This window comes from Coregonus lavaretus (genome assembly GCF_964263955.1).
Source record: "Coregonus lavaretus genome assembly, chromosome: 31".
NCBI classification, from domain to species: Eukaryota; Metazoa; Chordata; class Actinopteri; order Salmoniformes; family Salmonidae; genus Coregonus; species Coregonus lavaretus.
The window spans coordinates 9512344-9631952 of NC_140018.1; the positions used below are offsets into that span (position 1 = coordinate 9512344).

General features: G+C 43.1%; 3 protein-coding genes and 1 pseudogene across 5 annotated transcripts; 2 read left to right on the forward strand and 2 right to left on the reverse strand.

The window, feature by feature from the left end:
- Positions 1-24931: 24931 nt before the first annotated feature.
- LOC311106893 (uncharacterized protein) lies at positions 24932-87898 on the reverse strand. Of its 2 annotated transcripts, none has more exons than XM_084149278.1 (8): positions 87576-87898; positions 86966-87298; positions 86522-86851; positions 86307-86402; positions 86160-86188; positions 85973-86020; positions 85801-85872; positions 24932-25188 (listed from the first exon to the last, which is right to left on the reverse strand). In XM_084149278.1, exons 1-8 carry the CDS (start codon positions 87634-87636, stop codon positions 25105-25107), a joined length of 1053 nt encoding a protein of 350 aa, XP_084005404.1. In that variant the 5' UTR covers positions 87637-87898; the 3' UTR covers positions 24932-25104. The 2 variants fall into 2 exon arrangements, with proteins under 2 accessions (XP_084005404.1, XP_084005403.1); XM_084149277.1 differs by lacking the exon at positions 24932-25188 and adding an exon at positions 80251-82073.
- Positions 39660-45566, forward strand: LOC311106723 (MAPK/MAK/MRK overlapping kinase-like; annotated as a pseudogene). The gene is made up of 3 exons: positions 39660-39782; positions 43173-43280; positions 45461-45566. The product of its transcript is annotated as an MAPK/MAK/MRK overlapping kinase-like (transcript).
- On the forward strand, positions 75280-79042 carry LOC311106895 (uncharacterized protein). The gene is made up of 4 exons (XM_084149280.1): positions 75280-75593; positions 75708-76037; positions 78164-78295; positions 78628-79042. Coding segments are annotated over exons 1-4 (504 nt in total). The 5' UTR covers positions 75280-75592; the 3' UTR covers positions 78669-79042.
- A 9487-nt stretch (positions 87899-97385) lies between the features above and the next one.
- Positions 97386-105128, reverse strand: LOC311106672 (uncharacterized protein). The gene is made up of 8 exons (XM_084149065.1): positions 104744-105128; positions 104152-104466; positions 103708-104037; positions 103493-103606; positions 103346-103374; positions 103159-103206; positions 102987-103058; positions 97386-99170 (listed from the first exon to the last, which is right to left on the reverse strand). The coding sequence occupies exons 1-8, from the start codon at positions 104802-104804 to the stop codon at positions 99075-99077; spliced, it is 1065 nt and encodes a 354-aa protein (XP_084005191.1). The 5' UTR covers positions 104805-105128; the 3' UTR covers positions 97386-99074.
- Positions 105129-119609: the final 14481 nt, after the last annotated feature.

Below are 119609 nucleotides of genomic sequence, written 5' to 3' on the forward strand. Positions count from 1 at the left end.
CTATAGAGGACTATAGAGGCCTATAGAGGGCTATAGAGTGCTATAGAGGGCTAGAGATGGCTATAGAGGACTATAGAGGACTATAGAGGCCTATAGTGCTATAGATGGCTATAGAGGTCTATAGATGGCTATAGAGGACTATAGAGGGCTATATATGGCTATAGATGGCTATAGATGGCTATAGATGGCTATAGATGGCTATAGAGGGCTATATATGGCTATAGAGGACTATAGAGGCCTATAGAGTGCTATAGATGGCTATAGAAGGCTATAGAGGACTATAGAGGACTATAGAGGCCTATAGTGCTATAGATGGCTATAGAGGGCTATAGAGGACTATAGAGGGCTATATATGGCTATAGAGGGCTATAGATGGCTATAGAGGACTATATAGGACTATAGAAGCCTATAGAGTGCTATAGAGGCCTATAGAGTGCTATAGATGGCTATAGAGGACTATAGAGGCCTATAGAGTGCTATAGATGGCTATAGATGGCTATAGAGAACTATAGAAACCTATAGAGTGTTATAGATGGCTATAGAGGGCTATATAAGACTATAGAAGCCTATAGAGTGCTATAGATGGCTATAGAGGGCTATATAAGACTATAGAGTGCTATAGAGGGCTATAGATGGCTATAGAGGACTATAGAGGACTATAGAAGCCTATAGAGTGCTATGGATGGCTATAGAGGGCTATATAAGACTATAGAGGACTATAGAGGCCTATAGAGTGCTATAGAGGGCTATATATTGCTATAGATGGCTATAGAGGACAATAGAGGACTATAGAAGCCTATAGAGTGCTATAGATGGCTATAGAGGGCTATATAAGACTTTAGAGTGTCATAGAGGGCTATAAATGGATATAGAGGGCTATAGATGGCTATAGAGGGCTATATAAGACTATAGAGTGCTATAGAGGGCTATAGATGGCTATAGAGGGCTAAGTTTGGCATCGGGTAAGCTTGGCTTTATACATAGCTTGGGCTTTGTCGAGTAAGGCTTAAACTATGTATTTAGATTGTAGTTAGGTATTGTAGGTAGTTATTGTGGGTTGTTGTATGTAATTATTGTAGGTTAGTATTGTATTCGGCTGTGCCCGGCGTAGCACGAAGCTAGCTAGCTAACCCACCACCTGGACTAGCTGGCGAGTAGCTATTAGCAACGGTATAGTTATTTCACGCCTGAGAGTGCCTGTAATTACGCCAGCTGGCTGCCTACAATAATTACATACAATAATTGCCTACCATTCAGCTGTTTTCTAACCTCATTGTCTGAACCGTTAACGTTAGGTAGCAAGTGGCTACTGTGCTTGAAATATTAGCTAGCTTGTTGCTACCTGGATAGCTACTAGTAAACAATAGCTGGAACGACCGAGCGAACAGACGCGAACTGGCTGAGTCAATTCAGTGGCTAGCTTTGCACTTGGCTAGCTAACAGTAGCTGCTAGGGGTAAGTCATAACCTACATTTGTGTTTTGTTTTTTACATATTGATAGCCCGAGTCGTTCAAGGAATTCGGGACATGGGTGACTAGTTAACGTTAGTTTGGCTCTCTCTGTGTGTTCGTGCCATGAAAGAAGGGGTTCTTCTTTGTCTGAAAGCAATGGCTAGCTAGTTTGCTAACTATTCTAGCTAACTAACTGGCTGAATAAGTTGACGACGGACTCGCTCAAGCTGTCGGGACTAACCCACAACGTTAGACACGGACACGAACGATCTGCTTGCGTGTTGATACACTGGTGGTTTGTTGTGGCCGAGTATTGGCGCTAAACCGTGTTGTTGGAGTCCGGCATGCTAGCTGGCTGTGGCGTCTTATGACTTGGTGCCCGGACGATTTTCACGGAATAATACTGCACCTAGTTAGCTAGCTGAATAAACTGAGTTAGTCTATTCCTAGAAAACATTGAACCGCTGTAGTTTACAACAATTATAGTTTCTGAGGTGGAAGTTGGGAGAGTTATATTTGGGAGTTGTGGTGAGGGAGGCCCCGCTCTCTCCTTTCCCAGATGTTTAGTTCATTTCATTCTGATCTCCTCTGCATTATTGTAGCCATTTGCTGCAGCCTGTCAACTATGCCTCTGCCTATCCCTGTTCTCTCCTCTCCGCACAGGCTACACAAACGCCTCACACCGCGTGGCTGCTGCCTCTCTAACCTGGTGGTCCCTGCACGCACCACCCACCTGGAGTTCCAGGTCTCAGGCAGCCTCTGGAACTGCCGTTCTGCTGCCAACAAGGCAGAGTTCATCCCAGCCTATGCTACCCTCCAGTCCCTCGACTTCTTGGCGCTGACGGAAACATGGATTACCACTGAAAACACTGCTACTCCTACTGCTCTCTCCTCGTCTGACCATGTGTTCTCGCATACCCCAAGAGCATCTGGTCAGCGGGGTGGTGGCACAGGAATCCTCATCTCTCCCAAGTGGACATTCTCAATTTTTCCCCTAACCCATCTGTCTATCTCCTCATTTGAATTCCATGCTGTCACAGTCACTAGCCCATTTAAGCTTAATATCCTTGTCATCTATCGCCCTCCAGGTTCCCTTGGAGAGTTCATCAATGAGCTTGACGCCTTGATAAGTTCCTTTCCTGAGGATGGCTCATCCCTCACAGTTCTGGGGGACTTCAACCTCCCTACGTCTACATTTGACTCATTTCTCTCTGCCTCCTTCTTTCCACTCCTCTCCTCTTTTGACCTCACCCTCTCACCGTCCCCCCCTACTCACAAGGCAGGCAATACGCTTGACCTCATCTTTACTAGATGCTGTTCTTCTACTAATCTCACTGCAACTCCCCTCCATGTCTCCGACCACTACTTTGTATCCTTTTCTCTCTCGCTCTCCTCCAACACTACTCACTCTGCCCCTACACAGATGGTAATGCGCCGTCACAACCTTCGCTCTCTCTCTCCCGCTACTCTCTCCTCTTCCATCCTATCATCTCTTCCCTCTGCTCAATCCTTCTCCCTCCAATCTCCTGATTCTGCCTCCTCAACCGTCCTCTCCTCCCTTTCTGCATCCTTTGACTCTCTATGTCCCCTATCCTCCCGGCCGGCTCGGTCCTCCCCTCCAGCTCCGTGGCTTGATGACTCATTGCGAGCTCACAGAACAGAGCTCCGGGCAGCTGAGCGGAAATTGAAGAAAACTAGACTCCCTGCGGACCTGGCATCTTTTCACTCCCTCCTCTCAAAATTTTCTTCATCTGTTTCTGCTGCTAAGGCCACTTTCTACCACTCTAAATTCCAAGCATCTGCCTCTAACCCTAGGAAGCTCTTTGCCACATTCTCCTCCCTGCTGAATCCCCCCCCCCCCTCCTCCCTCTCTGTGGATGACTTCATCAACCACTTTGAAAAGAAGGTTGACGACATCCGATCCTCGTTTGTTAAGTCAAATGACACTGCTGGTCCTGCTCACACTGCCCTACCATATGCTTTGACTTCTTTCTCCCCTCTCTCTCCAGATAAAATCTTGCGACTTGTGACGGCAGGCCGCCCAACAACCTGCCCGCTTGACCCTATCCCCTCCTCTCTTCTCCAGACCATCTCCGGTGACCTTCTCCCCTACCTCACCTCGCTGATCAACTCATCCTTGACCGCTGGCTATGTCCCTTCCATCTTCAAGAGAGCGAGAATTGCACCCCTTCTCAAAAAACCAACACTCGATCCCTCTGATGTCAACAACTACAGACCAGTATCCCTTCTTTCTTTTCTCTCCAAAACTATTGAGCGTGCCGTCTTTAGCCAACTCTCTTGCTATCTCTCTCAGAATGACCTTCTTGATCCAAACCAGTCAGGTTTCAAGACTGGTCATTCAACTGAGACTGCTCTTCTCTGTGTCATGGAGGCTCTCCGCACTGCTAAAGTTAACTCTCTCTCCTCTGCTCTTGTCCTTCTAGACCTGTCTGCTGCCTTTGATACTGTGAACCATCAAATCCTCCTCTCCACCCTCTCCGAGCTGGGCATCTCCGGCGCGGCTCACTCTTGGATTGCGTCCTACCTGACTGGTCGCTCCTACCAAGTGGCGTGGCGAGAAGCTGTCTCCGCACCACGTGCTCTCACCACTGGTGTCCCCCAGGGCTCAGTTCTAGGCCCTCTCCTATTCTCGCTATACACCAAGTCACTTGGCTCTGTCATATCCTCACATGGCCTCTCCTATCATTGCTACGCTGACGATACACAACTAATCTTCTCCTTTCCCCCTTCTGATAACCAGGTGGCGAATCGCATCTCTGCATGTCTGGCAGACATATCAGTATGGATGACGGATCACCACCTCAAGCTGAACCTTGGCAAGACGGAGCTGCTCTTCCTCCCGGGGAAGGACTGCCTGTTCCATGATCTCGCCATCACGGTTGACAACTCCGTTGTGTCCTCCTCCCAGAGTGCGAAGAGCCTTGGCGTGACCCTGGACAACACCCTGTCGTTCTCCACTAACATCAAGGCGGTGACCCGATCCTGTAGGTTCATGCTCTACAACATTCGGAGAGTACGACCCTGCCTTACACAGGAAGCGGCACAGGTCCTAATCCAGGCACTTGTCATCTCCCGTCTGGATTACTGCAACTCGCTGTTGGCTGGGCTCCCTGCCTGTGCCATTAAACCCCTACAACTCATCCAGAATGCCGCAGCCCGTCTGGTGTTCAACCTTCCCAAGTTCTCTCACGTCACCCCGCTCCTCCGCACACTCACGACCATGGTGCTTGCCTATGGAACTGTGAGGGGAACGGCACCTCTGTACCTTCAGGCTCTGATCAGTCCCTACACCCAAACGAGGGCATTGCATTCATCCACCTCTGGCCTGCTGGCTCCCCTTCCTCTGCGGAAGCATAGTTCCCGCTCAGCCCAGTCAAAACTGTTCGCTGCTCTGGCACCCCAATGGTGGAACAAGCTCCCTCACGACGCCAGGACAGAGGAGTCACTCACCTGAAACCCCACCTCTTTAAGGAATAAAGTAATCCTTCTACCCCCCCCCCCCCCCCCCTTACCCCAACCCCCCCCCCAAAAAAATTATAATAAGGTGAATGCACCAATTTGTAAGTCGCTCTGGATAAGAGCGTCTGCTAAATGACGTAAATGTAAATGTAAATGTAAATATAGGACTATAGAAGCCTATAGAGTGCTATAGATAGCTATAGAGGGCTATATAAGACTATAGAGTGCTATATAGGGCTATAGATGGCTATATAAGACTATAGAGGACTATAGAGGCCTATAGAGTGCTATAGAGGGCTATAGATGGCTATAGATGGCTATAGAGGACTATAGAGGACTATAGAGGCCTATAGAGTGCTATATATGGCTATAGAGGGCTATAGAGAACTATAGAGGACTATAGAAACCTATAGAGTGCTATAGAGGGCTACAGAGGGCTATATACGACTATAGAGTGCTATAGAGGGCTATAGATGGCTATGGAGGGCTATAGATGGCTATAGAGGACTATAGAGGACTATAGAAGCCTATAGAGTGCTATGGATGGCTATAAAGGGCCATATAAGACTATAGAGGACTATAGAGGCCTATAGAGGGCTATATAAGACTATAGAGTGCTATAGAGGCCTATAGAGGGCTATATAAGACTATAGAGTGCTATAGAGGACTATATAGGACTATAGAAGCCTATAGAGTGCTATAGAGGGCTATAAATGGTCCTCTGTAGCTCAGTTGGTAGAGCACGGCGCTTGTAACGCCAAGGTAGTGGGTTCGATCCCCGGGACCACCCATACACAAAAATGTATGCACGCATGACTGTAAGTCGCTTTGGATAAAAGCGTCTGCTAAATGGCAAATTATTATATTATTATTATAAATGGCTATAGAGGGCTATAGAGGACTATATAGGACTATAGATGCCTATATAGTGCTATAGATGGCTATAGAGGGCTATATAAGACTATAGAGTGCTATAGAGGGCTATAGATGGCTATAGAGGGCTATATAAGACTATAGAGTGCTATAGAGGGCTATAGAGGGCTATATAAGTCTATAGAGGACTATAGTGGCCTATAGAGTGCTATAGAGGGCTATAGATGGCTATAGAGGACTATAGAGGCCTATAGAGGCCTATATAGTGCTATGGATGGCTATGGAGGGCTATAGAGGACTATAGAGGACTATATAAGCCTATAGAGTGCTATAGATGGCTATAGAGGGCTATATAAGACTATAGAGTGCTATAGAGGGCTATAAATGGTCCTCTGTAGCTCAGTTGGTAGAGCACGGCGCTTGTAACGCCAAGGTAGTGGGTTCGATCCCCGGGACCACCCATACACAAAAATATATGCACGCATGACTGTAAGTCGCTTTGGATAAAAGCGTCTGCTAAATGGCATATTATTATATTATTGTTATAAATGGCTATAGAGGGCTATAGAGGACTATATAGGACTATAGATGCCTACAGAGTGCTATAGATGGCTATAGAGGGCTATATAAGACTATAGAGTGCTATAGAGGGCTATATATGGCTATACAGGGCTATATAAGACTATAGAGTGCTATAGAGGGCTATATAAGACTATAGAGGACTATAGTGGCCTATAGAGTGCTATAGAGGGCTATAGATGGCTATAGATGGCTATAGAGGACTATAGAGGCCTATAGAGGCCTATAGAGTGCTATAGATGGCTATGGAGGGCTATAGAGGACTATAGAGGACTATATAAGCCTATAGAGTGCTATAGAGGGCTATATAAGACTATAGAGTGCTATAGATGGCTATAGAGGACTATAGAGGACTAAATAGGTCTATAGAGTGCTATAGAGGACTATAGAGTGCTATAGAGGGCTATAGAGTGCTATAGAGGACTATAGAGTGCTATAGAGGGCTATAGAGGGCTATAGATGGCTATAGAGGGCTATAGATGGCTATAGAGTGCTATAGATGGCTATAGAGGGCTATAGATGGCTATAGAGTGCTACAGAGGGCTATAGAGGGCTATAGATGGCTATAGAGGAAGGAGTTGTAGTGTAGGCTCAGCCCTAATTTATGTGCTCTCTGTCACCTGGAGCTGCATGGCAAATGGTCCAGGAACACAAGTAAAGCACAAAGGACAATGCCCAAGGACTAGTCAGCCCTTCCACATCTGAGGTGTCAACATGTATCTCTCTATTACAGTATCCAGTGGACTGACTATTGTGATAGATACCAAACATGAATATATCATTATTCTATCTGAAACTTGTTCACTGAGGATAGCTATGATGCTATCTATATGGATGAATGATCTCTGTGGTATCTGTACAGGGTGAACTCTAAATAACTCCATGCAAAGGTTTTATATTGTCTTGTCAGGAATTCTGTCTTATTTACATTGGTCTCATCCCCCACACAAGCTCTTAGATGTGGTGACACCCTGTGGAGATTGGGCCTTGGTGGTCAGGTTACTCTGTAAACTTGGTATCGTTTTTTACTTTATTTAACCTTTATTTAACCAGGTAAGCCAGTTGAGAACAAGTTCTCATTTACAACTGCGACCTGGCCAAGATAAAGCAAAGCAGTGCAATAAAAACAACAACACAGAGTTACATATGGGGTAAAACAAAACATAAAGTCAAAAATACAACAGAACATATATATACAGTGTGTCTAAATGTAGCAAGTTATGGAGGTAAGGCAATAAATAGGCCATAGTGCAAAATAATTACAATTAGTATTAACACTGGTATGATAGATGTGCACAAGATGATGTGCAAATAGAGATACTGGGGTGCAAATGAGCAAAATAAATAACAATATGGGGATGAGGTAGTTGGGTGGGCTAATTTCAGATGGGCTATGTACAGGTGCAGTGATCGTTAAGGTGCTCTGACAACTGATGCTTAAAGTTAGTGAGGGAGATAAGAGTCTCCAGCTTCAGAGATTTTTGCAGTTCGTTCCAGTCATTGGCAGCAGAGAACTGGAAGGAATGGCGGTCAAAGGAGGTGTTGGCTTTGGGGATGACCAGTGAGATATACCTGCTGGAGCGCAGACTACAAGTGGGTGTCGCTATGGTGACCAATGAGCTAAGATAAGGAGGGGATTTGCCTAGCAGTGATTTATAGATGACCTGGAGCCAGTGGGTTTGGCGACTAATATGTAGTGAGGACCAGCCAACAAGAGCGTACAGGTCACAGTGGTGGGTAGTATATGGGGCTTTGGTGACAAAATGGATGGCACTGTGATAGACTAGAGTGTTGGAGGCTATTTTGTAAATGACATCGCCAAAGTCAAGGATCGGTAGGATAGTCCGTTTTATGAGGGCATGTTTGGCAGCATGAGTGAAGGAGGCTTTGTTGAGAAATAGTAAGCCGATTCTAGATTTAACTTTGGATTGGAGATGCTTAATGTGAGTCTGGAAGGAGAGTTTACAGTCTAACCAGACACCTAGGTATTTGTAGTTGTCCACATACTCTAGGTCAGACCCGTCGAGAGTAGTGATTCTAGTCGGGTGGGCCGGTGCCAGCAGCGTTCGATTGAAGAGCATGCATTTAATTTTACTTGTGGTTAAGAGCAGTTGGAGGCTACGGAAGGAGTGTTGTATGGCATTGAAGCTCGTTTGGAGGTTTGTTAACACAGTGTCCAATGAAGGGTCAGATGTATACAAAATGGTGTCTTCTGCGTAGAGGTGGATCTAAGAATCACCGGCAGCAAGAGCGGGGGCATGGGCAAGTTGCAGTGGAGGGTGCAGAGCTGGTGACCGGGGTAGTGGTAGCCAGGTGGAAGGCATGGCCAGCCGTAGCAAAATGCTTGTTGAAATTCTCGATTATTGTAGATTTATCGGTGGTGATAGTGTTTCCTAACCTCAGTGCAGTGGGCAGCTGGGAGGAAGTGCTCTTATTCTCCATGGACTTTACAGTATCCCAAAACTTTTTGGAGTTAGTGCTACCGGATGCAAATTTCTGTTTGAAAAAGCTAGCCTTTGCTTTCCTAACTGCTTGTGTATATTGGTTCCTAACTTCCCTGAAAAGTTGCATATCGCGGGGGCTTTTCGATGCTAATGCAGTACGCCACAGGATGTTTTTGTGCTGGTCAAGGGCAGTCAAGTCTGAGGAGAACCAGGGGCTATATCTGTTCTTAGTTCTGAATGTTTTGAATGGGGCATGCTTATTTAAGATTGAGAGGAAAGCACTTTTAAAGAATAACCAGGCATCCTCTAATGACGGAATGAGATCAATATCCATCCAGGATACCTGGGCCAGGTCAATTAGGAAGGCCTGCTCGCTAAAGTGTTTTAGGGAGCGTTTGACAGTGATGAGGGGTGGTCGTTTGACCGCGGACCCGTTACGAACGCAGGAAATAAGGCAGTGATCGCTGAGATCCTGGTTGAAGATAGCGGAGTGTATTTAGAGGGTAAGTTAGTCAGGATGATATCTATAAGAATGCCCATGTTTACGGATTTAGGGTTGTACCTGGTAGGTTCCTTGATCATTTGTGTGAGATTAAGGGCATCTAGTTTGGATTGTATGATGGCCTGGGTGTTAAGCATATCCCAGTTTAGGTCACCAAGCAGTACGAACTCTGAGGATCGATGGGGGCTTGTTTCCCACGGGGGGCCAGTATAAAAAAAATAAAAAAAATAATAAATAAACGTATGCATTCACTAACTGTAAGTCGCTCTGGATAAGATCGTCTGCTAATCGACTGAAATGTAAATGTAGGAGTGATACTGGGGGCTGCAGGGCCTGGGTTAACCTCTACATCACCAGAGGAGGACTAGAATAAGGATACGGCTAAAGGCTTTAAGAACTGGTCTTCTAGTGCGTTGGGTACAGAGAGTAAAGGGGGCAGATTTCCGGGCGTTGTAGAATAGATTCAGGACATTATGTACAGACAAGGATATGGAAGGATATGAATACAGGGAGGTAAATCTAAGCGTTGGGTAACGATGAAAGAGATAGCATCACTGGAGGCACCGATTGGACCGGTCTCCGCGTGTATGGGGGGTGGAACAAAGGAGCTATTTGAGGCAGTTTGAGAGGGACTTGGGGCTTTACAACGAAATTGTATAATAAGAACTAACTGGAACAGCAAGAGGCAAGACATGTTGACATGGGAGAGAGGCATAAAGCAATCACAGGTGTTATTCAAGAGAGCTAAGACAACAACTGGTAATGGCGATGAAAGTTTGGGCTGAGGCTAAACAGATAAACAGGACAGGGTACCGTGTAAAGGAACAGTCCAGCAGGCATCAGCTGTGCAGCTGAGTGATCATAAGATCCAGTGAACAGCAATATGTGAGTCCGAGAGCAGTTTGAATTGGTGCTACAGCACAGGCTAGCATTAAGCACGGCTGTTGTTTGCGTGTCGGGGCTAGCAGATGGATCTTCGTGGTCGTCGCAACGGGAAGCCTGTTGAAACCACAGATGATTACGTCGGCAGACCAGTCATGATGGATCGGCGGGGCTCCGTGTTGACTCTAGGAGGTGCCGTCCGTTTGACAGAGAAGTAGATAGCCGGGAGATGGGCCTGACTCGAGGCTAGCTCAAGGCTGATTAGCCAACAACAACATCCATTTGGTTGCAGCTAGCTATTTGCGATTATCCGGATTTAAAGGACCAGTGATTCAGTGATTCCGGCAGAAAAAAACGATATGTTCTGGGTCGATAACGCGCTGTGCAGACAATAGTCCAGGCTAGAGCTGGCTGGTAGGTAGGTAGTGCAGGCCACGGACAATGGTGAAAAACCGCTAACGGTGGCTAATAGCAAGTAGCTAGTTAGCTGGCTACTCCCGTCCGGTAGACAGAGAGGTAGATAGCCGGGATATGGGCCTGGCTCGAGGCTAGCTCAAGGCTAACTGGTGCTTGCTTCGGGGGCAGTGGTGATTAGCCAACAGCAACATCCATTTGGTTGCGGCTAGCTAGTTGTAATCCGGTGTTAATGTCCAGTGATTCAGTTATTCCGGCCATCTTGGATTATGTTTCATTGGTCAATGGTCATTGGTTTTGGGTACAGAAGGTTACACCTTCAGATGTTATTAATGGAATTAAATGCCTTTGTTCTCTCTCTTATCATGTATCCAGTCCATGGAGGAAGGTTGTATGATCAATTCTCATTTCATTGGCTTCAAGGCCTCTGGCCTAGTAGTTATCACTTTGTTCATGCTTTGTCTTCTAAGATAACCTTAGGATCTACATTTATATGCCTAGAATTATGCTTTGTAATGCTTGTTAATGCTTGTAACTTAAGGTTTATGCCTTGTATAATGTTATCATTCATTGTATAATGTTAATTCAATATCTGACTTTGATATAGACAATTCTCAGACCAATTCTTGCTAGTGAACATCAACTCATTGCCTAATGCTTGCCTGTATATTTGAATTATATTTATGGAGTCAGATGAACAAACCTTGTGTTTGATGTATTTGATACCATTCCACCTGGAAACCATGTGTTTGATGTATTTGATACCATTCCACCTGGAAACTGTGTGTTTGATGTATTTGATACCATTCCACCTGGAAACTGTGTGTTTGATGTATTTGATACCATTCCACCTGGAAACCATGTGTTTGATGTATTTGATACCATTCCACCTGGAAACCATGTGTTTGATGTATTTGATACCATTCCACCTGGAAACTGTGTGTTTGATGTATTTGATACCATTCCACCTGGAAACCGTGTGTTTGATGTATTTGATATCATTACACCTGGAAACCATGTGTTTGATGTCTGTGATACCATTCCACTCATTCTGCTCCAGACATTACCACGAGCCCGTCCTCCCCAATTAAGGTGCCACCAACCTCCTGTGATATACATACACTACCGTTCAAAAGTTTGGGGTCACTTAGAAATGTCCTTGTTTTCAAAAGAAAAGCAATTTTCTGGTCCATTAAAGTAACATCAAATTGATCAGAAACAGTGTAGACATTGTTAATGTTGTAAATGGCTATTGTAGCTGGAAACGGCTGATTTTTTATGGAATGTCTACATAGGCGTACAGAGGCCCATTATCAGCAACCATCAGTCCTGTGTTCCAATGGCACGTTGTGTTTGCTAATCCAAGTTTATCATAAAAAAAAACGAATTGATCATTAGAAAACCCTTTTGCAATGAAAACTGCTGTGCTGATTAAAGAAGCAATAAAACAGGCTTTCTTGAGACTAGTTGAGTATCTGGAGAATCAGCAATTGTGGGTTCGATTACAGGCTCAAAATGGCCAGAAACAAATAACCTTCTTCTGAAACTCATCAGTCTATTCTTGTTCGGAGAAATTAAGGCTATTTCATGCGAGAAATTGCCAAGAAACTGAAGATCTCATACAACGCTGTGTACTACTCCCTTCACAGAACAGCACAAACTGGCTCTAACCAGAATAGAAAGAGGAGTGGGAGGCCCCGGTACACAACTGAGCAAGAGGACAAATACATTAGAGTGTCTAGTTTGAGAAACAGACGCCTCACAGGTCCTCAACTGGCAGCTTCATTAAATAGTACCCGCAAAACACCAGTCTCAACGTCAACAGTGAAGAGGCGACTCCGGGATGCTGACCGTCTAGGCAGAGTTGCAAAGAAAAAGCCATATCTCAGACTGGCCAATAAAAATAAAAGATTAAGATGGGCAAAAGAACACAGACACTGGACAAAGGAAGATTGTAAAAAAGTGTTATGGACAGTCGAATCGAAGTTTGAGGTGAATATTTGTGAGACGCAGACCAAATGAAAAGATGCTGGGGGAGCGCTTGATGCCATCTGTCAAGCATGGTGGAGGCAATGTGATGTCTGGGTGTGCCTTGGTGGTGGGAAAGTGGGAGATTTGTACAGGGTAAAAGAGATCTTGAAGAAGGAAGGCCATTTTGCAACGCCATGCCAAACCCTGTGGACGGTGCTTGATTGGAGCCAATTTCCTCCGACAACAGGACAATGACCCAAAGCACAGCTCCAAACTATGCAATAACTATTTAGGGAAGAAGCAGTCAGCTGGTATTCTGTCTATAATGGAGTGGCCAGCACAGTCACTGGATCTCAACCCTATTGAGCTGTTGTGGGAGCAGCTTGACCATATGGTACGTAAGAAGTGCCCATCAAGCCAATCCAACTTGTGGGAGGTGCTTCAGGAAGCATGGGGTGAAATCTCTTCAGATTAACTCAACAAATTGACAACTAGAATGCCAAAGGTCTGCAAGGCTGTAATTGCTGCAAAGGGAGGATTCTTTGACGAAAGCAAAGTTTGACGAACACAATTATTATTTCAATTAAAAATCATTATTTCTAACCTTGTCAATGACTACATTTCCTATTCATTTTGCTATATTTCCTATTCAAACTAATTTCATGTATGTAGGACATTTCTAATTGACCCCAAACTTTTAATGGTAGTGTATATCAAATATTACTGCCCACTACATTAGTTTCCAGCTAAGGGCCTCCACTAACTGAGAAGTACAGTACACCCAGCTAGTTTAGCCAGCAGCATATCACCCTGCAGCCCACTGCTGGCTTGCCTCTGAAGCTAAGTAGGGTTGGTCCTGGATGGGAGACCAGATGCTGCTGGAAGTGGTGTTGGAGGGCCAGTGGGAGTCACTCTTTCCCCAGGTCCCAAAAAAATATCATAGGGCAGTGACATTGCCCTGTGTAGGGTGCTGTCTTTCAAATGGGATGTTAAATGGGTGTCCTGACTCTCTGTGGTTACTACACATATTGTAAGAGTAGGGGTGTTAACCCTGGTGTCCTGGGTAAATACCCAATCAGCGTCCACTTGACTTATTCATCTCTCCTGTAACTATTCCCCAGGTTGTTTCTGTAAATGAGAATGTGTTCTTGCATACTAGTTGGGATAAATACATTTAAGTGAAAGCAGGGGTTGAAGAATAACTGTTAATATTTAGTGATCATGGAAGAAATGACTCTTCCCTGATACAAGTTTAGATAAGCTATAGAAAGTCTAACACTAGAGTGTACATGATTATTAGTCCCTGAGGTTAGTTGACAGTGGAGTAGATGGAGCTGGGGTCAGCAGGGTTCTCTGGCTCTCTCTCTCTGGTAGAATAGGGCATAACAGAGGAATAGGTCACTGCATCCTCACCCTGGACCTACACAACACACACACACACACACACACACACACACACACACACACACACACACAGTCAGACACAACCTAAGAAAGGCTTTAAACAGCGTATAGGAGGAAGAGTCATACCTGTACACAGTATTATTTAGCTTCACTTACATCAACTCTCTGAGGCGGATTTTGATTGAAGTGGAGGATGGAGGCATAGGTGATACTGTCAGCAGGTTGACACTACAAGTGGACAGAGAACAATATGATTATTGACAAATTAAATGTTTAAACTGGACATTAATCCCATTGCATGATAACAGCTGAATTACATCATGGTTCACATGAGTAAATATAATGACAGAAATGTAATCATATTGTGATTCACTGACCTTATCCTCATTGGTTGGTAGGTTAGAGTGGTTTCCTGCATTCAGACCCTATAAAAATAAATAAAAAATTTAAACAATACACAGGATGTAGTAAACAATGAAAGAGAAGAATACAATATGCAATAATGTATATTTGTTTCTCACAATTTGGTCATCAGCTGATATTAGATTATCTGAAAAGCAGAGCAAAATTGAAATGAGGTGTCTGAGGTGTCACTTTTCTATCAGGGTGATCCGGTAGGCTATATCTATTCATTTTATTATGTACTTGTTCTCCTTCTGTGTACTACGATGACAGCTGCAACGACACACACAGCTGTTCCCACAGCCACTCCTACACAGGGAGGATGAGGATCTGGATTGGTGGAGTGGAACCTGACAGGACCAGAGAGAGGATGGTTTAGTACAGAGAGCCTGAGAGAACCCCAGGTCATATGTATAACAACTCATATGTACAACTGAATGGAGATCAGAGGAGGCTGGTGGGAGGAGCTATAGGAGGAGGGGCTCTTTTTAATAGCCAGGAATGTCTATAATTTCAGAATCTTGATAGACTGAAGTTCACAAAGCAGAAGTGTTTTTCACACCCTTGGTGAGATTGCTCAAGCTTATTTTTTTTTATTGCTTTGGTACTATTTTCACAAGTATGTGGTACATTTTCACAACTCTTAGTACAAAACTCCAAACTGGTCACACTTGTAATGCAGCCAGTCTTTCATTCAAAACCTGTCATTGTGCATTCATTTGGATTGTAAACATCTCACCACACAACCACCGATTCAAAATATACGTTTATTGTGAAATATAATGAGAACATTGGTTTAATCCCCAAAACACAACATAATGATATATTTTCAATGGGGCTGTGGTGTCATCATTCTCCTCAATGGCCTGCTTTATTTTGGACAGCCGTATGTCATTCCTGGCCCTCACCATTTCCACCACTGCCCACTCCTGCTGGTTGGTCAGCACACGGCCACAGCCACCATCATGGGGTATTCTGTCAGTTCTGAGGGTAGAACAGAGTATACTGTCAATAGATCATACTGTAACATGTTTTGTTTTCTGACGGGCCCCTTGTCCACCTCTCTGACGGGCTCCTTGTCCACCTCTCTGACGGGCTCCTTGTCCACCTCTCTGACGGGCCCCTTGTCCACCTCTCTGACGGGCCCCCTGTCCACCTCTCTGACGGGCCCCTTGTCCACGAGCTCTTTGATTTCTTCCTCTCCCTTGCTGTCTATCCTGCTCCATGTTGAAAGAAATTACAAGTGTTCATACACACCCTTTTATATGGTGACAAATTGTGGTTACCACTACGTGAAATCAATTAGCAATAACGAGTAGTCATTATGTATAGTCATTAGATGTTGATACTTTACAAACACACATTTTATTTTTCCACAGTTTGTTACATTACAGCCTTATTATAAAATGGATGAAATTGTTTCCCCCCCCATCAATCTACACACAATACCCCATAATGACAAAGCAAAAACAGGTTTTTAGAAATGTTTGCAAATTGAATATCACATTTACACAAGTATTCAGACCCTTTACTCAGTACTTTGTTGAAGCACCTTTGGCAGCGATTACAGCCTCAAGTCTTCTTGGGTATGACGCTACAAGCTTTGCACACCTGTATTTGGGGAGTTTCTCCCATTCCTCTCTGCAGATCCTCTCAAGCTCCGTCAGGTTGGATGGGGAGCGTCACTGCAAAGCTATTTTCAGGTCTCTCTAGAGATGTTCGATTGGGTTCAAGTCGGGGCTCTGGCTGGGCTACTCAAGGACATTCAGAGACTTGTCCCGAAGCCACTCCTGCGTTGTCTTGGCTGTGTGCTTAGGGTATTGTGTCCTGTTGAAAGGTGAACCTTCGCCCCAGTCTGAGGTCGTGAGCATCTGGAGCAGGTTTTCATCAAGGATCTCTCTGTACTTTGCTCCGTTCATCTTTCCCTCGATCCTGACTAGTCTCCCAGTCCCTGCCGCTGAAAAACATCCCTACAATATGATGCTGCCACCACCATGCTTCACCGTAGGGATGGTGCCAGGTTTCCTCCAGACGTGACACTTGGCATTCAGGCCAAAGAGTTCAATCTTGGTTTCATCAGACCAGAGAATCTTGTTTCTCATGGTCATAGTCCTTTAGTTGCCTTTTGGCAAACTCCAAGCGAGCTGTCATGTGCCTTTTACTGAGGAGTGGCTTCCGTCTGGCCACTCTACCATAAAGGCCTGATTGGTGGAGTGCTGCAGAGATGGTTGTCCTTCTGGAAGGTTCTCCCATCTCCACAGAGGAACTCTGGAGCTCTGTCAGAGTGACCATCGGGTTCTTGGTCACCTCCCTGACCAAGGCCCTTCGCCCCCGATGGCTCAGTTTGACCGGGCGGCCAGCTCTAGTATGAGTCTTGGTGGATCCAAACTTCTTCCATTTAAGAATGATGGAGGGGACCTTCAATGATGCAGACATTTTTTGGTACCCTTCCCCAGATCTGTGCCTCGACACAATCCTCCGAGACAGGATTGTGTCGAGACACAGATCTGGGGAAGGGTACCGAAAAATGTCTGCATCATTGAAGGTCCCCTCCATTATTCTTAAATGGAAGACGTGTGCATATATTTCTGAAAACCTGTTTTCACTTTGTCATTATGGGGTATTGTGTGTAGATTGATGAGGAAAATATTTAATCCATTATAGAATAAGGATGTAACGTAACAAAATGTGGAAAAAGGGAAGGGGTCTGAATACTTTCCGAATGCTGGACAAACCAGTTCAAAATCTATAGGTTTACCAAACGGTTAAGTGATTATCCATTAAGCTCGACAAGAGAATCATATGAAAAGTATTGTGAGCATTGCATTGTGAAAGGCAACTACTTTATATGAAAGGTATTTATAGATGAAACATTGATTAGGTTAGTTGAAAAAGTTACTGTGTGATTTTGATTATCTGTTTTGAGTTTTGCACTGTTGTACTGTTGTACTGTTGTACAGTTGTGAAATTTTACCACATACAGTACTTGCGAAAATAGTACCAAAGCAATAAAAAAATTCATACAGTATGGGAGCGTCTACAGTGATTGTGTTTTGCCATAATTTGGCCAGATCTGTTTGATGGCTGATAAGACTTGGCCCCACTCAGTTCAAATTAAATTAAATCAAAGTTAATTCGTCATTGACCAAGGATACACAAGGTGTATGAAATGCTTACTTGCAGGTTCTCCATTTTATTCTCTGTCAATGGTGACTCCCTGCTTCAATAAAAGTCAAATACATTTTACAGTTCTGTGTGCGCCCTGCTTTTCTTGATATATTTTACATTATTGAGTACAGCAGCCACTCTTACCCAGAGTGCATTCAACTAAGGTAGGTAAAACAACCACGTCACAGTCATTACAAGTAAAACCTTTCCTCAATAAAACAGCAAAATTCATCCTAGCTAGAAACATATTCATCAGCTTATAGAAGTTACATTTTTACTATGTATAACATTTGAGTTTGTAGTTTAAGGTTCTCAAAAAGTACAGGATTAAGAATGGTTATGTGTTTGCAAACTAAAAATACCCTTTTATTTATCAAACTACTTCCACAGGGTAAAATCTTTACTGAATAATAGAGCTTCTGTAATGACACAATATAAACAGACAGAAGGTGAAGTTGTAGGTGTTTGGTTCATGGATATTGGTCTTCAGCTTTCTCTAGTGGCTGCGTGATATTACAAACTTTACTTTCAAATAAATTAATCCAAGTAATTGTGTTTGATCACTGCCTGTCTCATTGTCCAGGTAGCATCTATGTTGTTGAGTTGCCCATCAGTCGCATCATGCTCTTTGTGTCACTAACCATCATGGTTGCCATGGTCACTGTTTACACAACCAGGAGGAACCATGTGCGTTGTTGTTTTGTTCTCTGTATAGAAGAAGCCTCTGGTATTGAGCTTCAGGTCCTGGAGGAATGACCCCTTGATCCTCACTCTTCTCACTGTGCTGGACTAAGACTTTCAAAATGTCTGAGAATATTATAAATGGTTTTTAAAGCTGATGTCAGTCCCGTGTAGCTCAGTTGGTAGAGCATGGCGTTTGCAACGGCAGGGTTGTGGGTTTGATTCCCACGGGGGGCCAGTATGAAAAAAATGTATGTACTCACTAACTGTAAGTCGCTCTGGATAAGAGCGTCTGCTAAATGACTAAAATAAATGTAAAATGTTCATCTACGTAGAGTGTGTTGGAATATGTATTAATAGTTGTATTCTCATCTATTTAACTTGTTTTGTGTTGCATGCAGTAGGGATGCAGACATCAATTAAGCAAAGCACGGTTTATGTGTGAATGATAAGTTAGGTTTTTATTTTCTGTCCATTGTGCATGAAGTAAGCACATTCCTTGGATTTGTCTATGCAAAGTTTTTTTGCATTGACAGATTTCAAATTTGCACAAGACTTTTCTAAATATTTTATTTAGAAAAATTGTATTGAACTGTTTTTAAATATCTTTTTGTTTTTTTTACTAATACAATTAAAAAGTCAAACTCATTGTCAGTTACAAGTGTACACTTCCACATTGTATGGTAAAACATGAAACTATGAATGCATAATTGACCTTATTTTATTTATTAAAACCTTCTAGTCAGCAGCACAGATCTGAGATAGGCTGCATCCGTCCTCCAGAAACATCAAAAACTGACCATCAAATATTTTCAGTAGGCTACTACTTTATACTGTATTAGGTCAATTTGAAGCACTTAAAGGTTTGTTTATCCATGTATTTTTATTTGTTGAAAATACATACTGGCAAATGGCTCTCCGATACATACATTTGAGCAGCCCATGACATGATGCAAAGAGTGGAAAAGTAAGCAGTTGTCACACCCTGGCTCTGGGGACTCTTAAATGTTGAGCCAGGGTGTGGAGTTTCTATGTCATATTTTCTATGTTGTGTTTTCTAGATCGTGTAGATCTATGTTGGCCAGGGTGGTTCCCAATCAGAGGCAGCTGTATCTCGTTGTCTCTGATTGGGGACCATACTTAGGCAACCGTTTGGCACCAGTCTGGGTGGGATCTTGTTCCGTTAAGGTTTGTTTTGTGTAACCTAGGACTTCACGTTTCGTTTGTTTGTTGTTTTGTCGTGAGTAAAGTACTTAATAAAATGTACGCTTATCACGCTGCACCTTGGTCCGTATCTTCCATTAACGATCGTGACAGCAGTATACCACATTTTATAGAAGGCAGCCTACTTTTCCTTAGAACATTTTTAATTATATTGACTCGTACTGATGAAGGGAGTGAATAACACATTAATATCTCAATGCAGCAGATATCTACAGTATACATCCATAGTAACTATTTAGCTGGGATGTGTATTTCAGTTATCTGTAGTATGTAACATTGTTTTCAAGGCACGTGAATAATGACATGGCGAAAGATCTTAAAATCAGTCGTTTATTGAATTTCAGTCAACCAGCTTTATAAAAAATATCAGTGTCTCCATCTTTTGAGTTTTCCTTTTCCAAGTTAATCTTTGTAAGAGCAAAAGATAAGAGAAATGTCACGCTCGTCTACGAGAGAGGAGGACCAAGGCGCAGCGTTGAATGTGAACATATTATTTATTAGCATGATCACCCGATCAAAACAACAAAACAACGACGTGACAGTCGACGGTCAATACACAACCAAACACGAACATGAAACATCTATCGGTGGCAGCTAGAATTCCGGAGACGACGAACGCCGAAGCCTGCCCGAACAAGGGAGAGAGGCAGCCTCGGCCGAAACCGTGACAAGAAAGACACCTTCAAAACTCTGGTCAAACATTGAGGACACCACAACTAACTGAGATTGAAAAATATAGGTTTTATATATTTACATTTTCATTCCCCCTTTCAAATGATCTAACAGATGATCATCATACAACTTGGATCACATACTGTGAATCTGCTGTGTGTATTGCTTACCACAAAGCAGGTCCAAAGGATTTGCATATGCCAGTTTTTTACTTTAGCCTCGTGTCAAGGACTGGAGGTGTATGAGAACATTAAAATGATCACAATAAAATATTATGGTGACAAACACAATGTGATACAGTATATAAAAGAGATTAAAATGAACAATTAGAATGGCAAATCTGATTACTATACTGAATGTCAGTCAGCAATATCTTTTTCACTACCCCACAAACACAATCCCAATTCAGTAGACTGCAGGACAGCAGTATTACACGGGTTGTGGCTGTTTTATCCAAGCAGCAAACAACCCCCAGCCAACCAAAATACATAGAATAGCAGCACTGATTGTTAATCAACTCTCATCAACTCTTGCTTCGATTTGAAGTTGATGTGCAATGATGATGGCTATAACTGTACATTCCCACACCACCAACTATAATGAACAAAAATATACTGTAAACGCAACATGCAATAATTTCAATGATTTTACTGAGTTACAGTTCGTATAAGGAAATTAGTCAATTGAAATAAATAAATTAGGACCTAATCTATGGATTTCACATGACTGGGCAGGGGCGCAGTCTTGGGTGGGCATGGGAGGGCATAGACTCACCCACTTGGGAGCCAGGCCCACCCACTGGGGAGCCAGGCCCAGCCAATCAAAATGAGTTTTTCCCCACAAAAGGGCTTTATTACAGAAAGAAATACTCCTCAGTTTCATCAGCTGTCTGGGTGACTGGTCTCAGACGATCCCACAGGTGTAGAAGCCGGATGTGGCGTTACTGGGCTGGAGTGGTTACACGTGGTCTGCGGTTGTGAGGCCTGTTGGACGTACTGCCAAATTCTCTAAAAGACGTTGGAGGCGGCTTATGGCAGAGAAATTAACATTCAATTCTCTGGCAACAGTTCTGGGGGACATTCCTGCAGTCAGCATGCCAATTGCACGCGCCCTCAAAACTGGATGGATTATCTTGGCAAAGGATAAATGCTCACTAACAGGGATGTAAACAAATTTGTGCACAAAATGTGAGAGAAATAAGCTGGATAACTATAGAACATTTCTGGGATCTTTTATTTCAGCTCATGAAACATGGGACCAACACTTTACATGTTGCGTTTATATTTTAGTTCAGTATACAAACAGTAGCTTAAAGGGCTGGTTACATCAAAAGGCTGGCTACATCAAAAGGCTGGCTACATCAACACTTTGATTGTGGATAAAAGATCCATCAATGTGATTCAGGAAATCATCAAGGATGATTCGGCATTATCCTGTCATGTTGACAAAAAAACTAACTTGGATTGCACAAGTTGGTTGTTTGATTTACTGAGAACACAGAATGTGTGTGTAAAGTCTTGGTCCATAGACCACTTCCTCTTGCCTTTGCTTTGCTAGCTGCAGCTAACTCACTCCTAAAAAGCAACTTCTTGTTTTGAAAATGGCCTGTGTGGCACCGATATGATTCAGAAATATTGATTCTAGTGTCAAAATTGAATACAAAGTGTTGATAGGATAATTTTGGTCGTAAAGTAATTCTCATCCAAAACAGAGATTTGCGAGATGATAGGAAAAATGTGTATGTCACGTAATGAAGGGTAACGTAACAGTTTTCCATGGTTTGGGTTTATTTTAATCCTGCCCACAGCTGGCAGCACCCAAGTAATCATAAATTCAGAGTGCAGCTGTATGCGACCTGATCTTAATGCCCATGGTCAATTTGGCGTGACATTCGATATCCCTATGGGTCTAGTTAGGGACCATCGGTAAATTACACAATGAGACAATATTTTAAAAGGTCAAAAGCTCCAAATTTAAATGACTGAAACTCAAAGCAACTTTAAATCGTAGAAATTCATATACAAATATTGAAAGCATTTATTGAGACAACTAAAAGATGTGCAACATGAAAATATTGAAAATATTGTCCCATTTACATTGTGTTATTTATTGACAGTCCCTAACTATCCCCAGAGATAGGCTATCCACCAGCCAGATGAAGCTAATTGGCGAAGTGATTTGCACCTGTGAACACACACAAGAGACACCCACGTCAAACCACACCCAGAAACCAACTCACGTTTGAATTCAGTCATGGCACCTAGCATTTCTTAATGAACCAAATGTAAAAACGAGGCTAAATCAGGAAGTGCAGTCGAGGCCAAATCAGGAAGTGCAGTCGCCTTTTTAAAGTTTGTGGGGATGGTGGTCTATGAGCACATACTGTATCTAAAAAGGAACACAAACCCACACATTGTACACTCATATGTCAAGAAACAAATCAAGGGCCTGTTCCACTACCGTTAACTCAGAAGTAGTGTACACACATTCAGTTACTTGCAGGTGCATAAAGTCAAGTTATGAAAGAAAGACACACTGTTGAATGTTATTGCTCCCACAGTTAATTGAGAGACTCAGACAGACAGAGGTACAAAATGAGTGGATCCACTGCTGTCATTGTGTTACTGTTAAGGTGCTGCTGACTTAGGGCTGAATTCTGACTGGAGAAGCACAAGCTGAAATCAAACATCATTGATGTAACTCTGCGATATGCTTGAAAGTTTGAGTAACTTTTGCATATCTCAAGTAGCCTCTAAAGGCCAGGGGCCATATGTATCAAGTGTCTCAGAGTAGTGCTGATCTAGGATCAGGGCCCCCCATCCATGTATTCTTATTCATTGAGATTAAAAGGCAAAGCTCATCCTAAATCAGTACTCTCTGAGACCCTTGATACATACGGCCCATAGGGCTATATCCATAGGATTAGGAATTAGAACATGGCTTTATCCTTCTCTCAGTGGTTGTCCTTCAGCTCAGACCACTTCCATTCTTGAGGCTGAGCAGAGAGAGAGAGGAGATGGTCATGATCCTTCTCACCACAGTATCAACTGGAACATATTTCAACACATTTGCAGAAAAAAAGAATGATCTTGAGACATATTTACGCAATGTCATAGAAAGATACTGTTTTTGGCTGTGGGGTTGGGTTTAGGTTGATGTGGATTTTGCACATACAGTCAGGTCCAAAATGATTGGCACCCCTGATAAAGATTAGCAAAAAAACAATAAAATAAATAATACAAATAATGAGCTATATTGTATGCACTTTTTTGTGTGAAAATTATATAATTTCATACTAATACAATTGCTCAGATAAAGATTTTTATTATTTTATTTTTAGAAGTAATATTTTCTAACTCAAAAAGATAGGGGTCAAACTTATTGGCACCCCTGTTTTCAATACCTTTCAATAACTCACCTTGCGAGGATAATGACACAGAACCTTTTTCTAACAAGTTTTATGAGATTGGAGAACACATTGGGAGGGATCTTACACCATTTCTTCATACAGAATCTTTCCAGATCATTGATGTGTTTTGTATGCACTTACAGACTTCCTTCTTCTATTAAAGCCACAGGTTTTCAATGGGGTTCAAGTTTGGAGACTGAAATGGCCATGTGGGAGGACCACACACCATATAATTGCGTGATATGATGGTTAGATATATCAATATTTCCGCATAAAGGCCTTTCCACCGCCATTTCTCACATAATTTATTTTAACGACACAAAAAGATCCCACAATGTCGAACGAACAAATGACCTGTCGGCATTTATAAAACTGTACCGAATTGTCCTGTTTCCATCATAGCTGTCATTATTTTTTTTATACGGAATGACTTTACTCACATAAAAACTGTGGATGGAATCATGGTTAGTGAAATGCTTACTAACGGGTCCTTTTCCAACAATGCAACAATGCTTCCTACTGACAAAGAGAGTAAATTACAGAATAAACCCCCAAAAGGCAATACAATGTTTTTGTACGCAAACTCTGGAGTGAATCAAAATGAAACATTCAGTTCTGATTTATTTCCATTTTATTATGTCACTTTAGTCAATATAATTTTAAACATGAGTAATGCAGGTAAAACCTAACCTTGAGTTTTATGTGACGACCCTCCCACTCTGTCTGCCGAATTCTTTCTCTCTGCTCTTGTTTCCCTTAATAGGATGTCGGTGGGCGGAGCTGGGAGGGTCGTCAGCGAAATGGGACACACCTGGGCTCGGGTGTGTCCCGGGGATAAATACACCTTTCCCCCCATACATCGAGGAGACTCTCTCCACGCTGACACACTGTTGTTGTTTTAGTTTTTTGGCATTTTTGGTCTTTGTGTTCGTTCGTTTGGTTTGGCACCTCTCAACACCCCTCATTATCACCATCTATGCACGCATCCACCCACTTACACTACTGACTACATACACCATTGTTACTTGGATATAGTTTACTTGATTTGTTATTTCTTTATCTCCACGTTGTCTCCCTCTTTGTTACGGGCTACGAGCCGGTTCGTAACAGTTATCAGCAAACATTTTCGAATAGACGTTTGTCTAAGAAGCTGCTATTGTGCTATATACACTCAAATAAAACATAACACTATCATTAAAAACACATCTTAGTGGCCTGTGTGGTCCAGGGGTTAGTACCATGGATCTTGGCCCACATGTACAGCTTAGGCTAACAGAGTCAGAATGGGTTTAAAACCGACCCACTTCTGATTCGCAAACTCTCCTACGGGTCTGGTCTCCTCTTCACTGTCCTATCTCCACTGTCCTATTTCAATAAAATAATAAAACCCTTAAAGAAAACACTTCTTAATGGTACAAAAACTGAACTGTTCCCAGAACCAAATAGAGTAGCTGGCCAGCACACACATGAGATTTGGTTCTGGGTGCTGAGATTAGGCTGTGAAAGAGTGAGTTTAGTCTTCATGTTGATGTCTTGGCTCCCTGAGGTTAGTTGACAGTAGAGTAGAGGGAGCTGGGGTCAGCAGTGTTCTCTGGCTCTCTCCCTCTGGTCACTGCATCTTCACCCTGGACCTAGAGACAACACACACACACACGCAACAAACACACACAAACACACACACACACATGCACACACACACACATACACACACACACAACAAAGTAAAAACTTTAAAGAGTGTATAGGAGGGAGAGTCATACCATTACAATATGTTCAGTATAGCTTCACTTACATCAACTCTATGAGGGGAATTTTGATTGAAGTGGTCAATGGAAGCATAGGTGATTCTGTCAGCAGGTTGACTCTACAAGTGTCAAAATTGTTATTGAAATATGAATCATTTAAACTGGACATTAGTCTCAATGCTTGATAATAACTGGGTCATATCATGTTCCATATGTCCAAATAAAATGTATATTGATCCACTAACCGTGTCCTCATTGGTTGGTGGGGTGGAGTGGTTTACTGCATTCAGACTATATGAGGAATAATGATAATCAATTCAAAACAATGAATACATTGTGAAACCTGTTAGTTGTTGAGGGCAGAGGGTGTATTTATTAAGCCATATCTTGGTTACTCACAATCCTGTCATCAGTTGTCATTTGAGTCTCTGAAAAGAGCAAACAACAACATCAGAAGAATTGATACATTGAAAGTGACTTCATTACTGTGTTATTATTGAACTCCATTAAACCCAGAAGAAAAAGAAAAAAACTAAGAAAACAAAGTTCTCCTTACTTGTTCTCCTTCTGCGTGCTATGATGACAGCAGCAACGACACACACAGGTGCTCCCACAGCCACTCCTACTCCCATAGTGAGGATAAGGGTCTGAGAATCTGAGACGACCAGAGAGGGGATGGGGGTCTGGTCTTTAGCAGAAAAGACATCAGCGTTACACAGACAAGCAGAAATTCAAACGTGAACAACATGAAAGTTTAGCTGCATATCGTCGCAGTCTGATGAAAGCCTCTGATCTCCAGAACATAAACTTTTCAGGAAATTGAAAAAATGACCATATTTTCTCATTACAATTATCAAACTTGTTCTACATTTTATTGGACTTAGAGTCATGCAATGTTCAGAGTACATTGAGGGAAGTTACTTCTTTTAATAAATAAAAAATAAATCAAATTGGCAAAAATGTTGTTAGAAGGTTTTTAGACAGTGACGATAATACAATTGCATGCTCTGTGTATTGAACAAGGTAATGCATCTGACTTTGGCCCAATGCTGTCCCACTCAAACCATACAACTGAGAATGGAAATAGTATCAAATACAATACCAGCAGAAGATGGGGAGGTGGCTGACAAGGCTGGTCCTGCAGTAGAGGCTGTATTGGATAGTTCTTGAAAACAAACAGGGTGTTTTCATTGGTGAATAAGGGTGACATCACAGTACAGAATGGATCCACATCCACTGACTCACTCTATGTTGCCTGTAGAGTTTTCTCTACTGCAATATGCTAAATCTTTCTCTACTCCAATCTCTAGAGCACTAGACAAGCAGTACTTCCTATAAATATGTTTGGGGCTGTTTTTACATTACCAGTCTAATTTAGACTGTTGCGTAGTACTGGTGGTTGTCTTGACTGAACTGTCTGAAAAACATAAAATCAAGTGTATTTCTCGACCCAGAAAAAGGTATACAATACTTGCTGGCTGTTTTGCACATGATTAGAAACACTACACTGCACAGTGACATTTAAGCTCTGCTTTAAACAGTAATACTCACTGATTAGAACAGACAGTTTAACAGGAGCATCACCTCCATGTTGTTGTCCACTCATTAGTGGTGTTACTCTGAGCTGGGTGGATGAGACAGGTACTGATCTGCAGGGAGATTCCAGAATGTTCTCCCTGTGACATCACTCTGACTGTGACACTCCAGAAGGAGGACAACAACAGGAAGTGGATGTGTCAGCTGACTAAAGATGGAATAGATGAGACCTTCATTGACTTCACCTCCACATTCTCAGGTACAGTATGGATTATTTATTTATTTATAAATAAATATCAAACCTGATCCTTTCTCCTAATATCAGTGATTTAGTTTAAAGCATATTTCTCAGTACTGTATCTGTCTGATGATGAGTTATAATTCTTCTCCTACTGAATTAGATATTGAAGACAAGGGCACTGAAGATGATGATGTCATCTCCACGGTCCCAGGTAAAAAACCCTCCATCAGTATGATGTGTGAAGATATACTGTAGTACATCTTCCATGTGCCATCTGGATACATAGAAGTTAGTACTGTTCCTGTAAAGGAGTATTTCTTAAATGTTTAGTCAGGGCTGGTCCCTCGAATGGCTTGAGACTGGGAATAGAAAAGAGGAGACCTTTATTGACTTCATCTTCAAATTCTCAGGTAGACAATTAACTTAACGATATCTCCCATTACATCAATAAGTACTGCCTCCCTAACATAAACAGTAGAAATAGGATATGTTTCTGTATGAGGTGTAAATGCTGAATTTGTAGAGAAGAGAGTACCCGTACTTTGATTCCTGTCAGGACAACAATCAGCGCCCCACAGAACTGCAGTGTCTGACAGATCAGTACTGGAATTGCTGGTATTGCAGATAGAATAGCACTCTCTAGTGGTAACAGTTGTAATGGGAGTTGGAGAAGAAGCCTGTGCTCTTCATATACTGAACAAAAATATAAACACAACATGCAACAATTTCAATGATTTTACTGAGTTACAGTTCATATAAGGAAATTAGTCAATTTAAATAAATAAATTAGGCCCTAATCTATGGATTTCACATGACTAGAAAGGGGTGCAACAATGGGTGGGCCTGGGAGGGCATTGGCCTACCAACTGGGGAGCCAGGCCCAGCCAATCAGAATTAGTATTTAACCTCAAAAGGGCTTTATTACAGACCAAAATACTCCTCTGTTCCATCAGCTGTCTGGGTGGCTGGTTTCAGACAATCCCGCAGGTGAAGAAGCCGGATGTGGAGGTCCTGGGCTGGCGTGGTTACACGTGGTCTGTGGTTGTGAGGCCGGTTGGACGTACTGCCAAATTCTCTAAAACGACGTTGGATGCGGCTTATGGTAGAGAAATGAAAATTAAATGATCCGGCAACAGCTCTGGTGGACATTCCTGCAGTCAGCATGCCAATTGAACACTCCCTCAAAACTTGAGACATCTGTGGCATTGTGTTGTGTGACAAAGCTGAACATCTTAGAGTGGCCTTTTATTGTCCCGAGTACAAGGAGCACCTGTGTAACGATCATGCTGTTTAATCAGCTTCTTGATATACCACACCTGTCAGGTGGGTGGATTATCTTGGCAAAGGAGAAATGCTCACTAAGGGTTGTAAACACATTTGTGCACAACTGTTTTGTGAAACACTTTACATTTTGTGTTTATATTTTTGTTAAGTGTAGATGGTTAATAAAAGTCTAATCACTGCTGGTCTCTTTATCCAGGTATCTTCTATGATACTCTGTACTGTATGTTAATTGTATGTATTCACCCCTTTTCTAATGTGTCTAACAGGCTCAAACCCTGCTCCCTCTGTGATGCCAAGGGAAAGAGAAGGGAAAGGGCATAACTAGCTTTCAACTGAATGTGTCTTCTGCATTTAACCCCTCTGAATTGGAGAGATGCGGGGGGCAGCCTTAATTGTAGGGATTGGTGTTCCTGTGGTTTTCCTCAGCTCCAGAACACCAACCTCGTCCCCAGGCTTAATTTTTCGATCCGGCTGGTGGAGATTACATTACCAGAACACTATTCGGCTGTTAGAAGAAGCTGGTTGAGAGAATGCCAAGAGTGTGCAAAGCTGTCATCAAGGCAAAGGGTGGCTATTTGAAGAATCTCAAATATAAAATATATTTTGATTTGTTTAGCACTTTTTAGGTTGCTACATGATTCCATATGTGTTATTTCATAGTTTTGATGTCTTCACTATTATTCTACAATGTGGAAAATAGTAAAAAATAAAGAAAAACCCTTGAATGAGTAGGTGTTCTAAAACTTTTGATCGGTAGTGTATATATATATACTTATTTACAACTAGTTTTAAATTCTATACGGCTGCTGCAGTTAAAGGTGGTGAAGTGTGTAAACAAGGCTACTTGTCCATAGAGTGACGAGTGAGTAACAAGGATACATGTCCATTGGGGGGGCAAGGGGTGCAGGGGGGAGGGAGGGGGGCGGATAAATATCTGTTGAGGGTGTGGGGTAGTAGAAGCTATTGGTCATTTTGTCAGTTTTGTGGGGCCCCTGTGTTCAGGATCGGTGTGGAGATGGTAATGTTGCCTACCTTCACCACCTGGGGGCAGCCCATAAGGAAGTCCAGGACCCAGTTGCATAGGGAGGAGTTCAGTCCCAGGGCCGAGAGCTTTGTGGTGAGCTTAGAGGGCATGATGGTATTGAAGGCCGGGCTGTAGTCGATGAACAGCATCCTCACATATGCATTCCTTTTGTCCAGGTGGGTGAGGGCAGTGTGCAGTGCAATGGGGATTGCGTCCTCCGTGGATATGTCGGGGCGGTAGGCAAATTGGAGAGGGTTGAGTGTATCAGGGAGGGAGGAGGTGATGTGGTCTTTGACTAGCCTCTCGAAGCACTTCATCATGACAGAAGTGAGTGCTACGGGTCGGTTGTCATTGAGTTCAGTTACTTTCCCTTTCTTGGGAACGGGGATGATAGTGGACATCTTGTAGCAGGTGGGGATAACGGTCTGAGCAAGAGAGAGATTGAAAATGTCAGAAAATACATCAGCTAGCTGGTCTGCACATGCTCTGAGGGAGCGGCTAGGGAGTTCACAGATCTGAAAGGACTAGATGGATCCATCCATACAACAAATTACATTCACATATTCTGATCTTCAGATCAGTGAACTGAAATGGAACCAGGTCATAAATAGTCCTTTGACTAATCATCTTGTCCATCTAAACTCCTATTAACCTCTACGGGATCGGTGTCCCGTATACGGGACGGTTGAGCTAACTTGCGCTAATGTGATTAGCATGACTGTTGTAAGTTACAGCAAACTTTCCAGGACATAGACATGTCTTATATGGCAGAAAGTTTAAATTTGTATTAATCTAACTGCACTGTTCAATTTACAGTAGATATTACTGTGAAAAAAGTCCATGCTATTGTTTGAGGAGAGTGCACAACAACAAAAAACTTCTCACGGCAACTGGTTTGATACATTCACCTCTGAAGGTAAATAATGTACTTACATTCAGTAATCAAGCTCTGATTTGTCGTCCTGAGGGTCCTAGAGATAAAATGTAGCATAGTTTTGTTTGATAAAATCAATTTCTATATTCAAATGTAGGAACTTGTTAGGTTGGGTGGGGGACTCAGGTGCAGAGACGGACACACGGACAAAGAGAGTAAAATTAGGATGTAGTTATTCAACGTGTATTGGCAGAGGTAAGTAGTCAGGGTGGAATAGCTTCAGGCTGGGGTAGGAGCTGAGTGGAGTGGAGAGCCAGTAGTCCTGAGAGCTGGATAACGAGGATATCAGGCAACAGAGGATCAGGTAGCGGCGTGGGAATGGTAGGCAGGCAGGCAGGCAAGCAGGCAGCAGGAACAGACGAGATCTGGTCGAAGGAGAGACAGGTTACAAAACGTGGCAGGAACAACAATAATACTGAGAGAGTACAACTACACTGAGAGTGCTGTACGGGCCAAGTTACCACTGGAAGTGTAGGAACGAACTGGCGCTGGAGAGGTGTCCAGCCCGGGTAGATATCTGCTGCTTGATTGGTGCCAATGAGCTGCAGCTTGATGTAACTGATCTGAAGATAGAATGGCCACGCCCGCTGACCTAGAACCTCTGACTGCACAGCAGGGGGAGACAGACACAAACAACACACACAGGGGAGAAAAGGGAAAGGAACACCAACAGGAACAGGACCAACAGAGCCGAACCGTAACAGTACCCCCCCCTCAACGGGCGCCACCCGGCGACCCACCCGGCTTGTCAGGGTGGTCCCTATGGAAGTCATTCACTAGCTGAGGATCCAGAATAAAACGTCTGGGAATCCAGGACCTCTCCTCGGGACCGTATCCCTCCCAGTCCACCAGGTACTGAAGCCCTCTACCACGCCTTCGGACGTCCAGCAGTCTCCGAACCGTGTAGGCTGGATGGTCGTCAATAATGCGCGGTGGCGGAGGGGGATCCACCGGCGGACACAAAGGACTGGAGGAGACCATCTTCAGCTGGGACACGTGAAATGTAGGATGGACTCTCATGGCCTGGGGAAGCTTCAACCGAACAGCCGAAGGGTTGATGATGGATTCGACCTCAAAAGGACCCAAATATCGGGGCGACAGCTTACGGGAGTCCGTGCGCAGGGGAATGTTGCTGGAGGAGAGCCAGACTCGCTGACCAGGCTGGAACTGTGGAGCGACTACCCTGTGCCTGTCCGCCACCCTCTTATTACTCTCTGCTGTCCGTAGAAGGGCCTCACGGGTGTCCACCCACACCTTGCGGCAGCGACGAAGGTTATCCTGAACAGACGGAACGGCTAACTCCCTTTCCTGAGACGGGAACAATGGCGGTTGGTACCCCACAGCCGCCACCAAACAGGAAGCGGGCAGAACAGATTCAGGATGGCTGGAGTCTTCAGTGTCTGTAAACTGGCGAGAGAGAGCATCAGGCTTGACATTACGTGTGCCAGGACGATATGTCAAAATAAACTTGAACCTGCTGAAGAACAGAGCCCATCTGGCCTGACGGGAGTTCAGCCTCTTGGACGACTGGATGTAAGCCAGGTTCTTGTGGTCAGTCCAGACTATGAAGGGTTGCTCTGCTCCGTCTAGCCAGTGCCTCCATTCCTCCAACGCCAACTTGACAGCAAGCAACTCCCGATTACCCACGTCGTAGTTCTTCTCAGCAGGGGTCAATCTCTTGGAGAAAAAAGCCACCGGATGGAGCTTCTGGTCCGTGGGGGAACGTTGTGACAGGACAGCCCCCACCCCCGAATCTGAGGCGTCCACTTCCACAACAAACTGCAAACTAGTGTCAGGATGAATCAGAACAGGTGAGGTAGTGAACAGTTTCTTCAATGTACTCACGGCTGACTCGGCCTCAGGCGTCCACAGGAAAGGCACCTTAGGGGAGGTGAGCTTGGTCAGGGGGGCAACCACTCGGCTGAAACCCCTGATGAAGCGGCGGTAGAAGTTGGCGAAGCCCAGGAAGCGTTGTAGCTGCTTCCGAGACGTGGGTGTGGGCCACTCCACAACCGCTCTGATCTTGTCAGGGTCTGGTGACACTTGTCCCCGCTCAATGATAAAGCCCAAAAAGGGGACGGACTGCCGGTGGAACTCACATTTTTCTGCCTTCACATACAGTTTGTTTTCCATGAGGCGTTGGAGAACCAGACGGACGTGGGAGACGTGTTCATCCTGTGACTTAGAGAATATCAGAATGTCATCCAAATAGACAAACACAAAACGGTGTAGAAAATCCCTCAACACATCGTTCACCATGGCCTGAAACACTGCTGGGGCGTTAGTGAGACCGAATGGCATGACTAGGTATTCAAAATGTCCGAGAGGGGTATTAAACCCAGTCTTCCATTCGTCTCCCTGCTTGATCCTAACGAGGTGGTAAGCGTTCCGTAGGTCGAGTTTGGTAAACACAGTGGCACCATGAAGGGAGTCAAATGCTGAGTTGATGAGAGGCAGGGGGTATGTATTTCTGACTGTGATGTTATTAAGTCCTCTGTAGTCAATGCATGGGCGTAATGTTTTGTCCTTCTTCTCAACAAAAAAGAACCCAGCACCAACAGCGGACGATGAGGGACGAATGATGCCAGAGGTTAGGGAGTCGCCTATGTAGGTTTCCATAGCTTCCCTCTCAGGACGGGACAGATTGAAAAGCCGACTGGACGGCAAAGGCGCTCCAGGCAGTAACTCAATAGCGCAATCGTATGGCCTATGAGGTGGTAATGAAAGTGCCTTGGACTTGCTGAATACCTCGGCCAGGTCCAGGTACTCCTCCGGGACTGAAGAGAGGTCTGGGGTTTTGACAGGGGACGCAGGGGAGCCGACCGAGGGCGGAATAGCCGACCCAAGGCAAACAGAATGGCAGTGAGTGCTCCAACTGTGTATTTTGTGGTTTTGCCAATCAATATGGGGGTTGTGAAGGCTAAGCCAGGGAAAACCGAGGATAAGGGGGGAGGCCGAGGAGGAGACTACTTTAAACTGGATGGTTTCTTTGTGATTGCCGGACAGCATGAGAGAAACGGGGACAGTTTGGTGGGTGATGTTGGCAAACTGATGGCCGTCAATAGTGGTTACTGTTATAGGCTTAGGCAGGGGCTGAACAGGGATCTCAGCCTGAGTAACCAGGCTAGCGTCAATAAAACTATCCTCAGCACCAGAGTCGATGAGAGCAGCTAGTGGGAGAGATAGCTTCCTGAACTGGACTGTAACTGGGATCACTAGACGGGGTGCTGTGGGCATTGAGTCTGGTATAACACTCGCAAGTACGCCCACTTTTACTTGCGAGCTTGGTCTTTTGGGCGAATCGGACAGTTAACCAGGAAATGAGTGCGGTCCCCACAGTACATGCACTCACCAGCCCGTATGCGCCGTTCCTTTTCGACATGGGACAGACGAGCACGGCCCAGCTGCATAGGCTCGTCTAGTTCCGTGGAGGAATCCGCTGAGGTGTGTGGTCGGTGTCCGAGTGGTGGTGTAGCTTGGACTGCAGAAAGCGAGGGAGCCCCGTTAGAGGTGTGGACCCGACCGCCCCTCTCCTGTCTCCTCTCCCGTAGCCTGTTGTCTATTCGTGTAGCAAGGGAAACGAGAACATGAAGGTTAGCAGGCTCATCACGAACAGCTAGTTCATTCTTAATTGTGTCACTTAGACCGTTAACAAACGCTCCCTGAAGAGCTTCGTCGTTCCACTTGGACTCGGCTGCCAAGGTCCAAAAATCAATGGCGTACTCAGCCACGCTACCCGTGCCCTGTCGTAGCTTCAATAGTCTCTTTGTGGCGGTTCCGGCATAGTCCGGGTGATCAAACACAACTTTCAATTGAGAGGAAAAATCGTCAAACGACAGACTGGTAATCTGCTGAGTAGAACAAGCCGCTTCTGCCCACATCAAAGCTTTGCCCCTCATTAACCCCAGTGCGTAATGTACCTTTGAGGATTCCGTGGAGAAAGACAGGGGCTTCTGTTGGAACACCAAGCGGCACTGAAGCAGGAAACCACGGCATTTGTTCAGATCCCCGGTGAAAGGTTCGGGTGCGGTTGTAGGGGGTTCCCGAAAGGCAGGAGCGGAAGCCGAGCCTGGAGCCACTGTAGGAGGAACAGGCGGAGGAGAAGCAGAGGGAGAAAGGGTAGTGAGTGTTACCAGGTTAACTACCTGAGAGGTGAGATGAGATACTTGATCCAACAACTGCTGGTTGTTATCCAATAGAGTCCGGATGAGTTGGTCGTGTTGTCCCAATAGTACTCCTTGTGAATGGAGGGCGTGTTGTACGCCATCCTCCGTTGTTTCATGTGGCATCTCTGCTGAGTCCATGTTTGGCCAGTTCGTTCTGTTAGGTAGGGGTGGGGGACTCAGGTGCAGAGACCGACACACGGACAAAGAGAGTAAAATTAGGATGTAGTTATTCAACGTGTATTGGCAGAGGTAAGTAGTCAGGGTGGAATAGCTTCAGGCTGGGGTAGGAGCTGAGTGGAGTGGAGAGCCAGTAGTCCTGAGAGCTGGATAACGAGGATATCAGGCAACAGAGGATCAGGTAGCGGCGTGGGAATGGTAGGCAGGCAGGCAGGCAAGCAGGCAGCAGGAACAGACGAGATCTGGTCGAAGGAGAGACAGGTTACAAAACGTGGCAGGAACAACAATAATACTGAGAGAGTACAACTACACTGAGAGTGCTGTACGGGCCAAGTTACCACTGGAAGTGTAGGAACGAACTGGCGCTGGAGAGGTGTCCAGCCCGGGTAGATATCTGCTGCTTGATTGGTGCCAATGAGCTGCAGCTTGATGTAACTGATCTGAAGATAGAATGGCCACGCCCGCTGACCTAGAACCTCTGACTGCACAGCAGGGGGAGACAGACACAAACAACACACACAGGGGAGAAAAGGGAAAGGAACACCAACAGGAACAGGACCAACAGAGCCGAACCGTAACAGAACTGGGTTCTACAGTTTGAACCCTTGCTGTCTCTGGCTCCACACCCACCCTAGATCTAGATGTGTGAAAGTTAGTGTATAAGCTAATGATACATCATGTATGACATTCCTGGGAGTGTAAACTTACATTTTGTATTACCATATCAGTTTTGTATGTTCTCTATAGTTATATACTTGGAAATGTATCAATTGGGATACAGCTGCACCATCGAGAGCATCCTGACTGGTTGCATCACCGCCTGGTATGGCAACTGCTCGGTCTCCGACCACAAGGCACTACAGAGGGTAGTGCGTACGGCCCAGTACATCACTGGGGCCAAGCTTCCTGCCATCCAGGACCTCTATACCAGGCGGTGTCAGAGGAAGGCCCTAAAAATTGTCAAAGACTCCAGACACCCTAGTCATAGACTATTCTCTCTGCTACCGCACGGCAAGCGGTACTGGAGCGCCAAGTCTAGGTCCAAAAGGCTTCTTAACAGCTTCTACCCCCAAGCCATAAGACTCCTGAACAGCTAATCATGGCAACCAAACTATTTGCATTCACATTGACTCTGTACCGGTACCCTCTGTATATAGCCTCCCTACTGTTATTTCACATTGACTCTGTACCGGTACCCCCTGTATATAGCCTCCCTACTGTTATTTCACATTGACTGTACCGGTACCCCCTGTATATAGCCTCCCTACTGTTATTTCACATTGACTCTGTACCGGTACCCCCTGTATTTTTTTTACATTTTAGTCATTTAGCAGACACTCTTATCCAGAGCGACTTACAGTTAGTGCATACATTATTATTTTTCATACCCCCTGTGGGAATCGAACCCACAACCCTGGCGTTGCAAACGCCATGCTCTATCAACTGAGCTACATCCCTGTCGGCCATTCCCTCCCCTAACCTGGACGACACTGGGCCAATTGCACGCCGCCCCATGGGTCTCCCGGTCGCGGCCGGCTACGACAGAGCCTGGATTCGAACCAGGATCTCTAGTGGCACAGCTAGCACTGCGATTCAGTGCCTTAGACCACTGCGCCAATCGGGAGATGTATGTAGCCTCCCTACTGTTATTACACATTGACTCTGTACCGGTACCCCCTGTATATAGCCTCCCTACTGTTATTACACATTGACTCTGTACCGGTACCCCCTGTATATAGCCTCCCTACTGTTATTTCACATTGACTCTGTACCGGTACCCCCTGTATATAGCCTCCCTACTGTTATTTCACATTGACTCTGTACCGGTACCCCCTGTATATAGCCTCCCTACTGTTATTTCACATTGACTAAGGTACCGTTACCCCCTGTATATAGCCTCCCTACTGTTATTTTACTTTACTGCTGCTCTTTAACTATTTGCTATTTTCTATTTTTTACTTATCTATTTTTTACTTAACACTTAAAGCTGATGTCCATCTATTATAGTGCATAGTGCGGAAGATGTAGTAATAGTTGTATTCTCATCTTTCTGTATCTTTTTACAAACCTTCATTTTCTTGCATGCAGTAGGGGTGCAGATATCAATTAAGCAAAGCATGGTTGATGTATATGATAAGTTAGTTTTTTTTTACATTTGCTGTCCATTGTGAATGAAGTCAGCATTGAGAAATTCATTGGTTTGGTTTCATTCATCTTTTTTTGCCTAAGCTGACTTAAAATTAGGACAATGCTTTTCCTGAAACAGTTTTGAAATAAACTAATAAAAATATAATATTTCAAAGTATTTGTCAGTTACAGGTGTACGTTTTTTTTTACTGTACACTTCCATAATGTATGGTAAAGCATGAATGCATTGACCTTATTTTCTATCTTACAAAGTAGTCAGCAGCAATTTTTAGTTATTCCCATTGACATTACAAATAAAAGGTCTGTAGCCTAATTTTTTCCTTCGAAATGACGTCACATACTACTCCCTTCGTAATCTTTACCTGCAGCAGAGTTTCTCGCCGGGTGCGGTGTTGAGTCCCTGTAATCCAATTCACTAGGAGGCTGAGGTTGATGGATCGAGTGAGCTGAGGAGCTTTGGGCAGTACCAGGATATGTCGAACGGATGTCCGCACTAAGTTCAGTATCGATGTTGTGCTCCTGGGGAGCCTGGAACCACCAGATCGTCTAAGGAGTAGTGCCCAGGTCGGAAACGAAGCAGGTCAAAACCCTGGTGCCGTCCAGTAGTGGAATAGCGCCTGTGAGTAGACGCAAGACATCGAAACCCAATCTTTTTATCAATTTATTTTATTTTAAAAACCTGCTTTCCTGTGGGAATTGCCTCTACAAAATGTTGTTTAGCAGACCATGAAAACTTGATTAAATTTAGCAGGTTATCAAAGAGAATATAAGATTACCTTCTTATGAGAATTGAGAATCATACTAACTCATACTGACGACAGTAGTAAATAATATAATGCTACAGGGCCCGTTGAGAGCAAAATATTATTGGAAGTAAAAAGACACTTGTGTTCATGATTAAACACAGGATCATCATGTATAGCCTTTTGTTGCCAGACAACTGTTGCCAGACCACGATGTCATAATGAAACATCAAATGTCGTAATGAAATTGGTTATAATATTCCCAGGGCTTTAGATGTGATAAACACAAGGGACCATCATTTGGGACATTTGGAACCATATGATGCTGAAATATGTAATTCAGAGTTTATGAGCAGTCTGAAGGATGAATGGTAAAATTTGGTGGTTTAGATTCAAGATTAGCCCACTATTTCTGAAATATTGAACTTTAATTACACATGGTTGAGATATTAGCCTACTCTTATCCAGAGCGACTTACAGTTAGTGAGTGCATACATTATTTTTCATACTGGCCCCACGTGGGAATCGAACCCACAACCCTGGCATTGCAAACGCCATGCTCCAACTGAGCTACATCCCCGCCGGCCATTCCCTCCCCTGCATACATTATTTTTCATACTGGCCCCACGTGGGACTCGAACCCACAACCCTGGCGTTGCAAACGCCATGCTCCAACTGAGCACAAGCATTTTGGGGGGCGGGCCCGGCCCCCTATGGCCCGCCCATAGCGACTGGTGTGCTTGTCAGTAGTTGGTATTCAGACTGACATTGTGCAGGTGCGTAACGGGCTTTGCAGGCGTGGTTCCCTTGCGTGGGCTGAATATAGTAATTCAACAACTGAAAAACCCACTTGTTAGCCAACATCTTGTCTCATGGATTTTATGAAAGTATGTAGGAATAATACAAAAACAGGTTTAGAGCGCTTTCATGCACGAAATACATGATCCAAATAGGCTACATGTCCCAAATTATTGCACAACGTTAGCCTAATATGATCCACTAATGCTAGCGACCATCAGGAACAACTACACGGACATCACAGAGGAAAGAAAGAAATTGGAATGGAAGGATGCAAAATGTAAGCTACAAATTGAAGAAAACTAACACTAAAGTGACAGTTATAAATGTATGTGGGTATTACTGACAATGGCTCCTGATAGTGGCTAATATTTAACATGAAACAAATTGTAAAATAAAATGGAGGAAAGCCCAGGCATAGGCTATAATTAAAACATTCTAAAGAGAATACATTAAATTATGAGAGCACACAATTAAAATTCTGAAAAATGGCACAGCTATTTAAAGCCTACTTCACTGTGGAAAAGAGGCCACAACATGTCATGTTGTTATGATTTTTCAAGTTTGCTTCTATATGGCTGGTTTCACATTCCTCTCCAGGGATCATAAGGAAAAATAATCTAAAACAATTGCTACTGTATATGTATTTACAATCCCCTTCTCCAAGAGGATTACTAATTTAACTAGTTCTTATCAATAGCTCTTATCCATTTATAAATGACAGTGCATGGACAATGCTACTATTTCTATCGGATAAAATAAATAAATGCTTTTTCCACTTGGAATCGGTAGGTTCGCTGGACCTTATTTATGGTTTCCTCGCAGATAAAGGTGGTGGAATTATGAGGGAATTAAGTCAATGTCAGAATATGGTTTATCAGAAGACACACCTCTGCCACACCTTCATTTCTTAGATCTCCACCCCGAATGAATAGCGGGTGTAAACCATTCTATTCTCATGCTTAAATTCAAGATCAGAATATGCATAGAGAGAAAAGTGCATAAGAAGGGGATTTACGTTCCATTTATATGCCCTTAACTCAGGTCAGAATTGGGGCCTTGTAGAATACAGAATCATCAGGAAAATTGGAGAGGGGACATTTGCAGTTGTTGTAAAGACCAGATGTAAAAAGGATGGAAAGTACTATGCCTGTAAGACATTAAAGCAGCCTTTAGAAAGGTAATGTAACTCACAGACCAGCAGAGATGTGCACCTTGTGATAGAGACATGTATACACACTCTCTTACACACAACTTTATTTTACATAAAACAATTCTACATTTACAGATGTACATGTTTGTGTAGATGGTTGTTAGTGACTGTGCTGTGTTGTGGTTCAGCTCAGAGCATGTTTGTAAACTGAGGGAGCTCCAGGCCATGAGGAGACAGTTCTCATCCCAATATCCTACAGCTACATGAGATTATTTTGTCCGTTCCTCGAGTCCAAATCAAGGCACTTGTTCTGGTTTCCACGTTTCCATCCACAGTTTTTATCAATAGTAAAGTCATATTAAAAAAAAAAAAAAGACGACAGCTGTGATGGAAACATAACGTTTCTATACAATTTTATAAATGCTGACAGATCATTTGTTCATTTGAAATGGTGGGATCTTTTTGTATAGGTAAAATTAATTTTGCGAGAAATGGCGGTGGAAACGCCTTTATGCGCAAATATTGATATAATAACCATCATATCGACGTAAACTTGGAGTCTCGCAATGATATGGTGTGTGGTCCTCCACTAGGACTCAGGAAACCATGCAGTTTATTAGGCTACAGACTAAGTAAGTTATGATGAACTTCACAGGGTGGTGAAGTGTACGGTGATCTTGATGCTCCTTTCCAATAAATATTGAGGGTCTTATTCTGGTGACATGAGGATCAACGCTTGAGTGCTGTTTGACAAATACAAATATGTGCACTCTTATCCATAACGATATAATGATGTAGACTTGCCTAACAGCACTGCCTACCCGCACTGTATCTGCCAGCTGTTGGCTAGAGCGCACATGCCAAGACCAGAGTAGGCACATTTGCTATTTAATGCATTCGTTGTTGTTACAAAACTATCGGTAAAGTTGAAAATGCAATGTAAACACACTGAACTTTAGATTTTTATTCGGTACATGAAAACTTAAGTGGAAAAGTACATTTTGTATGCACTACGTCATCACGCACTGATTTTGATCCAGAACATGTCCGTTTGGTGAAACACCACTGGCGGGAAAATGCGCATATTTTCATTCTGTGGATTTTTTAATTTTCACATGAAAGTGTGTTGCCAATTGGACGGAAACCTAGCTACAGTCATACTGTATTTCTTATTCTGTCTGATGTGTCCTGTCAGTGATGAGAGCAGTGGCTCATGTCTCTGATACATGTGCAGTGCATTCGGAAAGTATTCAGACCCCTTGACTTTTTCCACGTTTTGTTACATTACAGCCTTATTCTAAAATGGAGTAAAAAAAAAAAATCATCATCAATCTACACACAATACCCCATAATGACAAAGGGAAAACAGGTTTTTAGACATTTTAGGGAATTTATAAATAAAAAAGTCCTGGAAATATCTCATTTACATAAGTATTCAGACCCTTTACTCAGTACTTTGTTGCATCACCTTTGGCAGTGATTACATCCCGAGTCTTCTTGGGTATGACCCTACAACCATGGCATACCTATATTTGGGGAGTTTCTCCCATTCTTCTCTGCAGAGCCTCTCAAGCTCTGTCAGGTTGGATGGGGAGCTTCGCTGCACAGCTATTTTCAGGTTTCTCCAGAGATGTTCGATAGGGTTTAAGTCTGGGCTCTGGCTGGCACACTCAAGGACATTCAGAGACTCGTCCCGAATCCACTCCTGTGTTGTCTTGGCTGTGTGCTTAGGGTCGTTGTCCTGTCGGAAGGTGAACCTTCGCCCCAGTCTGAGGTCCTGAACGCTCTGGAGCAGATCAATAATCTCTCTGTACTTTTCTCCGTTCATCTTTCCCTCAATCCTGACTAGTCTCCCAGTCCCTGAAAAACATCCCCAAAGCATGATGCTGCCACCACCATGCTTCAACATAGGGATGGTGCCAGGTTTTTACTGAGGAGTGGCTTCCGTCTGGCCACTCTACCATAAAGGCCTGATTAGTGGAGTGCTGCAGAGATGGTTGTCCTTCTGGAAGGTTCTCTCATCTCCACAGAGGAACTCTTGAGCTCTGTCAGAGTGACCATCAGGTTCTTTGTCACCTCTCTGACCAAGGCCCTTCTCCCCCGATTGCTCAGTTTGGCCGGGCGGCCAGCTCTAGGAAGAGTCTTGGTGGTTCCAAAATTCTTCCATTTATGAATGATGGAGGCCACCGTGTTGTTGGGGAGCTTCAATGCTGGCCAAAACATTTTGGTACCCTTCCCCAAATCTGGGCCTTGACACAATCCTGTTTCAGAGCTCTACGGACAATTCCTTCGACCTCATGGCTTGGTTTTTGCTCTGACGTACTGTCAACTGTGGGACCTTATATAGACAGGTGTGTGCATTTCCAAATCATGTCCAATCAATTGGATTTACCACAGGTGGACTCCAATCAAGTTGTAGAAACATCTCAAGGATGATCAATGGAAACAGGATGCACCTGAGCTCAATTTCGAGTCTCATAGCAAAGGGTCTGAATACTTATGTAAATAAGGTATTTCTGTTTTAGTGTTTTTTATAAATGTGCAAACATTTCAAAAAAACTGTTTTCGCTTTTGTCATTATGGGGTATTATGTGTAGATTAATGTAGAAAAAGTTGTATTTAATCCATTTTAAAATAAGGCTGTAACGTAACAAAATGTGGAAAAAGTCAAGGGGTCTGAATACTTTCCGAATGCACTGTATGTGAGCTGATGGAAATTAACATCCATGAGCTGATTAAAGGTCAGTAAATGCTGGTTTAGTCTAGATATTGCTGCATTTCATTCCAAAACTTTGTTCCCTTCCCTTATTCACTCCCCTTCATAGATCTCAGACTGTTGGTGGTAAGCAGTTAATCCATCTAGTTTCCCGCCATATTTCTTCCACATATCCAATCCTACCAGAGTGAAAGATGGTAAAAGAGAGGGAACTTTCACAACAACCAGTGATGAAACACAGCCTTTGCTTTTGCTGGAATTTCCAATGCTATCAGCCTTAAACTGGTGATTTTATCAGGGGTAACTGAGGTGTAAAAACGGTGCTTCATTTCCATCATAACCCTTGACCCCTGGGTTAGCCCGACAGTACCCCATGCCAGAGAGCAGGATCCACAACTACATGTACCAGCTCTGCTGGTAATCACGTAAGGTAATCACATAAGGTAATCACGTAAGGTAGTCACGTAAGCACAGATGAGCATAGGACAGTAGGCTCCCTTCTGATACTTGTGTGTGTGTGAAGATCAAGGGTCATTTCAGTTGACCACAGTCATGGTCTCTTCCAACTGGACGTCAAACTAGAGAACATTCAGATTAAGGTGAGACAAGTTCCCATAGACATAGATCTATTGAGTTGGGCAGAGAACTCCACAGCACTAAGAATGCCATGACACACACTCACAGTTACATAACTCAATACTTTACTTAATACTTACTTATTTTTTCAGTCACTGTTTTCTGAAAATGGATGTTCAGTAAAATGTTTCTTTATCATTTAAAAGCCACACATTCCAGCCTTCATCAGCAAGCTTCATACAGTACCTGGTGGTCGTCCAGTATAGCACATGTAGTAGTAGTGCTCTGTGTCTTCTCCCCTAAACAGAAGGACACTCTGAAGCTGAGGGACTTTGACTTGTGTAAAAGTGTTTATGCCCACCCTACACAGAGTAAATCTCTACACGTTGGTACAGAGCCCCAGAGTGCCTCCTAACGGACGGACACTACTCTCACAAGATGGACGTCTGGAGCGCCGGCTGTGTCTTCTACAAGATCATCAGGTATTGATTCATTATGTATTAATGGGGTAATAGTATCTCTTCCACTATAGTACAGGTGTGTCTTCAAGAGCTGTAGCCTCCAGGGTTGTGTCTTGTACAAGATCATAAGGAACCAATCACAATTTACTCTGACAGACGAACCAGTGAGTTTCACCATTAGGTGGTCCCATGTAACTAGTTAAAGGTGTCACGCTCTGGCTCCGGGACTTTGTGTGTTGAGCCAGGGTGTGTTCGTTTCGTGGTGTTTTGTTTGGTTGGGTGGTTCTATGTGTTGTATTTCTTTGTTTGGTTGAGTGACTCCCAATCAGAGGTAACGAGTGTCAGCTGTTGGCTCGTTGTCTCTGATTGGGAGCCATATTTATACTGTCTGTTTTCACCTTGTGTTTGTGGGTTTTTGTTCCTGTTCAGTCATTGTCACTTTTGGACTTCACGTATCGTCATTTGGTTTTGTTGTTTTCGTGGTTGCTTTATTTAATAAAGTCAACATGTTCGCTACAAACGCTGCGCTTTGGTCCACTCCTTCCTTAGACGATCGTGACAGAAAAACCCACCAAGATGGGACCAAGCAGCGTGTCCAGGAGCCATCGCCAGGGAGATCCCTCACAGATCTCCTTCGCCTCCTGGACTGGGTCAAGCCGAGGGAGGAAGACAAGGGCTTGACGTTATGGCAGAAGGGCGAGAAGCTGGCGAGGGATATGGAGAAGTGGTCCACGGGTAGGAGAGACGCCCCGAAAATTTTTAGGGGGGGGCTCACGACGGCGGACCAGCAGGAGGCCGCGATAGAGCGGTCCAGTGGGTTGCCGGAGAAGGCCGCCGGGTTACGGGGGCCACTGGTAGAAGAGGGGATGGAAGGTGTGGAGGCACGGCGAGAGGTACTGGCGTGTGTTGCCAGTCCGGTCCGGCCCGTTCCAGAGCCCGGTGTAGAACCAGTGGTGTGTGTCCCCAGTACGGTCCGGTCTATTCCTGCTCCCCGCATCGAACCTGCGGTGCGCGTCGCCAGCCCAGTCCGGCCCATTCCTGCTCCCCGCATCAAGTCTGTGGTGCGTCTCGTCAGCCCGGCTCTGCCCGTTCCTGCTCCCCGCACCAGGTCGGGGGTACGCATCGCCAGCACGGTCCGGCCCATTCCTGCTCCCCGCGTCAAGTCTGTGGTGCGTCTCGTCAGCCCGGCTCTGCCCGTTCCTGCTCTCCGCGCCAAGTCTGTGGTGCGCGTCGCCAGCCCTGTCCGGCCCGTTTCTGCTCTCCGCACCAAGTCTGTGGTGCGCGTCGCCAGCCCAGTCCGGCCCATCCAAGCTCCCCGCACCAGGTCAGTGGTGCGCGTCGTCAGCCCGGTCCGGCTTAGTCCTGCTCCCCGCACCAGGTCAGTGGTGCGCGTCGTCAGCCTGGTCCAGCCCGTTCCTGCTACTCGCACCAAACCAGGGATGCGAGTCGTCAGCCTGGTCCAGCTCGTTCCTCCTACACGCACCAAGCCAGGGGCGCGTGTCGTCAGTCCGGCTCCGACCAGCGGGGCTAGACAGGACCAGGGGTACTTTGGGGGGTTGAAGAGGAGGTGGGGATCAGGGCCGGAGCCAGAACCACCGCCGAGGAGGTATGCCCACCCAGCCCTCCCTTGTTTAGCCTTATTGAGGCGCGGTCGCAGTCCGCGCCTTTAGGGGGGGGTACTGTCACGCTCTGGCTCCGGGACTTTGTGTGTTGAGCCAGGGTGTGTTCGTTTCGTGGTGTTTTGTTTGGTTGGGTGGTTCTATGTGTTGTATTTCTTTGTTTGGTTGAGTGACTCCCAATCAGAGGTAACGAGTGTCAGCTGTTGGCTCGTTGTCTCTGATTGGGAGCCATATTTATACTGTCTGTTTTCACCTTGTGTTTGTGGGTTTTTGTTCCTGTTCAGTCATTGTCACTTTTGGACTTCACGTATCGTCATTTGGTTTTGTTGTTTTCGTGGTTGCTTTATTTAATAAAGTCAACATGTTCGCTACAAACGCTGCGCTTTGGTCCACTCCTTCCTTAGACGATCGTGACAAAAGGGAAGTGGGATCCTCTGCTTGAACCTAGTCCCTACTTGTTGGACACAGTGTAATCCATAGAAATAGAATGATTGAATGATCATTCTAATATGTGGTGTAAACTCTATCCACCCTCTCGGTTTGACCTCTGTGTGACCCTCCTCCTCTTCCTGTCCCCTGCAGCCTCCGGCCTCTCTTTCCCGGGTCAAACGAGCTGGACCAGGTCTCAAAGATCCATGATGTCCTGGGAACTCCCAAAGCAGCTGTCATCCACAAATTCAAGATGTGAGTAGAGCAGAGACCTCTTGTCATGATGCTAAATGATTTAGCTAATATATTATAATAACTACTGCTACTTTGTTATTGGTAGAAGTCCCTGCCTGTGTATAGCCTAACTTTCAGCAGAGTACTATCATCAACCTCAACAACAGCAGTGATATTCTGTCAGTTTCTGAAAAAGGGACTATTTCCCCTTCAGCCAGGTCTCCTACAATGCCCTTCAACTTCCAGCGGAGGAAAGGTAGTGGTCTGTCCCAGCTGCTCCCCCAGTGTTCTGAGGGCCCAAGGCACTGCACTATATATGGAATAGGGTTTCATGTGGGACACAATCCAAGACAGGATTTTATATAGAATGTTTTTCTTTTTCTTTCACCATCTCCCCTTTACAGAGTATAACTACACTCAGTGGCCAGTTTATTAGGTACAATAAATAAATAGGTTCTGGGGGTGAGCATGCACATCTTCAATATGTACCCATTGTTCCTCTTTAGTGCATTCAACTACATGTCGCAAGTAAAAGCCTTGGGTAGCGAGTTGATGCAATTCCAAGTCTGGAAGGTTTAAACCACCCTCAGACAGATGTAAAACTTTCCTTTTTATTCTATGAATTTTATTTGCCCATATAAAATATGTTAGACTTTTTTAAAGAATGTCTTCGGTGGGGTAATTGGGATTTCCGAAAATAGATACAAAAACTTTGGCAGCCATGCCATTTTAAAGAGGTTTATTCTACCTGTAAGATTTATGGGAAGATTATTCAATTTAATTAAATCTGCAGTGTGGGTAATATTTTCCTGCGCACTCGTTAGGTCCCTTGATACCAATTGAGCAACGTTTCCATGCCTCGAATTCAGGCTGTTCTGGAGGCAAAGTGGGGACTGACCTGGTACTAGATGGGTGTACCTAATTAACTGGCCACTGAGTGTATATAATACTGTATAATATCTTACAGTACAGATTGCCGTCCTCATAGTGTCCACACTTGATCTTGCTTCTCCCCTATTTTCTGAATATTCTCCATCCATCTTTTTATAGGATGAATATGCCAAGCTGATTGAAATGCAAAGCTAATGATGTTACTAGGCCCACAGTTGAATTTGAAACATACTAATGTAGTGTTATGTGGCTACTCATGTACAGTGTGCATGTGTGTGTGTTGTTCCATGGCAGAGAGGAGAGCAGCATCTCTGAGATGAGCCAGCAAGACCCTGGAGAGAGGAGAGAGGGAGGAGAGAAGAGAGAGAGGAGAGAGAGAGGGGAGAGAGGGAGAGAGGGAAGAGAGAGAGAGGGGAGAGAGAGGAGCGAGAGAGGAGAGAGGACAGAGCGGAGAGAGAGGGGAGAGAGGAGACAGAGGAGAAGAGGGAGAGGGGAGAGAGGGGAGAGCGGAGACAGAGGAGAGAGAGGACAGAGAGAGGAGAGAGGACAGAGAGAGGAGCGAGAGGAGAGAGGACAGAGAGAGGGGAGCGAGAGGAGAGAGAGGGGAGAGAGAGGACAGAGGACAGAGAGAGGGGAGAGAGAGGAGAGAGGACAGAGAGAGGGGAGAGAGAGGAGAGCGGGGAGAGAGAGGGGAGAGAGAGGAGAGAGGACAGAGCGGAGAGAGAGGGGAGAGAGGAGACAGAGGAGAGGAGGGAGAGGGGAGAGAGGGGAGAGCGGAGACAGAGGAGAGAGAGGAGAGAGCGAGAGGAGAGAGGACAGAGAGGAGAGAGAGAGGACAGAGAGAGGGGAGCGAGAGGAGAGAGAGGGGAGAGAGAGGACAGAGGACAGAGAGAGGGGAGAGAGAGGAGAGAGGACAGAGAGAGGGGAGAGAGAGGAGAGCGGGGAGAGAGAGGAGAGAGGATAGAGAGGGGAGAGAACCTCCAACACACCCAGTGCTGGGGAACACACCAAGCATGGCAGACGAAAGGTGGCCCCTCATGTACACATGCACACACATGTAAACCCATGTGTCGTACTCATAGATGCTAATCTAGCATTGTAGTACACTGTAGCCTACTGTACACTGACATCCATACAACCATAATACTGTACCTTCAACACCCATCAATTAAGCAAAGCATGGCTGATGTGTGAATGATACGTTTGTTTTTTATTTTCTGTCCATTGTGAATGAAGTCAGCATAGAGAAATTCAAAATTACTTTATCAATATTTTTTTTTTCCTAATCCAATTTTTTAATGAGCACAATGTCTTTTCTAACATTTTAATGAATTTCTGAAACTGTTTTTAAATAAACTAATAAAAATTACATATATCTAACTCATTGTCAGTACAGTACAGGTGTGTTTTTTTTTACTATACACTTCCACAATATATGGTAAAGCATGAATGCAATGACCTTATTTTATTTACAACCTTCTTCTAGTCAGCAGCGCAGGTAGGTAGGCTACGTCAGTCCTCCTAGATAAAGCATCTGACTGTCAGAGATCTTTCTGTAGACCTACTCTGACTTTATATGACAAACTCAAATGTGATTGGAATTTTAAGCATTTGAAACCCTAGTTTCCAGTAGCCTACACAGTTTTTAGTTCTTCCCATTGACATTGCAAATAAAAGGACTGTAGCCTACAGCCTTACTTTGAAATGACATCACAGACTAGTCCCTTTTTCACGTTTACCTGCAGCTGAGCTTCACGCCGGGCGGGGTGGAGCGTTCCTGGCCACTGGAGGGCTTCCGAAACAAATCAAAAAAGGAACTCAGTGTCTCAACTTAATGTTGAGAGTTAGAATAGTAGAATACACAAGGTGCAAGTTTGAAATTTGCCTGTTTATCAGCTGTTTTTCTCTTGTTTTGTTAGTCACCGACAGTCACTAAATTAGCCATGTCAGCTAACCATTTTTAGATTGGTAAGTTAGTTTAGCCAGTTATCTAAACTTGTAATAATCATGTCCAAATCACGACCGGCAACACAGGGCACATGCTCAGGGGTCCTGGGTCCTGACCTCCAGGGGGCTTGTATTCATTTTGTTAGTCATTCTTACTCAGATATCATTAACATGGCAAAAGTCATGGCAAAATGTGCAGAATTGCAGGAAATTATCTTTAAAACTGCAAACATGTCTCTCTTCCCCATGGCAAAATGTTTAGAACTGCCAATAAATGTCCTTTAAAACTGCAACATTCCCGCTACACCCATGGCAAAATGTGTAGAATTGCAGGAAATCTCTCCACCTTCAAGAGGGGGGCCACTAAACATTTGTGCCTGCTTGGTGGGGGCCCCCCCAACCAAATCACCCAATAGGCTAGAGCCGTCCCTGGCTGCAGCGTAGCCTTCGCAAGACATCAAAAACCACGATTTTTCGTATTTTTGTATTTTCAGAATAAATATTCTGCTTCATTGTGGCAACCGATTCTCAGTAGAACAAAACAAAAAGAGAATCATTTTAATTTTTTTATTTCACCTTTATTTAACCAGGTAAGCCAGTTGAGAACAAGTTCTCATTTACAACTGCGACCTGGCCAAGATAAAGCAAAGCAGTGCGATAAAAACAACAACACAGAGTTACACATGGGATAAAACAAAACATACAGTCAATAACACAATAGAAAATCTATATATCAATATGGAAAGAGCGAACTACGATATAGCCTAGCTACCAGGTAGTCTATTTCACATTTGAGAATTATCCTGCCTCCTACTTACAAAGACAGTAAATGACAGAATAAACCCCCAATTAGGCAATACAATGTTTTTGTACTCTGTGAAACTCTGGAGTGAATGAAAATGAAACATTCAGATCTGATTTATTTCCATTTTATTAACTCACTTTAGTCAATATAATTTTAAACATGATTAATGCAGGAAAAAAAATGCCATGAGTTTGTTATCAGCAAAGCTAAAATATGTTTGTCTAAGAAGCTGCTATTGTGCTACATACTAAAAGAAAACATAACACCAGTGTTCTACCTTATCCATCTAGTAATCATAATTAAAAACACATCTTAGTGTCCTGTATGATCCAGCAGTTCACTTCACATGTACAGCCTCGGTTACCAAAGTCAGCATGGGTTCTAATCCCAACCATGCCCTTCTGACTCGCAAACTCTCCTACCTTCACTGCCCTAACTCACTGTCCTATCTCACTGCCCTAACTCACCGTCCTATCTCACTGCCCTAACTCACTGTCCTATCTCACTGCCCTAACTCACTGCCCTATCTCACTGCCCTAACTCACTGTCCTATCTCAATGAAATAAATAAAACCCTTAATATATACTGTATATATAATAGTGAAGACATCAAAACTATGAAATAACACATACAGTTGAAGTCGGAAGTTTACATACACTTTTTCAACCACTCCACACATTTATTGTTAACAAACTATAGTTTTGGCAAGTCGGTTAGGACATCTACTTTGTGCATGACACAAGTAATTTTTCCACAATTGTTTACAGACAGATTATTTCACTAATAATTCACTGTATCACAATTCCAGTGGTTCAGAAGTTTACATACACTAAGTTGACTGTGCCTTTAAACAGCTTGGAAAATTCCAGAAAATGATGTCATGGCTTTAGAAACTTCTGATAGGCTAATTGACATCATTTGAGTCAATTGTAGGTGTAACTGTGGATGTATTTCAATGCCTACCTTCAAAATCAGTGCCTCTTTGCTTGACATCATGGGAAAATCAAAAGAAATCAGCCAAGACCTCAGAAAAAAAATTGTAGACCTCCACAAGTCTGGTTCATCCTTGGGAGCAATTTCCAAACGCCTGAAGGTACCACGTTCATCTGTACAAACAATAGTATGCAAGTATAAACACCAGGGGACCAAGCAGCCGTCATACCGCTCAGGAAGGAGACGCATTCTGTCTCCTAGAGATGAACATACTTTGGTGCGAGAAGTGCAAATCAATCCCAGAACAACAGCAAAGGACCTTGTGAAGATGCTGCAGGAAACAGGTACAAAATTATCTATATCCACAGTAAAACGAGTCCTATATCAACTTAACCTGAAAGGCCGCTCAGCAAGAAAGAAGCCACTGCTCCAAAACCGCCATGAAAAAGCCAGACTACAGTTTGCAACTGCACATGGGGACAAAGATCGTACTTTTTGGAGAAATGTCCTCTGGTCTGATCAAACAAAAATATAACTGTGTGGCCATAATGACCATCAACTGTTCCTGAACCAAATAGAGTAGCTGGCCAACATTCACAAGATATTTGGTTCTGGGTGCTGAGATTAGGCTGTGAAAGACTGAGTGTAGTCTTCATGTTGATGTCTTGGCTGTGGAGTAGAGCTGGGGTCAGCAGGGTTCTCTGTCTCTCTGGTAGAAGAGGGCATAACAGAGGAATAGGTCACTGCATCTTCATCCTGGACCTACAGTGACAACACACACACACGCACACACACATATTAGTTTTACTATCGTTGTGGGGACTTATTTTCCCTAACCCTAACCTTAACTCTAACCCCTCACCCCTAACCCTAACCCTAAAATAGCCTCTTTCCTTGTGGGGACTGGCAAAAAGTCCCCATTTGTCCAAATTGTCCTTGTTTTACTATCCTTGTGAGGACTTCTGGTCTCCTTAAGGAGAGTAAAACAAAAAATACACACACAACAGGGCGCCAGAATGAATCAGTTGGATGGGCATTTGATTTCTATAGGTGGGCCAGTTTTTTTCACAGGGCCTCCTGTGTGGACGTCCTTGGGTGTTATAATAAAGACCATAGGCAGCTCATGAGTTTCAAGTTTGGGGACGCTTACAATTTATTCTACCATGTCTACCTATCTGCATGCCAGTTAGGATTATTTTTATAAGCGCATTTTCACGGAACAGTTTAATTTCAAAAGTAATGTTTTAGTTTCTAAAAAGTATTGTCACGTGGTTAATCACACAAATTTGAATTAAAATGATACAAATCTAAAAGTAAAAATTCAACTAATGCAAGAGCACCAGCCTTTACCATATTGATACACCGTGATCCATTGCTGCAAAAACAATTATTGCACATGGTACTCAGAAATAGCCTATAAGCCAATGCAGCAGTAGGCCTATAACTTCGTTCATCAACTAAGTCAAAATATGTACGCCTAAAGCTGAGAAATTAAAACAGTAGAAAATATCCTGATAAAAATGCAGGTTCTTTCAATCGCAATAATCTCTCTACTCACCTGTCTGTCTTGACTTGAGCTATCTCTAGTGAAGTGCAACATTGTATCAACTAAGCATGTTGGCATAATCAGGCACTCGCTCCCTCAATATTATCAGGACAGAGAAACCACACAAAATGTATAAACCTCCTAAATTATGGTTATGAAATAAACCAGTACTTGTTTCTCACAAGTGTAGCAGGTCGTGAACTCTGCAAACAATGTTTCCACTCTGAGAATGAGAATGGTAAATTACTAATGCATTAACAGTAATTAATGTAAGCAGATGATGGGGATCAACAGTACATTTACTATGCTTACTGGTTACACACAGTGCATTCGGAAAGTATTCAGACCCCTTGACTTTTTCCACATTTTGTTACGTTACAGCCTTATTCTTAAATGGATTCAATTGTTTTTTCCCCCTCATTAATCTACACACAATACCCCATAATGACAAAGCAAAAACAGGTTTTTCATTTACATAAGTATTCAGACCCTTTACTCAGTACTTTGTTGAAGCACCTTCTTGGGTATGACGCTATAAGCTTGCCACAACTGTATTTGGGGAGTCTCTCCAATTCTTCTCTGCAGATCCTCTCAAGCTCTGTCAGGTTGGAAGGGGAGAATCGCTGAACAGCTATTTTCAGGTCTCTCCAGAGATGTTAGATCGGGTTCAAGTCCGGGCTCTGGCTTAGCACCTCAAGGACATCCAGATCCAAGCCACTCCTGTGTTATCTTGGCTGTGTGCTAAGGATCGTTGTCCTGTTGGAAGGTGAACCTTCGCCCCAGTCTGAGGTCCTGAGTACTCTGGAGCAGGTTTTCATCAAGGTTCTCTCTGTACTTTGCTCTGTTCATCTTTCCTCGATCCTGACTAGTCTCCCATTCCCAGCCACTGAATAACATCCCCGCAACATGATGCTGCCACCACCATGCTTCACTGTAGGGATGGTGCCAGGTGTCCTCCAAACGTGACGCTTGGCATTCAGGCCAAAGAGTTCAATCTTGGTTTCATCAGACCACAGAATCTTGTTTCTCATGGTCTGAGTGTCCTTTAGGCTCCTTTTCGCAAACTCCAAGTGGGCTGTCATGTGCCTTTTACTGAGGAGTGGCTTCCGTCTGGCCACTCTACCATAAAGGCCTGATTGGGGGAGTGCTGCAGAGATGGTTGTCCTTCTGGAAGGTTCTCCCTTCTCCACAGAGGAACTCTGGAATTCTGTCAGCGTGACCATTGGGTTCTTGGTCACCTCCCTGACCAAGGTCCTTCTCCCCCGATTGCTCAGTTTGGCCGGGCGGCCATCTCTAGGAAAAGTCTTGGTGGTTCCAAACTTCTTCCATTTAAGAATGATGGAGGCCACTGTGTTCTTATGGACCTTAAATGCTGCAGAAATGTTTTGGTACCCTTCCCCAGATCTGTGCCTCGACACAATCCTGTCTCAGAGCTCTATGGACAATTCCTTCGACCTCATGGCTTGGTTTTTGCTCTGACATGCACTGTCAACTGTATATAGACAGGTGTGTTCCTTTCCAAATCATGTCCAATCAATTGAATTTACCACAGGTGGACTCCAATCAAGTTGTAGAAACATCTCAAGGATGATCAATGGAAACAGGATGCCCCTGAGCTCAATTTCTAGTCTCATAGCAAATGGTCTGAATACTTATGTAAATCGAGTATTTCTGTTTTTTACTTGTATAACTTTGCAAAAAAAAATCAAAACCTGTTTTCGCTTTGTCATTATGGGGTATTGTGTGTAGATTGATTTTTTAATTTAATCCATTTTAGAATAAGGCTGTAACGTACTGTAACACAAAGTGGAAAAAGGGAAGGGGTATACTTTCCGAATGCACTGTATGTAATGGGGAATTTATCAAAATAAACAATCAAAGGGCAAACGATTCACACAATGAAACAATGAATGTAAAAGAATTGGCTGGAGACAGCGGAGCACATTCTGGAGAGTTGAGTGCCTGCATTCTGGAGAAAGACGCCCATATCTTCGCCACACACCGCTGCCCTTCTTCTTGTCTCAACATTTCAAATTATGCTCTTCCCACATTTTAGATGCTTTTCACTCCCAACTCAATAAGCTCAGCCTAACGCCACGCGAGCTTCCCAAATAGGCATAAGCCTTTATGCACTTGTGATTTGAAACAATCCACAGCTATTTCTTTTAAATAAGCTAATGATCCTCTGTGGCTAAGTCAAGCTCTTTGGTAAAGTATTTTGAATTAGGGGAAGCCAGCATCTGAACAGTGCACTCTGCACCCGCCAACTTTCCTTTCTAATTAGCAATTGGCTGTAACCAGAGATCAGTATAATGACGAGATGCTCATGTCTCCACCCTAACAATGCTAGTCGTTGTCCCAAAGGCGGGAATGCAGGTGACAAGCTAAAGGTCTGCATATTATGCCCATAGAAACGCATTGGGCTTATTCAGGACAGATTTTGGCGAGAGTGAGCCCTCTCGCTTCACCTCTTCCTCTCTGCTGAAACAGCACCCCTCTGTCTAACTATATTTAGCCCATATATGTGATCCTGTCTGGCCAGAAAAAGTATGACATGCCATACTCCTTTTGTCCAGAATGCTGTTTCGCATTCTCGGATGCTTTATCTGAGATTGATGTGTCATTCTGTCTGCGCATGTCTCGGTCAAATAAATTATAAATATTTTATTTGGACAGGCAAGGAGGTACGGTAGGGCGGACCGGGCCCGTACCTCCTTGCCCATCCAAATAAAATATTGAAATATTGATAATTTATTTGACCGAGACGCACACCAATAGAAAGACGCATCAATCTCAGATAAAGTATCAGAGCAAGCAAAACGCACACACACGCACACGGTCACACCAAAGTAAAGACTTCAAACTGTTTATAGGAGGGAGGGTCATAATATTACAATATGTACAGTATAGCTTCACTTACATCAACTCTCTGAGGCGGATTTTGGTTGAAGTGGAGGATGGAGGCATAGGTGATACTGTCAGCAGGTTGACACTACAAGTACCAAAATTGTTATTGAAATCTGAATCATTAGTCTCAATGCGTGATAACAACTGGTTAAAATGAAATTAAATGAATGTGTTAATGCACTAACCTTGTCCTCATTGGTTGGTGGGGTGGAGTGGTTTATTGCATTCAGACCCTACAGAAATGAGTAACAATGGTACTCAATTAACAGAAATATAGTGGAACCTCTTTAGTTATTTTCCTACAACAATAGTATAATACACTAACTGTGTTTATTAAGCCATTGTACACCAATAACATGTCTTTGTTACTCACAATGCTGTTATCATTCGGCACTTGATTATCTGAAAAGAACAAAGAAAGACATCAGAAGAATTGATACAGAGGAACAATTTGCCCCATGTGTGTTTTATTATTATATTCCATTCAACTCAAAGAAAAACGATGAATGTCTGTTCGTACTTGCTCTTCTTCTGTGTACAATGATGACAGCAGCAGCGACACACACAGCTGCTCCAACAGATACAGTTAGGAGGAGGGTCTGGTTTAGTGGAGAACCTGGGAGGGGATGCGGAGCTGTTTAATCACATCATTTTATCAGGTGGTTAATAAGGCAGATGTAGTATTTACTACACAATATACATACACATGGGAGATATATAATATAGAATCCCTACCTGAGAACTTAAAGGTGAAATCCAGGAAGATTTCCACTTTTCCAGTCAGCTGACACCTCCACTTCCTGTTGTTGTCCTCCCTCTGGAGTGTCACAATCAGAGTGATGTCACATTGAGACAGCTGTGTGACCTGGTATCTGGAGTCTCCCTGCAGATTAGTACCTGCCTCAATCAGCCCAGTATCTGCCTCATCCACCCTCTGCCAGCTCAGACTAACATCTTGGTTAATGGCTGGGCCACATCTGCCAGGTCCATTGAGGGTGTGAAGAGAGCACCTTAATGTTACTGGTCTATCAGGTTTTATATCTGTGACTGGTGAGGACGAGGACACTGAGAAAGAGAAAAAATCATACTTGCATAATCTTTCAGTATGTACTGCTCATGTTTAATATGACTATCAACACTACACTTTTGCACAGCTCTGATTTAAACAGTAATACTCACCAGTTAGAACAGACAGATGAACATGAGCATCACCTCCATGTTGTGGTCCACCCGCTGTAAGGAACTGTCGACAGGTGTAGAATCCAGCATCCTCAGCTCTGACATCACTAACATGTAGAGAACAGTCAGACCCTAAACTCAGTCTGTCTGCTCTGTTGTTCAGTTCTTCATTTCTCACCCTCCCCAGGACAACTTCTTCAATAATACCAGTATATCCACCTCTGTTATAGATCCATGTAGTTGAGGAGCAGTTTGGATAAACCACATCGGTACACGGCAGACTGACATTACCTCCAACAATGGAGTACAGAGGAAGAGTGTTTCCACTGACACCTGACAAGAGAATGGCATCAGATGATTATTCACTGGTAATACAGATTACATTATATTTCACAGAGTCACTTGAAATTCATCACAGGTGTACTTCTCTGAAGAATAGAGTAATATACTATTATACAATAGTGAAGATAAAGGTAGACAGAAACACAACAGAAATGTAAACATAACTTCCACATGTCTATTTTTCCTCAGATTGATGGTTTTCCGTGTTGAATGTGAGTGATGATCTCTTAATAAATAGTATTGATATTCTCTCTCTCCTCTGTCTTACCTGTTAGCAGGTACAAAACAGTCACAAGCAGTCCCAAAAATGAATGAAAGACATCAGCCATTGTCCTCTCTCTCTTTCTCGCTCTCTTTCTCTCCTCTGTCAGAGTGTCTCAGGTCCATACGTTTCTCACCATACAGCAGTATCTCTATTCACCATTATTGCATCACTTCCTCAAAGTGGTCATGTTTTTTTCTCGGCGTCAGGGACAGGGAAATGGTCAACTGCAGTTTGACTGTTTGTGAGTACCAGAACAAATTCTAATCAAGTAAAGACTAGTTTGCTTGTTTTGACAGCATAGTCTAGCTAACTAGATGATTTAGCTAGCCAACAATAGTGCTGATCAGATGATATAGCCCACCCCAGCACAGTGGTTCTAGCAAAGATACTTAGAAAGAAACTAGGGAACTCCATTTCATCTGTGGTTCGAGCTTTCTAGCCTTCAATGTGTGATAAGTGAGTGAACTATTGCAGAAAATAGAGAAGTTGGCTACAGGAGCAGTAGAGAAGTATGAATAGTACGTTTTTTTTCCCGTTCCTCTAATTCTGTGTACATCCTGCTTTTATCTAAATAGTTTACAGGATGGAAATAAGTGACATAGTCAACATGTCAACATGACATATCAGTGGAATCAAGTCTATTGTCTCTCATGACCATCTTAAAACAATTCCATATGTTAGCTTAGTACAAACCCCCCACCGAAAGAAAGGCTTAGACTTTTAGGGGATCATTATTGACCAAGATGAAAAACGTTAAGCCCCCTGGCAGATTACATGTTTGTTACCTGTTTGTGTAAGACATCACATTTTCTGTATGTTTCTGCATATGTACCAATATCCTCAAATAAACCTAAACCTATTGAGTGCTAAACAGGACATCAAATCATGTTCCTGTAATAGCAGGGCATATTGTAGATACCAGCTTACTGAAGCAGCACATTTAACTCTGTTTGTAGCTAAAGGGTCTGAAAAAGGAAATATATGAGAAAAAAGTATTTGATCCCCTGCTGATTTTGTACGTTTGCCCACTGACAAAGACATGATCAGTCTATAATTTTAATGGTAGGTTTATTTGAACAGTGAGTGACAGAATAACAACAACAAAATCCAGAAAAACGTACGTCAAAAATGTTATAAATTGATTTGCATTTTAATGAGGGAAATACGTTTTTGACCCCTCTGCAAAACATGACTTAGTACTTGGTGGCAAAACCCTTGTTGGCAATCACAGAGGTCAGACGTTTCTTGTAGTTGGCCACCAGTTCTGCACACAACTCAGGAGGGATTTTGTTCCACTCCTCTTTGCAGATCTTCTCCAAGTCATTAAGGTTTCGAGGCTGACGTTTGCAACTCGAACCTTCAGCTCCCTCCACAGATTTTCTATGGGAATAAGGTCTGGAGACTGGCTAGGCCACTCCAGGACCTTAATGTGCTTCTTCTTGAGCCACTCCTTTGTTGACTTGGCCGTGTGTTTTGGGTCGTTGTCATGCTGTTATACCCATCCACGACCCATTTTCAATCCCCTGGGTGAGGGAAGGAGGTTCTCACCCAAGATTTGACGGTACATGGCCCCGTCCATCATCCCTTTGATGCGGTGAAGTTGTCCTGTCCCCTTAGCAGAAAAACACCCCCAAAGCATAATGTTTCCACCTCCATGTTTGACGGTGGGGATGGTGTTCTTGGGATCATAGGCAACATTCCTCCTCCTCCAAACACGGCGAGTTGAGTTGATGCCAAAGAGCTCGATTTTGGTCTCATCTGACCACAACACTTTCACCCAGTTCTCCTCTGAATCATTCAGATGTTCAATGGCAAACTTCAGACGGCCCTGTATATGTGCTTTCTTGAGCAGGGGGACCTTGCGGGCGCTGGAGGATTTCAGTCCTTCACGGTGTAGTGTGTTACCAATAGTTTTCTTGGTGACTATGGTCCCAGCTGCCTTGAGATCATTGACAAGATCCTCCTGTATAGTTCTGGGCTGATTCCTCACCGTTCTCATGATCATTGCAACTCCATGAGGTGAGATCTTGCATGGAGCCCCAGGCCGAGGGAGATTGACAGTTATTTTGTGTTTCTTCCATTTGCGAATAATCGCACCAACTGTTGTCACCTTCTCACCAAGCTGCTTGGCGATGGTCTTGTAGCCCATTCCAGCCTTGTGTAGGTCTACAATCTTGTCCCTGACATCCTTGGAGAGCTCTTTGGTCTTGGCCATGGTGGAGAGTTTGGAATCTGATTGATTGATTGCTTCTGTGGACAGGTGTCTTTTATACAGGTAACAAGCTGAGATTAGGAGCACTCCCTTTAAGAGTGTGCTCCTAATCTCATTTCGTTACCTGTATAAAAGACACCTGGGAGCCAGAAATCTTTCTGATTGAGAGGGGGTCAAATACTTATTTCCCTCATTAAAATGCAAATCAATTTATAAAATTTTTGACATGCGTTTTTCTGGATTTTTTTGTTGTTATTCTGTCTCTCACTGTTCAAATAAACCTACCATTAAATTTATAGACTGATCATTTCTTTGTCAGTGGGCAAACGTACAAAATCAGCAGGGGAGCAAATACTTATATATGTGTTTACAAACTAAAGGTTCACTCGTATATCAAACCATTTCCTCTAAAGGCTCATATCCCACCCCACCTTGGTAATGGAGGGAATTTAAATTGTTAGAGATGTAAATGTAACAGAAACCAAGGATGTAGCTAATCTAAAAGAAGAATGAATAGGTTTGCAGCTGGTCCTTCTCTCAGTGGTTCTTTCAGTTCAGACCACTTCTGTTTTTCTGAGGCTGAGCAAAGACAGAGAAAAATAGGTAATGCTTATGGGTTGTCTTTTGACTACAGCATCTGGTCACACCATCAAAAGAAGATGCATTTTGCAACTCAACTACATAGAACGATACATTGGGAACAGTTGCCTTTAGTGTTACTATGGGAACTGAGACATAGAGACACTGTTATTGGTTGTGGGGCTGGATGGATCTTAGTCTTGCGTGGCCATCCTTTCAAATCTCGTCTCATTGACTTGTGTGAGAAGCCTGGACTTCACAGGCTAGAGGTATGCAGTTTCATGTGGATGTTTTTAACTTTTGAAAGAACAAGACTCCTCTGGTCACCAAGCCATACAGGGAACAATGAATTTTGAACCAAATTAAGACAATGTACACGACATAGTATGTGAACAATGGCGCTGGGATGTACAGACACTGTTTGACAGATTCCTGACGATTTTGATCTTAACTTTCTTTCTACATAATGTTTCCGCCATTGTTTCCTATGACCGAAAATAGCATCTGGACATCAGAACAGCAGTCAATATCCTCGATTTGGATGAAGACTTGTACTTCAATGAGTCTTCTGCGCAAGAGCCCTAATCCCATGACACTGGAAGAGAAAAAGACAGTGCTATAGAGGCCGCCGTGCGGGCACTCTGATGAAACTATGTCGGCAAGTGGATAGACCGCCTCCACCCTCCATTGCATTGGCGAACGTACAATCTCTGGAGAATAAGCTGGACGAGCTCCGTTCGACAATCCTCTCAACGGGACATTAAGAACAGTAATATACTATCCATCTCGGAATCATGGCTGAACAAAGACAAGGACAATATACAGTTAGCTGCGTTGTCTGTGCATGGGCAGGACAGATTGGCAGCGTCCGGTAAGCTCAGCAGTGGTGCGCAATCTCTAATTTTAAGGAAGTCTTGAGGTTCTGCTCGCCTGTTAGAATACCTCATAATAAGCTGTAGACCATACCATTTACTAAGAGAGTTTTCATCTATATTTTTCATAGCTGACTATTTACCACCACAAACTGATGCTGGCACTAAGATTGCACTCAACCAGCTGTACAGGGCCAGAGGCGCCACTCCTAGTGGCTGGTGATATTGTTGCAGGAAAATTGAAATCTGTTTCACCTAATTTCAACCAGCCTATGCAACTAGAGGTAAGAAATACTTTAGATCACATTTACTTCACACACAGAGACACATACAATGCTCTCCCTTGCCCTCCATTTGGCAAATTTGACCATAACTATCCTACTGATTCCTGCTTAAAAGCAAAAACTCAAACAGGAAGTACCAGTGACATGCTCAATATGGAAGTGGTCCAATGAATCGGATGCTAAACTACAGGACTGTTTCACTAGCACAGACTGGAATATGTTCCGGGATTCAGCCGATGGCATTGAGGAGTTTACCACATCAGTCACTGAACGTACCAATCCCAAACAGAAGTCATGGATTACAGGCAACATCAACATCCACACCGAGCTAAAGGATAGAGCTGCCGCTTTCAGAGAGCAGGACACTAATCCAGACTCTGATGAGAAGTCCCGCTACGCCCTCCGACGAACCAACAGGCAAAGCGTCAATACAGGACTAAGATCGAATCCTACTACACCGGCTCTGACGCTCATCAGACGTGGTAGGGCTTGCAAACCATCATGGATTACAAAGGGAAACCCCAGCCGTGAGCTGCCCAGTGACGCGAGCCTACCGGTTGAGCTAAATGCCTTATATGCTCGCTTCAAGTCAAGCAACACTGAACCATGAATAAGGGCACCAACTGTTCCGGACGACTGTGTGATCACGCTCTCCGTAGCCGATGTGAGTAAGACCTTTAAACAGGTTAACATTCACAAGGCCGCAGGGCCAGACGGATTACCAAGACGCGTACTCAGAGCACGCGCTGACCAGCTGGCAAGTGTCTTTACTGACATTTTCAACCTCTCCCTAACCCAGTCTGTAATACCTGCATTTTTCAAGCAGACCACCATAGTCCCTGTGCCCAAGAACACCATGGTAACCTGTCTAAATGACTACCGCCCTGTAGCACCACATCTGTAGTCATGAAATGCTTTGAAAGGCTGGTCATGGCTCACATTAACACCATCATCCCAGACACTCTGGACCCACTCCAATTCGCATACGGCCCCAACACATCAACATTTGACGCAAATCTCTATTGTTCTCCAACCTGCCCCTTTCCACCTGGACAAAAGGAACACCTACGTGAGAATGCTGTTCATTGACTAAATCTCAGCGTTCAACACCATAGTGCCCTCCAAGCTCATCACTAAGCTCAGGACCCTGGGACTGAACACCTCCCTCTGCAACTGGATCTTGGACTTCATGATGGGCCGCAGTATGATGTACCGGACCCTCAGATTGTCAAAATGTTCTACAGGTGCACCATTGAGAGTGTCTTGACTGGCTGCATCTCCGCTTGGTATTGCAACTGCTCAACATCCGACCACAAGGTGCTACAGAGGGTTATGCGTACGGCCCAGTACATCACTGGGGTCAAGCTCCCTGCCATCCAGGACCTCTATACCAGGCGGTGTCAAACCAAGGCCATAAAAATTGTCAAAGTCTCCAGCCACCCAAGACATAGACTGTTCTCTCTGCTACCGCATGGCAAGCGGTACCGGAGCGCTAAGTCTGGGACCAAAAGTATCTTGAACAGCTTCTACCCTCAAGCCATAAGACTGCTGAACAGTTAATCAAATGGCGACCCAGACTATTTACATTGACCCCTGTTTATTATGTATTCTTATTGCCTAGTCGCTTTTACCCCTACCTACATGTACATGTAGTGGGGAAAAAAAGTATTTAGTCAGCCACCAATTGTGCAAGTTCTCCCACTTAAAAAGATGAGAGAGGCCTGTCATTTTCATCATAGGTACACAGCAACTATGACAGTCAAAATGAGAAAAATCTTTCCAGAAAATCACATTGTATGATTTTTAATGAATTTATTTGCAAATTATGGTGGAAAATAAGTATTTGGTCAATAACAAAAGTTTCTCAATACCTTGTTATATACCCCTTTGTTGGCAATGACACAGGTCAAACGTTTTCTGTAAGTCTTCACAAGCTTTTCACACGCTGTTGCTGGTATTTTGGCCCATTCCTCCATGCAGATCTCCTCTAGAGCAGTGATGTTTTGGGGCTGTCGCTGGGCAACACAGACTTTCAACTCCCTCCAAAGATGTTCTATGGGGTTGAGATCTGGAGACTGGCTAGGCCACTCCAGGACCTTGAAATGCTTCTTACGAAGCCACTCCTTCATTTCATCTTCAATGCCCTTGCTGATGGAAGGACGTTTTCACTCAAAATCTCACGATACATGGCCCCATTCATTCTTTCCTTTACACGGATCAGTCGTCCTGGTCCCTTTGCAGAAAAACAGCCCCAAAGCATGATGTTTCCACCCCCATACTTCACAGTAGGTATGGTGTTATTTGGATGCAACTCAGCATTCTTTGTCCTCCAAACACGACGAGTTGAGTTTTTACCAAAAAGTTATATTTTGGTTTCATCTGACCATATGACATTCTCCCAATCCTCTTCTGGATCATCCAAATGCACTCTAGCAAACTTCAGACGGGCCTGGACATGTACTGGCTTAAGCAGGGGGACACGTCTGGCACTGTAGGATTTGAGTCCCTGGCGGCGTAGTGTGTTACTGATGGTAGGCTTTGTTACTTTGGTCCCAGCTCTCTGCAGGTCATTCACTAGGTCCCCCCATGTGGTTCTGGGATTTTTGCTCACCGTTCTTGTGATCATTTTGACCACACGGGGTGAGATCTTGCGTGGAGCCCCAGATCGAGGGAGATTATCAGTTGTCTTGTATGTCTTCCATTTCCTAATAATTGCTCCCACAGTTGATTTCTTCAAACCAAGCTGCTTACCTATTGCAGATTCAGTCTTCCCAGCCTGGTGCAGGTCTACAATTTTGTTTCTGGTGTCCTTTGACAGCTCTTTCGTCTTGGCCATAGTGGAGTTTGGAGTGTGACTGTTTGAGGTTGTGGAAAGGTGTCTTTTATACTGATAACAAGTTCAAACAGGTACATTAATACAGGTAATGAGTGGAGGACAGAGGAGCCTCTTAAAGACGAAGTTACAGGTCTGTGAGAGCCAGAAATCTTGCTTGTTTGTAGGTGACCAAATACTTATTTTCCACCATATTTTGCAAATAAATTCATTAAAAATCCTACAATGTGATTTTCTGGAGAAAAAAAATAGTTGACGTGTACCTATGATGAAAATTACAGGCCTCTCTCATCTTTTTAAGTGGGAGAACTTGCACAATTGGTGGCTGACTAAATACTTTCCCCCCTACTGTATTACCTCAATTACCCCAACTACCTCTTACCCCTGCACATTGACTAGGTAGTGGTACTTCTTGTACATAGACTCATTATCGTGATTTTATTTTGTTACTAAACTCAGCAAAAAAAGAAACGTCCTCTCACTGTCAACTGCGTTTATTTTCAGCAAACTTAACATGTATAAATATTTGTTTGAACATAACAAGATTCAACAACTGAGACATAAACTGAACAAGTTCCACAGACATGTGACTAACAGAAATTGAATAATGTGTCCCTGAACAAAGGGGGGGGTCAAAATCAAAAGTAACAGTCAGTGTCTGGTGTGGCCACCAGCTGCATTAAGTACTGAAGTGCATATCCTCCTCATGGACTGCACCAGATTTGCCAGTTCTTGCTGTGAGATGTTACCCCACTCTTCCACCAAGGCACCTGCAAGTTACCAGACATTTCAGGGGGGAATGGCCCTAGCCCTCACCCTCCGATCCAACAGGTCCCAGATGTGCTCAATGGGATTGAGATCTGGGCTCTTTGCTGGCCATGGCAGAACACTGACATTCCTATCTTGCAGGAGATAGCTCTATTTGGTAAAAGACCAAGTCGATATTACGGCAAGAACAGCTCAAATAAGCAAAGAGAAACAATGGTCCATCATTACTTTAAGACATAAAGGTAAGTCAATCTGGAAAATGTCAAGAACTTTGAAAGTTTCTACAAGGGGAGTATCAAAAACCATAAAGCGCTGTGATGAAACTGGCTCTCATGAGGACCGCCACAGGAATGGAAGACCCAGAGTTACCTCTGCTGCAGAGGATAAGTTCATTAGAGTTAAAAGCCTCAGAAATTGCAGTCCAAATAAATGCTTTACGGAGTTCAAGTGACAGACAAATCTCAACATCAACTGTTCAGAGGACACTGTGTGAATCAGGCCTTCATGGTCGAATTGCTGCAAAGAAACCACCAATAAAGGACACCAATAATAAGAAGAGACTTGCTTGGGCCAAGAAACACGAGCAATAGACATTAGACCGGTGGAAATTTGTCCTTAGGTCTGGAGTCCAAATTTTTGATTTTTGGATCCAACCACTGTGACTTTGTGAGATGCGGTGTGGGTGAACAGATGATCTCTGCGTGTGTATTTCCCACCGTAAAGCATGGAGGAGGTGGTGTTACGGTGTGGGGTTGCTTTGCTGGTGACACTGTCTGTGATTAATTTAGAATTTAAGGCACACTTAACCAGCATGGCTACCACAGCATTCTACAGCGATACTCCATCCCATCTTGTTTGGGCTTAGTGGGACTTTCATTTATTTTTCAACAGGACAATGACCCAACACACCTCCAGGCTGTGTAAGGGCTATTTTACAAAGAAGGAGAGTGATGGAGTGCTGCATCAGATGATCTAGCCTCCACACTCCCCCAACCTCAACTAAACTGAGATGGTTTGGGATGCTCAGCATATGTGGGAACTCCTTCAAGACTGTTGGAAAAGCATTCCAGGTGAAGCTGGTTAAGAGAATGCCAAGAGTGTGCAAAAGCTGTCATCAAGGCAAAGGGTGGCTATTTGAAGAATCTCAAATATAAAATATATTTTGCTTTGTTTAACACTTTCTTGGTTACTACATGATTCCATATGTGTTATTTCATAGTTTTGATGTCTTCACTATTATTCTACATTGTAGAAAATAGTAAAAATAAAGAAAAACCCTTGAATGAGTAGGTGTTCCAAATCTTTTGACCCGTAGTGTTTATTTTTATTAAAATCCGCAGATGACTTGTTTTATGACGTTTCTTGACTGATGGGCCATCAATTGTAATTCGTCACATGCGCTGAATACGACATACAACAGGTGTGGACTTTACCGTGAAATGGTTAGTTACGATCTCTTTCCCAACAATGCCGAGTTAAAAAGTCATAAATAAATACATTTCTAAATATAAGAAAAGGAAATAAACTCTGCAAAAAAAGAAACGCCCCTTTTTCAGGACCCAGTCTTTCAAAGATAATTTGTAAAAATCCAAATAACTTCACAGATCTTAATTGTAAAGGGTTTAAACACTGTTTCCCATGCTTGTTCAATGAACCATAAACAATTAATGAATATCCACCTGTGGAACGGTCGTTAAGACACTAACAGCTTATAGACAGTATGCAATTAAGGTCACAGTTATGAAAACTTAGGACACTAAAGAGGCCTTTCTACTGACTCTGAAAAACACCAAAAGAAAGATGCCCAGGGTCCCTGCTCATCTGCGTGAACGTGCCTTAGGCATGCTGCAAGGAGGCATGAGGACTGCAGATGTGGCCAGGGCAATAAATTGCAATGTCCGTACTGTGAGAAGCCTAAGACAGCGCTACAGGGAGACAGGACGGACAGCTGATCGTCCTCGCAGTTGCAGACCTAGTGTAACAACACCTACACAGAATCAGTACATCCGAACATCACACCTGCCGGACAGGTACAGGATGACAACAACAACTGCCCGAGTTACACCAGGAACGCACAATCCCTCCATCAGTGCTCAAACTGTCCGCAATAGGCTGAGAGAGGCTGGACTGAGGGCTTGTAGGCCTGTTGTAAGGCAGGTCCTCACCAGACATCAACAGCAACAACGTTGCCAATGGGCACAAACCCACCGTCGCTGGACCAGACAGGACTGGCAAAAAGTGCTCTTCACTGACGAGTCGCGGTTTTCTCTCACCAGGGGTGATGGTCGGATTCGCGTTTATTGTCGAAGGAATGAGCGTTACACCGAGGCCTGTACTCTGGAGGTGGAGGGTCCGTCATAGTCTGGGGCAGTGTGTCACAGCATCATCGGACTGAGCTTGTTGTCATTGCAGGCAATCTCAACGCTGTGCGTTACAAGGAAGACATCCTCCTCCCTCATGTGGTACCCTTCCTGCAGGCTCATCCTGACTTGACCCTCCAGCATGACAATGCCACCAGCCATACTGCTCGTTCTGTGCATGATCTCCTGCAAGACAGGAATGTAAGTGTTCTGCCATGGCCAGCGAAGAGCCCGGATCTCAATCCCATTGAGCACGTCTGGGACCTGTTGGATCAGAGGGTGAGGGCTAGGGCCATTCCCCCCTGAAATGTCTGGGAACTTGCAGGTGCCTTGGGTAACATCTCACAGCAAGACCTGGCAAATCTGTTACAGTCCATGAGGAGGAGATGCACTGCAGTACTTAATGCAGCTGGTGGCCACACCAGATACTGACTGTTACTTTTGATTTTGACCCCCTTTGTTCAGGGACACATTATTCAATTTCTGTTAGTCACATGTCTGTGGAACTTGTTCAGTTTATGTCTCAGTTGTTGAATCTTGTTATGTTCAAACAAATATTTACACATGTTAAGTTTGCTGAAAATAAACGCAATTGACAGTGAGAGGACGTTTCTTTTTTTGCTGAGTTTAGTAACAAAATAAAATCACGATAATGAGTCTATGTTCAAGAAGTACCACTACCTAGTCAATGTGCAGGGGTAAGAGGTAGTTCAGGTAATTGAGGTAATATGTACATCTAGGTAGGGGTAAAAGCGACTAGGCAATAAGAATACATAATAAACAGGGGTCAATGTAAATAGTCCGGGTAGCCGTTTAATTAACTGTTCAGCAGTCTTATGGCTTGGGGGTAGAAACTGTTGGTCCAGAGTGCCTAGGATGATGGTGTTGATGTGAGCCATGACCAGCCTTTCAAAGCATTTCATGACTACAGATGTGAGTGATACAAGGCGGTAGTCATTTAGACAGGTTACCGTGGCGTTCTTGGGCACATGCAGGTATTACGGACTGGGTTAGGGAGAGGTTTAAAATGTCAGTAAAGACACGTCTTGGTAATCCGTCTGGCCCTGCGGCCTTGTGAATGTTAACCTGTTTAAAGGTCTTACTCACATCGGCTACGGAGAGCGTGATCACACAGTCGTCCGGAACAGTTGGTGCTCTTGTTCATGGTTCAGTGTTGCTTGACTCGAAGCGAGCATATAAGGCATTTAGATCAACTGGTAGACTCGTGTCACTGGGCAGCTCATGGCTGGGTTTCCCTTTGTAATCCATGATGGTTTGCAAGCCCTGCCGCGTCCAACGAGCATCAGATCCGGTGTAGTAGGATTCGATCTTAGTCCTGTATTGATGCTTTGCCTGTTGGTTCGTCGGAGGGCGTAGCGGTATTTCTTATCAGAGTCTGGATTAGTGTCCTGCTCTCTGAAAGCGGCAGCTCTAGCCTTTAGCTCGGTGCGGATGTTGATGTTGTCTGTAATCCATGACTTCTGTTTGGGATTGGTACGTTCAGTGACTGATGTGGTAAACTCCTCAATGCCATCGGATGAATCCCGGAACATATTCCAGTCTGTGCAAGTAAAACAGTCCTGTAGTTTAGCATCCGATTCATTGGACCACTTCCATATTGAGCATGTCACTGGTACTTCCTGTTTGAGTTTTTGCTTTTAAGCAGGAATCAGTAGGATAGTTATGGTCAAATTTGCCAAATGGAGGGCAAGGGAGAGCATTGTATGTGTCTCTGTGTGTGAAGTAAATGTGATCTAAAGTATTTTTTTCCTCTAGTTGCATAGGCTGGTTGAAATTAGGTGAAACAGATTTCAATTTTCCTGCAACAATATCACCAGCCACTAGGAGTGGCGCCTCTGGCCCTGTACAGCTCGTTGAGGGCGATCTTAGTGCCAGCATCAGTTTGTGGTGGTAAATAGTCAGCTATGATAAATATAGATGAAAACTCTCTTAGTAAATAGTATGGTCTACAGCTTATTATGAAGTATTCTAACAGGCGAGCAGAACATCGAGACTTCCTTAAAATTTGAGATTGCGCACCAGCTGTTGGTAACAAAGTGACACACCCCACCCCTGCTGAGCTTATCGGACGCTGCCGATTTGTCCTGCCGATGCACAGAAAACGCAGCTAACTGTATATTGTCCTTGTCTTTGTTCAGCCATGATTCCGAGATGGATAGTATATTACTGTTCTTAATGTCCCGTTGAGAGGAGTGTCGAACGGAGCTCGTCCAGCTTATTCTCCAGAGATTGTACGTTCGCCAATAAAATGGAGGATGGAGGCGGTCTATCCACTCGCCGACATAGTTTCATCAGAGTGCCCGCACGGCGGCCTCTATAGCACTGTCTTTTTCTCTTCCAGTGTCATGGGATTAGGGCTCTTGCACAGAAGACTCATTGAAGTACAAGTCTTCATCCAAATCGAGGATATTGACTGCTGTTCTGATGTCCAGAAGCTCTTTTCGGTCATAGGAAACGATTGCGTAAACATTATGTAGAAAGAAATCGTCAGGAGCCTGTCAAACAGTGTCTGTACATCCCAGCGCCATTGTTCACATACTATGTAGTGTACATTGTGTTAATTTGTTCCCTGAATGGCTTGGTGACCAGAGGAGTCTTGTTCTTTCAAAAGTTAAAAACAGAACATTCACATGAAACTGCATACCTCTAGCCTGGGAAGCCCAGGCTTCTCACACGAGTCATTGAGACGAGATTTGAAAGGATGGACACGCAAGACTAAGATCCATCCAGCCCCACAACCAATAACAGTGTCTCTGTGTCTCAGTTCCCATAGTAACACTAAAGGAAACTGTTCCCAATGTATCGTTCTATGTAGTTGAGTTGCAAAATGCAAAAATGGTCTTCTTCTTTCTTTGATGGTGTGTCCAGATGCTATGGTCAAAAGACAACCCATAAGCATTATCTATTTTTCTCTCTCTTTGCTCAGCCTCAGATAAACAGAAGTGGTCTGAGCTGAAAGAACCACTGAGAGAAGAACCAGTTGCAGACATAGACATATCTATTCATTCTTCTTTTAGATTAGCTACATCCTTGGTTTCAGTTACATTTACCTCTCTAACAATTGAATTCCCTCCATTACCAACGTGGGATATGAGCCTTTAGACTAGAGGAAGTGTTTTGATAAATAGGAGTAAATATCAAGTTTGTAAACACATAACAATTCTCAAATTGTATATATATTTTTTTACCTTTTAGCTACAAACACAGTTAAATGTGCTGCTTCAGTAAGCTGGTATCTACAATATGACCTGCTATTACAGGAACATGATTTGTTGTCCTGTTTAGCACTCAATAGGTTTAGGTTTATTTGAACATATTGGTACATATGCAGAAACATACAGAAAATGTGATGTCATACACAAACAGGTCAAATATATAACTTGAAATGGTAAAAAATAAATGGTACATAGATTTCCCGGGTGGACGCGTACATCGACTCTAGTGGGTTTAAGAAATGCAGCAGCCATGACTGAAGCCAAACCAGAGTTATCTTGGGGGGTTGGTTTAATGTGGGTGTCTCTTGTGTGTGTGTTCGTACGTGGCAAGTGTTTGTACATTCACTCTTTCAAAACAGTACACAGTTACAGTCACTCACCTTTCTAGATAATTTGAAACAGTCTAACCAGGTCTTGCGTCTTGAAGTCACCTAGGTTAGCTAGTGCTAGCCAACTTCTTTCGCCAATTAGCTTCAGCTGGCTGGTGTGCGACCGTGGCAAAATTTGGTTGATATTGGATAGATCATCTCTGGGGCTATTTAGGGACCGTCAAATAAATTACACAATGTAAATGGGACAATATTTTCATGTTGCACATCTTTTAGTTGTCTCATTAAATTCTTTCAATATTTGTTTATGAATTTCTACAATGTATAGTTGGTTTGAGGTTTTTATCAAATGTCTTTAGTGATGGAGAATGTAATTTGCATAGTTTGAGAGCTCTTTTAGCCTTGAACTCCTCAGATAATACTGTCTCTGTGTAGGGGTTAAAGTTTTGCAGAGGGCTTTTGTGATCGTTCAGGAGTACTTTGAAGGTCTTGGGAGTGAGTTGTAGGAAGTGCCAATGATGCAGCAGCAGCGTCTCTGAATGCCTTCCAAGTCCTTGGAGAGACAAGAGACTTGATTCCACTGATATTGTTGTTTGTTGACTATGTCACTTGACTTATTTCCATCCTGTAAACTATTTAGATAAAAGCAGGATGTACACAGAATTAGAGGAATGGAAAACAAAACCTTACTATTCATACTTCTCTACTGCTCCTGTAGCCAACTTCTATATTTTCTGCAATAGTTCACTCACTCATCACACATTGAAGGCTAGAAAGCTCGAACCACAGATGAAATGGAGTTCCCTAGTTTCTTTCTAAGTATCTTTGCTAGAACCACTGTGCTGGGGTGGGCTATATCATCTGATCAGCACTATTGTTGGCTAGCTGAATCATCTAGTTAGCTAGACTATACTGTCAAAACAAGCAAACTAGTCTTTACTTGATTAAATGGTACTCACGAACATTCGAACTGCAGTTGACCATTTCCCTGTCCCTGACGCAGAGAAAAAATCATGACCACTTTGAGGAAGTGATGCTATAGTGGTGAATAGAGATGCTGCTGTATGGTGAGAAATGTGTAGAGCTGAGACACTCTGATAGAGGAGAGAGAGAGAGAGAGAGAGAGAGAGAGGACAATGGCTAACGTCCATCATTCATTTTTGGGACTGCTTGTGACTGTTATGTACCTGCTAACAGGTAAGACAGAGGAGAGAGAGAATAACAATACTATATATTAAGAGATCATCACTCACATTACATTTACATTTACATTTTAGTCATTTAGCAGACACTCTTATCCAGAGCGACTTACAGGAGCAATTAGGGTTAAGTGCCTTGCTCAAGGGCACATTTACGTCATTTAGCAGACGCTCTTATCCAGAGCGACTACAAATTGGTGCATTCACCCTATAGCCAGTGGGATAACCACTTTACAATTATACTTTTTTTTTTTTGGGGGGGGGGAGTAGAAGGATAACTTTATCCTATCCCAGGTGTTCCTTAAAGAGGTGGGGTTTCAAATGTCTCCGGAAGGTGGTGAGTGACTCCGCTGTCCTGGCGTCGTGAGGGAGCTTGTTCCACCATTGGGGTGCCAGAGCAGCGAACAGCTTTGACTGGGCTGAGCGGGAACTATGCTTCCGCAGAGGAAGGGGAGCCAGCAGGCCAGAGGTGGATGAACGCAATGCCCTCGCCTGGGTGTAGGGACTGATCAGAGCCTGAAGGTACGGAGGTGCCGTTCCCCTCACTGCTCCATAGGCAAGCACCATGGTCTTGTAACGGATGCGAGCTTCAACTGGAAGCCAGTGGAGTGTGCGGAGGAGGGGGGTGACGTGAGAGAACTTGGGAAGGTTGAACACCAGACGGGCTGCGGCATTCTGGATGAGTTGTAGGGGTTTAATGGCACAGGCAGGGAGCCCAGCCAACAGCGAGTTGCAGTAATCCAGACGGGAGATGACAAGTGCCTGGATTAGGACCTGTGCCGCTTCCTGTGTAAGGCAGGGTCGTACTCTCCGAATGTTGTAGAGCATGAACCTGCAGGATCGGGTCACCGCCTTGATGTTAGCGGAGAACGACAGGGTGTTGTCCAGGGTCACGCCAAGGCTCTTAGCACTCTGGGAGGAGGACACAACGGAGTTGTCAACCGTGATGGCGAGATCATGGAACGGGCAGTCCTTCCCCGGGAGGAAGAGCAGCTCCGTCTTGCCAGGGTTCAGCTTGAGGTGGTGATCCGTCATCCATACTGATATGTCGGCCAGACATGCAGAGATGCGATTCGCCACCTGGTTATCAGAAGGGGGAAAGGAGAAGATTAGTTGTGTATCGTCAGCGTAGCAATGATAGGAGAGGCCATGTGAGGATATGACAGAGCCAAGTGACTTGGTGTATAGGGAGAAAAGGAGAGGGCCTAGAACTGAGCCCTGGGGGACACCAGTGGTGAGAGCACGTGGTGCGGAGACAGCTTCTCGCCACGCCACTTGGTAGGATTGACCGGTCAGGTAGGACGCAATCCAGGAGTGAGCCGTGCCGGAGATGCCCAGCTCGGAGAGGGTGGAGAGGAGGATCTGATGGTTCACTGTATCAAAGGCAGCAGACAGGTCTAGAAGGACAAGAGCAGAGGAGAGAGAGTTAGCTTTAGCAGTGCGGAGAGCCTCCGTGACACAGAGAAGAGCAGTCTCAGTTGAATGACCAGTCCTGAAACCTGACTGGTTTGGATCAAGAAGGTCATTCTGAGAGAGATAGCAAGAGAGTTGGCTAAAGACGGCACGCTCAATAGTTTTGGAAAGAAAAGAAAGAAGGGATACTGGTCTGTAGTTGTTGACATCAGTGGGATCGAGTGTTGGTTTTTTGAGAAGGGGTGCAACTCTCGCTCTCTTGAAGACGGAAGGGACATGGCCAGCGGTCAAGGATGAGTTGATCAGCGAGGTGAGGTAGGGGAGAAGGTCACCGGAGATGGTCTGGAGAAGAGAGGAGGGGATGGGGTCAAGCGGGCAGGTTGTTGGGCGGCCTGCAGTCACTAGTCGCAAGATTTTATCTGGAGAGAGAGGGGAGAAAGAAGTCAAAGCATAGGGTAGGGCAGTGTGAGCAGGACCAGCAGTGTCATTAGACTTAACAAACGAGGATCGGATGTCGTCAACCTTCTTTTCAAAGTGGTTGACAAAGTCATCCACATAGAGGGAGGGGGGGGGGGGGATTCAGCAGTGAGGAGAATGTAGCAAAGAGCTTCCTAGGGTTAGAGGCAGATGCTTGGAATTTAGAGTGGTAGAAAGTGGCCTTAGCAGCAGAAACAGATGAAGAAAATGTAGAGAGGAGGGAGTGAAAAGATGCCAGGTCGGCAGGGAGTTTAGTTTTCTTCCATTTCCGCTCAGCTGCCCGGAGCTCTGTTCTGTGAGCTCGCAATGAGTCATCAAGCCACAGAGCTGGAGGGGAGGACCGAGCCGGCCGGGAGGATAGGGGACACAGGGAGTCAAAGGATGCAGAAAGGGAGGAGAGGAGGGTTGAGGAGGCAGAATCAGGAGATTGGAGGGAGAAGGATTGAGCAGAGGGAAGAGATGATAGGATGGAAGAGGAGAGAGTAGTGGGAGAGAGAGAGCGAAGGTTGCGGCGGCGCGTTACCATCTGTGTAGGGGCAGAGTGAGTAGTGTTGGAGGAGAGCGAGAGAGAAAGGGATACAAAGTAGTGGTCGGAGACATGGAGGGGAGTTGCAGTGAGATTAGTAGAAGAGCAACATCTAGTAAAGATGAAGTCAAGCGTATTGCCTGCCTTGTGAGTGGGGGGGGATGGTGAGAGGGTGAGGTCAAAAGAGGAGAGGAGTGGAAAAAGGAGGCAGAGAGAAATGAGTCAAATGTAGACGTGGGGAGGTTGAAATCCCCCAAAACTGTGAAGGGTGAGCCATCCTCAGGAAAGGAACTTATCAAGGCGTCAAGCTCATTGATGAACTCTCCAAGGGAACCTGGAGGGCGATAGATGACAAGGATATTAAGCTTAAATGGGCTAGTGACTGTGACAGCGTGGAATTCAAATGAGGAGATAGACAGATGGGTTAGGGGAAAAATTGAGAATGACCACTTGGGAGAGATGAGGATTCCTGTGCCACCACCCCTCTGACCAGATGCTCTCGGGGTATGCGAGAACACATGGTCAGACGAGGAGAGAGCAGTAGGAGTAGCAGTGTTTTCAGTGGTAATCCATGTTTCCGTCAGCGCCAGGAAGTCGAGGGACTGGAGGGTAGCATAGGCTGGGATGAAGTCAGCCTTGTTGGCGGCAGAACGGCAGTTCCAGAGGCTGCCTGAGACCTGGAACTCCAGGTGTGTGGTGCGTGCAGGGACCACCAGGTTAGAGAGGCAGCAGCCACGCGGTGTGAGGCGTTTGTGTAGCCTGTGCGGAGAGGAGAGAACAGGGATAGGCAGAGGCATAGTTGACAGGCTGCAGCAGATGGCTACAATAATGCAGAGGAGATCGGAATGAAATGAACTAAACATCAGGGAAAGGAGAGAGCAGGCCTCCCTCACCAAAAAAAAATATATATATAACTCTCCCAACTTCCACCTCAGAAACTATAATTGTTTCACTGAACCACCCGAGTAAAACTCTCCCAACTTCCACTTTAGAAATTAGAATTGTTGTAAACTACAGCAGACTGTTATCAGTAGCTGTAATTAAGTACAGCAGCTACCAACCACCTAACGTTAATGCCTCGGATGAGGTTAGAAAAACAGCTGAATGGTAGCAGCTAGCTGGCTCAATCACAGGTACTCTTAAGCATGAAATAACATTGGAAACAATTAACCACAGTTGCAAAAAGTTACCAGTAGCTACCCGCTAGCTAGCTTTGTTGGTCCAAGTAGTGGGTAAGCTAGCCTCGTGCTTCGCCGGGGTCCACCGAATACAGTCCTTACCTACAATAATTACCTACAATAACCTTCAATAACTACCTGAGTAAGCTACCTATAATACCAAACTACAATACCTACCTACAATCTAAATACATAGTTTAAGCTTAACTCAACACCATATAAGAAGCCAAGCTTACCTTTCATAACGCAGCAATGATTAAACGTTGGGTAGCTAGCACAAAGATATTGTATTTAGCTACCACAGTACAGCCAGCTGGTAGTGTTGGCTGGCTAGCAATGGCTACTGTGTTGACTTTGTTTGAAAAACGGCGTCGCTGCGAACGAATGAGGCTGTTTAAAAGGATATTGTTTTTAGTTGCAACCGTTGCTAATAGCATTCAAAACAGAAAACCATCAAACTGAGAAAAATATATATTGCGGATGTTATGTTTACATTTCTGTTGTGTTTCTGTCTACCTTTATCTTCACTATTGTATAATAGTATATTACTCTATTCTTCAGAGAAGTACACCTGTGATTAATATTAAGTGACTCTGTGAAATATAATGTAATCTTTATTACCAGTAAATAATCATCTGATGCCATTCTCTTGTCAGGTGTCAGTGGAAACGTTCTTCCTCTGTACTCCATTGTGGGAGGTGATGTCAGTCTGCCGTGTACCAATGTGATTTATCCAAACTGCTCCTCAACTATATGGAACTATGGATCTATTGAAGAAGTTGGTCATGGGAGGGTGAAAAAGGAAGAACAGAACAACAGAGCTGACAGACTGAGTTTAGGGTCTGACTGTTCTCTACATGTTAGTGATGTCAGAGCTGAGGATGCTGGATTCTACAACTGTCGACAGTTCCTTACAGAGGGTGGACCACAATATGGAGGTGATGCTCCTGTTCATCTGTCTGTTCTAACTAGTGAGTATTACTGTTTAAATCAGAGCTGTGCAAAAGTGTAGTGTTGATAGTCATATTAAACATGAGCAGTACATACTGAAAGATTATGCAAGTATGATTTTTTCTCTTTCTCAGTGTCCTCGTCCTCACCAGTCACAGATATAAAACCTGATAGACCAGTAACATTAAGGTGCTCTCTGCACACCCTCAATGGACCTGGGAGATGTGCCCCAGGCGTGAACCAAGATGTTAGTCTGAGCTGGCAGAGGGTGGATGAGACAGATACTGGGCTGATTGAGGCAGGTACTAATCTGCAGGGAGACTCCAGATACCAGGTCACACAGCTGTCTCACTGTGACATCACTCTGAATATGACACTCCAGAGGGAGGACAACAACAGGAAGTGGAGGTGTCAGCTGACTGGAGAAGTGGAAATCTTCCTGGATTTCACCTTTAAGTTCTCAGGTAGGGATTTTATATTATATATCTCCCATGTGTATGTATATTGTGTAGTAAATACTACATCTGCCTTATTAACCACCTGATAAAATGATGTGATGTCAGCTGACTGGAAAAGTGGAGACCTTCCTGGATTTCACTGTTACATTCCCAGGTAGACAATTTACTGATATATATCCCATATTTCATCAATAAGTAGGCTACATCTATCACCCTAACCACCCTACCACCCTAACGTACTGTACACTGGAGAAATAGGATCTGTTTCTGTATAGAATGTACATTTGTGTTTTTTTTTTTAGAGTACCCGTACTTTGATTCCTGCCAGTGCTCCACGGAACCCCCACAATGGTTAGAGTTTTTCTTTTTTCAGTTTATAAAAAAAAAACGTATTGCAATGTCTGACAGACACAGTACTGGTATTGCTGGTCTTTCAGATAGAATAGCACTCTCTAGTGGTAGCAGTTGTGACGGGAGTCCCACAGAAAGGCTTTACTCTTCATAGTCAATCATTGAGAATCTGCATTTTATTGTCTTGTCACGCTTTGTCCCTTCATCAATGTTTCTACAATGATACTCCTGACTTCATGTTAGCTCACTGTAGTCACCCCTTTTCTAATGTGATGAACCCTGCCCCCTCTAGCCTCTCTCAAGATGCTTGACTTCATGTTTTTCAGACAGTTCTGATAGAACAACTGATTCCTGTCAAGACAACCACCAGTACTCCACAGTAGTCTAAATCTGGTAGCGTAAAAACAGCCCCAAACATATTTATAGGAAGTACTTCTTGTCTAGTTCTCTAGAGATTGGAGTGGAGAAAGATTTAGCAGATTGGTAGATTGTATGAGTGGTACAGCATCGGGCCAAAGTCAGATGTATTACCTTGGTCAATACACAGAGCATGCAACTAAACTTCCCTTTTAGTCATTTAGAAGACACTCTTATCCAATGTGACTTATAGGAGCAATTAGGGTTAAGTGCCTTGCTATTAACTATTTTCAGCTAGTCGGCTCAGGGATTCAAACCAGCAACCTTGGTTTACTGGCCCCACGCTCTTAACTGCTAGGCTACCTGCCTAGACTACCTACCTACTGCTAGGCTAACTTTCATGTTAATGTTTTTGTGGTGCAATTCACACTCTCTTCCTGTGTAAATTTCTGCTTGTCTATGATGTCAAATACCACTACTCCATGTTAAAGTTATTTAGTGGATGGTCTGAACAATCAAAGTAATCCATTAGGCACAAATGAAAACGCTAAGCTAGATCTTTAGTGATCAGACAGAGGTGAATGTAACTGCAACCAATGATGTACATTGAATAAGTATGTCTATGCCTGCAACTGGTCCTTCTCTCAGTGGTTCTTTCAGCTCAGACCACTTCTGTTTTTCTGAGGCTGACCAGAGATGGAGAAAAATAGGTAATGGGTTGTCTTTTAATTTGACCACAGCATCTTACCTCACCCTAACAAGAACATAGCTAGTCATTTCACACCTTCAAAAAGGATTTTGCAACAACAACACAGAAAGATACCATGGGAACAGTGGCCTTCGGTGTTACTATGGGGACTGAGACATTTACATTTACGTCATTTAGCAGACGCTCTTATCCAGAGCGACTTACAGGAGCAATTAGGGTTAAGTGCCTTGCTTAAGGGCACATCGACAGATTTTTCACCTAGTCGGCTCGGGGATTAGAACCAGCGACCTTTCGGTTACTGGCACAACGCTCTTACCCACTAAGCTACCTGCCGCCCATAGAGTGACTGTTTTTGGCTGGGGTTTGATGGATGTTAGTTTCCCGTGGCCATCATTCCATATCTCGTCTCATTGACTCCTGTCTGGGGCTAAACGGATGCAGGTTCATGTTCATGTTCTATTTTTAACTTAGAAAAAACAAGACTCCAAGTTATTTAGTGGATGGTCTGAACAATCAAAGTAATCCATTAGGCACGAATGAAAACGCTAAGCTAGATCTTTCGTGATCAGACAGAGGTGAAGTTGTAGAGGTGTTTGGCTAATGGATATTGGTCTTCAGTATCCTCTAGTGACTGTTGTGTGATACAAACTTTACTTTCATATAAATCAATCTAAATTATTGTCTGTTTTTAATCACTGTCTGTCTCATTGTCCAGGTACCAGTAATGCTGTTAAGTTGCCAATCAGTCGCATCATGCTCTTTGTGACTCTGACCGTCATGGCTGCCATAGTCACTATTCACACAACAAGGAGGAACCTCCCACCCAAGGCTCTGCACCCACAAGCAGGTGAGAGTCACAGGCATTGGTCCAGTTCCATTTAGGTTCTTAACTCCTCCCACAACATCAGTGTTCACAGATCTGAAAAGACTGGATAGACCTAAACATTATGAATGGTTCCATCAATCCATAGAACATATGGAGCATACAACAAATTACATTCACATATTCTGATCTTCAGATGTGTGAACAGAAATGGTATCAGGTTATAAATAGTCCTTTGACATAATCATCTTGTCCATCTAATCCCCTATTAACTATTTCATATTTACAGTCTGCTATAGAATGAATGGTGAGACATGTTGTCTGATGTGTGTGTTGTTGTTTTGTTCTCTGTATAGAAGAAGCCTCTGGTATTGAGCTTCAGGTCCTGGAGGAATGACCCCTTGATCCTCACTCTTCTTCCTGCGCTGGACTAAGACTTTCAAACTGTCTGTAGCTTTATTGATTTAGTAACAGAGGATATTATAAATGTTTTCTAAAGCTGATGTTCATCTATGATAGAGTAGAGTGTGTTGGAAGATGTATTAATAGTTGTATTCTCATCTTTTAGTATCTTTAGTATCTATTTTACACGTCTTTTTGTTTATTTATGTTTATTGCATGCAGTAGGGGTGCAGACATCAATTAAGCAAAGCATGGCTGATGTGTGAATGATACGTTTGTTTTTTATTTTCTGTCCATTGTGAATGAAGTCAGCATAGAGAAATTCAAAATTACTTTATCAATATTTTTTTTTTCCTAATCCAATTTTTTAATGAGCACAATGTATTTTCTAACATTTTAATGAATTTCTGAAACTGTTTTTAAATAAACTAATAAAAATTACATATATCTAACTCATTGTCAGTACAGTACAGGTGTGTTTTTTTTTACTATACACTTCCACAATATATGGTAAAGCATGAATGCAATGACCTTATTTTATTTACAACCTTCTTCCAGTCAGCAGCGCAGGTAGGTAGGCTACGTCAGTCCTCCTAGATAAAGCATCTGACTGTCAGAGATTCTTCTGTAGACCTACTCTGACTTTATATGACAAACTCAAATGTGATTGGAATTTTAAGCATTTGAAACCCTAGTTTACAGTAGCCTACACAGTTTTTAGTTCTTCCCATTGACATTGCAAATAAAAGGACTGTAGCCTACAGCCTTACTTTGAAATGACATCACAGACTAGTCCCTTTTTCACGTTTACCTGCAGCTGAGCTTCACGCCGGGCGGGGTGGAGCGTTCCTGGCCACTGGAGGGCTTCCGAAACAAATCAAAAAAGGAACTCAGTGTCTCAACTTAATGTTGAGAGTTAGAATAGTAGAATACACAAGGTGCAAGTTTGAAATGTGCCTGTTTATCAGCTGTTTTTCTCTTGTTTTGTTAGTCACCGACAGTCACTAAATTAGCCATGTCAGCTAACCATTTTTAGATTGCTAAGTTAGTTTAGCCAGTTATCTAAACTTGTAATAATCATGTCCAAATCACGACCGGCAACACAGGGCACATGCTCAGGGGTCCTGGGTCCTGACCTCCAGGTGGCTTGTATTCATTTTGTTAGTCATTCTTACTCAGATATCATTAACATGGCAAAAGTCATGGCAAAATGTGCAGAATTGCAGGAAATTATCTTTAAAACTGCAAACATGTCTCTCTTCCCCATGGCAAAATGTTTAGAACTGCCAATAAATGTCCTTTAAAACTGCAACATTCCCTCTACACCCATGGCAAAATGTGTAGAATTGCAGGAAATCTCTCCACCTTCAAGAGGGGGGCCACTAAACATTTGTGCCCCCCCAACCAAATCACCCAATAGGCTAGAGCCGTCCCTGGCTGCAGCGTAGCCTTCGCAAGACATCAAAAACCACGATTTTTCGTATTTTTGTATTTTCAGAATAAATATTCTGCTTCATTGTGGCAACCGATTCTCAGTAGAACAAAACAAAAAGAGAATCATTTTAATTTTTTTATTTCACCTTTATTTAACCAGGTAAGCCAGTTGAGAACAAGTTCTCATTTACAACTGCGACCTGGCCAAGATAAAGCAAAGCAGTGCGATAAAAACAACAACACAGAGTTACACATGGGATAAAACAAAACATACAGTCAATAACACAATAGAAAATCTATATATCAATATGGAAAGAGCGAACTACGATATAGCCTAGCTACCAGGTAGTCTATTTCACATTTGAGAATTATCCTGCCTCCTACTTACAAAGACAGTAAATGACAGAATAAACCCCCAATTAGGCAATACAATGTTGTTGTACTCTGTGAAACTCTGGAGTGAATGAAAATGAAACATTCAGATCTGATTTATTTCCATTTTATTAACTCACTTTAGTCAATATAATTTTAAACATGATTAATGCAGGAAAAAAAATTCCATGAGTTTGTTATCAGCAGAGCTAAAATATGTTTGTCTAAGAAGCTGCTATTGTGCTACATACTAAAAGAAAACATAACACCAGTGTTCTACCTTATCCATCTAGTAATCATAATTAAAAACACATCTTAGTGTCCTGTATGATCCAGCAGTTCTCTTCACATGTACAGCCTCGGTTACCAAAGTCAGCATGGGCTCTAATCCCAACCATGCCCTTCTGACTCGCAAACTCTCCTACCTTCACTGCCCTAACTCACTGTCCTATCTCAATGAAATAAATAAAACCCTTAATATATACTGTATTTTTAATAGTGAAGACATCAAAACTATGAAATAACACATACAATTGAAGTCGGAAGTTTACATATACTTTTTCAACCACTCCACAAATTTCTTGTTAACAAACTATAGTTTTGGCAAGTCGGTTAGGACATCTACTTTGTGCATGACACAAATAATTTTTCCACAATTGTTTACAGACAGATCTTTTCACTAATAATTCACTGTATCACAATTCCAGTGGTTCAGAAGTTTACATACACTAAGTTGACTGTGCCTTTAAACAGCTTGGAAAATTCCAGAAAATGATGTCATGGCTTTAGAAGCTTCTGATAGGCTAATTGACATCATTTGAGTCAATTGGAGGTGTACCTGTGGATCTATTTCAAGGCCTACCTTCAAACTCACTGCCTATTTGCTTGACATCATGGGAAAATCAAAAGAAATCAACCAAGACCTCAGAAAAAAATGTGTAGACCTCCACAAGTCTGGTTCATCCTTGGGAGCAATTTCCAAACGCCTGAAGGTACCACGTTCATCTGTACAAACAATAGTATGCAAGTATAAACACCATGGGACCACGCAGCCGTCATACCGCTCAGGAAGGAGACACATTCTGTCTCCTAGAGATGAACGTACTTTGGTGCGAAAAGTGCAAATCAATCCCAGAACAACAGCAAAGGACCTTGTGAAGATGCTGGAGGAAATGGGTACAAAATTATCTATAACCACAGTAAAACGAGTCCTATATCAACATAACCTGAAAGGCCGCTCAGCAAGAAAGAAGCCACTGCTCCAAAACCGCCATAAAAAAACAATACTACAGTTTGCAACTGCACATGGGGACAAAGATCGTACTTTTTGGAGAAATGTCCTCTGGTCTGATCAAACAAAAATATAACTGTTTGGCCATAATGACCATCAACTGTTCCTGAACCAAATAGAGTAGCTGGCCAGCATTCACAAGATATTTGGTTCTGGGTGCTGAGATTAGGCTGTGAAAGACTGAGTGTAGTCTTCATGTTGATGTCTTGGCTGTGGAGTAGAGCTGGGGTCAGCAGGGTTCTCTGTCTCTCTGGTAGAAGAGGGCATAACAGAGGAATAGGTCACTGCATCTTCATCCTGGACCTACAGTGACAACACACACACACGCACACACACATATTAGTTTTACTATCGTTGTGGGGACTTATTTTCCCTAACCCTAACCTTAACTCTAACCCCTCACCCCTAACCCTAACCCTAAAATAGCCTCTTTCCTTGTGGGGACTGGCAAAAAGTCCCAATTTGTCCAAATTGTCCTTGTTTCACTATCCTTGTGAGGACTTCTGGTCTCCACAAGGAGAGTAAAACAAAAAATACACACACAACAGGGCGCCAGAATGAATCAGTTGGATGGGCATTTGATTTCTATAGGTGGGCCAGTTTTTTTCACAGGACTTCCTGTGTGGACGTCCTTGGGTGTTATAATAAAGACCATAGGCAGCTCATGAGTTTCAAGTTTGGGGACGCTTACAATTTATTCTACCATGTCTACCTATCTGCATGCCAGTTAGGATTATTTTTATAAGCGCATTTTCACGGAACAGTTTAATTTCAAAAGTAATGTTTTAGTTTCTAAAAAGTATTGTCACGTGGTTAATCACACAAATTTGAATTAAAATGATAAAAATCTAAAAGTAAAAATTCAACTAATGCAAGAGCACCAGCCTTTACCATATTGATACACCGTGATCCATTGCTGCAAAAACAATTATTGCACATGGTACTCAGAAATAGCCTATAAGCCAATGCAGCAGTAGGCCTATAACTTAGTTCATCAACTAAGGCAAAATATGTACGCCTAAAGCTGAGAAATTAAAACAGTAGAAAATATCCTGATAAAAATGCAGGTTCTTTCAATCGCAATAATCTCTCTACTCACCTGTCTGTCTTGACTTGAGCTATCTCTAGTGAAGTGCAACATTGTATCAACTAAGCATGTTGGCATGCTCAGGCACTCGCTCCCTCAATATTATCAGGACAGAGAAACCACACAAAATGTATAAACCTCCTAAATTATGGTTATGAAATAAACCAGTACTTGTTTCTCACAAGTGTAGCAGGTCGTGAACTCTGCAAACAATGTTTCCACTCTGAGAATGAGAATGGTAAATTACTAATGCATTAACAGTAATTAATGTAAGCAGATGATGGGGATCAACAGTACATTTACTATGCTTACTGGTTACACACAGTGCATTCGGAAAGTATTCAGACCCCTTGACTTTTTCCACATTTTGTTATGTTACAGCCTTATTCTTAAATGGATTCAATTGTTTTTTCCCCCTCATTAATCTACACACAATACCCCATAATGACAAAGCAAAAACAGGTTTTTCATTTACATAAGTATTCAGACCCTTTACTCAGTACTTTGTTGAAGCACCTTCTTGGGTATGACGCTATAAGCTTGCCACAACTGTATTTGGGGAGTCTCTCCAATTCTTCTCTGCAGATCCTCTCAAGCTCTGTCAGGTTGGAAGGGGAGCATCGCTGAACAGCTATTTTCAGGTCTCTCCAGAGATGTTCGATCGGGTTAAAGTCCGGGCTCTGGCTGGGCCACTCAAGGACATTTAGAGACTTGTCCCGAAGCCACTCCTGTGTTATCTTGGCTGTGTGCTAAGGATCGTTGTCCTGTTGGAAGGTGAACCTTCGCCCCAGTCTGAGGTCCTGAGCGCTCTGGAGCAGGTTTTCATCAAGGTTCTCTCTGTACTTTGCTCTGTTCATCTTTCCTCGATCCTGACTAGTCTCCCATTCCCAGCCACTGAATAACATCCCCGCAACATGATGCTGCCACCACCATGCTTCACTGTAGGGATGGTGCCAGGTGTCCTCCAAACGTGACGCTTGGCATTCAGGCCAAAGAGTTCAATCTTGGTTTCATCAGACCACAGAATCTTGTTTCTCATGGTCTGAGTGTCCTTTAGGCTCCTTTTCGCAAACTCCAAGTGGGCTGTCATGTGCCTTTTACTGAGGAGTGGCTTCCGTCTGGCCACTCTACCATAAAGGCCTGATTGGGGGAGTGCTGCAGAGATGGTTGTCCTTCTGGAAGGTTCTCCCTTCTCCACAGAGGAACTCTGGAACTCTGTCAGAGTGACCATTGGGTTCTTGGTCACCTCCCTGACCAAGGTCCTTCTCCCCCGATTGCTCAGTTTGGCCGGGTGGCCATCTCTAGGAAAAGTCTTGGTGGTTCCAAACTTCTTCCATTTAAGAATGATGGAGGCCACTGTGTTCTTATGGACCTTAAATGCTGCAGAAATGTTTTGGTACCCTTCCCCAGATCTGTGCCTCGACACAATCCTGTCTCAGAGCTCTATGGACAATTCCTTCGACCTCATGGCTTGGTTTTTGCTCTGACATGCACTGTCAACTGTGGGACCTTACAGTATATAGACAGGTGTGTTCCTTTCCAAATCATGTCCAATCAATTGAATTTACCACAGGTGGACTCCAATCAAGTTGTAGAAACATCTCAAGGATGATCAATGGAAACAGGATGCCCCTGAGCTCAATTTCGAGTCTCATAGCAAATGGTCTGAATACTTATGTAAATCGAGTATTTCTGTTTTTTACTTGTATAACTTTGCTAAAAAAAATCAAAACCTGTTTTCGCTTTGTCATTATGGGGTATTGTGTGTAGATTGATTTTTTAATTTAATCAATTTTAGAATAAGGATGTAACGTACTGTAACACAATGTGGAAAAAGGGAAGGGGTATACTTTCAGAATGCACTGTATGTAATGGGGAATTTATCAAAAGAAACAATCAAAGGGCAAACGATTCACACAATGAAACAATGAATGTAAAAGAATTGGCTGGAGACAGCGGAGCACATTCTGGAGAGTTGAGTGCCTGCATTCTGGAGAAAGACGCCCATATCTTCGCCACACACTGCTGCCCTACTTCTTGTCTCAACATTTAAAATTATGCTCTTCCCACATTTTAGATGCTTTTCACTCCCAACTCAATAAGCTCAGCCTAACGCCACGCGAGCTTCCCAAATAGGCATAAGCCTTTATGCACTTGTGATTTGAAACAATCCACAGCTATTTCTTTTTTAAATAAGCTAATGATCCTCTGTGGCTAAGTCAAGCTCTTTGGTAAAGTATTTTGAATTAGGGGAAGCCAGCATCTGAACAGTGCACTCTGCACCCGCCAACTTTCCTTTCTAATTAGCAAGTGGCTGTAACCAGAGATCAGTATAATGACGAGATGCTCATGTCTCCACCCTAACAATGCTAGTCGTTGTCCCAAAGGCGGGAATGCAGGTGACAAGCTAAAGGTCTGCATATTATGCCCATAGAAACGCATTGGGCTTATTCAGGACAGATTTTGGCGAGAGTGAGCCCTCTCGCTTCACCTCTTCCTCTCTGCTGAAACAGCACCCCTCTGTCTAACTATATTTAGCCCATGTATGTGATCCTGTCTGGCCAGAAAAAGTATGACATGCCATACTCCTTTTGTCCAGAATGCTGTTTCGCATTCTCGGATGCTTTATCTGAGATTGATGTGTCATTCTGTCTGCGCATGTCTCGGTCAAATAAATTATAAATATTTTATTTGGACAGGCAAGGAGGTACGGTAGGGCGGACCGGGCCCGTACCTCCTTGCCCATCCAAATAAAATATTGAAATATTGATAATTTATTTGACCGAGACGCACACCAACAGAAAGACACATCAATCTCAGATAAAGTATCCGAGCAAGCAAAACGCACACACACGCACACGGTCACAACAAAGTAAAGACTTCAAACTGTTTATAGGAGGGAGGGTCATAATATTACAATATGTACAGTATAGCTTCACTTACATCAACTCTCTGAGGGGGATTTTGGTTGAAGTGGAGGATGGAGGCATAGGTGACACTGTCAGCAGGTTGACACTACAAGTACCAAAATTGTTATTGAAATTTGAATCATTAGTCTCAATGCGTGATAACAACTGGTTAAAATGAAATTAAATGAATGTGTTAATGCACTAACCTTGTCCTCATTGGTTGGTGGGGTGGAGTGGTTTATTGCATTCAGACCCTACATAAATGAGTAACAATGGTACTCAATTAACAGAAATATAGTGGAACCTCTTAGTTATTTTACTACAACAACAGTATAATACACTAACTGTGTTTATTAAGCCATTGTACACCAATAACATGTCTTTGTTACTCACAATGCTGTTATCATTTGGCACTTGATTATCTGAAAAGAACAAAGAAAGACATCAGAAGAATTGATACAGAGGAACAATTTGCTCCATGTGTGTTTTATTATTATATTCCATTCAACTCAAAGAAAAACGATGAATGTCTGTACGTACTTGCTCTTCTTCTGTGTACAATGATGACAGCAGCAGCGACACACACAGCTGCTCCAACAGATAGAGTTAGGAGGAGGGTCTGGTTTAGTGGAGAACCTGGGAGGGGATGCGGAGCTGTTTAATCACATCATTTTATCAGGTCGTTAATAAGGCAGATGTAGTATTTACTACACAATATACATACAAATGGGAGATATATAATATAGAATCCCTACCTGAGAACTTAAAGGTGATATCCAGGAAGATTTCCACTTTTCCAGTCAGCTGACACCTCCACTTCCTGTTGTTGTCCTCCCTCTGGAGTGTCATATTCAGAGTGATGTCACATTGAGACAGCTGTGTGACCTGGTATCTGGAGTCTCCCTGCAGATTAGTACCTGCCTCAATCAGCCCAGTATCTGCCTCATCCACCCTCTGCCATCTCAGACTAACATCTTGGTTCATGCCTGGGGCACATCTGCCAGGTCCATTGTGGGTGTGCAGAGAGCACCTTAATGTTACTGGTCTATCAGGTTTTATATCTGTGACTGGTGAGGACGAGGAGACTGAGAAAGAGAAAAAATCATACTTGCATAATCTTTCAGTATGTACTGCTCATGTTTAATATGATTATCAACACTACACTTTTGCACAGCTCTGATTTAAACAGTAATACTCACTAGTTAGAACAGACAGATGAACATGAGCATCACCTCCATATTGTGGTCCACCCTCTGTAAGGAACTGTTGACAGATGTAGACTCCAGCATCATCAACTCTGACATCACTAACATGTAGAGAACAGTCAGACCCTAAACTCAGTCTGTCTGCTCTGTTGTTCTGTTCTTCCTTTTTCACCCTCCCATGACCAACTTCTTCAATAATAACATTAGATCCAGCTCTGTTATAGATCCATGTAGTTGAGGAACAGTTTGGATAAACCACATCGGTACACGGCAGACTGACATTACCTCCCACAATGGAGTTCAGAGGAAGAGTGTTTCCACTGACACCTGACAAGAGAATGGCATCAGATGATTATTCACTGGTAATACAGATTACATTATATTTCACAGAGTCACTTGAAATTCATCACAGGTGTACTTCTCTGAAGAATAGAGTAATATACTATTATACAATAGTGAAGATAAAGGTAGACAGAAACACAACAGAAATGTAAACATAACTTCCGCATGTCTATTTTTCCTGAGATTGATGGTTTTCCGTGTTGAATGTGAGTGATAGTCTCTTAATAAATAGTATTGTTATTCTCTCTCTCCTCTGTCTTACCTGTTAGCAGGTACAAAACTGTCACAAGCAGTCCCAAAAATGAATGATAGACATCAGCCATTGTCCCCTCTCTCTCTCTCTCTCTCCTCTGTCAGAGTGTCTCAGCTCTACACGTTTCTCACCATACAGCAGTATCTCTATTCACCACTATAGCATCACTTCCTCAAAGTGGTCATGTTTTTTTCTCTGCGTCAGGGACAGGGAAATGGTCAACTGCAGTTCGAATGTTCGTGAGTACCATTTAATCAAGTAAAGACTAGTTTGCTTGTTTTGACAGTATAGTCTAGCTAACTAGATGATTCAGCTAGCCAACAATAGTGCTGATCAGATGACATAGCCCACCCCAGCACAGTGGTTCTAGCAAAGATACTTAGAAAGAAACTAGGGAATTCCATTTCATCTGTGGTTCGAGCTTTCTAACCTTCAATGTGTGATGAGTGAGTGAACTATTGCAGAAAATAGAGAAGTTGGCTACAGGAGCAGTAGAGAAGTATGAATAGTACGTTTTTTTCCCCGTTCCTCTAATTCTGTGTACATCCTGCTTTTATCTAAATAGTTTACAGGATGGAAATAAGTGACGTAGTCAACATGTCAACATGACATATCAGTGGAATCAAGTCTCTTGTCTCTCATGACCATCTTAAAACAATTCCATATGTTAGCTTAGTACAAACCCCCCACCGAAAGAAAGGCTTAGACTTTTAGGGGATCATTATTGACCAAGATGAAAAACGTTAAGCCCCCTGGCAGATTACATGTTTGTTACCTGTTTGTGTAAGACATCACATTTTCTGTATGTTTCTGCATATGTACCAATATGTTCAAATAAACCTAAACCTATTGAGTGCTAAACAGGACAACAAATCATGTTCCTGTAATAGCAGGGCATATTGCAGATACCAGCTTACTGAAGCAGCACATTTAACTGTGTTTGTAGCTAAAGGGTCTGAAAAAGGAAATATGAGAAAAAAGTATTTGATCCCCTGCTGATTTTGTACGTTTGCCCACTGACAAAGACATGATCAGTCTATAATTTTAATGGTAGGTTTATTTGAACAGTGAGTGACATAATAACAATAAAAAAATCCAGAAAAACTTATGTCAAAAATGTTATAAATTGATTTGCATTTTAATGAGGGAAATAAGTATTTGACCCCTCTGCAAAACATGACTTAGTACTTGGTGGCAAAACCCTTGTTGGCAATCACAGAGGTCAGACGTTTCTTGTAGTTGGCCACCAGTTTTGCACACAACTCAGTAGGGATTTTGTTCCACTCCTCTTTGCAGATCTTCTCCAAGTCATTAAGGTTTCGAGGCTGACGTTTGGCAACTCGAACCTTCAGCTCCCTCCACAGATTTTCTATGGGATTAAGGTCTGGAGACTGGCTAGGCCACTCCAGGACCTTAATGTGCTTCTTCTTGAGCCACTCCTTTGTTGCCTTGGCCGTGTGTTTTGGGTCGTTGTCATGCTGTTATACCCATCCACGACCCATTTTCAATGCCCTGGGTGAGGGAAGGAGGTTCTCAACCAAGATTTGATGGTACATGGCCCCGTCCATCATCCCTTTGATGCGGTGAAGTTGTCATGTCCCCTTAGCAGAAAAACACCCCCAAAGCATAATGTTTCCACCTCCATGTTTGACGGTGGGGATGGTGTTCTTGGGGTCATAGGCAGCATTCCTCCTCCTCCAAACACGGCGAGTTGAGTTGATGCCAAAGAGCTCGATTTTGGTCTCATCTGACCACAACACTTTCACCCAGTTCTCCTCTGAATCATTCAGATGTTCAATGGCAAACTTCAGACGGCCCTGTATATGTGCTTTCTTGAGCAGGGGGACCTTGCGGGCGCTGCAGGATTTAAGTCCTTCACGGTGTAGTGTGTTACCAATTGTTTTTTTTGGTGACTATGGCCCCAGCTGCCTTGAGATCATTGACAAGATCCTCCTGTGTAGTTCTGGGCTGATTCCTCACCGTTCTCATGATCATTGCAACTCCATGAGGTGAGATCTTGCATGGAGCCCCAGGCCGAGGGAGATTGACAGTTATTTTGTGTTTCTTCCATTTGCGAATAATCGCACCAACTGTTGTCACCTTCTCACCAAGCTGCTTGGCGATGGTCTTGTAGCCCATTCCAGCCTTGTGTAGGTCTACAATCTTGTCCCTGACATCCTTGGAGAGCTCTTTGTTCTTGGCCATGGTGGAGAGTTTGGAATCTGATTGATTGATTGCTTCTGTGGACAGGTGTCTTTTATACAGGTAACAAGCTGAGATTAGGAGCACTCCCTTTAAGAGTGTGCTCCTAATCTCAGCTCGTTACCTGTATAAAAGACACCTGGGAGCAAATCAATTCATAACATTTTTGACATGCGTTTTTCTGTATTTTCTTTTGTTATTCTGTCTCTCACTGTTCAAATTAACCTACCATTAAATTTATAGACTGATCATTTCTTTGTCAGTGGGCAAACGTACAAAATCAGCAGGGGATCAAATACTTATATATGTGTTTACAAACTAAAGGTTCACTCGTATATCAAACCATTTCCTCTAAAGGCTCATATCCCACCCCACCTTGGTAATGGAGGGAATTTCAATTGTTAGAGATGTAAATGTAACTGAAACCAAGGATGTAGCTAATCTAAAAGAAGAATGAATAGGTCTGCAACTGGTCCTTCTCTCAGTGGTTCTTTCAGTTCAGACCACTTCTGTTTTTCTGAGGCTGAGCAAAGACAGAGAAAAATAGGTAATGCTTATGGGTTGTCTTTTGACCACAGTATCTGGTCACACCATCAAAAGAAGATGCATTTTGCAACTCAACTACATAGAATACATTGGGAACAGTTGCCTTTAGTGTTACTATGGGAACTGAGACATAGAGACACTGTTATTGGTTGTGGGGCTGGATGGATCTTAGTCTTGCGTGTCCATCCTTTCAAATCTCGTCTCATTGACTTGTGTGAGAAGCCTGGGCTTCCCAGGCTAGAGGTATGCAGTTTCATGTGGATGTTCTGTTTTTAACTTTTGAAAGAACAAGACTCCTCTGGTCACCAAGCCATACAGGGAACAATGAATTTTGAACCAAATTAAGACAATGTACACTACATAGTATGTGAACAATGGCGCTGGGATGTACAGACACTGTTTGACAGGCTCCTGACGATTTTGATCTTAACTTTCTTTCTACATAATGTTTCCGCCATTGTTTCCTATGACCGAAAAGAGCTTCTGGACATCAGAACAGCAGTCAATATCCTCGATTTGGATGAAGACTTGTACTTCAATGAGTCTTCTGCACAAGAGACCTAATCCCTTGACACTCGGAAGAGAAAAAGACAGTGCTATAGAGGCCGCCGTGCGGGCACTCTGATGAAACTATGTCGGCAAGTGGATAGACCGCCTCCACCCTCCATTGCATTGGCGAACGTACAATCTCTGGAGAATAAGTTGGACGAGCTCCGTTCGACACTCCTCTCAACGGGACATTAAGAACAGTAAAATAATATCCATCTCGGAATCATGGCTGAACAAGGACAAGGACAATATACAGTTAGCTGCGTTTTCTGTGCATCGGCAGGACAAATCGGCAGCATCCGGTAAGCTCAGCAGTGGTGCGCAATCTCTAATTTTAAGGAAGTCTTGAGGTTCTGCTCGCCTGTTAGAATACCTCATAATAAGCTGTAGACCATACCATTTACTAAGAGAGTTTTCATCTATATTTATCATAGCTGACTATTTACCACCACAAACTGATGCTGGAACTAAGATCGCCCTCAACGAGCTGTACAGGGCCAGAGGCGCCACTCCTGGTGGCTGGTGATATTGTTGCAGGAAAATTGAAATCTGTTTCACCTAATTTCAACCAGCATGTCACCTATGCAACTAGAGGACAAAAATACTTTAGATCACATTTACTTCACACACAGAGACATATACAAAGCTCTCCCTTGCCCTCCATTTGGCAAATTTGACCATAACTATCCTACTGATTCCTGCTTAAAAGCAAAAACTCAAACAGGAAGTACCAGTGACATGCTCAATATGGAAGTGGTCCAATGAATCGGATGCTAAACTACAGGACTGTTTCACTAGCACAGACTGGAATATGTTCCGGGATTCAGCCGATGGCATTGAGGAGTTTACCACATCAGTCATTGAACGTACCAATCCCAAACATAAGTCATGGATTACAGACAACATCAACATCCGCACCGAGCTAAAGGCTAGAGCTGCCGCTTTCAGAGAGCAGGACACTAATCCAGACTCTGATGAGAAGTCCCGCTACGCCCTCCGACGAACCAACAGGCAAAGCGTCAATACAGGACTAAGATCGAATCCTACTACACCGGCTCTGACGCTCATCAAACGTGGCAGGGCTTGCAAACCATCATGGATTACAAAGGGAAACCCCAGCCGTGAGCTGCCCAGTGACGCGAGCCTACCGGTTGAGCTAAATGCCTTATATGCTCGCTTCAAGTCAAGCAACACTGAACCATGAATAAGGGCACCAACTGTTCCGGACGACTGTGTGATCACGCTCTCCGTAGCCGATGTGAGTAAGACCTTTAAACAGGTTAACATTCACAAGGCCGCAGGGCCAGACGGATTACCAAGACGCGTACTCAGAGCACGCACTGACCAGCTGGCAAGTGTCTTTACTGACATTTTCAACCTGTCCCTAACCCAGTCTGTAATACCTGCATTTTTCAAGCAGACCACCATAGTCCCTGTGCCCAAGAACACCATGGTAACCTGTCTAAATGACTACCGCCCTGTAGCACCACATCTGTAGTCATGAAATGCTTTGAAAGGCTGGTCATGGCTCACATTAACACCATCATCCCAGACACTCTGGACCCACTCCAATTCGCATACCGCCCCAACACATCAACATATGACGCAAATCTCTATTGTTCTCCAACCTGCCCCTTTCCACCTGGACAAAAGGAACACCTACGTGAGAATGCTGTTCATTGACTAAATCTCAGCGTTCAACACCATAGTGCCCTCCAAGCTCATCACTAAGCTCAGGACCCTGGGACTGAACACCTCCCTCTGCAACTGGATCTTGGACTTCATGATGGGCCGCAGTATGATGTACCGGACCCTCAGATTGTCAAAATGTTCTACAGGTGCACCATTGAGAGTGTCTTGACTGGCTGCATCTCCGCTTGGTATTGCAACTGCTCAACATCCGACCACAAGGTGCTACAGAGGGTTATGCGTACGGCCCAGTACATCACTGGGGTCAAGCTCCCTGCCATCCAGGACCTCTATACCAGGCGGTGTCAAACCAAGGCCATAAAAATTGTCAAAGACTCCAGCCACCCAAGACATAGACTGTTCTCTCTGCTACCGCATGGCAAGCGGTACCGGAGCGCCAAGTCTGGGACCAAAAGTATCTTGAACAGCTTCTACCCTCAAGCCATAAGACTGCTGAACAGTTAATCAAATGGCGACCCAGACTATTTACATTGACCCCTGTTTATTATGTATTCTTATTGCCTAGTCGCTTTTACCCCTACATGTACATGTACATGTAGTGGGGAAAAAAAGTATTTAGTCAGCCACCAATTGTGCAAGTTCTCCCACTTAAAAAGATGAGAGAGGCCTGTCATTTTCATCATAGGTACACAGCAACTATGACAGACAAAATGAGAAAAATCTTTCCAGAAAATCACATTGTATGATTTTTAATGAATTTATTTGCAAATTATGGTGGAAAATAAGTATTTGGTCAATAACAAAAGTTTCTCAATACTTTGTTATATACTCTTTGTTGGCAATGACACAGGTCAAACGTTTTCTGTAAGTCTTCACAAGGTTTTCACACGCTGTTGCTGGTATTTTGGCCCATTCCTCCATGCAGATCTCCTCTAGAGCAGTGATGTTTTGGGGCTGTCGCTGGGCAACACAGACTTTCAACTCCCTCCAAAGATGTTCTATGGGGTTGAGATCTGGAGACTGGCTAGGCCACTCCAGGACCTTGAAATGCTTCTTACAAAGCCACTCCTTCATTTCATCTTCAATGCCCTTGCTGATGGAAGGACGTTTTCACTCAAAATCTCACGATACATGGCCCCATTCATTCTTTCCTTTACACGGATCAGTCGTCCTGGTCCCTTTGCAGAAAAACAGCCCCAAAGCATGATGTTTCCACCCCCATGCTTCACAGTAGGTATGGTGTTCTTTGGATGCAACTCAGCATTCTTTGTCCTCCAAACACGTTGAGTTGAGTTTTTACCAAAAAGTTCTATTTTGGTTTCATCTGACCATATGACATTCTCCCAATCCTCTTCTGGATCATCCAAATGCACTCTAGCAAACTTCAGACGGGCCTGGACATGTACTGGCTTAAGCAGGGGGACACGTCTGGCACTGCAGGATTTGAGTCCCTGGCGGCGTAGTGTGTTACTGATGGTAGGCTTTGTTACTTTGGTCCCAGCTCTCTGCAGGTCATTCACTAGGTCCCCCCGTGTGGTTCTGGGATTTTTGCTCACCGTTCTTGTGATCATTTTGACCCCACGGGGTGAGATCTTGCCTGGAGCCCCAGATCGAGGGAGATTATCAGTGGTCTTGTATGTCTTCCATTTCCTAATAATTGCTCCCACAGTTGATTTCTTCAAACCAAGCTGCTTACCTATTGCAGATTCAGTCTTCCCAGCCTGGTGCAGGTCTACAATTTTGTTTCTGGTGTCCTTTGACAGCTCTTTGGTCTTGGCCATAGTGGAGTTTGGAGTGTGACTGTTTGAGGTTGTGGACAGATGTCTTTTATACTGATAACAAGTTCAAACAGGTGCCATTAATACAGGTAACGAGTGGAGGACAGAGGAGCCTCTTAAAGAAGAAGTTACAGGTCTGTGAGAGCTAGAAATCTTGCTTGTTTGTAGGTGACCAAATACTTATTTTCCACCATAATTTGCAAATAAATTCATAAAAAATCCTACAATGTGATTTTCGGGATCTTTTTTTCTCAATTTGTCTGTTATAGTTGACGTGTACCTATGATGAAAATTACAGGCCTCTCTCATCTTTTTAAGTGGGAGAACTTGCACAATTGGTGGCTGACTAAATACTTTTTTCCCCCACTGTAAGTATGTCTATGTCTGCAACTTGTCCTTCTCTCAGTGGTTCTTTCAGCTCAGACCACTTCTGTTTTTCTGAGGCTGAACAGAGAGAGAGAAAAAGAGATCATGAGTTGTCTTTTAATTTGACCACAGCATCTTACCTCACCCTAAAAAGAACATAGCTATTCATTTCATACCTTCAAAAAGGATTTTGCAACAACAACACAGAAAGATACCGTGGGAACAGTGGTCTTTGGTGTTACTATGGGGACTGAGACATAGAGTGACTGTTTTGGCTGGGGTTTGATGGATGTTAGTTTCCCGTGGCCATCATTCCATATCTCGTCTCATTGACTCCTGTCCGGGGCTAAACGGATGCAGGTTCATGTTCATGTTCTATTTTTAACTTAGAAAATACAAGACTCCAAGTTATTTAGTGGATGGTCTGAACAATCAAAGTAATCCATTAGGCACGAATGAAAACGCTAAGCTAGATCTTTCGTGATCAGACAGAGATGAAGTTGTAGAGGTGTTTGGCTAATGGATATTGGTCTTCAGTATCCTCTAGTGACTGTTGTGTGATACAAACTTTACTTTCATATAAATCAATCTAAATGATTGTCTGTTTTTAATCACTGTCTGTCTCATTGTCCAGGTACCAGTAATGCTGTTAAGTTGCCCATCAGTCGCATCATGCTCTTTGTGACTCTGACCGTCATGGCTGCCATAGTCACTATTCACACAACAAGGAGGAACCTCCCACCCATGGCTCTGCACCCACAAGCAGGTGAGAGTCACAGGCATTGGTCCAGTTCCATTTAGGTTCTTAACTCCTCCCACAACATCAGTGTTCACAGATCTGAAAAGACTGGATAGACCTAAACATTATGAATGGTTCCATCAATCCATAGAACATATGGAGCATACAACAAATTACATTCACATATTCTGATCTTCAGATGTGTGAACAGAAATGGTATCAGGTTATAAATAGTCCTTTGACATAATCATCTTGTCCATCTAATCCCCTATTAACTATTTCATCTTTACAGTCTGCTATAGAATGAATGGTGAGACATGTTGTCGGATGTGTGTGTTGTTGTTTTGTTCTCTGTATAGAAGAAGCCTCTGGTATTGAGCTTCAGGTCCTGGAGGAATGACCCCTTGTTCCTCACTCTTCTTCCTGTGCTGGACCAATACTTTCAAACTGTCTGTAGCTTAATTGATTTAGTAACAGAGGATATTATACATGTTTTCTAAAGCTGATGTTAATCTATGATAGAGTAGAGTGTGTTGGAAGATGTATTAATAGTTGTATTCTAATATTTTATTATCTTTAGTATCTATTTTACACGTCTTTTTGTTTATTTATGTTTATTGCATGCAGTAGGGGTGCAGACATCAATTAAGCAAAGCATGGCTGATGTGTGAATGATACGTTTGTTTTTTATTTTCTGTCCATTGTGAATGAAGTCAGCATAGAGAAATTCTAATTTACTTCATCAATATTTTTTTTTCCCTAATCCTATTTTTTATGAGCACAATGTCTTTTCTAACATTTTAATGAATTTCTGAAACTGTTTTTAAGTAAACTAATAAAAATTTAATATATCTAACTCATTGTCAGTACAGTACAGGTGTGTTATTTTTACTATACACTTCCACAATATATGGTAAAGCATGAATGCAATGACCTTATTTTATTTACAACCTTCTTCTAGTCAGCAGCGCAGGTAGGTAGGCTACGTCAGTCCTCCTAGATAAAGCATCTGACTGTCAGAGATTCTTCTGTAGACCTACTCTGACTTTATATGACAAACTCAAATGTGATTGGAATTTTAAGCACCTGAAACCCTAGTTTACAGTAGCCTACACAATTTTTAGTTCTTCCCATTGACATTGCAAATAAAAGGACTGTAGCCTACAGCCTTACTTTGAAATGACATCACAGAGTACTCCCCTTTTCACGTTTACCTGCAGCTGAGCTTCACGCCGGGCGGGGTGGAGGCAGCTGAGCTTCACGCCGGGCGGGGTGGAGGCAGCTGAGCTTCACGCCGGGCGAGGTGGAGGCAGCTGAGCTTCACGCCGGGCGAGGAGGAGGCAGCTGAGCTTCACGCCGGGCGGGGTGGAGCGTTCCTGGACGCTAGAGGGCTTCCAAAACAAATTAAAAAAGGAACTCAGTGTCTCAACTTAATGTTGAGAGTTAGAATAGTAGAATACACAAGGTGCAAGTTTGAAATGTGCCTGTTTATCAGCTGTTTTTCTCTTGTTTTGTTAGTCACCGACAGTCACTAAATTAGCCATGTCAGCTAACCATTTTTAGATTGCTAAGTTAGTTTAGCCAGTTATCTAAACTTGTAATAATCATGTCCAAATCACGACCGGCAACACAGGGCACATGCTCAGGGGTCCTGGGTCCTGACCTCCAGGGGGCTTGTATTGATTTTGTTAGTCATTCTTACTCAGATATCATTAACATGGCAAAAGTCATGGCAAAATGTGCAGAATTGCAGGAAATCTCTCCACCTCCAAGAGGGGGGCCACTAAACATTTGTGCCTGCTTGGTGGGGCCCCCCCCAACCAAATCACCCAATAGGCTGGAGCCGTCCCTGGCTGCAGCGTAGCCTTCGCAAGACATCAAAAACCACGATTTTTCGTATTTTCAGAATAAATATTCTGCTTCATTGTGGCAACCGATTCTCAGTAGAACAAAACGAAAAGAGAATCATTTTTATTTTATATATTTTTATTTCACCTTTATTTAACCAGGTAAGCCAGTTGAGAACAAGTTCTCATGTACAACTGCGACCTGGCCAAGATAAAGCAAAGCAGTGCGATAAAAACAACAACACAGAGTTACACATGGGATAAAACAAAACATACAGTCAATAACACAATAGAAAATCTATATATCAATATGGACAGAGCGAACTACGATATAGCCTAGCTACCAGGTAGTCTATTTCACATTTGAGAATTATCCTGCCTCCTACTTACAAAGACAGTAAATGACAGAATAAACCCCCAATTAGGCAATACAATGTTTTTGTACTCTGTGAAACTCTGGAGTGAATGAAAATGAAACATTCAGATCTGATTTATTTCCATTTTATTAACTCACTTTAGTCAATATAATTTTAAACATGATTAATGCAGGAAAAAAAATGCCATGAGTTTGTTATCAGCAAAGCTAAAATATGTTTGTCTAAGAAGCTGCTATTGTGCTACATACTAAAAGAAAACATAACACCAGTGTTCTACCTTATCCATCTAGTAATCATAATTAAAAACACATCTTAGTGTCCTGTATGATCCAGCAGTTCTCTTCAGCATGGGCTCTAATCCCAACCATGCCCTTCTGACTCGCAAACTCTCCAACCTTCACTGCCCTAACTCACTGTCCTATCTCAATGAAATAAATAAAACCCTTAATATATACTGTATATATAATAGTGAAGACATCAAAACTATGAAATAACACATACAGTTGAAGTCGGAAGTTTACATACACTTTTTCAACCACTCCACACATTTATTGTTAACGAACTATAGTTTTGGCAAGTCGGTTAGGACATCTACTTTGTGCATGACACAAGTAATTTTTCCACAATTGTTTACAGACAGATTATTTCACTAATAATTCACTGTATCACAATTCCAGTGGGTCAGAAGTTTACATACACTTAGTTGACTGTGCCTTTAAACAGCTTGGAAAATTCCAGAAAATGATGTCATCGCTTTAGAAACTTCTGATAGGCTAATTGACATCATTTGAGTCAATTGGAGGTGTACCTGTGGATGTATATCAAGGCCTACCTTCAAACTCAGTGCCTCTTTGCTTGACATCATGGGAAAATCAAAAGAAATCAACCAAGACCTCAGAAAAAAAATTGTAGACCTCCACAAGTCTGGTTCATCCTTGGGAGCAATTTCCAAACGCCTGAAGGTACCACGTTCATTTGTACAAACAATAGTATGCAAGTATAAACACCATGGGACCACGCAGCCGTCATACTGCTCAGGAAGGAGACGCATTCTGTTTCCTAGAGATTAACGTACTTTGGTGCGAAAAGTGCAAATCAATCCCAGAACAACAGCAAAGGACCTTGTGAAGATGCTGGAGGAAACGGGTACAAAATGATCTATATCCACAGTAAAACAAGTCCTATATCAACTTAACCTGAAAGGCCGCTCAGCAAGAAAGAAGCCACTGCTCCAAAACCGCCATAAAAAAGCCAGACTACAGTTTGCAACTGCACATGGGGACAAAGATCGTACTTTTTGGAGAAATGTCCTCTGGTCTGATCAAACAAAAATATAACTGTTTGGCCATAATGACCATCAACTGTTCCTGAACCAAATAGAGTAGCTGGCCAGCATTCACAAGATATTTGGTTCTGGGTGCTGAGATTAGACTGTGAAAGACTGAGTGTAGTCTTCATGTTGATGTCTTGGCTGTCTTGGCAGGGTTCTCTGTCTCTCTAGTAAAAGAGGGCATAACAGAGGAATAGGTCACTGCATCTTCATCCTGGACCTACAGTGACAACACACACACACACACACGCACACACACATATTAGTTTTACTATCGTTGTGGGGACTTATTTTCCCTAACCCTAACCTTAACTCTAACCCCTCACCCCTAACCCTAACCCTAAAATAGCCTCTTTCCTTGTGGGGACTGGCAAAAAGTCCCCATTTGTCCAAATTGTCCTTGTTTTACTATCCTTGTGAGGACTTCTGGTCTCCACAAGGAGAGTAAAACAAAAAATACACACACAACAGGGCGCCAGAATGAATCAGTTGGATGGGCATTTGATTTCTATAGGTGGGCCAGTTTTTTTCACAGGACCTCCTGTGTGGACGTCCTTGGGTGTTATAATAAAGACCATAGGCAGCTCATGAGTTTCAAGTTTGGGGACACTTACAATTTATTCTACCATGTCTACCTATCTGCATGCCAGTTAGGATTATTTTTATAAGCGCATTTTCACGGAACAGTTTAATTTCAAAAGTAATGTTTTAGTTTCTAAAAAGTATTGTCACGTGGTTAATCACACAAATTTGAATTAAAATGATAAAAATCTAAAAGTAAAAATTCAACTAATGCAAGAGCACCAGCCTTTACCATATTGATACACCGTGATCCATTGCTGCAAAAACAATTATTGCACATGGTACTCAGAAATAGCCTATAAGCCAATGCAGCAGTAGGCCTATAACTTCGTTCATCAACTAAGTCAAAATATGTACGCCTAAAGCTGAGAAATTAAAACAGTAGAAAATATCCTGATAAAAATGCAGGTTCTTTCAATCGCAATAATCTCTCTACTCACCTGTCTGTCTTGACTTGAGCTATCTCTAGTGAAGTGCAACATTGTATCAACTAAGCATGTTGGCATGCTCAGGCACTCGCTCCCTCAATATTATCAGGACAGAGAAACCACACAAAATGTATAAACCTCCTAAATTATGGTTATGAAATAAACCAGTACTTGTTTCTCACAAGTGTAGCAGGTCGTGAACTCTGCAAACAATGTTTCCACTCTGAGAATGAGAATGGTAAATTACTAATGCATTAACAGTAATTAATGTAAGCAGATGATGGGGATCAACAGTACATTTACTATGCTTACTGGTTACACACAGTGCATTCGGAAAAGTATTCAGACCCCTTGACTTTTTCCACATTTTGTTACGTTACAGCCTTATTCTTAAATGGATTCAATTGTTTTTTCCCCCTCATTAATTTACACACAATACCCCATAATGACAAAGCAAAAACAGGTTTTTCATTTACATAAGTATTCAGACCCTTTACTCAGTACTTGGGTATGACGCTATAAGCTTGCCACAACTGTATTTGGGGAGTCTCTCCAATTCTTCTCTGCAGATCCTCTCAAGCTCTGTCAGGTTGGAAGGGGAGCATCGCTGAACAGCTATTTTCAGGTCTCTCCAGAGATGTTCGATCGGGTTCAAGTCCGGGCTCTGGCTGGGCACCTCAAGGACATCCAGAGACTTGTCCCGAAGCCACTCCTGTGTTATCTTGGCTGTGTGCTAAGGATCGTTGTCCTGTTGGAAGGTGAACCTTCGCCCCAGTCTGAGGTCCTGAGTGCTCTGGAGCAGGTTTTCATCAAGGTTCTCTCTGTACTTTGCTCTGTTCATCTTTCCTCGATCCTGACTAGTCTCCCATTCCCCGCCACTGAATAACATCCCCGCAACATGATGCTGCCACCACCATGCTTCACTGTAGGGATGGTGCCAGGTGTCCTCCAAACGTGACGCTTGGCATTCAGGCCAAAGAGTTCAATCTTGGTTTCATCAGACCACAGAATCTTGTTTCTCATGGTCTGAGTGTCCTTTAGGCTCCTTTTCGCAAACTCCAAGTGGGCTGTCATGTGCCTTTTACTGAGGAGTGGCTTCCGTCTGGCCACTCTACCATAAAGGCCTGATTGGGGGAGTGCTGCAGAGATGGTTGTCCTTCTGGAAGGTTCTCCCTTCTCCACAGAGGAACTCTGGAACTCTGTCAGAGTGACCATCGGGTTCTTGGTCACCTCCCTGACCAAGGTCCTTCTCCCCCGATTGCTCAGTTTGGCCGGGCGGCCATCTCTAGGAAAAGTCTTGGTGGTTCCAAACTTCTTCCATTTAAGAATGATGGAGGCCACTGTGTTCTTATGGACCTTAAATGCTGCAGAAATGTTTTGGTACCCTTCCCCAGATCTGTGCCTCGACACAATCCTGTCTCAGAGCTCTATGGACAATTCCTTCGACCTCATGGCTTGGTTTTTGCTCTGACATGCACTGTCAACTGTAGGACCTTACAGTATATAGACAGGTGTGTTCCTTTCCAAATCATGTCCAATCAATTGAATTTACCACAGGTGGACTCCAATCAAGTTGTAGAAACATCTCAAGGATGATCAATGGAAACAGGATGCCCCTGAGCTCAATTTCGAGTCTCATAGCAAATGGTCTGAATACTTATGTAAACTTATGTAAATTCTGTTTTTTACTTGTATAAATTTGCTAAAAAAAATCTAAACCTGTTTTCGCTTTGTCATTATGGGGTATTGTGTGTAGATTGATTTTTTAATTTAATACATTTTATAATAAGGCTGTAACGTACTGTAACACAATGTGGAAAAAGGGAAGGGGTCTGAATACTTTCCGAATGCACTGTATGTAATGGGGAAGTTATTAAAATAAACAATCAAAGGGCAAACGATTCACACAATGAAACAATGAATGTAAAAGAATTGGGTGGAGACAGCGGAGCACTTTCTGGAGAGTTGAGTGCCTGCATTCTGGAGAAAGACGCCCATATCTTCGCCACACACCGCTGCCCTTCTTCTTGTCTCAACATTTAAAAATTATGCTCTTCCCACATTTTAGATGCTTTTCACTCCCAACTCAATAAGCTCAGCCTAACGCCACGCGAGCTTCCCAAATAGGCATAAGCCTTTATGCACTTGTGATTTGAAACAATCCACAGCTATTTCTTTTAAATAAGCTAATGATCCTCTGTGGCTAAGTCAAGCTCTTTGGTAAAGTATTTTGAATTATTGTATTTAGACAGGAGTAATTATATAATTTTGGCATAACATCAATTTACTTTAGGGGAAGCCAGCATCTGAACAGTGCACTCTGCACCCGCCAACTTTCCTTTCTAATTAGCAAGTGGCTGTAACCAGAGATCAGTATAATGACGAGATACTCATGTCTCCACCCTAACAATGCTAGTCGTTGTCCCAATGGCGGGAATGCAGGTGACAAGCTAAAGGTCTGCATATTATGCCCATAGAAACGCATTGGGCTTATTCAGGACAGATTTTGGCGAGAGTGAGCCCTCTCGCTTCACCTCTTCCTCTCTGCTGAAACAGCACCCCTCTGTCTAACAATATTTAGCCCATGTATGTGATCCTGTCTGGCCAGAAAAAGTATGACATGCCATACTCCTTTTGTCCAGACAGCATCAGATACATGGTCTACACATACGGAGACAGAGGGGCGCTGTTTCGCATTCTCGGATGCTTTATCTGAGATTGATGTGTCATTCTGTCTGCGCATGTCTCGGTCAAATAAATTATCAATATTTTATTTGGACAGGCAAGGAGGTACGGTAGGGCGGACCGGGCCCGTACCTCCTTGCCCATCCAAATAAAATATTGAAATATTGATAATTTATTTGACTGAGACGCACACCAACAGAAAGACACATCAATCTCAGATAAAGTATCAGAGCAAGCAAAACGCACACACACGCACACGGTCACAACAAAGTAAAGACTTCAAACTGTTTATAGGAGGGAGACTCATAATATTACAATATGTACAGTATAGCTTCACTTACATCAACTCTCTGAGGGGGATTTTGGTTGAAGTGGAGGATGGAGGCATAGGTGACACTGTCAGCAGGTTGACACTACAAGTACCAAAATTGTTATTGAAATCTGAATCATTAGTCTCAATGCGTGATAACAACTGGTTAAAATGAAATTAAATGAATGTGTTAATGCACTAACCTTGTCCTCATTGGTTGGTGGGGTGGAGTGGTTTATTGCATTCAGACCCTACATAAATGAGTAACAATGGTACTCAATTAACAGAAATATAGAGCAACCTCTTAGTTATTTTACTACAACAATAGTATAATACACTAACTGTGTTTATTAAGCCATTGTACACCAATAACATGTCTTTGTTACTCACAATGCTGTTATCATTTGGCACTTGATTATCTGAAAAGAACAAAGAAAGACATCAGAAGAATTGATACAGAGGAACAATTTGCTCCATGTGTGTTTTATTATTATATTCCATTCAACTCAAAGAAAAACGATGAATGTCTGTACGTACTTGCTCTTCTTCTGTGTACAATGATGACAGCAGCAGCGACACACACAGCTGCTCCAACAGATAGAGTTAGGAGGAGGGTCTGGTTTAGTGGAGAACCAGGGAGGGGATGCGGAGCTGTTTAATCACATCATTTTATCAGGTGGTTAATAAGGCAGATGTAGTATTTACTACATAATATACATACACATGGGAGATATATAATATAGAATCCCTACCTGAGAACTTAAAGGTGAAATCCAGGAAGATTTCCACTTTTCCAGTAAGCTGACACCTCCACTTCCTGTTGTTGTCCTCCCTCTGGAGTGTCATATTCAGAGTGATGTCACATTGAGACGGCTGTGTGACCTGGTATCTGGAGTCTCCCTGCAGATTAGTACCTGCCTCAATCAGCCCAGTATCTGCCTCATCCACCCTCAGCAAGCTCAGACTAACATCTTGGTCCATGCCTGGGGCACATCTGCCAGGTACATTGAGGGTGTGCAGAGAGCACCTTAATGTTACTGGTCTATCAGGTTTTATATCTGTGACTGGTGAGGACGAGGAGACTGAGAAAGAGAAAAAATCATACTTGCATAATCTTTTAGTATGTACTGATCATGTTTAATATGACTATCAACACTACACTTTTGCACAGCTCTGATTTAAACAGTAATACTCACTAGCTAGAACAGCCAGATGAACAGGAGCATCACCTCCACGTTGTGGTCCACCCTCTGTAATGTACTGTCTACAGGTGTAGACTCCAGCATCCTCAGCTCTGACATCACTAACATGTAGAGAACAGTCAGACCCTAAACTCAGTCTGTCTGCTCTGTTGTTCTGTTCTTCCTTTTTCACCCTCCCAAGACCAACTTCTTCAATAGATCCATAGTTCCATGTAGTTGAGGAGCAGTTTGGATAAATCACATTGGTACACGGTAGACTGACATCACCTCCCACAATGGAGTACAGAGGAAGAGTGTTTCCACTGACACCTGACAAGAGAATGGCATCAGATGATTATTCACTGGTAATACAGATTACATTATATTTCACAGAGTCACTTGAAATTCATCACAGGTGTACTTCTCTGAAGAATAGAGTAATATACTATTATACAATAGTGAAGATAAAGGTAGACAGAAACACAACAGAAATGTTAACATAACATCAGCATGTCTATTTTTCCTCAGATTGATGGTTTTCCGTGTTGAATGTGAGTGATGATCTCTTAATAAATAGTATTGTTATTCTCTCTCTCCTCTGTCTTACCTGTTAGCAGGTACAAAACAGTCACAAGCTGTCCCAAAAATGAATGATGGACGTTAGCCATTGTCCTCTCTCTCTCTCTCCCCTCTATCAGAGTGTCTCAGGACCATACGTTTCTCACCATACAGCAGCATCTCTATTCACCACTATAGCATCACTTCCTCAAAGTGGTCATGATTTTTTCTCGGCGTCAGGGACAGGGAAATGGTCAACTGCAGTTTGACTGTTTGTGAGTACCAGAACAAATTCTAATCAAGTAAAGACTAGTTTGCTTGTTTTGACAGCATAGTCTAGCTAACTAGATGATTCAGCTAGCCAACAATAGTGCTGATCAGATGATATAGCCCACCCCAGCACAGTGGTTCTAGCAAAGATACTTAGAAAGAAACTAGGGAATTCCATTTCATCTGTGGTTCGAGCTTTCTAACCTTCAATATGTGATGAGTGAGTGAACTATTGCAGAGAATAGAGAAGTTGGCTACAGGAGCAGTAGAGAAGTATGAATAGTAAGTTTTTTTCCCGTTCCTCTAATTCTGTGTACATCCTGCTTTTATCTAAATAGTTTACAGGATGGAAATAAGTGACGTAGTCAACATGTCAACATGACATATCAGTGGAATCAAGTCTCTTGTCTCTCATGACCATCTTAAAACAATTCCATATGTTAGCTTAGTACAAACCCCCCACCGAAAGAAAGGCTTAGACTTTTAGGGGATCATTATTGACCAAGATGAAAAACGTTAAGCCCCCTGGCAGATTACATGTTTGTTACCTGTTTGTGTAAGACATTACATTTTCTGTATGTTTCTGCATATGTACCAATATCTTCAAATAAACCTAAACCTATTGAGTGCTAAACAGGACATCAAATCATGTTCCTGTAATAGCAGGGCATATTGCAGATACCAGCTTACTGAAGCAGCACATTTAACTGTGTTTGTAGCTAAAGGGTCTGAAAAAGGAAATATATGAGAATGGTTACAGTGAGGAAAAAAAGTATTTGATCCCCTGCTGATTTTGTACGTTTTCCCACTGACAAAGACATGATCAGTCTATAATTTTAATGGTAGGTTTATTTGAACAGTGAGTGACAATAACAACAAAAAAATCCAGAAAAACGTATGTCAAAAATGTTATAAATTTATTTGCATTTTAATGAGGGAAATAAGTATTTGACCCCTCTGCAAAACATGACTTAGTACTTGGTGGCAAAACCCTTGTTGGCAATCACAGAGGTCAGACGTTTCTTGTAGTTGGCCACCAGTTTTGCACACAACTCAGGAGGGATTTTGTTCCACTCCTCTTTGCAGATCTTCTCCAAGTCATTTAGGTTTCAAGGCTGACGTTTGGCAACTCAAACCTTCAGCTCCCTCCACAGATTTTCTATGGGATTAAGGTCTGGAGACTGGCTAGGCCACTCCAGGACCTTAATGTGCTTCTTCTTGAGCCACTCCTTTGTTACCTTGGCCGTGTGTTTTGGGTCATTGTCATGCTGTTATACCCATCCACGACCCATTTTCAATGCCCTGGGTGAGGGAAGGAGGTTCTCACCCAAGATTTGACGGTACATGGCCCGTCCATCATCCCTTTGATGCGGTGAAGTTGTCCTGTCCCCTTAGCAGAAAAACACCCCCAAAGCATAATGTTTCCACCTCCATGTTTGACGGTGGGGATGGTGTTCTTGGGGTCATAGGCAGCATTCCTCCTCCTCCAAACACGGCGAGTTGAGTTGATGCCAAAGAGCTCGATTTTGGTCTCATCTGACCACAACACTTTCACCCAGTTCTCCTCTGAATCATTCAGATGTTCAATGGCAAACTTCAGACGGCCCTGTATATGTGCTTTCTTGAGCAGGGGGACCTTGCGGGCGCTGCAGGATTTCAGTCCTTCACGGTGTAGTGTGTTACCAATTGTTTTCTTGGTGACTATGGTCCCAGCTGCCTTGAGATCATTGACAAGATCCTCCTGTGTAGTTCTGGGCTGATTCCTCACCGTTCTCATGATCATTGCAACTCCATGAGGTGAGATCTTGCATGGAGCCCCAGGCCGAGGGAGATTGACAGTTATTTTGTGTTTCTTCCATTTGCGAATAATCGCACCAACTGTTGTCACCTTCTCACCAAGCTGCTTGGCGATGGTCTTGTAGCCCATTCCAGCCTTGTGTGTGTCTACAATCTTGTCCCTGACATCCTTGGAGAGCTCTTTGGTCTTGGCCATGGTGGAGAATTTGGAATCTGATTGATTGATTGCTTCTGTGGACAGGTGTCTTTTATACAGGTAACAAGCTGAGATTAGGAGCACTCCCTTTAAGAGTGTGCTCCTAATCTCAGCTCGTTACCTGTATAAAAGACACCTGGGAGCCAGAAATCTTTCTGATTGAGAGGGGGTCAAATACTTATTTCCCTCATTAAAATGCAAATCAATTTATAACCTCAACATAGTATGTGAACAATGGCGCTGGGATGTACAGACACTGTTTGACACGCTCCTGACGATTTTGATCTTAACTTTCTTTCTACATAATGTTTCCGCCATTGTTTCCTATGACCGAAAAGAGCTTCTGGACATCAGAACAGCAGTCAATATCCTCGATTTGGATGAAGACTTGTACTTCAATGAGTCTTCTGCGCAAGAGCCCTAATCCCTTGACACTCGGAAGAGAAAAAGACAGTGCTATAGAGGCCGCCGTGCGGGCACTCTGATGAAACTATGTGGATAGACCGCCTCCACCCTCCATTGCATTGGCGAACGTACAATCTCTGGAGAATAAGCTGGACGAGCTCCGTTCGACACTCCTCTCAACGGGACATTAAGAACAGTAATATACTATCCATCTCGGAATCATGGCTGAACAAGGACAAGGACAATATACAGTTAGCTGCGTTGTCTGTGCATGGGCAGGACAGATCGGCAGCGTCCGGTAAGCTCAGCAGTGGTGCGCAATCTCTAATTTTAAGGAAGTCTTGAGGTTCTGCTAGACTACCTCATAATAAGCAGTAGACCATACCATTTACTAAGAGAGTTTTCATCTATATTTATCATAGCTGACTATTTACCACCACAAACTGATGCTGGCACTAAGATCGCCCTCAACGAGCTGTACAGGGCCAGAGGTGCCACTCCTAGTGTTTTGTGATTTTATTGCAGGAAAATTGAAATCTGTTTCACCTCATTTCAACCAGCATGTCACCTATGCAACAAAAGGAAAAAAATACTTTAGATCACATTTACTTCACACACAGAGACACATACAATGCTCTCCCTTGCCCTCCATTTGGCAAATTTGACCATAACTATCCTACTGATTCCTGCTTAAAAGCAAAAACTCAAACAGGAAGTACCAGTGACATGCTCAATATGGAAGTGGTCCAATGAATCGGATGCTGAACTACAGGACTGTTTCACTAGCACAGACTGGAATATGTTCCGGGATTCAGCCGATGGCATTTAGGAGTTTACCACATCAGTCACTGAACGTACCAATCCCAAACAGAAGTCATAGATTACAGGCAACATCCGCACCGAGCTAAAGGCTAGAGCTGCCGCTTTCAGAGAGCAGGACACTAATCCAGACTCTGATAAGAAATCCCGCTACGCCCTCCGACGAACCAACAGGCAAAGCATCAATACAGGACTAAGATCGAATCCTACTACACCGGCTCTGACGCTCATCAGACGTGGCAGGGCTTGCAAACTATCATGGATTACAAAGGGAAACCCCAGCCGTGAGCTGCCCAGTGACGCGAGCCTACCGGTTGAGCTAAATGCCTTATATGCTCGCTTCAAGTCAAGCAACACTGAACCATGAATAAGGGCACCAACTGTTCCGGACGACTGTGTGATCACGCTCTCCGTAGCCGATGTGAGTAAGACCTTTAAACAGGCTAACATTCACAAGGCCGCAGGGCCAGACGGATTACCAAGACGCGTACTCAGAGCACGCGCTGACCAGCTGGCAAGTGTCTTTACTGACATTTTCAACCTGTCCCTAACCCAGTCTGTAATACCTGCATGTTTCAAGCAGACCACCATAGTCCCTGTGCCCAAGAACGCCACGGTAACCTGTCTAAATGACTACCGCCCTGTAGCACCACATCTGTAGTCATGAAATGTTTTGAAAGGCTGGTCATGGCTCACATCAACACCATCATCCCAGACACTCTGGACCCACTCCAATTTCGCATACCGCCCCAACACATCCACATTTGACGCAAATCTCTATTGCACTTCAAACTGACCTTTTCCACCTGGACAAAAGGAACACCTATGTGAGAATGCTGTTCATTGACTAAAGCTCAGCGTTCAACAGCATAGTGCCCTCCAGGCTCAGGACCCTGGGACTGAACACCTCCCTCTGCAACTGGATCTTGGACTTCATGATGGGCCGCAGTATGATGTACCGGACCCTCAGATGGTCAAAATGCTCTACAGGTGCACCATTGAGAGTGTCTTGACTGGCTGCATCTCCGCTTGGTATTGCAACTGCTCAGCATCCGACCACAAGGTGCTACAGAGGGTTATGCGTACAGCCCAGTACATCACTGGGGTCAAGCTCCCTGCCATCCAGGACCTTTCTGCCAGGCGGTGTCAGACCAAGGCCATAAAAATCGTCTAAGACTCCAGCCACCCAAAGACAGTCCATCATTACTTTAAGACATAAAGGTCAGTCAATCTGGAAAATGTCAAGAACTTTGAAAGTTTCTTCAAGTGCAGTCGCAAAAACCATCAAGCGCTATGATGAAACTGGCTCTCATGAGGACCGCCACAGGAATGGAAGACCCAGAGTTACCTCTGCTGCAGAGGATACGTTTTTTAGAGTTACAAGCCTCAGAAATTGCAGCCCAAATAAATGCTTCACGGAGTTCAAGTAACAGACGCATCTCAACATCAACTGTTCAGAGGAGACTGTGTGAATCAGGCCTTCATGGTCGAATTGCTGCAAATAAACCACTACCAAAGGACACCAATAAGAAGATGAGACTTGCTTGGGCCAAGAAACACGAGCAATGTATATTAGACCGGTGGAATTGTGTCCTTTGGTCTGGAATCCAAATTGGAGATTTTTGGTTCCAACTGCCGTGTCTTTGTGAGATGCGGTGTGGGTGAACAGATGATCTCTGCATATGTATTTCCCACCGTAAAGCATGGAGGAGGGGGTGTTATGGTGTGGGGGTGCTTTGCTGGTGACGCTGTCTGTGATTTATTTAGAATTCACACACCAGCATGGCTACCACAGCATTCTGCAGCGATACATCATCCCATTTGGTTTGGTCTTAGTGGGACTATCATTTGTTTTTCAATAGGACAACGACCCAACACAACTCCAGGCTGTGTAAGGGCTATTTTACAAAGAAGAAGAGTGATGGAGTGCTGCATTAGATGATCTAGCCTCCAAAATCCCCCAACCTCAACCAAATTGAGATGGTTTGGGATGAGTGAAGGAAAAGCAGCCAACAAGTGCTCAGCATATGTGGGAACTCCTTCAAGACTGTTGGAAAAGCATTCCAGGTGAAGCTGGTTGAGAGAACGCCAAGAGTGTGCAAAGCTGTCATCAAGGCAAAGGGTGGCTATTTGAAGAATCTCAAATATAAAATATATTTTTTTGTTTAATATTTTTTGGGTTACTACATGATTCCATATGTGTTATTTCATAGTTTTGATGTCTTCACTATTATTCTACCATGTAGAAAATAGTAAAAATAAAGAAAAACCCTTGAATGAGTAGGTGTTCTAAAACTTTTGACCGGTAGTATATACAGTTGAAGTCGGAAGTTTACATACACTTATGTTGGAGTCATAAAAACTCGTTTTTCAACCACCACAAATTTCTTGTTAACAAACTATAGTTTTGGCAAGTCGGTTAGGACATCTACTTTGTGCATGACACAAGTAATTTTTCCAACAATTGTTTACAGACAGATGATTTCACTTATAATTCACTGTATAACAATTTCAGTGGGTCAGAAGTTTACATACACTAAGTTGACTGTGCCTTTAAACAGCTTGGAAAATTCCAGAAAATGATGTCATGGCTTTAGAAGCTTCTGATAGGCTAATTGACATAATTTGAGTCAATTGGAGGTGTACCTGTGGATGTATTTCAAGGCCTACCTTCAAACTCAGTGCCTCTTTGCTTGACATCATGGGAAAATCAAAAGAAATCAACCAAGACCTCAGAAAAAAATTGTAGACCTCCACAAGTCTGGTTCATCCTTGGGAGCAATTTCCAAATGCCTGAATGTACCACGTTCATCTGTACAAACAATAGTACGCAAGTATAAACACCATGGGACCACGCAGCCGTCATACCGCTCAGGAAGGAGACGCATTCTGTCTTCTAGAGATGACCGTACTTTGGTGCGAAAAGTGCAAATCAATCCCAGAACAACAGCAAAGGACCTTGTGAAGATGCTGGAGGAAACCGGAACAAAAGTATCAATAGCCACAGTAAAACAAGTCCTATATCGACATAACCTGAAAGGCCGCTCAGCAAGGAAGAAGCCACTGCTCCAAAACCGCCATAAAAAAGCCAGACTACAGTTTGCAACTGCACATGGGGACAAAGATCATACTTTTTGGAGAAATGTCCTCTGGTCTGATGAAACAAAAATATAACTGTTTGGCCATAATGACCATCTTACGTTTGGAGGAAAAAGGGGGTAGCTTGCAAGCCGAAGAATACCATCCCAACCGTGAAGCACGGGGGTGGCAGCATCATGCTGTGGGGGTGCTTTGCTGCAGGAGGGATTGGTGCACTTCACAAAATAGATGGCATCATGAGGAAGGAATATTATGTGGATATATTGAAACATCTCAAGACATCAGTCAGGAAGTTAAAGCTTGGTCGCAAATGGGTCTTCCAAATGGACAATGACCCCAAGCATTCTTCCAAAGTTGTGACAAAATGGCTTAAGGACAACAAAGTCAAGGTATTGGAGTGGCCATCACAAAGCCCTGACCTCAATCCTATAGAAAATGTGTGGGCAGAACTGAAAAGGCTTGTGCAAGCAAGGAGGCCTACAAACCTGACTCAGTTACACAAGCTCTGTCAGGAGGAATGGGCCAAAATTCACCCAACTTATTGTGGGAAGCTTGTGGAAGGCTACCCGAAACGTTTGACCAAGTTTAAACACTTTAAAGGCAATGCTACCAAATACTAATTGAGTGTATGTAAATTTCTGATCCACTGGGAATGTGATGAAAGAAATAAAAGCTGAAATAAAACATTCTCTCTACTATTATTCAGACATTTTACATTCTTAAAATAAAGTGGTGATCCTAACTGACTTAAGACAGGGAATTTTTACTAGGATTAAATGTCAGGAATTGTGAAAAACTGAGTTTAAATGTATTTGGCTAAGGTGTATGTAAACTTCCGACTTCAACTGTATAAAAACTTAAATCATACTTCATTAACATATTTTAACATATTTAAGTATATCCGTGATGAATATACTTAAGCATATTTAAAATGATCTAAGTTGGAACAATTTTAAATATATTTAATGCACTTAATGTACATTTTATTTATATTTTATTAACAATTAAGTATATTAAATACATCTACATTGGGACACTTTTTTTTGTACTTAAATATATTCTTAGAATATTAGATAAAGAGCAAAAACAAATGTACTTTGAATATACCTTAATTACATTTTATGTATATTTACATTTACATCATTTAGCAGACGCTCTTATCCAGAGCGACTTACAGTTAGTGCATACATTATTCTTTTTATTTTCATACCCCATGGGTATCGAACCCACAACCCTGGCGTTGCAAACGCCATGCTCTACCAACTGAGCTACCTCCCTGCCGGCCATTCCCTCCCCTACCCTGGACGACGCTGGGCCAATTGTGCGCCGCCCCATTGGTCTCCCGGTTGCGGCCAGCTACAGCAGAGCCTGGATTCGAACCAGGATCTCTAGTGGCACAGCTAGCACTGCGATGCAGTGCCTTAGACCACTGCGCCACTCGGGAGACTTATAGTATAGTCCTCATGAATTAGAAATATAATAAAATTGTATTTGAATTAGAATTCCTGTATTTTCTTTACATAAAAGTGTATTTATGATGTCTTTCAAGTATACTTTTATAAATACACCTGTACTCCTTAAACACATTAGCTATTGTAATTAGCCATTGTCGTTAAATGAGCAGATCTTTATTGATATCGGCCGGAGAGGTTACAACAAACTTAATACTCAAAGTACAAGTCTGTCAGAAGCTCTGAAGGGGTGCTCTCCCTTCAGCACTCTTTATACTCATGCACAAACTAGACGTCTCTGCTCTCAGGAGGCAATAGGCTGATCATGACCTTGCACACACAGTTTCTAGGCGTTGGGCCAAAGTAACAATGTGTTCCCTTCTTTCTGTTCTCCTTCTATCAGTCCTTTCCCTGAGAGCAAAGTCACAGAACATTCTAACACAATAACAAGAAACAATACGCTACATGTAGTCACGTATTTCAAGAGACACAGAGGACACAAAAATGTCCATTACACTCCCACCTTTTATCACTATATGTAATAACATTTATTGTACTTCTTAGCATACATTCAGTCTATCATCAGGCGTGCATTTAGTAAATACTGATTATTACATACAAGAGGCACAACAATAGGAAAATATCCATCTTCAAAATGTATCCTTTTTCCATTACCCTTTACATTATAAGGTTGCTGTCCTTTAACAACCTAACTTAAAACCTTCAGGTACTTAATCAAACATGGATACTAAGTCATTCTTGTATATTATCATCCATTATAGGGCGAAAGGGGAGTTCCTGGAGAGACAGCAAGTTATCAGTATCACCTTCTTTAGTAGCATTGAACATACTATTTGCTGAGACTCGAGTTGCCAGGTAAGTACATATGGCCTTACAACAAGAAAGCAAAATTATCAAACACATTAAACAATAGATTCCAGCTATCACCCACTGAGCTATCTGGGAGCCCCAAGCTCCAAAGAGGCCTTTCAGCCAACCAGTAGACACCCACTCTGATTCCCCGGAATGAGACTTTGCAACAGTGGCAATGTAGTTAGCAAGATCAGCCACATTTGATTACACATCTGGGACAAAAGTGCAGCCTTTGTCGCCAATGAGTGCAGAAGTACCCCCTTGACCAGCCAATAAGTAGTCAAGTGCCTCCCTGTTTTCAGGGCCACCTTGCAGAGTTCTTTTACTTCCTCATTCAGAGCAAATAAGAGGTCTCTAGTAGCATTTCCCATTTTCTCAACTTTAATAGCCAAATCTCAAATTTGATCTAAGGCACATGTAACTCCATATTGGGGCAAATAAACACCAGCGAATCGGGAGAAGAAGGTCTGCACCTGAGTGACATCTGCAAGGGATCGCTTATTAAAACAAGGGGTGAGCTGATGATAGTCCCTGAACAGACCCTCAATTCTGTTTTAGTGTTTCCAAGGACTCTCGTGGCCGGCACCACAAACCCAACAGTACACGTCCATCCCCAATTAGTTGGTAAACTATAATAAGCAAATCGGCCACACAACCAATAGGTACCAGTTGGGGCTCCTTTCAGTGTGATAGACTTATTGTAGACTAAAATTGTATAACTCACATTTCCTGGTGCTCCTGTACGAGAATAATATGCTACAAGAGAGCAGTTACTGCTACCATTAACTAACATAGTACAGTTACAAACATTTTCACCCAAATGGTTACTCCCATTTCCTCTAATACACCATGGAGCTACCAGGGATCCTGCTACAGGGATGGGTGGGACACTGTAATTGTCTGACCTAGGATATGGAAGGCTAACAGAAGCATTGTACATTGCAAAATAAGTCATAGGGTAGGGATTCCTTGGGGGGGAAGTAGCCAATGACAGTATTGGGGACAGTGAAATTGTTATGTTCACCCAGAAGGAAACCCCTACATATGGGAGACCCTTACCTGCTCCCACAGGACCCAACCTACATACCCAACAAGAAGTCTTATATGAGGTAACATTTAACACCATTTCAGCTCAAGAGAGGAACAGATTCTCGCCCTCATCTTGACCTTTTACTTCTCTTTTCCTTCGGCTAACTTCTCCTTCTGGACCACTACTCCGGGTCTGCGGTTGTCCCTTTGGCTGACTTCTCCTTCTGGACCACTACTCCGGGTCTGCGGTGGTCCCTTTGGCTCAGGACTTTCATCTTCACCTGAACTGTCACCCACTGGAGGGCAACCAACTGTTCCAAACAACACAATGGGGCAGATCCAGACAGCAAGGCCACACAGCCTAAGGTATTGGACTCCCGCCATCCTCCTCAGGGGCAGGAACTCGTCTGCAGTGCGAGACGTGAATCCAGGTGTCCCTCTCAGCTACCTTTACCGCAGTCGGGGTGGTCAGCAAAACCTGATATGGTCCTCTCCAACGAGGATACTTCCAGCTCTTCCTTCTGTAGACTTTTACCACCACAAAGTCTCCAGGGCGCAGACAATGCTCAGTTCCTCCTGATGGGTTGGGCAGAGAAGCCTTCACCTGTGGGAAGAGAGTCTTAAGAACATTGTTAAGTGAGACACAGTATGCTACCATGTCTTCTTCCATTCCTTGCAACGTCAACCTGTTTTGAGGAAATGGCGTGTTAGTCATTCTCATGGGTCGCCCTGTCAGCACCTCATGGGGAGAGAGACCAGTCACTGTGTGGGATCTCTCTCAGAAGAGCCTTTGCCACAGCTGCGGCTGTAGCTCTCCTGCCAGGAAAAGCTTCAATCAATTTTGAAAATATGTCAACAATCACCAAACAATACTTGTTCCCCTCACAAGGGGTAAACTCAATGAAGTCCATCATCAAGTGCTCAAAGGGGCCCTTCTGGCCTGGGATGGGACACTGGGGATACTGAAATGCCGCGTCCAACATTAGTCATACAGATCACACACTTCTAACAAAACATTTCAGCAAACACAGTAAATCCTACTGTATTCCAATATTTATTTATGAGATCCACCATCCCTTCTTTTGACACATGGTCTTGACCATGTGACCATTTAGCAAGGTATTGGAAAGTACAAAGGGCATGGTCTATTAGAATCCTCAAGCCATACACCCGAGGTGTCCTTGTGACAGGATTCAGACCACCGCCTTTTCTCAGTTGCATCAGCTGCTGCCTACAAAACAACAACATCATTAGGATAGAAGGGGTTAGTGGGAACAGGAACTGCTGCCATCTGTAAAAGGGGAAAGCAGCCATCTTGGCCGCACAATCAGCTTTAGCGTTCCCTTGAGAAACACTGTCCTTTGCAGAAGTGTGTGCTTGGCACTTAACCACTGCAATAGATGAGGGGAGCTGAAGAGGAGACAAGATCACTGTGACCAATAGTTTTTCCAGAGGAAGTTAAACAGCCTCTATTCTTCCACAACGTGCCGAAATCGTGCACAACACCAAATGCATATCTACTATCAGTGTAGATATTAACAGAGCAATCCTTAGCCAAAAGACATGCTGTGGTAAAACCAATTAACTGGACAATAGAACAAATCCAATTTCACCCAAGGCTGAAAAACGTCCAAAGAACGTTGGTTGAGCTGGAACACTACCGCGAGGCCATAGCAAATGAATTAATACGAACCTTCGCTGAGCCTCTTTTGACTGGAATGATCCTTAGAATTCCATTTTCCCTAAATGGCACCAAAAAATTTAGACCTTTTCTTTTCTTTACTACTACAATCTGTTCTTAGGACGAAACTGAAAAATAACAAACCATGTAGAAAGTAAACATCCACACCTCGTTGGTGCCAAGTGTGCTTATGTCTGCATAACGAGGAAGTAGGGAAAAAATGGCAACTTCTGACTATGTCTGGTCTAGCGATCGATGACAACGGAGTACCCTGCCCAGCCTTACATAATTAGAAAGAGGAGATTATCCTGATTAAAATTATGTCCTACTTGAAATAATGAAAATATACACATTGCGAGATAATTGCCAAAATATACCAGCATGCCTCTCCTTAGGAAAACAATGGGGGGAGCTCAGCGTTCCAAGGGCAAAAAGTATTTAGGGGCTAGCGTTTGATGACAACGGAGTACGCTGCCCAGCCTTACATAATTAGAAAGAGGAGATTCTCATGATTAAAATGGTGTCTGACTTGAAAAAATTTAAATATACACCTTGCGAGATATTTTGTGAAATAAACAGACATACCTGTTTCCCCTATAGGAAACAATGGGACGACCTCAGAGTTCCAGGAGTATATATATATTTTTTGAAGTTTTAACTGCCAGCAATTGGTAACAGCATTGTAAGCTGCCCATACTTACATAATTAGAAATAATAGGTTATCCTGATTTAAAATGGTGTAGAACTTCAAACCATTCAAATACATACATTTTCAGATATTTGGGAAATAGACAGACATGTCCCTATTTCCCCAAAACAATGGCAGTCTGAAAGTTCTAAGAGCAGTCTTTTATCAGCTTACCATTTATCTGCTGCTATTTGCCTTTTTTGTGTTAGAAATGTTGTGGTTTGAACTAGGCCTCTATGGGAAAGTGTGGCAATAACTTATTAACTTCTCATTATTCACAGGTTTATTTCTCTGATGACATGGCAGACAGGCAGACAGGCAGCACACCTGCATTTCAGCAAAGCAAAGGCTCTTTTAAGAGCTATCAAATTTATTTAAAAAAGCAAATGTTCTGTGTTGTGTCTGTGTTTATATATTAAGGGGGTGTTACTTTGGCATATAATGTTACCCATGTAAATAAAGTGTTTTTTAAATAATTAACTAAATCCACTGTGTTTTTTGCATATGCGAATGGCCCATCAGTTTTATTGTTATGCTGTAAATGTTTATTTTATGGTTGTAAGTGATAAAATGAACTAGCAAATATTTTATATTTAGCAATTCTGAGTAATTACTACTTCAGTAAGGATATACACTTTATTCAGTGACCTTAGGTATAGTTAAAGAAAATGAATTAACTGCAATTACTAAATAATTCCAATAGATGCCAGCATAAGACCACAAATGAAATTTGGAAAACTCCCGCACACGCTTTCCACACTGCTAACGCAAGAGGAAGGACTGAAAATCATTTTAGAGATTACTGTGAAGTAATATAATGATGAATCATGTTTATTATTACCTGTTTTTTTTATTTTGTCACCTCTGGTCGACAAAACCGTATTTACCTAGTACACTCATTGTCAAATGCATCAAGCAGCATCGAGCCGCTCTGCCTTCTCGCACAAGTAGCCAACTCAACAAGCCCTGCCAAAAGCTTGTGCTGTCAGCGGCAGCGATCACTCTGTCTTCTTGCACAAGCGAAGGGCATGTTGAGGTAAATTTGTTAACTGCGAGGATTGCATGATATAATTTATTCGCGGGCTGTTGAATATGTAGTCTTTTGTGTGTTCTATTACTGTTATATGAGATATTAAGATAATTATATAATGCATGTATACTAGAGTTGAGGTTTGCCCATCTGACTAGTGATTATTTGGCTGGGGTTAAATACCTGCTATGGTTATTTTTATTTTATGCTCTCCCAAAAGCAACACAGGCTAGCTAGCTAGCTAGATAGATTAGATAGATTAGATAGATTAGATAGATAGATAGATAGATAGATAGATAGATAGATAGATAGATAGATAGAGATATACAACTGTAAAGTAATGAATAACCATTTTTATTTTATAATGAAAATATAGTCTTTAGTTGCATGCTATTTTATGTCAATCATATTGCTGCTGTAGCCAATAACTGATGCTTCGTGGTCTTATGCTGCCATCTATTGGAAATATTTAGCAATTCAAAGTTATTATTTATTCACATAAAGACATTGGTGAGGCAGCTGAGAAATAAAATGTATCAAATTGCTGGACTTGTTTTACCAGTCAGGTTTAGGGTTAGGGTTTACAGTTAGGGTTAGGGTTACCATTACAGCTGTAAGTGCATTGTGTTACCATGTAGTACCCACAGTTAGTGTTAGGGTTAGAATTACCATGACCATTACAGCTATAGGTGCATTGTGTTACAAGTCAGGGTTAGGGTTAAGTTTAGAAAAATGGTGACCATTACAGCTATAAGTGCATTGTGTTACAAGTCAGGGTTAGAGTTAGGTTTAGGGTTAGAAAAATGGTGACCATTACAGTTATAGGTGCATTGTGTTACAAGGCAGGGTTAGAGTTAGGTTTAGGGTTAGAAAAATGGTGACCATTACACGTTAGGGTTATGGTTAAGGCTAAAATAGGTTATATGTAGGGTTAGGTTTTTTAAGGCAAAAAAACAGAATGGGTTTATAGCTCTCTTGCTCCTCCCTGTGGCCTTCTGTGGGTACTATATAACTCATTCACAACACTTGCTAGGCTCATAATCTGAGGTAGCAACTGCGTCAGATCTACATATCAATGAGCTAGACCTATCCATTTGGTTTGCAACTTAGTGAACCTGCGCAGCATTCGCTCAATTCGATGACTACGAAAAAACAGATTTCGACGCATATCAAATTACCCAGCAGCCATTTAGAAACAACAAATCATCAAAAAAATAGGTTATTTCTTAATTAGAAAATGTCTCCTGGCAGTTTAAATCGGCCACATCTTGAAAAAAAGGACAGGGACATGCGTTTTGTTCAGGTTGACAAATTTTTTTGGAAAACAAATATGGTTAACCATGACCAGAAAATGTGTAACGTTCGATGGCTATGCGCCAGCCATCATTAGCAGTGTGGGTCACAGCAATGTGTACCCAGGCGAACAGCGAGCTTGCTAAATTACCAGAGGTAAACCTCCAAGTTCATCGTTGGCAGATCTCATTGCCAACAATAGCGCAGCAGGCATTTTGAACAATGGCCTGGGAATAGAACAGTCGGAAGGTGAGTTGGTGCCACGGTGCTAAATAGAACTAATA

Excerpts from the sequence above, each read along its gene's own strand:
- LOC311106895 (XM_084149280.1), top strand. Across the intron at positions 76,038-78,163 it reads TTTCACCTTTAAGTTCTCAG|GTACCAGTAATGCTGTTAAG; the intron begins GTAGGGATTTTA and ends CTCATTGTCCAG. Across the intron at positions 78,296-78,627 it reads GGCTCTGCACCCACAAGCAG|AAGAAGCCTCTGGTATTGAG; the intron begins GTGAGAGTCACA and ends TTCTCTGTATAG.
- LOC311106893 (XM_084149277.1), bottom strand. The coding sequence starts at position 87,636 with ATGGCTGATGTCTATCATTCATTTTTGGGACTGCTTGTGACAGTTTTG. Across the intron at positions 86,403-86,521 it reads TATCACCTTTAAGTTCTCAG|GTTCTCCACTAAACCAGACC; the intron begins GTAGGGATTCTA and ends ATCCCCTCCCAG. Across the intron at positions 82,074-85,800 it reads ATCCCCCTCAGAGAGTTGAT|GTCCAGGATGAAGATGCAGT; the intron begins GTAAGTGAAGCT and ends TTGTCACTGTAG.
- LOC311106672 (XM_084149065.1), bottom strand. The coding sequence starts at position 104,804 with ATGGCTAACGTCCATCATTCATTTTTGGGACAGCTTGTGACTGTTTTG. Across the intron at positions 103,207-103,345 it reads TGCCAAATGATAACAGCATT|GGTCTGAATGCAATAAACCA; the intron begins GTGAGTAACAAA and ends TCATTTATGTAG. Across the intron at positions 103,059-103,158 it reads CACCAACCAATGAGGACAAG|TGTCAACCTGCTGACAGTGT; the intron begins GTTAGTGCATTA and ends TGGTACTTGTAG.